Genomic DNA, 129,761 nt, shown 5'->3' with positions numbered 1-129,761 from the left:
TTTCCAACTCTATGTCTTCGAACCAATTAAATTGACCAACAAACAAAATGAAAAATGTTATTAAACTAAATTAAAGATTTCTACACATATGACCTAAATAAATATACTTAATTAATATATATTAGTACAAAAAGAACATGTATATGAAGTTTATTTGATATGTATACAACACTATATATCATATAGTAGCATTATCCCTTAAAATGAAGATAACATTAATTTTAAACGAGAAAAAAAGAGACGATTTAAAGAAAATAATCTAATAATAATAATTTAGAAAAAAACCTTTAAAAAAAAAACACGAGAAGGCGTATTTTAAAATATATTATTATAAGTAAACTAAAAAAGTATTTGAAATGACTAAGAAGGTTTTTCAAAAAATTATTTTTACTTAAATACTTTTGATAAAAACTTCTTAAAATAAATACATAAATGTGTTTTAAAATATTTTTTCTAAAAAATATTTGTATATACAAGTTTTGTTTGTTTGTCATATTAATACTAGAAATATTTTTATTAAAATTTTTCAAGATTGATTAGTGGCAATGGTTGCCGAAGTTGATAGAATTGGAAGTTTGCCAATTGGAGTGATCACTAGTGGTGGTGGTCAGAGATTGGCCTAAACCCTAATTTATTAAAAAAATTTCAAGATTGATCAGTGGCGACAGTCGCTAGAGTTGGTTGTCTGAAGTTCGTCAGTGGAGTTATCAGATGTGGTGGTTAGAGATTGGCTAGCGACGATTTGTCCAAATTTTGGTCTATGAACTTGCAAACAAATACCCCTAGGGTTAAGAATAGTAAGAACATGCGAATTATTCTAAATTTTAACCCTAATCACCGATTAAAACTAAACATTGTCTCAAAGAAAGAGTTGACTATATTATATCTCATTTCACACAAGTCCATTCCTAATCCCAAACGTGCCATTAAAATCCTTCTAGCCACCTTCTACGTTTTTTTTTTCACTTTTAAATAAAAAGTTTAACCTCGTAGGTAAAAAGATGAATGATTGAAACAAAAAAGATTGAGGATGGACATGGAATATGGACAAGATCCTCTCGTTCTCTCTCTCGAGCTCTACAAAATAAAGAACTACTAATAAAAATCACAAGTACAACAAGTTGGTTTGATTGAAGGTGTAAGTAAAGCTAATATATAAAAACTCCAACACAACACAACACAACGACTAAATGAAAACACGAGAGGATATGATAGCGTTGGAAGAAAACGAACCCATTAATTATCTTTCACTAAAAATCTCAACAATCTTTTTTGTTTGTTTATTCAGGTGACGATTTGTTAATTCTTTTTTAAAAGCTGTACGTAGGGTCGTTGGTACTTTTTTTTAATCAATTCTTAAGAGATACCATTGTTGACCATTTCTAAAGAGCTTTCCTAGCTAGCTACACTAGGCTCCTTTTATTTCTTTCTTTACATTTGAGTAAAGTATTATGGTTCAACAATTAATCTATGTTGTTTGCATGATTATCATAATTTTAACTAATAAACCTAAAATAAAGAAATGTGGTAAGTTGAGAGTTTATTAGGTTTCATTTTTTTTTCCAAATTGATCATTTCAACTTACTGTGTAAATAATATTCAGCTGATCTGATATGACATGTTTAATTTATAATTCTTATCACCTAATTATTTAGTTAATTTTAGATTAAAGTTCAACTTGTACTGGATCCATTCATCTAAGACGGAATCTAACTGACTATTATTTATATTTATTTAGCTTTAGATTAGTCATACAACTACAAATTTTATTAGATTGAAGAGCTCAACAATGTTGACATCAGCAAAGACAAAATTAGACTGATTTTTGTCCCTCGTTGATCCATTTTCAGCATCAAGAAATTAAACAATATATTACAATTTGGTGTGTTAATTTGTGTAGATTAAATAGTGACAAGAATCCGGCCAATTAAGGCTAAGACAATATTTAATTAATTGCGTTACATCAATTCTCATTAAAGAATAAATGGAAAATACACTAAGAAAATACAGAAAACGATGTGAAAATACGACATATTATAAGTACTTTGGTAGGAATGGAACATATTTGAAGGTTATTCAAACTTACTAAATAATTTATTGGAATCACTTTTTACTATATTTCAAATATATAAAGATGGAAACATATATAGAATTAATTTATTTTTAGTTATTCTCTTCAACAAGTAACTAATTCAAGAATATGTAATATAATTAATTAATTAATTAGTAGGATGGAATAATAATATGTGTGATTAAATATTAAAATGTGGATACATTTTTCCACCAAACTTTAATTTCGACATAATCTTTATTAAGTATGTTAATGGTTAATGACCAAACTTACTTTTTCCTTTGGGATTAACCATTAAGAAAATGCTTCGTAGCTCTAAAATACATTATAAAAGTAATAAAATACAGGAAATGCTTCGAGTTTTATCAAGAAATTAAAATGCAGTCAAAAAAAGGAGACTATTGTCCCCACATATATTAATATTAGTCAATCCAATAACTAAAAGTATTTAGCATTTCCGTTATGTATCGATTACACTTAATTAAATATGTGTGTGATTTTGATTACACAAAACATTATTGGTTTTTTTATGCTTAACTAATAATGGAAGAGAATATTTTCATATTGAGATATAGGTGTTAGAAATACGAACAAATTCTTCACATTGTTAAGGAAGAAAGTGATCGTAAGCATATAAGTAAGAATAATAATCTCCATTTGATATGAGGTTTAAAACAAAAAGTTGGTAAAGGAATGATAGGGTTTTTCGTGGTAGAGAGAGGAACCATAGTCAGGTTTGAGCTTTGATTAGATTTCATGTGTCTTTTTGGACTTCGGTTTCAAGGACCTTTCGTAACTATTTCTTAAGAAACATTTTAATTAGTTAGAGCCCCTTTTTAGGGTGCTTTTGTTGAACTGAGTTTTTTGTATGTCCTTGTATTATTCTTCCATTCTTTTTCGATGAAAGTTGTTCTTTTTTTTTAAAAAAAAAAAAAAAACAAAAAGTTGGTAAAAACATTCTACTATAATATCACATGAATATGCAGAAAACCTTTAAGTTAAGAACTGGGACATATTGTCTGTCTTGTGTTCTTGGAAGGAGGTTTGATGGTATGCTTATTATCCTAAAGTGTTTATAGACCTTTTTAATTAATGAGACCTACTTCAAGAATGAGATTCCTAACATTTAATCCCTAGGAGCATTTGGGTAGAGTCGAGAGCTTTGCACAATATGTTTGGCTTCTTGACCTCTCCCTTCGCACTCTCTAATCCTTTCTCATTCCCATAGGCGTTCCCTGATTGTCACATATATACATTGAAAAATCAATGTGGGTATAACATGATCATACAAATTAAAAGAGAGCAGAGGAAGGACTCATGATTGGATTGTTTTTAATCATTAAATAAGTTACAGTGCTTATTATTAATTTGCCAGAAGTTGAGGTCATCACTTGAGTTTCTAAAAGGTATTAAGCAGAAGTAGGGAGAGTCTAATTCGCCTTAGAGTTGATTCTAACTCGATGATGGATATTGTAAATCTCATTAATGCATGAGATGGGTTCCTCCCTTTATAATATATATTGATTTTGTTGTTGAGAGGGACGTTATTTTTGTGACAATTTTGTTAATGCTATGTGCTTTGGTCATATTTTTCTCGAGAGAAGAACAAAGTTGCCGATGCTTTCATGACTTAGACATCCTCTTAGGATCTTTCTTTGATTTCTAAATTTATTTTTCCAAATAGTGTCCTCTCTCCATCATTCATTATTTGGAAGGTATGTTGTAAGTTTCTTTTATTGTTTATGTTTACCTAGACGAAAAAAGTTCCTAATGTGTTATTTTGGTCAAACCTCATAGATAATTTTCCATTATGTTACATGCAAGTCATTTATCATATTTAACACTTGACATGACAAGAGAAGTTGTTTTCTATTAAGTTTTTATTTTAACAATATGCAAGGTTAAAGAATCAATTCTCGAATTTAATAATACAAAGTTTTATGTCAATTGAATTATATTCAAAGTTCTAGAGTTATTTAGGGGACATGGACATTGAAATGGAGTAAAATTCAGTTAAGATATATGATTGAGAAATTAAAGTATTACCAAACTTAACGATCAACTAGAAATTAGAACTATTGAAGTCAAATTATACAATACTATAAATAAAATAATATTAATGACATTTTTGACTTACACAAAACATATTATCTTTATTTAGTTTGAAGAAAATGTTTTTTTTTTTTTTTTTGGATAAAAGTGTTTTAAGAATAATGTGCTATCTTGTGTAAAGATAAAATTTAATATCCAAACTTGATATGTATTTATGATTTTCTATATATGTATATAAGTTGAAAGAATTTCATTTCAATAAAAAAATGTAAGTTGTCTTTTAAACGTGTTAAAATTTTTAAAGTTTATGATTTGACCTAAAGAGATAAGAATGAATGAATATAGAACAAGAATTGTAACGCTAACATTACAACAATTATCATATAAATACTTTATAACTATGAATAATTATGTTTCATTTCCCTTCCAAAAAGATGAATTTTCTTCTTCCTTTGACTCTCTCCCTCTTTGAATTTACCATTTATTAGAAACCCAACAAAAATCAATATATTTATTAGAAAAATTATCAAAAAAATTTTAGATTCTATCAAAATACCCTCTGTTTAATATTTAAGTCTAAAAAAGGAAAATAAAAATAAAAATGCGGTGAGCGTGGATCGAACACGCGACCTTCAGATCTTCAGTCTGACGCTCTCCCAACTGAGCTATCCCCGCTAGTTGAAATATCAAACGAAGTTGGAAGAGAAATTAGAAACCTAAAACCTGAAGTATTTTTTTCTAAGGTTTACTGCCTTAAGTCGAAGATAAAAATATTGTTTTTGTTAACTATGTGTTTTCTATTTGTAGAAGAATTTTAGAAGAGGAGATGCATGTAGAGTGAAAATTTTTGTTTTTCAAGTTTTGTCTATCCATGAATTTGAGAAACACAATCATAAATATCTTCTAATAGGTGTAATTTGTTTCATCTACAAATAGAGGAATACCCAGTAGATTCACCTTTTTTAGTTATATCTTCGATACTTGATCCTAAAATCTTGGAATCACTCCATGTCACTCATTAACAATATGAGTGAAGGTGACAAATTAAGAATTGAACATAAATGAAAGACACAAAGCTAAGATTATTGGTAACCGATGAGTTTGCCGCAATATTATCATAATAATTTAATTTGTAAAGAGCAGTGAAGTTTCTTGACTTTTCCAACGTAAGATTCTCACCGTGTTATATCAAGATATAATACATTGTTTTGAATTAATTTTTTTTTTTAATTTTACCAAAACCCCATTTGAACTTTATGATAAATGCATGTATTAGACCATATGAGATTGAAAAGCTTGGATGCATTGTAATTAAAGCTTTATATCCTAATTAGATCAAATGATATAGGATTACTTTGAAAGTAGTTAAAAATAACTTGTTGGTAGGATTCTAGCTTAAGATAGGGTTTTAAAAAATTGCTTTTTTTTTTTTTTTTTTTTTTTTTCATTTTGCACCGATTGATTTCACAAATATATTATATATTTTGAAGGCCGCCACACCCAAATAAAAATAATGAATCTTAATTCTCACTTCGATATTTGAAACTGGATTTAATTTATTCAAAATAAAATTGGTTTAAATTAAAATATTGATTGGATTGAATTGAAATTTAAAGAACGATTTAATTTGATTATTAAAATTATAGTTTTTAGTGTTGTTTGACTGAGAGTTTTGATTCATGCATGGGATCGAAAGTAAACTTAGTTTTGCAAGTTTTGGTTATTTGAATGTTTGAATGAAGAATAGTTTTCGGTTTTGAAAACTTTGTATAACTGAAAAGAAAGATATAGTTAAGAAATATTTGAATTTTTCTAAAACTTTTGACACATAGTTATACCTTGTTTACCATGTGTTTTGAACTTGTTAGTTATTATTAAGTATTTTTCTATTCATTATATTAATATATATTATATTAACATTTTAACACTAAAATGTATGAATATGAAAATTATTGTAAAAGAAAAATAATGGTTAAAGATGTTTACGAAATATAACAAAATTTCAAATGTTATCAATAGTATAATAAAATATCGATATCTATCAATCTAAAATATTACAATAATTTGTAAATTATTTTGGTTAAGTTTACTATATTTAAAAATATTCATATTAATTAATATAACAAAGAGGAGGGAGTGAATTGGTAAGTTGAGAAGGGATGATATAATATTAAGATGTGTTAAAAGAGTTATGTAAGAAATGATATTAACTTGTGGTCTCTTCTAACTATTGAGTGCTGCATTTAACTAACAATATTCACCCTTTTCAACCGTTTGAAAAAGGTACAAATAATAATAATAATAATAATAATAATAAATAAATAAATAAATAAATAAGAGTGAAAAAGAACGAATAATTATTTATAATTGTATGACTACTTTTCTGTGGTTTTAGTTCACTGGTTGCATTTTTAAGCCACACAGTTCATTTTAATTAATGGGAAAAATTAAGAAGGAATTAGGGAATCCACTTTTCTTTCTTTCTTTCTTTCTTTCTTTCTTTTTTTTTTCTTTTAATTTTAAATTTTAGTTTCAAATTAATGAAAAGCCCCCATCATTTACCTACAACTGAATAATAATGCATTGAACACAAAATATTCAAAAGTTAAGAAAAGCCCCCATAAATGCTTAATTATTTGTAAAACCCTTTTTTTTTTTCTTTTTTCTCTACCAAATTATATTCCTCTTCCTTTTTTTTTTTTTATATATTTATTAATTTAATAATATTAATAATAGGGTTTTGTTTGTTTAGGGTTTTAATTTAATGGGTGACAGCTAGGTAGGTGGGTAGATAGATAGATGTTTAATTAAGGGGGAGGGTATATGAATTATGAAGCAGTTTCCTAGTTTACAAACTGTTTGGAAATGGGGAGGTACATGTGGATATATGTGGGGGTTTAGAATTTATTCATCTTCATCCCCCACCTCTCTCACTTCATAAATCAACTTTTAACACATAAGAATCTACTCAACTTTTTTTCTCTTTTTCTTTTCTTATGTTTAACTACTTCCATGAAACTACACCCAAATCCAACCTAACACTCTTTTTAACACTATCTAAATTTTAACCTTCTCTTTCAACTTCCTTTCAAATATTATTGTAAAATATATTTAAATATTTATAGATATAGCCAAATTTCGTTGATAGACAATAATGTCATATAGTAGTTTGTCTTAAAGTTAGTTAAAAATGTTTTAATTTAGAAGTTTTTTAGCGTCGGAGGAGATCCGACTTTTCAACTTCTAAAGAAAATAAAAAACTTATGTAAATTATTGTCGAGCCTAACTCATTTTATTATTATTATTATTATTATTATTATTGTTTGAAGTTTATACGCTTCTTATCCAAAGTGTCTAAATAGTAATTAGTTGAAAATTTGAAAAATTAAAGTTGTGAATTTGTACGTGAAAAGATAAGTACGACGTTAAAATGGCTTTTGGAAAATTGATCTCTACAAGCTAAGTGGAAGGCCGCAGGAAAGTTGAAGAAGTCAATCAATGGAAATTTCTTCTTCCCTTCTCTAACTCATATGGAAGCTTAGATCCGTATAAGTACTCCAACACCGCCATGTTTTCTTCCAATGCAACAAATTTAAAAAGTATAAAAAGAATCTATAAACATCTAGAATTGGATTTCTGTGTATGCAACAACACAGTACGACAGCTGTAACATCCTTAATAATAATACGTGTTCATTAGCAACCAGATAAGGTTTATTTGTTATAAAATAAATTGATAGTTCTACTCGTGATATATAATTAAATTTATCTACACACTAATTTACGTTCTTAAGTTAATCGATGATTTAAGAATATCTATCTATTCTTTTGTAAATAGTACAAGGGGTGCGATAAATTTGTAACTATAGATTATGGTATATGCAATTGGTGGAAAATTCTAGACAAAGGAAAAAGGAATTGGAAAAAAAGTTGTTAGTTTCAGATTAAAGGGAAGGCCGCGTTGAATTTGATTAGAGGGGTTTTACTTTTATTTAAATCAAATCAAGTTGATTAAATAAGTTTTAAAGAAAAAATAGACAAGATTCTTGTAAGCAAGCGTGGGAAAATATGAAGAATTAATAAATTAGAATAGTTCATAAGATAAAATGTTGAAAAAGAGGGAAAAAGAATGAGTTTGTGTGTGGAGTTGGGATTATTATTGGAAGAGGGAAGCAAAGAAAGGGTTGAAAGACCAGAGGAATAGTAAGTTGGAATTCCAATTCTTTGCAAAGGGATTCCTTTGGTCAATAATTTTGCTCTCAAAGCAATGGAGTTAAAAAGAAAAAAGTTTGTTTGTTTTTTCAAAGTCTCATTAAATTAAGAAGAGAGTACTTAGGTAGAAATCGAAAAAGTTATATTCAAAAGAAAGAAAAAAAAATTACTTAAGAAATTAAAAGAAAAACTCACAACTCACAAAAACAAATTGAGTAACTATTTGAAATACTTTTATATAGTTAAACACAATTATCTCTTTGATCCCATTTAGGTAAAAAAAAAAAAAAAAAAAACACTTTTTAAAGCTTTTATACTATTATTCATACTTTTTTCTCCCTTCTCAAACCAAAGATTAAACTCATTTTTATAGTACTTGAAACTCATCACTTAGGGTAAGATTATATTGCAACTTTTCTAATACTCTACACCAAAATCAGCTCTTTTTTCTTCCCTATTTTGGTTAATTGGGCGAGCTCTGAAAAGATGATAATTATTTTTATTTTGAGGAGGAAAAAAAGAAAAAAGAAAATTAAAAAAAAAAAAAAAAGAAGATAATTATATAATAGAGGTTTAATTTTACTTTTTAACATAAAGATTCTTTGAGTTTCCACAAGTTAGTGATTTGAATTGATCTGACCACCTTTTTGCAGTATTATAAAAGGGAGGATCCCCAACCCAACCTCCCCACAGTTCAAAACCCAACAAAACTTAAACACGCACAAAACAGAGAGTTTTTGGGTGTGAAGAAAAGGAGAGAAACAAAAAAAAAAAAAGAGTTCATATATATTTTCATCGAAAGTTAAATTATCAGCAGAGAGAGGTATTGATATGGGAGGAAACAGGCAGAAAAAGTCTCACAATTCTTCCTTTTCCTTCTTGGGGCTCTTCAAATCAAAAAGATCAGGTAGAAAAGGAGATCATTATTATGATCATCAGCAACAAGGCAACAGCTGGGAGGACTTCTCTTGCCCTAGCAAGGTGTGGCCGAGCGACGCAGATAAGTGCCACCGATGGGTGGCCGAGCCTGGCATCGACCGAAAAGCCAAAGATTACATTGACAGGATTCATCGTAACCGCGTCTTCGAAACACAACGCCAAACCGTCACCCTTAATCCTCCCGAGTCCTGATCGTAGATTCCCACCTTTGACGATTCAACTCTTCTTCTTCTTCTTCTTCTTCTTCTTCTTCTTCTTCTTCCTCATTTACATTTCTGTATATCTTTCTTTCCTTATTATTTCCTTCTCCCCTCCCATTAAATGAGTGTCTAGCGAGCTATTGTAATTCCCTTCTCAACTATTCTCATCATCACTTTCCTTCTTCATCTAATAATAATATATTATACATTTTATTCACTCATATCATTTTCTTTTTCCTACATTAATTTTAATATATCCTTGTTAATTAGTTAAGCGAAGATCTTCAAAAAGAGCTACACCTCCATTAGGCCATATCTCATTTGAAACTTAATTAAATTTTCAATATAATTATATTAATCATTAAACACACTTTAATTATTTCGTTTTTTCATTAATTATATATATTATCTAAATACTACATCCTGTACGTACATTTCAAGTACATCTACTTTCGTTAATTATTATCTTATCCATCCACTTTTTCTTTAACAAATTACTTTATTTTACTTTGGATTAAACAAAAAACTACTTAATTACTTTTAACTTTTAATTATATTTAAATTATTATAGATTCGAAAAATAATAATCCATTCATGAAAACCCATAAAGTAGAGATAAGAAGTAGAAGAAATAAATAAATAAATAAATAAATAAGCTGTTTTTGCATGTGTATGAAAGGGTTGATATTGTGTAGATAAACCCAAGCTAAGAATTTTAGAAATTCCAAAAAAGAAGAGAAGAGAAAGGAAATAATAATATAAGAATTTGAATATAGAAAAAACAGGGGAAATCCATTATCAATCAAAGGGAAGTTTGGAAGATGGATACGCAGATAGTGCATGCAATCATGAAAAGGAGAATTATGGAATTATTGCAATTTTTCTTTTAATTTTTTTGAAATAGTAAAGAAAATGAAAAATAGTAATTTTGGAATAATGTAATTAGGGGTTTCAAATTAAAACCCCTATACCATTTTTTTTTTTTTATCCCAGTTATGTCTGAGTTTGATGTATAGACAAACCATGTTGTGCTCTGCCAATTTTATTCTCTATGTATTTGAATGGACCAATGTTAATTATAACATTTTTATTTTACAATTTCTTTTTCTTTCTTTTGAACGCAAAGTAAAAAAGGCAAGATGCTTTCCCTTAAATTTATTTATTTTTTCAGTGTACATTTGCTTTGGTTTTAAATAAAATTAGGCATTACTTTACATATTATATACATATATTTTTTTGTCGTCTAGTGCTTCTTCTTCTTTTTTTTTTTTTTTTTTTTTTTGGTTCATCATATTACAGCTTTCAAAATGCAGTACGAGGGAAATTCCAACCCAAAAGAGAAAAAAAAGAATGCTAAAGGAGTAAATAGTTAAACTATTGGCACAATATTTTCTTGTTGTTTATGGCAAAAGTAAAGGTTTCTTTTTTCTTTTGAATTCTTTTTTAAATTTTCAGTCACCAAAATGAAGAATTTAGGAAAGTGTACGTATAACTAAAGGAATTAAGGTCCTTTATGTGTTGTGAGCTAGGAAAACCCTAAAAGAAAAAGGCATTATTTTGAGAATGCAAAAGAAGTGAAGAAGACTGATATAATAACAAAATTTTATTTTATTTATTAGAAGTGATTGTTTTAGGCCTTCCAAAATCCACTCTTTTTTGTCTCCATAATGAAGTTGGGTTAGAATTAATAATTTAGAAAGTGAATATAATAAGCATTATATCAATAGAAAGCTTTTACAGGATTTTCTTTTCTCAATGGATGACCAAAGTTTGAGATTTGTAATGGGGTTTTTTCTTCTCCTCTCAATTTTTAAAAATAATCTAGAAGGCACCATTTGTCATCATCGCAGTGTACTAATTATAAGAACGTGTTTATAAAAAATGGGCTAACAAACCTTTATAAAACCTTTAATTACCTGTTCTCTCTTGGAGGTAAAAAAAAAAAAAAAAGATTATTTCTGATCACAGTGTGACAACCGAATCTAGGGAAGGGTACAGAAGAATGTGCTAAGATCAAGTTCCAATGAAAATATGGTTAAAACATAATTAAGAGAGAGTAAAACAAAAGATTAATAGTATGTTTGAAATACATTCTATTTGTTTAATTAAGTCATTCAAATAAGAAGTTTGAAAACCACTAAACCTAGATTTTGTAGCTCATTGTTATTAAAAGAGGTTAAATAAAGTGATTTTTTTTAAACACCTTTTTCAAATGTTAATCTACCTTAAAAATGAGTATTTATAGAAAATTAAAATTAAAAGTATATATAACTTCCAACTTAATTAGTAATTAAGATGAAATTGAAACAAAAGAAACTGAAATCTAAAAGATAAAACCATATATATATATATATATATATATATAATATGGGGAAGAGTTTTTGTGCATTATTTTGTTTTGGAGGACGTCTGATCCAGTGCAAGTGCCCTGTTATGTGTCCCCAAAATGAAGGTGAGAGCAGCTGTATGCATTGTTCCTTTTTCGGCCTTCAGTACATCTTTGGTAGAATATAATCTTAATTACAGCATTATAACCCATTATATTCATTTTTTTAATATACTACTTGTCTCCAAGATAATTATGTTTAATTAAACAGCACAATTAACGAAGCCAAGCCCCTGGAAAGAATAATTTCACCTTTGAAAATTAAGATATTTAAATTTAAGATTATTGCATAGAAGAGGCAAGACAATCATATATAGTGGAAAAATGTGTTGCTTTTATTTTATTTATAATAACCCTAAAAGGAATTAAACAAAAGAGATTCTTTGTAAAAATATCTTAAAGCTTTAGTTATTGGCAGCTAATTGTTTGGTGTTTATTAATTAAGAATTTCAGAAGTTGAAGAAGAAGCAACCAAAACCGACCATTGTTTTTAATTACATTTTCTTTTAATAAAATAAAATTTTGGAGTTGGCATTTTGTTGTTGTCTCAAACTTTGGACACAACATCTCCTTTCATTGTCTTCTCTACTAAGTTAAAAGTAGTCTAAGTATGAATTTTCCAAATAAAATGCTCTTTCAATTCTACCATTCTTTAATCATTTTTATTTAAATGACATGGTATAATTGTACTATCAACCTTAACGTCAAATTATTAAATTCTGTCAGTCCCATCTTTTAATTACAAAGAAATCTGTAAACATTCATTTTTATTTTTTTAGCATTTTAGAATTCCTGGTTAAGTTAGAAAACAAAATTAAAAAAAAAAAAGAAAAAAAAAAGAAAAAAAAATCAGGCCTCGCCGGGAGTGTGGCAGCGTTTGATTGGGCTGAGAGTTTAGAAAGGAATGTGGATTTAGTCCGTGAAAAATGGTGGCCAGCGAGGGCCCCAGGGTAGGAAATCCCTATTTGGATGCAGACACAGACAAATCCCTCCAAACTAAACAACGACACATATCCCAATCTTCTTTTTCAACAAGGATCATTTTCTTCAAATGAACACGTTAAAAGTAAAATTTGTTGTTTGAATGAATGTTGTGGGATAGTAATACCACCTAGAAAGTGTAAGGTTTCTCTTTTCTAGGTCGTACTCTTTGTTTCTTCAGTATTGGTGTCACACATGAAGACCATTATTTCAATTTCTTTCCTCTAAATTTTGGCTCAATTTACAACAGATTAAAAGCTTTAGAAACCTATTAAACATATAGTTTGATGCTTGTTTTTCTTTATTAGTAAGAATCACTGTTTATTCGGTGCAATGTTTAAAAAACTAAATTTGAGAAAGAATAAGAAAGATAAAAGAGGAAGAAACAAATATAAAAATGGTTAATTATTGGTTATTAATATGAGTATAGATCATCCATTTACGTATAGTTAATTATCATTATAAGAGCAAAGGTCGTCTGCATCTTCAAACCCTGCCTGTTATTTGTTTATACTTTTCCCTTCATTCCCCTTCACGTCCTAATTCATGGCTCACAATCAACTAATGGAGCATATATGTAATTGACACATCAAGTCTCGAAATTTAGAAGCATTATATATATTTGATATAAATTTAACCTTTTCTGTTTTATTGTAAAGTCTCACAAAATTAACTTGCATAGTATATGTGGTTACTGTGTAGGATTCTACATGCATAAAAAAAGATAAAGAGTGAATTATTGAAGTTGAAGTGATGGATTCCTTTTGCAAGGGTTCTTCATATGGACTTTTGACTAAACCTCCTCCATCAATTCATGGGGGAGAGCTTTGAATCAGAAACAGTGCCCTATTTCTTGATCACCATATATGATTCAAGCACTGTTCTTTGATATTGATTTAATTGTTGGGTACAATATGGGAGAATTAAGCTATAGTTTTGATGTTCGTTCTTCTTTTGAATAATGTTACATCCACCAACTTAGAAGGGAATTTTGTAGGCCACTCAAGTGGTAGAAAGCTTTAAGCAATCAACTAATTATTATAATGTTGCATTATATGTATTTCTTTTTCTGACTTTTAACTCTTTATGCTCTCAACAAGAATATAAAAACCATAAATATACCAAGCTACATATTCTAAAATACAAAAAAAAAAAAAAAAAAAAAAAAAAAAAAAAAACTTAGCCAATTAAAAAATACCTCATTCTTTTAAAACTTGCAATTATATATATATATATATATATATATATATATATATATATATATATATATAAACACTTCCCTTCATTTGCAACTTAGTATCTTTTTGTTTTCTTTTTTCTTTGTTAAAAACTGATTTTAATAAGAGATGATCAAACTCATGAGCTATGTCTTCTTACTTTGATACAATGTTAAATAATCAATCATAATACATCGACACTTTAGCAGTACCTTGGAGATTTAGAAAATAAGATAACTAAGAACAAAGACATATTGTCAGACTATTTTAGAACACCTGCTCACCTATTCTAAGTTGCAAAGTTTTGTCCTGACATATTCTAACAAATTTCTATTCTGCAAGTAATTTTGAAGGTTATTTATGAATTATTAAAGTTAGGTTATAATGGAATTTTTGGAAAAAGTTATTGGAATATCTTTTAAACATATATACAAAGAAGATGATTCATTATTATTGTTAAACTAAAAATAAATTAAAGACTCCAATATGGGTGACCCTAATGTTTTATGGCCCGACCAAAGAAACCTACGATAAGACATTATTTCAACATCAGAATCATTCAAGTTCTTCTAGAGTTCTCTCTAGAATAATAATAATTCAAATCATATACGTTAGGACAACAAATCCCTCGATTAATATTTCTACAATTGTATGATATATATTGTACATTTTGAGTATACATTCTTATGATTTTGTTTTTTGTACCAACCAAAAATCTTTACACGTACATCCAAGACCATTTTCTTATCTAACAAATGTGAGACTTTGATCGTATTTACACTATAAAAATAGAGCCTTTTCTTTTTTTCTTTTCAATATGTATTGACTACCGAAAACGAAAGTTTTAATTTGTCTATATCGAATTTTAGTTATAGTCACACTTTTTTATGTCCACTATTATTAATTAATTTTAATTTTTCAAATATCTCATGCAAATGTTGTATTTTATACATCTTTTATTTTAATTTAGGTTTCATTTTACTTTTTAAATAACAAAAAGAAAGGAAACATTTTCTAAAACCTAAATATAAAAAAGAATACATGAAATTATAAATTAAATAAAAGATATGTACGTTTATATAATTGTATCACGTATAAAAATAATATACTTTTTAAAATTATTAATAGAAAACATATTTATTAAAAATATTAAAAAATAAAATTTTATTTATTTGAACTTAAACCCAACTCATAGGGTTAGATCATTTCGATTTTTTTAATATTTATTTTTTATCATCCCTAGCTCTTCAGTTAAGTGATTTAACAAAGATGGGTTAATGAAGTACTACGTATCCATCAAAATAAATTTTATTAACAAAGAGTTTAAAGTGATATTAGAATGGATTACTTATCCACTAGAGATGTTGGCTACAACTGGCTCTCATATGGGCCTACTCCAACCTAATCATAAAAAAGAGTTGTTATTCATTGGATAATAATAATGTTCATCTCAACCTGATATATACATAATATCATTGGTGGATATATATATATCATATAATGGAAAAGGACCATTGTTATTCTCCACGTGTTCATCTCAACATGATACATGTACCCAAAAATTCCTTAGAAAACAATCAAATTTGAGCACTTCATGTTGGACATTAGATTGAAGTACTCTCCCATATTGAACAGTTGCATGTGAATAAAATTATATACATATGATATCTGTATGTTGAAAGGCCATGCATCTTCTTTTCTTCACTCATTTTATTTTAACTTTGGATAAACTCTATATCCTCAAGTATATTAATTACAAACCATTCCATAAAAGATATGCATTTCAAATTCCTATTCTATAATGATAATGATCGTAATAAATATAATAATAAGCAAGCAAGTCAAAGATTAAATGTATATGTTTCAATTTTTTACTACTAAACCCCCCCTGTGATATATAGTTTAAGATATAATTAAGACAATATATATTTTTTGGATTTGTATTACTATAAATAAGAAATCAAGGGAATAAGAAAATATAAATGTGTTAGATTCATAAAACGTAAACAATGATCTGATCAGGAATCTTAGGATATATTATGCATTAATTTGATTGCATCAACATCAATCCCATCAAGGAAAATTGAATATTTTAAAATGGAAATGAACTAAATGATAAAAACTGAAAGGGTAAGAACAAATTACCTGGAAAACACTCAAAAATTAAATGCAATTATATAAATATTAATTACTTTGGAAATATTTTCCACTAAATGCAAACACTAATCCTCAATGGATTTGGATTTGGTGAATTTGTTTGCCAAAAGTGGTATTATTTGACATTTCCATTTGGCATTGTTTGTAAATCGCTGTCGTTTTTCTGTTATTGCTGTCTTATTCCACCCTTTTATTGCTCATCTGGCAAACATATTTCACAATACATTAATATTATTGGTTAAATATACTCAAAGGTTTTAATTCTTTATGTATATTGTGCTAAAGAAATACATTAGATAACAAATTAATGCTCAAAATTTCAATCATTGCTTTTATAAAAGTTATCCTTTCCACTATAAAGATATATCATTTGTGTATGAAGTAAGTACACATCTTTATTTTAATTTATAAAAATGTGCCCCATGTTATGATATCGTATAATAAGAGATAGATATGTAATTTGGTGTATGAATTAAGTACACGTTATTATTTTTTTAATCAAATGTGTCCCATCCAGTATTATCATACAATATAATAAAAAAGAGAACAAAATCTGTATTTATTCCTCTTTTTCTTGGTGCCTTATTTTGTTCCAAGACGTTGGCTTTAATTACTTTTAGAGGAGGCTACTACTACCACACTAGCCATTATGAATTAGATTTCTACATATATATTGACACATTAGATATTGGAAAGAATAACGACTTGGTGCATCTATACAGCATACAAAGGAAAAACCTTTATATTAAATAATAATAATAATAATATTAAAAGATACGTATATGACGAATTTGAGATTATAAATTGTGTGTAATATATTATTTTGCACGATTTTAGTAGTTTCAAAAAAGATTACTTTGAAGAGAATTATTTTAGTTTACATTTTTGTACCAATCATATATATATATATATATATATATATATATATATAAAGAAAATCATGCAAAAATTAAACTTCCTATATGTCACGTCGCACACTATATTTATAAATATATTCTGCTCTCCATGCATACAATATGTAAAAGGAAATAACAATATTCTATTTTTAAAGATTATTAAAAATTTGAAGGAAACTATAAGATAAAGAAAAAATAATGGTAATTGGGTTGGACAAGCTGATACAAAAATGGCATGGAAAAATAAGAGTGAAAAATGAAGGAAATTGATATTTATGTGATGATGAGAATATAGAGTGCATTTGGATATGGAAATTGGAATAAGTTGCTGTGCAAATTAAAAAGACACCCAGGAAAAGAAAATTACAGAAATTAAAGAGAAAAAAGAAGAAAGGGAAGGAAAATATAGAAGAATATGATGAAGAGAAATCTAAGGGAAAAAGGCATTAGACCACATTGCATTATTATGGTTATAAGTTTGATCCCCAAAAGGCAAAAGCATATCATCCCCAACAAACCCCATTTGATCTTGAGGGCTCACAAGCTCCATCAACCACGCTGCAGTTTGCGGCTGAGTCGTCGGTGGAGCCTGAGCCTGAGCTTGAGCCTGAGGTTGTGGAAGAGAAGGCTTTTTAAGAGAGTCAATGCGTATAGTAATATCTTTAAGATTTTGATCAATGAGCCAACCAAGATCGTTCAAATCAAGCATGTTAAGACCATGTAGCCCCTTTGCAGCGGTGAGGCTTTGAAACATCAACCGTGTGATCTCTTTCTCCCGGTTGTCCTTTCTCATTTTCTTCAATTGCTCGTTCGCTTTTGCAATCCTTTGTCGCAAAAACGTCTCCTGGTTCACCTGTTTAAATAAGATTCACACTTGTCTATTATATTGTTTAAGGAGCTACACGTTTGTGTATATATATGATGACCTTAATTATTAATATATATTTTTTTATAAGTGTTTCAAAACTACTAGACTTACCATCTTCTTACTTTGCTCCATCTCGGGCATCTTCTTGAATTGGGAAAGAACGCGTTGGACGCCAATAGGGGAAGGCCAGAGTTCGGGTTGAGAATCGTAGGGACTAAAGATGATTGCACATGCCTCAATCCCACAAAGAGTGCTTAATTCACTAACCTTTTTCATCAGCCCTCTCTTCCTCTTCTTGTATGTTGCCTTTCTTGCAGAGTCGTTTGCAATGTAAGCAAGTTTCACTTTCTTCCTTGTCATTATTTCCCTTTTTCTTTTGGGTTCAATTTTCCATTCTCATTTTGTTGTTAATTTATAATACATCTGTGAATGTTAAGAATTTTGATTGGGAGAGTATGATTCTGGTTGTTGGGTTTGGACCAATTTAATGCTGTCTTTGTTGTCACCTTTAATTTTGAAAGATTTGAGATAATCATATGGGGATTACTATCATTTTATTTGGTTGGGTTAAGTGAGTGTAGTAATCACAATATAATATTGATTATTATTATTATTATTATTATTATTATTCATAAGATCCAATTTAACTTATTACCCTTTTTAGTAAACTTATTATAATATTATTATTTATTACTATCACTTCGTACGTTAAACTATAGCATTTAATTACTAATCCTCATCAAGTATTTTAATAACATATATACATGCATACATACAAATACATAATACAAAAATAAAAAATAAAAATAAAAATAAAAATAAAAATAAAAAATGGATCGCAGGCCTTCAAAAGGCTCCTATTGGGCCTCAGTCAGATCCAAATTCTCAATCATAAGGTACACCCACCTCTCATCTTCATCATCGATATTCTATGGTAGAAAATGCTTTCAAGTGTAGTTCAATTCATGCTAAAAGAAGTGTAGTTCCTCTCATACTAACAAAAAAAATATTGTCGCAAATCAATCCATGCAATTTTGAGATTGATACACACATATAATTGTAATCAAAACAGAAGATATTGCCGAAGATCAAACATATATATTGCCGAAGATCAAACATACACACACTAAACTATTGGGTTGTCTAATCTCAATTATGCTTTGAATAAATTTTAATTTATATTGTCAAATGCTGGAGAACATGTGATGTTTGCTTTCTATTCTAGTGTAAATTAAATGTGAATTGTGCATGATACTTATAATGAAGCGATAGAGTTAGATTACCCTGTTAACCGAATTTAGTTTTGAATAGATTAGTTTTTGAACCAGACAAAAAGTTATATTTTGATAATTTCAAAATCCCTCACTGAGTATAAAATAAATACATCATGACCGAATTGAATAGAATTGAACCGTAGAAACTCATGATCTTATTAGACTTTTTAAATAAATTCAACATTCATATGATTTAGTATTCAAATTTGTACGAGAAGCACCGTATTCATATAAATATTTCATTTCAAATAACTATATTTCCTTTTCAAATAAATTAATAATCGATATTGTCAAATAAAAGATTTAGGTACGTAATTTAATTTGAAGTGAATATATATTAAAAATATATTAATTCATTGTTGTTAAGATCAAAATTAAGATTCAATAACAATCCATTCGTATATATGTTTAGTTAATCTAGATTCGTTTCGACTAACCGGATCAATTACAATTATATATAAAGAATTAGTTATGACATGCATAAAATTATATGGATTGTTATTATCAAATCAAAATAAATATAAGGATGGATGATATAATAGACAAGCAAACAGAAAATTCAAAAATTGATTAATAAAAGATGCTGAATATGGGATAGGTAGGAGGTGGGTATGATAGAGAATTGGAATAATGAAATATGGTATTTAGGTGAGATGTATTATTTATCTAAAACTAAAGTTGACGAGTGACAAGATGGCATTAGGGGTTGTTTTAAGTTGTCCAAAAATATAATTCAAGTGATTTTGAAATATAAAATGAAAAGCATCTAAGTTTTTTGTCTGCCATTTTTGTTATCTTTGGATATTTACATATACACACACCTTCCTTTACTTTATTCAAAGATATTTTATCCATTAATTAAACCCCACTTCCATTAAAAAAGAAAGAAAGTTTGATATTTTTTGAGGTCTATTCAAATAAAGTTGAGAGCTACCCATTTAAAAATTCTTTCAATGATTAATATCTACTCATTTACTCGTTTTTTACCATTAGATATAAATAGTTTCCATACATACAATGACTACAAGTAGATTTTTCCAGAGTTAGTTTAATTAATTGTTATAATCACAACTTTACTTGGTCAAATCTTCGATTTTCCTCTATATTATTAGATCTTATATATCACTTATTGAACAATATGTTTACAATCTAATCATAAATCGAGTTCCTAATTTTTCAAGCTAATGAAAGGTAGAAATTCCTTTGTTTAGGTCCCAAAATCCACTTATATATACTATCTATAATGGTTAACTGACTCTACTACTTGTAATGGTTTAGAAAGAATTTGACAACATAATTAATAATGTATACATAAATACTAGGAATGGTTAAACAATTTAAATTCAATATCAATTAATTCAAGAAGACTAATTGTTCATAACAGTACTTTATTAATCAAGTTCAACAAAATTTGTTAAAACTAGCCAAGTTGGACTAAGGTCAAACTCAAACAAAACAAACAACAACTAAGACCTATTGTGAACTTACCTACATACTAATGAAACAAACTTGAATTTAAAACAACAAGATACTCTTAATGGTTAATCTTTCTCAAGCAAGAAAAGATGAATTTATGTATTAAGTTAAATTGCATGCCCAAGGTGCATTATATTAGTGTATGTGTTTAGCACATTGAATTATATATGACTATTGTTCAATTCTCATGAGAAGTGTGTATACATAATTGTTGAAATAGATGTAATTTTGAAAATGGATTTGTTATAAAGTTCTGAGCACACACTTAGGGGGCCGACGACGTTGAGAGCTTATTTTTGGGAAAATTTAAAACGTGTGGATCACCAAATACATTATCTGGGAATTGGACATGGAATTTGATATCTTATTTTAATTCATAAAATCTGTTCTAAAGACATCAGGGATTTGAATTTCCAATATTTTATAGCATTCTTATAATGAGACAATGGGTGAAGGGATCAGTTCCCACTTCCTAATTTGTTCCTATGCATCAAACCGCTCAATTATTTTAATTTTAGGTTACGTGTAGCTATATATAATAATTGCTTAATTATGTCAAAAATGTCATTACATATCTAAAGTAGATGCTTACTTGATTTTGATTTTAGGTTGATTTTTAAAAATTGATCCTGTGTTTTTCTTTTTATTGAAAAAGTAACAATCGACCATGAATTGTGGTACCCATAGAAAATTCATAATCAATAAATAGATCGAGTTTGAAAATTATGAGACCCACAAGTGCTTAGCTAAAGTAAAAAGAATTGAATTTGTCGAAATTACTAGTTCAGATATTGTTATCAATTGACCTTATACGATCATCGTAATAATACGAAAACAACTGACCTTATACGATCATCATAATAATATGAAAACGGTAATACTTGACAATGCAAAGTAAACTGTCTTTTTAAGGGTAAAATGTAACCAGAAGCAGTACAATTAGGGTTTTTCATTACTATTAATACTTGAATAGGTTCCACCTACAATTACGCCAATTGCATTGGTAAAATATGAAATAAAATATAGAAATTTGGAAAGTAGCGTAGAGTAGGTAGAATAGTATGATATTATTTGTAGGATTGGCATTGGGTAAAAAGATGAGAATAGAGATGAAAAAAGGGAGGATAAGGTGAGCACAAACTTTTAATATAATAGGGAAAGGGAACCTTTTGAGAATGAAAGAAAGAAACGTAATCCACACTCAACACATTCCAATTCTTCAACAAACTTACTTTGTCCTTATCCTTTTTTTTTTTTTTTTTGCTTTTTCTTCTTTACAGCAACCAATTCAATCAATACAACAAGAACGACACACAATTAAATTACCCCCACAAATAATTCAAATTACAAATTACAAAAAAAAAAAAAAAAAGAAGCAGCAATTGTGTAGATGTCTTTGATGGATGGGATGATTATCACACAAGCAAACACACAAAACAGAGATCAAGAGAAATTAGCAAAAAGGAAAATAGAAAAAGGAAGGGAGAGTGTCGGTGAGGAGAGACCATGATGATGAGTTCCAATAATTCCTTCCATCAATCCCTGAAAAGTGAAATCAAACACATAATTCAAATTTAATAACTAAAAAAGAAGAAGTTAATTAGCAAAAGAAAAGGATAATCAGGGAATAAAAACAGACTTTGAATTCGGTGATCACTTGGTGATGGCATAAACAGCATAAATAATGCCAGGGATGTAACCAAAGAAAGTTAGGACCAAGCAGATCCAAAACTCAACCTGAAATGATGAAGTAATTGAAAGAGAGAGTTAGTGAGATAATGAAATTTGAAAATGAAAAATAAAATTAAGAGAAGAATAAAGAAGAGATGATGATCAGACTTGGCATCCAAATTTGAGAAAGACACCAAGAGGAGGGAGGAGAATAGCGAGGAGGATATCGATGCAATTTGTTGTTCGTTCGTCTGCCATTTTTCTTTTTCTTTCTTCTTCTTCTTCTGATTTGCACAAAACAAACAAACAGAGAGTGAGAGAGAGAGAGAGAGAGAGAGAGAGAGAGAGAGATTATTGGAATGAGGTAATGGGTAGTGATGAAGGTGGGGTTACTATACACACACATATATATATATATAAACACATTCATAACTTCATTTGCCTTTTTCAAAAACCACAACACACACACACACACTATCTATTCTTCTCACACGCAACAAGCGGAGGCAGTAATATTGAAAATTTTCTTTTTAACTCCTAAGCCGTTTTGATGGTTCCTTGATGAATTTAGATCCTACATAATCTAAAATTCATATTTGAATTGAATTAAGTGTTTGTTTGTAATATTAAACTCAGTTTTTAATTTTTTTTTTTTTTAATGTTTTCGCAAACTACAATTTCGTTTTTTTTTTTTTCACATTCTTCGATACTCTTCTGTTTTTTATTAATTTTGATAGCACATTTTAACTTTCTAAACTTTTCCTTGCTATAATCGAATTTCAATTTCAACTTTCTAAACTATCTTTAATTGTAATTGGATTTCTATTTCATATTTATGTCTGTAAAAATGAATACAGTTAAATTGAAATAAAATATATTTTATTAAATATCAATGTTAGCTAGATTTGATCAATATTGATAGAGACTCCTATCATCGTCCATTAATAGTTTATTAGTATCTATTAGATATAGAATTTGAATTTTTTTTTATAATTTATAAATATTTTAAACAGTTTTATCATTTACAATAATTTTTCATCGATCAATACATTGTATGTCAAAATAGGAATGAAACGAGTATTTATATATATTTCAAAATATGAATGAAACAAGTATTTGTATATATTTTGTCATATGGTATGAGAGAAGTTTATGTAAATGAGGACACAAATTATGAAGAGCACAATAATGTGTTTTAGCCCAGATTTAGTTGTGAGTACGAGAGAGTAAAGGAAGAAAGTTTGGAAGACGTATGAGAGCAGTGTAGTATTGAATTATTTGAAGGGAACAACAGGAGGAGTTAGTGGAATGAATGCAAAAATTGAGTTATCCATATAACAAACATATGACATCTCCCACCTACAATTTTAGTACTATTGCTCATATGCTGCCATTTTGTTTCTATTTTATTGGCTCATTCTTAACAATTCCTACCCATTTCCCTCCATCCCCTTTTATTACATTCATATGGATTGCCATATGCATAAAATTAATTTCCACTTTTTTTTTGTCAAACCTAACACTAAATTCTATTACACTTTTCCCATACCCCCTAACTTTTTTTCTACCTTTTTTTTTTTTTTTTTTTTTTGTTGAACTTAGAATATATATTTTACATATTTTCTACTCTCCATTTACTCACTAATAAATTCAATAAAAATCAGATCATGTTACTCCTCCTTTACTAAAATTTTCCTTTAGTGAGCTTTATTGTTTTCAATGTGATAATTCATACCATACGACATAAAAATAATAACATTTTGCAAGTTTATTTTTATTCTCTTAAAATATGTTAAAGATTGATTCTAAAAATAGTTAAAGTTACTTTTTGGTGTTGATATTCAAAATCAATAACGTGCATTTTAATTAGTTAGTGGCGAAGAATCTCAAAATGGTATAGAATGCAGTTTATAAAGTACTTTATAAAATTAAAAGTTGTATCAAATATATATATATATAGTTTAGAAGTGATATGTAAAGTAAGTAAGTAATTTCCAGAAATGCAATTTGGTTTTAAAAAAGAGTAAAGTGGAGATAACTTTGAAGAATATAGTTCATAAATGGTTATAACATTGAATTAGGAAGCATATGATTAAATTAAAAATTGAGAAAAAGAATAATACTCAAGGATGACGCTCATTTAGAAGTAGAGTATTAAAATATTAGAATTCCAAATTGTGGGTTAAGAAAAATGAAATAACCGTAAAGAAAAGAAAAAGAGTTAAGAGGACAGGTGTGGAGGCAATGTTGATCTGGAGCAATGTGATCGGACGGTAGATATGTTGCCGCACCGGTGAACTGCAGATGGAACGGTGGAGATTAAGCCGTGTAACTTGCGTAAGAAGAGGTCCCTCTCAGATTCTTAACACATAAGCACGTGAAGGTAACCGTCCAATCACGTGGAGGTTTAACGCGTTTCCACGTGTAATTTTAACTTTCGTTGACGGAAAAAGATTATGAAAATTCCAGGCAGGTAATTAATATTATTTTAAAGTTTTGTTGTTAAGAAAAAGGGGGAAAAGAAAGTCCATGTGAAATGGGATTCTCATTAGCTGTGTTCCTAAACTTCTTTTTCGATGCCAAGCAAAAGAAAGATAAGGAGGGATTTCCAAAAAAGTAGAAGCAATTAATTAACCATATTTCATTTTCCACTTTACCATCTGTTCATTATCATTATCATGTATTTTTTTTTTATATATATATTTTTCACAAAATTATAAGCAACGCCTTATGGCTTATGGGTTTAGAGAATATAATACAACCCCACTATTATTATAAGTTGAGAGAGATTGTGGGAACTTGGAATTACGAAAAAAAGGAGTTTGTAGTATATAAACACATGCTCCCTCATGCATGCATGCTTTTGCTGTCTTTCTTTTTCCTAAAAAACTTGCCTTAAAATCGGTGAAATTAATAGTATTTATGTTGTGAATTAAGTGAAGAGGAAATCAACACATATATCCCACCAAGGCTACTGGACGATGCAAAAACAGTTGTTAATTGTTATCCATGCAAGTAACGCCTTTCTTTCCATCACATGAATCACAACCGCCCTCCACGCCGTTCACACGGTTGATATCATATCCTCCCTCGTTTAATGTTTATAACATCTCTAATTAGTATTTTTTTAAGAAATTATTTTCTTTTACAGTTAAACCGAGGGTTTGGTTTAGTAATTATTTAAGTTCTTTTATTTGAAAAAAAAAAAAAAAAAAACTATCTCACTAAAAGAGAGATTGATTTTTTTTTTTTATCTTCTTGGTTGATGCCAAAGTGTTAGAATATTATGGGTAAGTATAGTTGATCCTCACATGGTACCAATGTAAATTTATTTGAAGAGAAGAAACGTGTGGTTTTGCGGAAGAGAAAACTTGCATAATGGTATGGTATTTATCGCACACACTCAAATGCCTAAATTGGGAAGTAAAGAAAATGCATAAGCTAGAGACAATTCTAGAGTACGTAGAACTAAAGTTTTCTCATATGAAGTACTTAAATGATGTATTTATAATAAAAGTTTATCTAGGTGTTTTCTAAGATTTTCGAGTTCCTTAGAATGATTAGATAACTAATCCGGCCAAAAAGAGTACATAGTTTCATGATTGGCTAGGATTATATTGTGACCTCGACCAAAAGTATTCCTTGAGCTATATCTTAGACTTAAAGTGTTACTTTAGAACGAATCAGGCATAAAACACATGCTTATTGGACATTCGAAGTTTGGGTTGTTATCTTCAACCTTGCCCAAACTAGAGCCTCCTTTTCCTAGGCCCATTTCAAGCTTTAGTTGTTAGTTTTAGTCCATATGGTTTTTTCTTTATTTCATTTCTAAATATCAATTATAGCTTTTGATCCAAAATCATCCCTAACATACTTTATAGGAATATCCTACACAAAGCAACAAAACATTTTTTAGTGCTAAAGAAAAAATATAGAGTATTAGTACTTCCACCTATAATTAGTTTTAAAATATTTGTTTTTCAAAATTTAAGCTTTAAATGAGAAAATTTCTAATGATAGTATAAACTTTTCTATATAGTGCCTCTATTTATTATTTACCACAAGAATAAAGCTTAAAAATTATGTGTGGTATATAAAATAAATAAATAAAAATAAGATGCCAAACAAGAAACGAGAAGAATAAGTAATAAATATTATAGTAGATGTTTTCTTGCCCCTCGTAAGCAATTACCTCCTTCTAAAAACTATCTTTTCACAGTTCAACTTATACGTGATGGATGAAAAGAATTGGAGATGAGCTCTCTAATATATTAATAAAACTTCTGTCAAATTCAAAAGTTAAGTATAAGTACTTTTAAGTTTTCCAATAAATTAAAAAAATAAAAACAAAAACTTGAGCCGATAATTTGACATAAGTATAGACATTGTTAATATAAGACAAATAAAACACAATTTTTCATACAAATATTTATAAAGAGATCAAACCAAACATATAAGTATTTAAATGTTGAATTTATATTTAAAAAAAAAAAGCATTTTCTTTTATAGAGGATCTAAAGGGACAATTATAAAAATACAGAGAGAAAGGGGGTAAAAGAAAATATTTTCATGTAAGGATATTTTCTACTTTTCATACTCCATTTTCGTGGTCTATTTTTCTTAATTCCCCGAGGCCCTTGGAGGGGAAAGAGGATGTTGAGCCAAGTGGGCTAAGAATCAAGCTGCTTTCCATTCTTCCAACCAATACTCATCCTTTTATTCTCTTCTTTCACTTCCCCGCGCAAAACAGGATAATCTCACTTTCTTAACCGTTCCACCATATTCTCCTCTTCCTTACTATTTCCCCAAGCCTAAAAAACCCCAAAATAATTTCACAACGGAGACCATATATTTTTATCCGAGCATTTCTTTTTGTGAAGGAAGAAATTGAGTGTGACACAGGGGCGCCGAAGGGAGTTGAGGATGAGAATGGGGGCGATTGGAGTTTGGCCGGATGTTTCACCCCGGCCGGTGGTTGAGATGTACATTGACAATCCCTATCAGCTCCATCTAATTTCGTTTCATTTTATGCCCAGGAGCCATCCCTTTCCCTTCTTATTGATTGGTTCGTATCTCTTTCTTACAACCTACCATCAATTTCATTGGATATGGTTGCTTTGCTTATTTGAAAAGAGTTTAATTCGGTAGGTGTCATACTGTTTGAATCCATTCTTTGCAAGGCTACTACGGTTAACTTGTTATAAATTTTCTTCCTTTCTTTCGAGTTTAGTTTTAATGGTCTGAATTTTAATTTTGTTAGAATGTTAAAGTTTTATTTCAATTTCGTTCGGCTAAAAGTTTATAAATTCACACCGTTTTCCTTATTTTTTTCAGAAAAGTATGATTAAAATATACTTTCTTTTAACTTGTGTAATATGATTCTTTTAATATGTAAATTATTTAGGGTTATTTTCAAGAAACGAAATAAAACATTTAAAAATCTAACAAAATATTACAACCTGTATAGTATATTGTATTTTGTTATATGTGTAAATATCAACCTTTTATCATTTAAAATGATTTTCCAACTATTCAGCTTATTTCATTATTATATTTTAAAAGAAACTGGCATTAACAAACCATTTGAGTTATGAAAGTTTTAAGTTGGAACTGTGGTTAATACCTTCCAAAACACTTTGACAAACTGATAATTTTGGTCAAAGCTGAAGCTTTTTGTGTTGTACACTACATAAATGTCTTGAATAGAATTGAAAAAGTAATTGGACATGCAGATTTAGCAGAAATATTATATTCCTCAAAATTCATCCATTTTCATTCATTTTTTCACTAAAATACGAATTCTAATACAGACAACTAACACTCTGAGCAACATTGAAAACCACAAGTTCATTACCTCCCTTAAGGTATTTCACAAGGAATACAATGCTTTTGGAATCTGGACACAATATATGCAAGTCCATGGCTCGCCTTTAACAACTACTCTACCTTTTTTGGGTACCTTTGATTCATTCACCCTATAAAGTTCCTGTTTCTAACAATAGTTATTTTCTTCAAACATAGGTCTAATAATCAACTATTCATATATTTAAAGTCGTCCAATTTTTGGACCTCCTCGAGCTATGTCCAGCTCGAATGCAAAGGTTTTAATAAATACCTCTCTAATTTGCCTTCCATCACTCCCTTCTTGCATTTGGATTTTGCACTAGGTTCATGTGAGTTTTTGGATCCTATTAAGTTTCATTGAGCAAGTTCATTAATGTGGGGGATGTACTTTTACTGCTGTGCTAGCGATGTTTTTCTCTTTGGTTGTCGGGTTTTTTTTCTTTAAAGAATTTGTCTCTGCGTCGTTGTTTTAGACTTTATGCTATAATTGGGAAGGTGCTCCTGAGTTCGTCTTTTGGAAAGAAAGGATATTTTTTGTGGGGAGCTTGGCTCGTTGCAACAATAGGTTTTTTTTTTTTTTTTTTTTTTGGGGGGGGGGGGGGGGGTGAGGTTTAAGACATGTTATGTTGCTTAGTAATTTATTGTTAATAGTGCTTCTATATGTTCTTTCTTTAATCAATGAGTTTAGAACTTGAATTATATCTTTGATATTCCTCACATTATGAATTACTCTCTATCTTGCCTCTTCGTGTTGCTTTAGTGGCCATTGCTTTTGTGGTCTGAAAATGGAGTTCCCTTGTTTTATTAAATAGAGTAATCTGATGAGAAAACAAGGCAAAAGAAATTTTTCGTTTACGTTATATGTTGCTGTAGGTGCATTCCATGCTTCACACTGCAAGAACATCCAAACTTAAACTTCACTACATTGACATTACCTGTCCAAGTTACATTTCAGTAAATCTAGTGGCATACAATTAAGATTAACACTGCCTTGAATTTGACCAAAAACTTGTCAACCTTTTAAATAAGACCAGAAGGACAAGAAGTTTGTCAACATAATCCACCAATTTGCTTAAAATGTAAGCATCTTCAATACAATATTGAATTTTACTTTGCAACTATGACAACTATCCAAAACAAAACACCAACCAAAAGTAAATACAAAGAAGAACCAATGTGTTCGTACAATATCAAAATTTACATTGCAACTATGACAACTATCCAAAAAAATCCTCACAACCACGTTTTCTGATAATTACTAGAACAAACAAAACACCAAACAATAATAAATACAAAGAAGAATCAATTTATCCATATAGTATCAAGTATAACGTTGACTGAAACCTTCTTCTATACACACTTATTTTTTTATAATAAACAAACCAAGAAAAATCAAATAATACTGACGCAATAACTCTGACCTGCTGCATGTCCAACAATAAGGGTTATATGACATTTGTGGGAAATGTGAAATATTCAGTGATTATTCATTGCATACCATCACTTAACTTTAATGTCATCCCTTGCTTCAGAGGAAAGGGTTTTTGAGCTTGGTGACTTGCCAATGATGGCTTTCTTTGCCTTCACCAGCGACTGTTTTACTTTCGATAAAATATTGTGTGAATGCTTATGACTAGGCTTCGATGGAACTTCTTTCTTGTCATTAACTTTCGGAACTTCAGCTTCTTCCCTCACATTTTCTTTATCTTTTACTTCCAACTCAAGCTCTTGGGGTTCTTTAGGTGTTTCATTTACCTGAGCATTGACAGTCTCAACCGGTGCTAGTTTCTCGTCTGTAATACTCTCCTCAACCTTGGTTTCTGCAATCAGATCAGCGACTTCACCAGCTTTTTGGTCATCAATTGACTTTCCTGCTACCACAACATCAGTTTCATAGTCTCTTGGAGCCACCTCTTCTCTTGGCAGCGTTATGTTTTGTATGTTCTCATGAGTAGCTTCATCTGCCTTCTCAGTCTTCATTCCTTTTTCTTCATTTTCCTCTCCCACTTTCTCCATAGCGGGTGCTTCCTCTACTGATAACTGTGCAACTACATCAATGTTGCTTGATTCCTTCTTTTCATCTTCTTTCACATCATGAGGTGGAAAGTCAGGTGCAACTAAATCTACACTAGGTTGACCCCTATGATAAACTGAATCTTGTTTATCACTTTGTCCTTTGCATTGCTCCTCTTCTTTGTGGATTTGTCCTACTCCCAAAGGTGGTGTACTATCATTCCCGATAGCCAATGGCTTTTGATCTTTCACATTTTCGCCTTTCACAGTTTGCTCAGTTTCTACCTCCACATATTCATTATGAACATGATTGGTTATCTCAGACAATTCTTCCTTGCCATCCCTCACTTCGGTAACTTTGCAAGGTTCTAGTTTTTCAATTTCTTCTGAACCCAATGTGGAACCACTGACCTCTTTTGCTCCCATTTCCTCAGATCCAATCACAGGAAAACCTTCAACTGGCCCTTCCATGTCCTTGGAAGGTACTAAGGATTCATCAATATCTTTTGCTATAACTTCTGATTCTTTCTCATGTGGAACTTCATTTGGTTGCTCCTTATTCTTCGGAGGTTGAATGGATTCACTAGAATCTTTTACCATGACTTCTAATTCTTTCACTGGTTGAACTTCATTGAGCAATTCACTCCCCTTGGGAATTTCTACAGATTTAACTATATTTTCTGCTATCACTTCCTTTGATTCTTGTACTGACTGTACTTCAACTGCTTGTTCCTTGTCCTCAGAAAATTCTTTGCTTTCGGAAATTTCTTTTTCCTCCACTTCTAATCCTTTTAGTGGGTGAACTTCAATGGACTGCCCCTTTTCTGTTGGAGGTTCGGTTGTTATAATAATTTCGTCTGTGGTAACTTCTACTTGTTGTTCCACTGTAAGAACCTCAAGTGGATGCACTTCTTTCTTGGGAGGTTCAACAAATAAGTCTGGAACATGAGTCGTGTCTGGTTTCTCCCTCGATTCCTTGTCTACACCGACAAATTCTTCTGTTGGATGGTCCTCATCTGGTCTTTTACCCGATTCTGACACCAGTAACCCTTCATCTGCCTGCTCCTTGTTCTTAGGAGGGTCAAAAGGTGCACAAACCTCTTGTGCTATAACTTCCACCGATTCTTTCTGAGAAATAACTTCATTTGGCTGCTCCATGTTCTTGAGAGGCTCAATAGATGCATTTGTCTCTTTTGTTGTCACTAGTGGTTGCTCTTCTTCTGTTGGAGTTTCAAACATTTCCATAACTTCCTTTGCGACCACCTCGCTTACCTCTTTTGCTATCACTTCTAACTGTTGTGTTTCTGTTGAAGGCTCAACCTTTTGAGTAACTTCTTTTGTGATCACCTCGTTTATCTCTTTTGCAACCGCTACTGGCTGCTTATTTTCTATTGGTCGTTCAACTATTTCAGTATCTTCACTTATCTCCTTTCCTACGTCTACTGGCTGCTTCTTTTCTACTTCTGGCTGCTTCTTTTCTATTTCTGGCTCATCTGTTTCAACATCTTCATTTATCTCTTTTTCTACCACTACTGACTTCTTTTCCATCGGCAGCTCAACTGTTTCAATATCTTCTTTTGCAAACATCTTAATTGGTTCTTTTTCAGCAACCACCTCGATTGGTTGTTCTTCTTTCTGGAGTTTCCCCTCACTTGGTTGGCCAGTGTTGTCTCTAGGTGCCAATGTCTTTTCATCTGTCACAGTTTCAGCCTCAACATAAGTGTCCTGGACATGTTTGGTTACTTCAGGTATCTCTCTTGTACCATCTTTTACTTCAATGACCTCCTTTTCTTGTTTCTCGACTTCTTCAAAATCCAATGTGGAATCATTGGTCTCTTTTTCCTTCACTTCTTCAGATTTTGTTGCTGAAAACCCTTCATATGCTTGCTCATCGTTCTTGGGAGGTTCAAAGGATAAGCCAACCTCATTTGTTGTGACTTCTTCAGATCCTCTTTGGGAAATAGCTTCATCCGATTGCTCCTTATTCTTTGGAGGTTCTAAGGATTCGTTTCTCTCTTTTTCTATCAATACTTGTTCTCTTGCTTGATGAACTTCAACTAGTAATTCACTTTCATGGGAAACTTCAACAGATTCCCTGATCTTTGTTTCTATCAGTTCTCTTGATTCTTGCTCTGCTTCAATTTCAGATCCCTGTTGCTTTTCTTTGGGAACTTCTGTGGGTATGCTAATTTCTTTTGCTATCACTTCTTCCAACGCTTTGAATGGTTGAAGTTCAACTGGCTGCTCTTTTTCTGTTGGAGTTTCAACTCTTTCAAGATTTTCTTTTGCAACCCTCTCTATTAGTTCTTCCAATGGAACTACCTCAGTTGCCTGAGCTTCTTTCTTTGATAGTTCAACGGGTTCTTTTGGAATATCAGTCTCAGGTTTCTTGTCTGCCTCCTTCTCTACACTGACGCATTCTGTCACTGGTTCCTGTTCTGCCTCCTTTACACTGACGCATTCTGTCACTGGTTCCTTTTCTGCCTCCTTCTCTACACTGACGCATTCTGTCACTGGTTCCTTGTCTGCCTCCTTCTCTACACTGACGCATTCTGTCACTGGTTCCTTGTCTGCCTCTTTCTCTACACTGATGCATTCTGTCACTGGTTCATTTTCTGCATCTGTTGGGCCCTTACTAAAGTCTTCCACTACTGATAATATTGTATTATCACTAATCTTTGACTTCTTCTCTTCTACTTCCTCAGAATCCATTTCTACTTTTTCTGCAACTTCTGTTACAAAATGTACATGGGCACCTGGTTCCTCTTTTTCTTCACTGTAAACGATATTGCTTGATGATTCGTCTTGTACTTTTGGAAAGTTCACAGCCTCTGATGGTTGTTCTTCTACTTTTTGTGTGGTTGCCTCTGCTGGTACCTCCAAAGTCTCTCTTTCTATGACTTCTTTAGTTGGTTGCTCTTCTGGTGGGCTCTTGCCATTGTCAGTTGTATCAAACTCCTTTATACTTTTTTCCAAGTACGCAATTACTGGCAGTTCTATTGCTTCTCCTCCAACTGGTTCAACCGATGGCCTTCCCTCATGTAGAGTCTCATTGGTGGCAGTAGCAATTTCCACCTCTGAAACCGAAGTAGATTCTTTTTCCAACTGCACATTGTCATGAACTGGAAGATTAACAACAGGAGTTTCATCTATTTGTTTGATCTCAATTGCAGGAGGCTCAGCTTGAATATCCACTGCCTTTTCTTTGGATGTCGACAAAGTACTATTTGGAACATGTAAGTTGTCAGCCCTACCTTTCTCCCTGTCATCTTCTACAGTTTCTTGTGGTGAAGAGAAATGTATTTGCTCCGCTACTTTTACTGATTCACTGTTGATCTTCTCCGTTTCCTCCAGTAAAATAAAACATAACTGTAAAATTAAGAAAAAAAATATTCCCGAAAAATATTGCTGAAGGAATTGGCAGATCTAATCAACCATGTGATGTGACAGCATAAGAATAACATGTTTTGTACCTCTTTTCCTGTCTATCAAGACAGATCTCTCACACAAACGAAGAGAAAAAAAGGAATTCAATATAGTGATCAACAAACTAAATTACCATGCTTCTAAACTATAGATAAGCTAACCTACTGGCAGATAAAATTAATTAATTCAAAGAAACCTATGTTTGGGATGTGCATGATATATTCAGTTTAGAGAATTAATAGTGAGTGCATATAGTCCGTATTACATGAAAATGACAAAATTATCACACAACAGGATATTTAAAGTTTAAACTAGAAAAGTAACAAGTGTGCGTATAAGGAATCTAAGAACTTGATCAAACAGTCGTCACATCCAGTTACAATCATGAGAAAGAAATCAGAAAACATGTAGCCAAAAATAAGAAGCTGAACAAACTTAAGTAAGCAGTGTAATGGATAGCATGGAGAATTAGAAGTGGAAATAAAAGAGAAAATTAGAGGAAAAACTCACCTCATCGGTTGTAGAAGTTTGATGGGAATCAAGAGTTTGGGTGGCCATAATGATTATTGTGGATTGAAAAACAAAGTGGCAGCTCCCAGTCCTTAAGAAACGGAAATGGGAAAAAGATGAAGAAATTAAGGAAAGAAATGATGAGGTTGGCAACAACTCAGAAAAGCCTAAGTCACTAGAAGACTAAATGAAAGAACCACACCACTTGGAGGAAAAATTTAGCAAAGCAAAAGCAAAAACAGTCTGTCAGTGACGAACTTTTCTCACATGATCTGGGATAGAATAATTGATGATGATAATGATTCCCTTTAGTTTCTATCTAAAAGAAAAAGAAAATCAAACAGGGTGGAGAGATAAAAGTTATGATAATTAGCATTGGCAAAGTGATAAAACACCAAAAGCAACTGGGTCCCATGTGTATTGATTTTCATGGTTGGAAATGTTTTGGCCTTCCATGGTCATATTCATAAGTGCGTATTATGTTTGGGGTGGCATTAAATTAGATTAGATTGGTAGCCATTTACCATTTGATATTTTATTTTCTCCCTCCTTTAAATGTTGAATTGGCAAAGTGACTAAAAACCAAAAGCAGCTGGGTCCCGCAGCTTGTGTACTGTTGTTCATTGTTGTAATTGTCTTGGCCTTCTATATCATATTCATAAATGCATGTTACTTTGGGATGACATTCAATTAGGATGAGATTGGAGCTTGTCTTAACTTTTAATATTTGATATTTTCTCTTTTGAATATTGCATTTAACATCAGATGACTTGGACATTGGTCATTAAGGCTTCCAAAGAACACCTAACTTTTGTACTTTCTATTTGCTGTTGCATGGTCGTCGTTGATAATAGAAAAAAAAGATCATGTCAAATTATTATTATCTTTCTTTGGGGAGGGAGTTGGTTTGTTTTAAGGAACTTTCAACTCAAACCCAATTCTCATTTTTTTTCCACCAGATTATAACAGCTTTATAAAACTGAATGAGAGAAAAGCAGAACCCTCGTGGTTTGAAGCCCACTCCCATAAGGTAGAAGATGTCTAGTATTTTATGGGTCTCCCCTGTTTTCCCATCAACAAAGAGCCTTCTCGCTCTCATAATTCATCTACAAATCTATGACAAATGCACAACTAAAAGAAAAATTAAAAGAGCAACCCAACATTTTAAAACTGAACATTCACAGCAAAGCAATGTAGATCAGATCAGATCAGATCACACGCTCCTTTTTTTTCCCTCTCCTCTTTTCTCTTCTCTTCTTCTTTTGTATAGCATAGCTAATTTGGAAGACTTCTTTATAAGGATATGTTCGAGAACGTTCTCCTTTTCTTTGTTTCTTATTTTTTTAAAAACATGTTTTTGATAACTATTCTCGTTTCTCCTTCTCAAATCTTAAGAAACATTTCGAAAGATTGGACAAAATTGAGAAATTATAAAAACTGTTTGTTTTCCAATTTTGTTTCTTTTTAATTGATTATATATGTCTTAAAATCTCTAGTTGGTTCATTGGTAGAGAGACATGCATTAAACCACCCTTGTTTATAAAGGTCTTGGGTTCATTTCCCAACTTTGATGACTTTATTTTCTTTCTTTTTTCTATTTCTTAATTTTTTTTCTTCCTTCGTTAATTGTTCGTATTTATACGTTTAATATTTCTTAATTTAGTTTTTTTTCTTTTTTTTTTATTAATCTTTGGTCTATATGTTTAATATTTTTTTTTTAATTTGTTTTTAGTTTTTTCCTTCCTTTATTTATTCTTCATAATTATATATTTAATTTAATTTAAGATTTCAAAAAATTTAGATTATTGTATTATTTATTTAAAATTTTTAAATTTAATTTTAAATTATCTTTTTTATTTAGCAGTATTTATTTTATATTTTATTTATTAATTATTTTATATGTATATGTTCAATTTAAATTCTTAAATTGTTCAATATTTAAATACTATATTATATTGATCTTTCAAATTAAAAATTTTAACACCTGTATTTAAATATTTTTTCAATTTTAAATTTCAAAGTGTGGTGTTAACTAGAATCGATTATTAAATAAGTTTTTGAGAAAACATAAATAGTTATCAAACATATCCTTTTTTCTTGCTCTAGAAAAAAGAAACAAGAAACGAAAAATAGGAAACGAAAACATTATCAAATGGATTCTTAGTGTTAAGAAACAACTTTTGTTGCATAAACACAATACATTTTATTCTAGCTGATTGAGAATTATATTCAACCTTTGTTGATTGAATATATTCGTGGCTGTTGCAGTTTTATCGATGCACTTGTTCTCAATAGGAATCATTGAATCAATAGTAATAAGTCTTGTTTGAAGAGACTTGAATACAAAACATCTTAAAACAATAATGGGAAAGGAGATATGGAAAACATAGAGTCAAAAAATGTAGTATCATCTTGACCATCAATCAATTTAGTTTAGGGCTTTTGTGATAAGAATTAAATAATTAAGCTTTGATTATTGATATTTAAATCACTCTTCTTGTTGCTTTTACATAACTTCTCCCTTGGATCAGCAAACTAACACAAAGTAAAACAACATCCAACATTATTTGATTCTAAATCTGGAGTTGTGTCTGTGGTATCATCTTCAAATTCAACTAGCTCGTCTGTAATTGCTTCATATCGATGGCTGCTGGTGAAGTGATGGGTGGTGGAACAAATGGATAGGGATTAAGGGTTAAGAACTAATATGTGGATAGAACCACATGTAATTGGGTCATTAAATGGGATTATATACTTGCTAAATACAATTCTGTCATCTCTTTGTTTAATGTTTTGCTGAATATGATTAGACAAGCATAATCAAAATCTATTTTAGGATTGTCTCGTTTGACACGAAGTGATATCAACACATGAATTGAGAAGACGTTTTTTTTCATTTGTGGGATTTTGTTAATAGAATCTCATATACTGGATTTGGAGCACTAACTGTCGACCAAAAAATAAGAAAGATTGGAAAAAGTAACAATTGTAATAGAGGGAAGAAAGTTGATTATCACTTCCCACTAGAAAGCAAAAGGAGTGAAATTATGTGACTATTCAAAGATGGGGTATAAAGTGGTGATATTTCAACCATTGATAATTGATGGGGTTAAATGCCTTTAAACTTTTGATGATGGGGTTAAATGCTTTTTCAGGATTTCTTATTATGTTGCCTTCTCATCAAAGTCATTCTCCCCTATGCAACTTGGCCCTTTTTTCAACTTGTAAAAATAGTTAAATTTTATTTTATCAAATTCATAGTTCTCTTTGTCTTTTCTCTAAATGATTTTGAGGTAAAGATAATATCGTATTGGATATTGGACGATATGATCTAGTGATGATGGTAGAGTATTATTGATATTACTTTCACTTAGTATAAGATTATTCCTTGTGTTTTGATGTGAATCATTGAGCTAACAATTCTAACCATAAATGTTTTTGTTTTATTAATTTTTGTAGGGATGCTCAACCAATTTTTGTTTTGAAAACCTTTATTTTAACAATGTTTTACCAATTTATTCCTAAATTTGCATTTAGAAAGTTTTATTTTTGTTTAATGATTGGACAACTACAGTAATGATTCTAATTAAAGGTTATAGAAAGTTGGGTCCTCACACGACTATTGCAAATTTTAATTTACATATTCAATGTAGTAAGGTAAGATCAGAAAAATTGAATTTCTATTATTTTTTTTAGTTATGAGTTGACATGTCATAAGATTTTGAATCATTTGGATGCGCCATTTTGAAGGCCAAAATAAAATCTATCAGCAAGATTTTTGCCCTTTTGTTTTCTAACATATTTTAGTGTGAAATTATGGAAATTGATCTTTGAGCACGATCTCTTTCTCTACCATCCTCTTTCTTACTCTCTTGGTCTCTCACTCTTTCGTCTTTACCATGCTACACTGCATCATAAGAGAAAAAGTGGAGAAAGGAAAAATCGAGGAGCGGAAGAGGTAGGACAAAATTACTTTTACTTGTTTTTTTTTTCCGAAGATTTTCTCATTTATATTAGGGGTGTTGAAAAGAATCGATAGCCCGACTAATCCGAATTCACCAACTCAAACTATAAGGATTGAGTTATATTAAATTTTGTGTTGGATTGGATTAGAAAATTGGAGGAAAAAAAAAGTTCAGGTGGTTGTACAAATAAGGAGTTTTAGATTATGTGTATAATATATAGGTTTTTTTTAAAAAAAAATTTTTGATAAACAATTTACACTTAATTTTTTTTATAGTTGTCATAAAGTGATATTCGAATTTGAGATTGAAAGAGATTAGTAACAAACAGAATAACCACTAAGCTATACAACTTATAATACCAATCTCTCGTTAGAGTTTTGATTATCCGCACTTATTACATAAAAGGAAAAGAAAAATGAAAGAGATGATCGATTATAAGACCCAATCTCAAGATCTTTTTGCCTCCTAAATTTAAAAATTTTGACCTCTTGTTTATCTAGATCAAAGCAATTTTACAATACTACATTCGTTTAGTACTTTCTTTCTGATGCGACCAACTTTCGTGAGACCATTGCAAGCAGCTTCGACGAGTCCACATGAACAGTTCAAGCTGACTTCTTTTGTTCCTCCTCTCCCTCTTTTCGGTTTGTGTTGCCGCGTGAGACTGAACGTCAGAAAGTGAGACAACAGAGCTATATCAAAGTCTTGGAGACGGAGATGGTGAGAAAAAGGAGAGAGGAGAATGAAAGGGAACGGCAGCGAGAATGCTTAATCCGTGTTCTGCGGGGCTCCGTTTTAGTAATCGAATCCAAATTTGAAGTAATTTGAAAACCTATTTTTTTAGAGAAAAAAAAAACACGACAAATTTCGAAAACAATTTCCGGTCATCCAGCGAATCATAAAACTTTCCTTCTCGCTTCCCTCCGCCGCATCGACTACATTCGTGTTGTTTATTCTCATTAGGCGGACCTCCGGATTCCCTCCATTTCGGCCGAAACCACAGCGTTTCTTCATCGCCGGAGGCTTCCTCGTCACAGCGGTGGCGAGCGACGGGAACTTGGACTCTTGAGTGCTATACCATCGCGCGACGTCTAGACCACGCGGGAATAAAGCTCTCCCGGCGGCTTCCCTCGACGGTTTTGGACTGTTTGATTAAGTTAAGATTCACTTTGGATGAGAACTTCCTTTCTGAACACCTTTTAGAACACCTGTTGAAATTCTTTACAAGGTTCTGGTGAATCTCGACCTAAATGGCCGTATAATCAAAATGCTTTCCGTTCCAATCAATGCCCGTTATTTACTTAATCTTACCCAACCTCCTAAATCAAAGCAAAAACTTCGTTTGGAAATTCTAATTTGTAACAATTGATTACGAACGACACGACTAGGTATGAAAGCTGTCTATTCTAAACTTTCCCTCTATCCAAATTTGAGTTTTTTCAAATCCCATCACCACCGAACTCCATTCCACCACCCTCCCACCTCTTTTAACAACCTTCTCAATTCTGGCCGGACATCAAAACATGCCACTCAAATTCATTCCCAACTCATCACCACCGCCTTGCTTTCCCTCCCTTTCCTCTTCAACAATCTCCTTAACTTGTACGCCAAATGTGGCTGTGTCGACCAAACCTTGTTGCTCTTCTCCTCAGCCCCAGATGTCTCTAAGGACGTTGTCTCTTGGACTTCTCTTATTACCCAGCTTACCCGTTCCAAAAGACCCTTTAAGGCTTTGACTTTCTTTAACCAAATGAGGCTTTCTGGAGTTTATCCCAATCATTACACCTTATCTGCTGTTCTTTCTGCTTGCACTGACACTATGGTTTCTGTTCATGGTGAACAGATGCATTCTTTGGTTTGGAAACATGGATTCCATGCTGAGGTATTTGTTGTCAGTGCATTAGTTGACATGTATGCCAAGTGCTGTGATATGAGGATGGCCGAGAAGGTGTTTGAGGAAATGCCCGTGAGAAACCTTGTGTCTTGGAACTCTATGATTGTGGGGTTCTTGCAGAACAAGCTTTATGATCAGGCCATTTTCTTCTTTAAGACGCTTCTATTGGAGAATTTAACTGCTCTTGATGAAGTAAGCTTTTCTAGCGTCTTTAGTGCTTGTGCCAATGCTGGTAACTTGGCGTTTGGGAAACAAGTTCATGGAGTTGCTCTGAAGCTTGGTGTCAGGAATTTGGTTTATATAAATAACTCGCTGATTGACATGTATAGTAAATGTGGCTTATTCAACGAGGTTGCAAAGTTGTTTTCAAACATTGGAGCCAGAGATGTAGTTACTTGGAACATAATGATCATGGCATGCGTTCATAATCACAATTATGAAGATGCCTGCAATAGCTTTTGGATGATGAGAAAGAAAGGTTCAATACCTGATGAAGCATCATACTCTTCTGTTCTTCATTCTTGCGCAAATCTTGCAACATTATATCAGGGAACACTGATCCATAATCAGATCATACGATCTGGGTTTGTTAAGAACCTGTGTGTTGCAAGTTCTTTGATTAAGATGTATGCAAAATGTGGCAGCTTGGTAGATGCTTTCCAGATATTTGAAGAGATTGAGGACCGTAATGTGGTTTGTTGGACAGCTATCATTACAGCTTGTCAACAACACGGTCATGCTAACCGGGTTGTTGAGTTATTCGAACAAATGTTGAGAGAGGGGATTAAACCCGATTATATTACTTTTGTTTCTGTTCTCTCCGCTTGCAGCCACACTGGTCGAGTTGAAGAAGGATTTTTCTACTTTAATTCAATGATTAAACTGCATGGTATATTCCCTGGACATGAACATTATGCGTGTATAGTTGACTTGCTTAGTCGCGCTGGAGAGTTGAATAGAGCTAAGAGATTTATAGAATTGATGCCTATCAAACCAGATGCCTCAGTATGGGGTGCTTTGCTTAGTGCTTGCAGAAATCATAGCAACCTTGTAATGGGTAAGGAAGTAGCGCTGAAACTTTTTGAACTGGAACCAGATAATCCTGGAAATTATGTGCTGCTTTGTAACATCTTGACGCGTAATGGGATGTTAAATGAGGCTGATAAAGTTAGAAGAAAGATGGAAAGGATTGGGGTGAGAAAGGAACCAGGTTGCAGTTGGATCGACGTAAAGAATTCAACATATGTATTCACAGTTCATGACAAGTCACATGAGAAAACGAAGGAGATCTATGAAATGTTAGAAAACCTAAAGGAGTTAGTAAAGAAGAAAGGGTATGTGGCTGAAACTGAATTTGCAATAAACACTGCAGAAGAGTACAAGGAGCAAAGCTTGTGGTATCATACTGAGAAACTAGCTCTTGCATTTGGGCTGCTGAGCCTTCCTGCTGGGGCTCCAATTAGGATAAAAAAGAATCTAAGAACTTGTGGAGATTGTCATACTGTCATGAAGTTCGCTTCCGAAATTTTTGCCCGAGAGATTATAGTAAGAGATATAAACAGATTCCACCACTTCACCAATGGGATTTGTTCTTGTGGAGATTACTGGTGATTGATTTTTCATTTTTCCTAGAAGGGGCTGCAAGATTTATCTATTTATATTATCTAAAAGCTGTAAGGGAGAAATCTGATTTCTCTTCCTCATTTCGTGGGTGGTTCTAGAGTTTAAATTCAAATCATTAACATTTTAAAGTTTTATAAAATGAACTAAAATATTTATAATAAGTTTTTCTTCAACTGCTTTTTCTTCTGGCATTCGCACGTTAAAATACACATAAAAAAATTGAGCAACAATATCTTAAACTTAGTTTTGAGTTTGGAGTCCAAAGAAGACTTTTCACGGTTTCTTAATTTTGTTTTGGTCTTACGCTTTCATAACTTGAGATTCTAGGTTAAAAAACTTGAACAAGTTCATGACATCTTTAAAAGATCTCCTTGTAAATTTTAATTGTGGGATCTTTTCAATGTTAAACATTTTAATATATAGCGAGATTGGTAAAAAAAATCACTGACATTTTATCATTTTGTTGTATTTTAAAATATTTTAAGAAGGTTTTGTTTTTTAAAATAATTATTTTTTTCTTATAAAATATGATTTTCTTTCAATCTAAATAACAAATCAAGTAAATTATTCACATTGAATCTTATATTTGAACTCAAACTTTGTAAATAATTCACGAAGTGTACCGCATCATCTAAATCCAAGATAATAGGAGAGAGTGTAGATGTGTCTCATTGAGTATCTTTGTGATGAGAAGAGGACTCTATAGTGATTCTCGGAAAAAAGAAAATACTGAATAAGCATAATGAATTCTTTTTTAAGTTAAATTAAATTTATCCTGCTTAAATTTAAAAAATAATAGCTTAGTTTTTCATTGAAAATTTGTATAAAACAAAAAAATGGCTGAAAATATTTTTGAGTGTAGCAAAATGACTATATATATACATGTACCATTTTGCGCTATAATTATCATTAATAATTATGCATTTTAAATCAAAGATGATAAATCTCCGTACGGTTTTAATAGACAATTTAAAAATTTAGTATTTAAAGTGTATCATATTTTTTCATTTTACACATATAATATTTTTTATATATCAATCTACATTTAACATCTCATGAGTTAGATTTATTATTTTGCAAAAAATAATAAATTGTATGTCGATAAATTGATAGGACGTCTTGAATATATAAGGTGTATCAATCGGTATTACTTTGGTTGACTTGTTATTTTGCAATTTTCGCATAAGTAATACTTTCGTGGTATGAACATAATTTTAAATACATATTTAGCTGAATTTGTAAAAAGAAAAAACCCCTTTTTTGTTATCGGAGAACGGGAGAGGAGCCAACTTTACCGTCCTGAGTTATTGCAGAGGGACTGCTACATACTTCTCGTCATTTTGGCGGGAGAATCGGAGATTATCATTTTCCACTGTAGTGTGTTTTTTTTGTATAATTTTCCGTCCATCTTCTTCTTCTTCTTCTTCTTCTTCTTCTTCTTCTTCTTTCCCGCTGTTCAGGCCAAAATTTCTGTGCAAGATCTATCAAATTGGAAACTGCTAGCGTTTAGCGCTAGAGGATCGTGTCGAGTGGGAACTCGGCGTCAGCAACCTTGGCCTCTGTTCATCAACATACTGCTTTCAGTTCTTCCAGTTTCTAGGAATCCAATTTTCCTCTAGGTAAAATTTCAATCTGTTTTTATTAGGCTGTCTGTTCAGTTGGGGGCATTTTTGTCGATCGATTATGCTTGATTTTGTTTCTTTTATCGTTCTTTGATGACATCATTCGCAGTTTCGAGGAACATGCGTTGGTAGTGCGTGTTGGGTTGCTGTTCAAATTATCTTTCAATAACAATGGAGGGTGCTGCTGCTGCTCCTATTTCTTCTGGACTGGCCACTCGCCGCTCGGTGATGATTGATCTTTGGAGTTTTCTTCTTCTTCTTCTTCTTCTTTTTTTTTTTGGGGGGGGGGGGGGGGGAGGGGGTGGGTGGGGGGGAGAACGATGTATTTATTTGAAGTTATTTATGGTCTTCGATACAGAAAAGGACTCGGGCTCAGACTGTACCCGCTGAAGTTCAACCTACCAATGCTGATGGTGGTGGTGCCGACAACAATGACAGGACCAGCGATGCTAGCGGCCAGGCCGACCGAGATAGCTCACCTGAAAACTTTGAAGAGTCTCGGCCGCCTAGAACTAAGCGGAACCGATTGGAAGGCACTTCGAATGCTGCACATGAAGTCTCCGAGCAGAGTCTGATTGGTAACTAATTTGATATTCTTTTATCGGCACAATGAATGTTCATTTTCTGAATTAGGTTTAATTTATCTACCACTTATTGAGGTTTCTTTTAATTTTGATAATTGAAAGTACAAAATGGGGTTGTTGAAGAATGGGCTTTAATCATCATGGTGCTCACATTCTTTCCATCGTTTTGCAACTGTATTCACACTCTATAAAAATCTTCTTTAATGTCGAATGCCTGAAATATATGGGTGTGCGTATTGGAAATGAGACAATTATCTGGTGCTCACTCATAGTAACAAATCAACGATACAAGCCTTGCTATGTTATGCTTTCAGGAGATAAGATGGGAATCTTGATAAGCACCATCATGTCCTATTATTTTCTGCAGATGTTATAAAAGGAAATGGGAAATTTATTCCTCAAGTTGTTAAGCGTTGGGTGGAGAGGTATGAAAAAGATCCAAAAACTTCAATGGTCGAGCTTCTGGCAATGCTGTTTGAGGTAATTCAAAGTTTTTTGATGGATCTTATTTGAGTGAGCATTTAGAAAGTAGCCCTTTCTTTCAATGTTTTCTCTTTGAACCTTGGATAATGTAAGTAGTTGGGAGGATGATTTAGACCCCTTGAACCAGGGGATCATTATATTAATGTCTAATTAACAATGAGACCATCCTCTTATAGATGCTGTATTGTAACTAGAGAAAGATTGTTGATTATTGAAATCTACAAACTTTCAGGCATGTGGAGCTAAATACCATATCAAGGGTGACTTCCTGGAAGAGACTGATGTTGATGATGTTGTTGTCGCACTTGTTAATCTCGCTAAAAGAGTATCCTAAACCTGCCTTTTAATCTTTATGCACATTTTGTTTATATTAAACTCTTTTTTACCCTCTCCATTTTGTCATTATCACTCCTTTACTGTCATTTTTTATTTGAGTTCTCTTAAAACTTGCACAAATTTGCCTCTGAAACATTGCCTGGACTCCCTGATCACAGGGTGAAGTTGAAGACTATCAAAGTTCTAAAAGGAAGGAGTTCAAAAGCTTCAAAGATAATCTCGAGTCATTCTGGGACCACTTGGTCCACGAGTGTCAACATGGGCCTTTATTTGATCAGGTGTTATTTGATAAATGTGTGGACTACATAATTGCATTATCATGGTTAGTAAAGAACTGCAAAGTCTGAATTTATCATTTAGTACTTTCTTTAAAGTAATTCTCTCTCCCTAGAATAATTTATTTATTTATTTTAATATGAATATGGTGCAGTACTCCTCCGAGGGTTTATCGTCAAGTAGCTTCATTGATGGGTCTACAACTTGTTACATCTTTCATTGGTGTTGCCAAAATGCTTGGTGTTCAACGTGAAACTACTCGTAGACAATTAGATGCTGAAAAGAAGAAACGAGCTGAGGGACCTCTTGTAGAGTCTTTAAATAAAAGGTTTTCTATGACTCATGAAAATATTACAGTGTTGGAGGAAATGATGCGCAAGATTTTTACGGGGTACAATCTTTTCTTTTTATTTCTAAATGGACTGATAGCTTGTTCTGTTAGGAATGTTGGATTCTTTTTCATTACTTCCTAAGTTTGATTAGTGTGTTGTTTTGAAGGTTATTTGTGCATCGTTATCGTGATATTGATCCAAACATCAGAATGTCGTGCATACAATCATTAGGAGTATGGATTTTGTCCTACCCATCACTATTTTTGCAGGATTTATACTTAAAGTATCTTGGGTGGACATTGAATGACAAAGTAAGTTAATTGATTTGGAAAATTTGACGTTTCCTATTCACCTTCCATGTGGAAGCATCTTCAATGTTCTCTCTTATTCTGTTGTTGCAGAATGCTGGAGTCAGAAAAGTTTCTGTTCTTGCGTTGCAGAATCTTTATGAGGTGGACGATAATGTGCCAACACTTAGTCTTTTCACTGAGAGGTTTTCTAATCGGATGATTGAATTGGCAGATGACATTGATGTCTCTGTGGCTGTGTGTGCCATAGGACTTGTTAAACAACTGCTAAGGTAACTCCGCTGAATTTATTTCGAAACCTTGTTTATTCTGCATATTTATTTATTTATTTTTGTGTCTCAGACATCAACTTTTAGCGGACGATGACTTAGGTCCCCTTTATGATTTACTGATTGATGATCCACCAGAGATCAGACATGCCATAGGAGCATTAGTGTATGATCACTTGATTGCTCAGAAGTTCACTAGCTCCCAATCTTCTCGGAGAGGTTTTGCTCTGATACAAAATATATCTCATTCTTCATGTTATTGTTTGTTTAGAGAAAGTAACTATGGTGCTACTTATTGTCTTAGGTGATGGCAATAGTTCTTCTGAGGTTCATCTTGGCAGAATGTTGCAAATCCTGAGAGAGTTCTCAACGGATCCGATATTAAGTATCTATGTTGTCGATGATGTTTGGGAATATATGAACGCCATGAAGGTATGTTAGAGTGAAAAAAGAGGTTCAGTCTGAGATTTTATTTTATTTTATTTTAAAAAGGAAACAAACTTTTCATTAATGAAATGAAAAGAGGCTAATACTCAAAATAAAATAACACAAATAAAATAATAATAAAAACTTAGCTTTCCAAACCACAAGACCTATTCAAGAAAAATAAATGCTTTCCAATTTCAGCTATTTGCAGGCTTTTCTGAGATTTTATTTTATTACAGTTAATGGGATACTTAAAAATAAACAGACAAGTTAGGTTTATTGAAAATTAAACTCAAGTTCAATTTATTATGCCAGCAGTACAAAGTTAGCTGAATCATAATAGCCTGTTGTAGCTTGTAGATATTAGGACCCAGAAAGCAATTGTTGTTTGATTGTTTCCCCAGGAAAGCTAAGATATGAGATGAGGAAGGAAATTTTTTTGATCATGCAACTAACTGCTTACAAACTTTTTGGTGTGGATTGGGAGCTCTTGCTCTTTTTCCTTTCGGTTCCATCGTGCTTTTTTCAATATGGAAGTGATGGAGTGGTGACTCTTATTTCCCTTCTTGAGAGTCATTTTTTCCGTTTGGGGAGGAGAGACATGAGGGTTCTCGTGTTAGTCTTTCTTTTAGCGTTTGGTTAACCCTTCCTCGGTGGGCGAGTTGATCTTTTCTTTGACTTGGAGGATTAAGGTCCCTAGAAAGGTAAAAATCTTTTCTTGGCTGGTTCTTCACGGCCGTCTTGGTACGTTGGACAGACTTTCTAGAAATTTTCCTTCTTTAATTGGTCCTTTTTGCTGTATTTTGTGTTGGAAGGCAAACGAAGACTTGGACCATGTTCTCTGGCAGTTTGAGATGACAAGCTACGTTTGGGATGCCTTTTTCAGGCGTTTGCCATTTCATATGCTCAACATAGAGAGATGATCGAAGAGCTTTTCCTCAATTTGCCATTCGGGGAGAAAGGCCATTTGTTGTGGCATGCCTGTGTGTCATTTGGGTGTTGTGGGATGAGAGAAATAGGAGGGTGTTCAGGAGGTTGAAAGGGGGAGCAGGTAGATTTGATCGGTTGTTTGGTTTCTTGTTTCTTTTTGGGCTTCAATTTCAAAGGCCTTTTGTAATTATCCTTTAGACTTTATTTTGTATGGTTGGACCCACTTCTTGAAGAGGGGGTCCCTTGTTTTTTGTGGGCTTGGTTTTTTGTTCCCCCGTGTATTCTTTCATCTTTTTCTCAATGAAAGTTGTTTATTTTATCAAAAAAGAAAAAGAAAACATAGGATCCAATTCACTCTTCCATTAACCGAAATTAAAATTGTCTTTACCAAGTTTAAGGCGACTCAAAACCTATTAAGAAAAAGGCTTCAAAATAAGTCTCCAATTATTAAGAATATCGATTGGCATTGGTTAAAAGATAAAAGTATCATCAACATAGTGAAGATGAGTGACTTCCAACGAGGTACTCTCTGAATCAAACGATGTAGTCTCCTATGATTGCAAAGAGAAAGGGGCACAGAGGGTCGCCTAACTGATGCTCTAATTCTATTTAGCAAATTGTTTCCTCCCATTGATGTAGATCGAGTAGTTCACTATCGATATACACCCGAAATCCAATGTTTCTATTTAGGGCCGAAACTTCAAAGCTCTAAATACACTTCTAAAAAAAATCCAATCTACTTTTATCACATGCCTTTTTAAGATCTAACTTCAAAAGCCATCTTTTCACTTAGTCTATCCCTAACAGCCTCTGCGATAACTAATATCGCATCAAGGATGTGTTGCTCCTCCACCTAGCCCACTTGTTTAGCATCGATCATCAATGGGAGAACCTTCTTCAATATTTTAGGCAACAACTATGTTGCATTAATCTTCATTAATTTACTTATTTATTTTTATTAGGGAATGCTATGTTTAGGCAAGGAAGAAGAGTTATTCTTTCACTACTTTTTGGATCCTTCTTCCTTTAAGAATCGTTTTTTGAGTTCTTTAGAATGTAAAAATCCTGAAGAAGGTTAACTTCATTATCTGCCAGGTTATCGTGGAAGAATTAATACCTTGGATAGGTTTTTTTAGGAAGATTGCCCTTGGTTGGGTGGGCCTTTTTGCTACATTAAGTGCCTGAGGGCGGAAAAAGATATGGATCACCTATTTTGAAAATGTACTTTTGTGTGATTGGTTTTGGAACATTTTTTTTTTGTTGTTCGTTCTTTAGTTAGTTGGTCTAGAGCTTTCATTGATATGATCGATAAGTTCCTCCATCATTCGTTGTCGAAGGAATGGGGTTTTTCTATGGAAGTCTAGGGTGTGCTTTGTTATGGGGTATTCGGTGGGAGAGATAGTAGATCTTCTGTGGGGTATTTGGAGACAAGTTTAATTTTCTGGTTGACCATGGTTTTTCTTACCTAATATCATAATTAGATGCTACTTTAATCTAGTTCAATAATTTGGCAACAAAAGTGATGTAGGAAGAATGAGGTTAATTGGGTAATATTCTAGGTTAATTCCCTTTTTACCCCATTTGTAAATAAACTCTATAAATCAGAGTCTTCCCCTCTTGTATGAAACAAATAATTCTAATAAAAGGTCCACAATCTTGATTCTTGGAGAATTTACCTTGAATTTACTTAGGCTACATAAAAAAGAATATATTGTTGGCTTTATCATCCTGATTTTGCTTGACACACTCTTGGAATAGATCATTCAAGTCTTAAAAATCCTTGGATGGGGATCTCCAAAAAAGAAAAATACTTAGTTGCATACCGGACATCATCTATCTTTGTGTATCCTACTAAATTGTCCAATCATAACTTGCCATGTGGCAAAATTTGCCTTTTCCTTTTTTATAGAACATTTTAGTATTTTTTTGATGTGAGTGGTTAGAAGGGATGAAAAAAGATGAGTGATGCTGGGAATGCACGCAACTATTACCCTCCAAAAAATAATGTACGTATATTGTTGGCTAATGAAGTCTATTTATGATATCATTGTCAATTCACCTACTCCAATAGTCCGAGTTGAGAATAAGTCTGTAAAAAGAGTGCTGAGAGTAATCAATCATATCTAATATGGGGAACTACTTTTAGTTAATTTTGAGTTCTGGATTGCTTTCAAGGCAAAATTTGCATTACTGACACTATTATTCATTACCCCTCATTCTTCTAAAGAACAGAGAAGTGAATAGAAGAAGCAGCAAATATGTTTAAAGTTCTTGTTTTTATTTAATAAAAGTTCGCATGGTAAAGCCGTATTCTTATATGGATGTTGTTTCAAACTTTTGACTGCAGGACTGGAAGTGCATTATTTCCAGGCTCCTAGATGAAAATCCAAGAACTGAGCTTACTGATGAGGATGCCACAAACTTGGTTCGTCTCCTTTCTGCATCTATCAAAAAGGCAGTTGGTGAAAGGATTGTTCCTGCCACAGATAATCGGAAGCAGTACTTCAGTAAAGCTCAAAAGGTGTGCAATCTGTAATGGTTTACCTTCCTTTAATATTTAGTGAAAAAAGGGAAATACCTCAATTATAGAACTCTTATTTTAGTTGAACCCAGACAACAATAATAACAATAATCTCCATTTTCTTAGAAACTACTCGTCTTTGATATATATTTTTTGAAACAGAGACAAAATATCAACCTCTTTATTAATATGAATTCAAAGAACAAGAGATTTATATAAAGAGAGCAATAAAGAAGAAAAAAAATGTTAAAGGGAAACAAACTCGTAAAGGGAGTGATAAAGAAATAATAAGCAAGATTGGAAATACAATTTTCCATCTTTTTTTTAATAAGAAACAAATTTCATTGATGATATGAAATTTACAAAAGGGCATATAGCCAAAGCCAAGGGATTACATAAGACTTCTCCAATTGGCCAATAAGAGCTATAAAAAGATGTACATTTGCACCAAGTCATAGCTAGAAAGAGGACATGTTTATTAGTTCTAGAACAAGGTCTCTTCTGAGTATTTAGTGCCGTATCAGAGACCAACAAAAATCCCGCTGATAAGTCTGTTAGTAGCTCCTCTTCGTCTTACTCGGCTTCTTCTTTTTCCCACTCGCTTTCTTCTTCTTCTTCTTCCATCTCTTCTTCATCCAGATTTACCTCTAGAACAAGGTCTAAATGCAACTCAAAAGCACGGAAGTTTCACACCCCTTCAAACCTTTTCCAAAACATTTCATTAGAAGGAACAGAACGAAGGCAAAGCTTAAGAAGAAAAGCTCCAAAGCGAAGTTGATTTCAGAAAGTTAACCAGTTATGTTGGAAGAAAGATGCACTCAATTACAGGTTCCTGCCCAAGTTGCATTCTCAAGCTTCCCATACTCATCAATTCAAGTACTCTGTTTTCTCAGTTCTGAACTCGAAGGTGGAATTTTGAGAGGAGTACCAAGCCATAGCTTGAGTTTTCCTTCTCAGAAGAAAGGAAAGTCAGCCATTGAATCCCCTTTCAGTGTAAGTAGCGAGGAAGTTGATCATTTCGAAAAGTTGGCCGAGAATGAGAGGAAGAGACAAATTGAACCAGTGGAGGCAGATCTGAATGCTTTGTTTCAGAGTGAGGAAGATCTGGTTGATGTTTTGACCTTGGATAATCTATCTCAAGGTCATTCTTGTGGTATCCCTGGACATCTGAAGTCACTGGTAGCAGAATACAATATTGTTTTTGGTTGATTCTTAATTACATACAGTGTCAGTAACACAAGCCGGTTATGTTGCTCAGTCTAGTTTTGACTCATTGTGTGCTCAACTTCTTCATTCCATCAAATAGTCAACCTCGTCAATTCTTCTCAGATTTTCATCCACTTAGCTTTTAATCCCATTCCTAATCCGGGTGCTCATTTTTCGAGAGATTGAAGCTGTGTTTTCTGTTTTGAAGTTGTTAAAATATTTGCAAGTTATCAGCTGGCTTTGACATTCCCTCTATGCCCTGCCATACCCATCTTGGAAGATATAAAGCTTTTCATAATTCTGTTCGACATCTTGGAATACTAAAAGCTTTTCAGATTTAAACCTTTTAGTAGTACACGTGCAGTTTTTTATTGGTGAGATGAAAGATTTCAACAAGTCTTTCAGGCACAGGATTGTATTTCTAAATAAAGCTTGAAGCAGCACAGTTGGTTCCCTTTTCTTGGTGTTTTCTTTCCCATTCATTTCCGAAGCAATTTATGATCAAGATTTCAGCTGATTTGGGGCTCCTTGTTGAAAGTTTTTAATTTTGCTTTGTATTTAGTTCTTGTTTTGCTCGGGTTTATCGGGTCTTGTCCAACTTTTCGTAATTTTATTATGTTCTCTCTTGTCTCGGTTTATGGCGACTCAGCTTTTGCCTCTTCGTCTGCCTTCGTAGCGTTTCTTCAGCTTTCAGTCAGAAGTTTTAAAACGATGGAAATGATAGGCTACTGGGTTCTCCAAGCAGATTACCGTATCTGGTTTGAAGATGGAAAGTTCCAAGTAGAAGATGTGGAAGCACAAAGAGGCTGTCAGTTCAGAGGCACAACTGAACTGGTTCGTGGAATCTATAGCAGCCTTCATGAGAGGTATGGAAGACGGTTTCTTTCATAATTTTGGAGAGTTGGATCAAGGAAGAATGAAAGTGTCGAAAATCAGGTCCAAAGTTGGATGGATGCTATGCGGTGATTTTTGGCCTCTGTCAGATGGTCACTCCAACATTCTCGAGGGTGTTCAGGGGTGGACAAGTAGGGTGGTTAGATTTCCATAAAATGTTGAAGAGCTTCAACCAAGGTAGACTATACAAGATGGTTCACGAATAAAAGGCCCACTTCTAAGCTACGGAGACAGGATATCAGCGAGCGGTGGCATAGCATGGGATAAAAAGAAGGGAAAACAGAGGGCTAATTTTACGGATTGTCCGACTGACTCCAAAAATGATGACTCCTCTGTTTTGAAGGCAGCAAAACAAAGCCATTGGGTCATAAAGAATTTGGAAGTTACCAGAGCACATTCTGATCATCTATGGATTGTCATGAACCTCTTTGCTTTCTTTGACTGGAGGGAGATACGGAAAATGCTGGAAACATTTCGTGGAACAAGCATCATTATTAATCCTTTGTTTGATGAAAACCCCCTTATTAGTATCGATGAAGGTGCAATTGAGGACTTCATAATTGAAGTAGGAAGATGGTAGACGATGGTATCATTCCACCTAAAGTTTGAAAAGTGGGATAAATTCAAGCACCATAGACCTAAGGTGGTGAAAGGATTCGGCGGCTGGTTGAGAATTCGAAACTTACTGTTGGACTACTGGTGCAGGAAAACTTTTGAAGTAATTGGAAACCTTTTTGGGGTATTCAGGTCAAACAAAACTTATGTGGTTTCTTACCCACCACTCTTGAAATTACTTATTTCAACATGGGAAACATTTTCTTGAATTTTGTTGACAATTAGCTCATGGATCCCCCAAGCATCACCAAAGGAAGGTTGGTGGTTAAAGACTTCAAAACCCCAATTGATAATTTAAGATTTAAGCAAGTTATGGAGGATGAACAAGTCGGCGTGTCTATTTTCTCCTTTGATTCAAAGACCTCTTTCTCTTGAAACCCTTTTGAGGCTTTGAATTTCATCCATGACTCACCTTCGGTGCTGGTGAAGAAGACTGGTGGCACTATGGCAGGTGATATTCTTGTGTTGCTAGAATGTGAAAAGTCGCAATTTAAAAAGAGAAAGAGTGCACCCACTGACATTTGTGCGGTTAATTATGTGGGCCCCTAAATCCCATCAAACAACCGCTTTAAATAATATGAATTCGAGAAGGCAAAGGAAGCAATTCAAAAGACACCCAACAGTAATTTAGGTAAAGGCTATGTTTTACCTCCTGCAATTAACGATGCCAAACTATCCAGCATTGCAACTCTTTCTATCCTTTCTAGTATGCTTCATATGAGACTCGGCCAGTCTCGTTCAATTAATCGAGCCTTCGCCTAGCATTTAGTTCTTAGTGGATAATGGTCAAGTTCAATTCGTTCTTTTGTCGGATGATACTCCTTTCAAATCAAAGTTGGATAAGGGAAAACTCTAGAGATTGCTTTGAAGTAAGATCCTTGTGTTGACCCTTTCGGAAGGCTCCAGCACTCCTAAACAGTCGCTTTGCGTTGCGGCTCCTCTTGAATTTGATTCTCTTTTGTTTCTTCCATTGCCTTTTTATTCCTTTCATATTCAACCACTCTGTGGGAGAAGGAAAGCCACTCTTCCGATAAGTTGAGTTATGAGCTAACCTTCCCATAACCGCTTAGGGTAGCTTCTGTTTTCGGAAGTTTAAGATAAAGTCATAAAGAGAAAGCCTAGAAGTTAATGGTTTGAATTGAAAGGAATAAAAAGAAGACAAGAAAGAGACAAAAGAAAAGAAGCCTTCTATGTCCTTCAGAGAAACTTAAAGAAGGTTTTCAAAGTTCAAAAAAGAAACTTTAGGAAGACTCCAATAATGACACCCCTTCCCCTGGCATGGTAAAAAAGAACGTCTCCAATTATTTCGAGCATAGTGCATCAGAACCCAAAGTGTGCCAGCTAAGATTGGTGTAGTTCATCCCCAAAAAACCAGTTCAGCAAATACAAAGAATCCAGCTCACCAAAGAGCCCTTTGAAGCACTTCATCCAAAAAGAAACTTCTTTTAATAACGTTTGGACAACTCTTCTGAGGTCCGAACTTTCAGGAGCATGTTTTGTTAATATTCAAGAGAAGCATCCCCAAAGTCGGGGACTATAAACAGAGCCTCAATTACTGTGACAATCCATATCTTCTAAAAAACTGCAACTTTCTCATTCCAGCACCACCTGGAAAAAACAGGTTAATTTCTGATCCTTTAGCTTCCAAATTATTCAATCATACAAGCTTCTCCCATCCTAATTCAAAGATCACTTTCTTGAGAGATTCACCAAGCCACCCGTTGGCAGTAACAATGAGAAGAAGGATGTTGTACTAGAATCACTAATCAGTGTCAGTAGTGAGGACTCTGAGGGTTTGATTAGTGGCCACGATGATGAATTTGTTGAGGATATTAATGGCAAGGATCTTAACTCCTTGTTTGCAGCAGAATTTGATCACAGTAGCTCAGCACTGGTAGCCCCCTGACCTTCTGCAAAGCCTTCAAATCTGCCGGGACATTTAGTGCCTATTGTAAAAGATTGTGGCATAATTCTAGCCTGACTCTTATGCTAAACTCCCTTTGTAATTGTTGATATTTGTTTGATTTCAGAATGAAGGTGGTATCCTAGAATACTAGGGGACCTGTCTAAGCGTTTAGCCCTTACGAATTTTGTGAAAAAAATTCATCTAGAGGTGGTCCTAATTCAGGAATTCAGGATGGAGTGTTTGGAAGCTGCTTTCATAAAATCTCTTTGGATTTCCAAGCAAATAGGGTGGGATTTTGTGGCATCAATTGGCCTCTCTAGTGGAATTGTGACAATGTGAGATACGAGTAAGGTAACTGTAGTTGAAACAATTAAAGGAAGGTACTCTTTGTCGGTTAAATGCTCCAAAACTTGCAAAAGAATTTGTTGGATCACTAATGTGTACGGGCCTTGTGACTACAGAGAAAGAAGGTTAGTGTGGCTGGAACTTCTCTCGCTTTTGGATTATTGTTTTGATGCTTGGTGTTCGGGGGGGGGGGGGACTTCAACATCACCCGTTGGGCATTTGAGAGATTTCCATTCGGTAGAAGTACACGGGGAACGCGATAGTTTAATAAGTTCATTGATACAACAAATCTCACGAAAATCCCTCTCCAAAATGAAAGATTTATATGGTCTAGAGAAGGAAATTTAGTTGCTAGATCCTTGTCGGATGGTTTCTTCGTTGATAAGGAATGGGATGACGTTTTGACAATACAAGCATCACCAGACACACATGCCCCTTTTCTGATCATTTCCTTTTGGTGCTGGAGGCAAGTGCTGTTTTACGGGGATCCTTCCCGTTCAGGTTCTACAATGGTCTGCTGCAGAATAAAGAATGTAACGAAGTAATTGATAAAGCCTTAAGATACTCCTTCAGCAATGGATGTGCTGGTTTTGCTCTTCATGAACAATTGCAAAAAGTGAAAGCAGCGGTAGAAGCTTGGCAACTGCTTTCCAAGCATCTCTCTAAAAGAAACAAGAGTCTTTGTTGAAAAGCCTGGCCTTTTGTGATGCTTTTGTAGAAACCTATGGTTTAAACTTAGAAGAAATGTAGTATAGAAACTCCTTGCAAGCCAAGCTCTTAAGCATTTACGAGACTAAAGAAAGAAACCGTATCCAGAAAAGTAAGCTAAATTGGCTGAAAGTGGGGGATGAGAACTTGGGATTCTTCCATTGCTTTCTGAATGCAAAGAAGAGAAGGAATCTTATCACAGAGCTAGTGGATGATTCTGGGGCAGTAACTAGACCACTCCATGGTATCGAAGGGCTGATTTTGAGTTTTTATGAAAATCTATATAAAAGGATGCCGAGTGTAAGGTTCTTTCCTCTAAATGTGGACTAGCCTTGGGTGACATCAAGTTAGAACGCTATTCACACCGGACTTTTTACAGATGCAAGAAATTCTTAGAGCAGGCGAACCCCTAGGAAAAAACAAAGCAGACGGATTTAATGTTGAGTTCCTTATCAAACATTGGGCACATTTCAAGGCAAGCTTCGAAAAGCTTTTGGAAGAGTTTTATATAAATGGAAGACTAAACGCCTGTGTTTGAGAAAATTTCTTTTTCTTGATTTAGAAAAAAGAAATTGCAGTGTTAATAAAAGACTTCATACCAATAAGTCTTACCACTTTATCTTATAAGGTGGTGGCAAAAGTGTTGGCTGAACGGTTAAAGCTGGTTATGGACTCAATAATAAGCCCTTTTCAGAGTGCATTTATTAGGGGAGATAGATAATGGATCCAGTTTTAACTGAAAATAAGGCTATAGTAGACTACTGTGCCTAAAGAAAGAAAGGGTGGATTTTGAAAATTGACCTCGAAAAAGCCTTTGACAGAGTAGATTGGGGATTCTTAGAGAAAATTCTGTACAACAAGAATTTTGATCCAAAATGGTCATCCTAGATTTTAGGATGCTTGAAGAACACAAAATTCGACATTTTTATTAACGGTAAACTACGTGGTCGAATAACGGCATCGAGAGTATCAGACAAGGGAATCCCTTATCTCCCTTCCTGTTTCTTTTAGTAGGTGAGGTTTTGGGAGCTCTAGTTATGAAAATGGGCTGTAAGAAGGATTCATGGTGGGAAAAGAGAAGGTTCATGGCCCTCTCCTTCAATATACCGATGACACTCTCCTTTCTGCAAACATGATGAAAATATGTTTATTTAAATTAAAGAACACCTTAGGGTTGTTCAAATGGTGCTCTAAACAGAGAATTAATTGGGAAAAATCAGCACTTAGTGGTGTCAACTTGAGTGAGGAGTTGAACTACATGGCCAGAAAACTAGGATGCCAAACCGAGGAATTTCCTTTTATATACCTTGGCTTGCCTTTGGGAGGGTATCCAAAAGGAAATCTATTGGCAATAGGTGATTGATTGCATTAATAAAAAATTGGATAGATGGAGGTGATTTAATCTTTCAAGAGGGCAGGCAAATGCTTTGCTAATCGGTTCCGGAAAACTTACCAACCTACTACATGTCTCTATATGTAATGTCGGTTAAGGTAGTTTCCTCTTTGGAACGGCTATTAAGGAATTTCTTTTCGGAAGGTCACTCAGACAGCAAAATCAACCATTTGGTAAAATGGGATAGAGCCTCCCGCCCTCAACTAGATGGTAGTCTTGGTTTGGGAGGGCGAAGTAGCAAAAATTCAGCATTGTTAGCTAAATGGGGATGGAGATTTATGGAGCAGGAAGAGTCTCTTTGGCGTCAAGTTGTCGGAAGCATTCTCTGGAAATAGTTTAAAAAGCCCTTGGATAGGTATTTCCAGAGTATGGAGAAAGGTAGCAGCATTGTCCACTTTCAAGCTTGGAAATGGAACTTGAATTGATTTTTGGTATGATGTGTGGGTTAAAGATACCCCCTTTAGATTTCGTTTTCCAAGGCTGTTTAGAATCACCTTGCTGCCTAATGGATCAGTAGCTGCACATTGGGACCACTCCACCCTTTCTTGGTCTATAATTTTTTTAGAAGATTTCTTAAAGAAGAGGAAATTTCAGAATTTCAAAACTGCTTCACCTCCTTTCACATACGCAGGTGGTAGATTCTATTGACAGAAGGGTTTGGTCTCTGGATCCATCTGGTAGGGGTGATCATCGGTCAGTCGTAGTCGATTTTTTGACAAAACCAACCCCAAATCGACCATAGTCAGTTTAGTAAAAGTGTCAAACTGATCTCGACATCTATTAGTAAAGGTCAGTTGGTCGGTTTAACACTAAAAATAATTTTTGAAAATTCTCGATTTGAAACTTTCCAAAATCGAACCCGATTGACCCTTCTCGTTTTCCAACCGACCGATTTCTGTTTGGTCGGTCGGCTCAATTTTTCGGTCTATCATGCTTACTCTTACCATCTGGTAAGTTTTCAGTTAAATCTCTTGTGAATCACTTTGCCGCATCTTCCGATGTATAGAGAAGGCATACAAACCCTTGAGGAAATCCAGTAGCCCTAGAAGAGTAAGCATTTTAGTCTGGATTATGCTTTTTGGGTTTTTAAACCGCTCTTTGGTCATGCAAAGAAAGCTCCCAGATAAGTTGTCTTTTGCCCTCTGTATGCGTTCTCTGCCTTCATGAAGAAGAAAATCTACTGCATCTGTCCTGTCCATATTCAGCCAAGTGTTGGGGCAGTTTTCTCTCTTTATTTGAAGTAAGCTGGGTTTTTTACAGTTCATTCAATTCAAATATAAGGCATCAGATTATTCTGGGCCCATTATTGAAAAAGGGGCCTTGGCTACTCTGGACTAATTTGACCAAATCACTGCTTGATTGGAGATTCAACTATTATGTCTCTTTCATTCTAAACCTTTATTAGCTCTGACAGGCTTGCATATGAAAAGTGTGAAATGTCACACATGAAAAGGGCGAAATGTCACATCCTAGATTGGTGACAACAAAAAGAAAGCAATAGACTAAACTAAGCACAAAACATAAAGATAAGGAGGATGTTCAGGCATGTGGCCATAGGCAAACAATGCCTTGGACAAGCATGCTAGTGACGCTAAGTGGATGTCAACCTAGTTGAGATGTTCGGGTGCGTCCCTTGATCTCTAAGTCTCTATTCATGTACTCTTAGTATATATCTTTTGTATTTTGAGTTTGCATCATAATAAGGAGGCTGTCTCCTTTTCCAAATAAAAAAGAAAAAAACAACATAAGGATGCTAGTAAACGAGAATCAGGTAATTATGTTTTTTGTTTTATGCTCCATGTATCACATCCGGTACATGCCAATGCATTAAACTAATCAAAGATAAGATTTTTGTTTTTTCTCATCTTCCCCATTTTTCATATTGTCTTGGTGATTGTATTGGTTACTGTGTGATCCTACACCAATTTATTATAACATTATTTGTAATTATCAATTTTTTTTGCTTTTTTTTTTGTTGCTAACTTAGTGCAGAATTTAGTCCTAAGTCATTGTTTCTTTTGGCTATCAGGAAGTATTTGAAAGCAACAGACGGGACATAACTGTTGCCATAATGAAGAATTATCCCATACTTCTACGCAAGTTCGTGGCTGATAAAGCAAAAGTTCCATCTTTAGTTGAAATCATCATACACATGAATCTTGAACTTTATTCCCTGAAGAGGCAAGAGCAGGTGCTGTTCGTTCTTGCTTCAGCTGGCTATCAACTTTTCTTTCTCCTTAGTTCTAATACATAATTTATCTGCTGTCCCACTACTTTTCTCCCCACAGAATTATAAAAATGTTCTTCAACTAATGAAAGAAGCATTTTTCAAGCATGGTGACAAGGAAGCATTGAGATCGTGCATGAAGGCAATTAACTTATGTTGCACTGATAGTCAAGGGGAGTTGCAAGATTTTTCCCGTAATAAATTGAAGGAACTTGAAGATGAACTTTTTGCAAAACTAAAGCATGCTATGAGAGAGTTAGAGGTACATAGAGTCAATATTGTTCCTTTAGACCACCTCCCTCCCTCCCTCACTCCCTCTGAATATATTTTATTGGAATGCTTAATGTCTGTAGGATGGTGGTGATGAGTACTCTCTTCTTGTAAATTTGAAAAGGTTGTATGAGTTTCAGTTATCCAGACCTGTTCCTATGGAAAGCATATATGGTGATATTATGATGATTCTTCAGAAATTTAGAAGCATGGACGATGAGGTAAGGGCGGGTAATGGGTGAACAGTTAATCATTTAAAAGACTAAGCATTTTCTTTTCTTTTTCTATGCAGGTTGTATGTTTTCTACTTCTCAACCTCTACTTAGATTTAGCGTGGTCTCTACACTCTATCATAAATAGTGAAACAGTGTCCATAGAATCTTTGTCATCCTTACTGAATAAACGGAATGCATTGCTTGAGCATCTGGACCTATACCTGAATGATCCTACTGAAGTTTGTAAAAGTGGTAATCAGCTGGCCTATCGAGTACGTACATCTTGTCCCCGTATCTTTGAAGTTCACTAAGCATATGGAAATCCTCATAGATCTCTTTAAATATCATACTGATTTAGCAACATTGAATATGTGTAGGTTTGTACCATTCTTGCGGAGCTGTGGTTTTTATTTAAGAAGGAAAATTATTCTTCAACAAAACTGGAAAGATTAGGCTATTGCCCTGATGCATCTACTGTTAAAAATTTCTGGAGGTTATGTGAGCGACAGCTAAGTATTTCAGGTATTGGTTTAATTGTTTTGGGATTATTTTATGGCTGGAAGGGGGAAAACAAATTGCACATTCACCACAACTGATGTTTGAAGAAAACCATAGAAATTATGTCAGGCTTCTAATCAAAGAAACATATGTGTGAATGCGTATATGTATGTTCAATCCTTTATTTTTTTAAAAAAAGGAAATGAGCCTCTTCATTAAGAAAATAAATAGACATTTACATAAGATAATACGACGAAGAGAGAAGGTCAAAGCCTAAAGGATTAACAAGTGCACTAAGACGTCTCAACTAAGTGGACACCCCCTTAGCACTTTTTTCTTACTCAGACTTAGACCAAAAGGCAAAAACAAGTGCCCATCAAAATTCCACCTGGTAAAATCCCATCCAATTCTTCATCTTCAGTCTCTCTCTCCTCTACATCTTTCTCTTCCTCGACAAGATCGAAGTCCGAAACTAAAAACAAGTCGGTAACAGAAAATTCCTTCATCCTTTTAAACCATTCCCGAAACATTTTGTTAGTAGAAAGAGATTGAAGGGGGTCACAAGATTAAGATCTCTAAAGGCCAAGCTAATATCAGAACAAAACCCTGATTTGTTGGAGAGAAAATGTGCCTATGCCATTTCCATTCTTCATCTCTCTTACAGGTCAGAACCCCAAGCTTCCATTATTTTGCAATTTTCGCACTATGTTTCCTCTGATCCTAACTTTAAGACTAAATTCTTGGGAGGTATCCCCGACCACACTCCGACTCCTATGCCAAATCAGAGGTTGATAGAGATGTAAACTCTCCTTTTAGTGTGAGTAGTGAGGAAGGCATTCAGTTTGAGAAAAGAGATTTAGCACTCAAAGTAACTCCTGAACACTGATCTCAATGCTTTGTTTCACACTGAGGAAGATTTGATCAATGAACACACTCTTCAGAAATTCCAACGCACCATAACAAGAAGATATCAAAAAGGTAGTTTCTCTCTCCTTGCTCTCCTCTCTCCTCTATCCTCCTTCCTTTCGGCTGCCGGCGATTTCATCTAAATATGGAGGTAGTCAGCTGCAAAGTCCTTGAGTCTCATTACTGTACTTGGAAAGAGGGATATCAGATTCACGTTGAAGATGTGGAAGCTTGCAAAATCTTGTTAATCTCCAGATTTCATCTAGAATGGTTGTTGGAAGGCGGTCTTAGAATTATTAAGAGGGCCAAAGGACAAGTTCTTTCAAAAGCTGGGTGAAGTGGATAGAGGTAGATTGAAAGTTTCGAAATTTTAAATAAAGACTGGTTGGGTGTTAAGCTGTGACTTTTGGCCTTCATCAAGAGGGCATTCTAATATAAGGGTGTACTCAAGGGAAAACAAACAAGGATGGAGATCCTTTCGAAATATGCTGGACAATTTCTATTCTAGGAAGAATATGTCAAATGATTTTTTAGAAATCACTTAAAGCACATTCCCACTATTATGGAAAGCAACCCAAGTTTAAGCAGAAAACGTCAAACCAAAAAAGTGCAATGCTTCGTCACAAAGAAAGCGTCAGGAAAATACAGTAGTCCTACAGTGCTGGTTGATACAAACGTAGCAGCAGAGGTTTCCCCTTGTCCTTCCTCAGGTTTGAATATCAGAAAGCAGAAGTGTAATGGGTAATTGAGAATTTTTGAAGTTATCCCAACCAGCTTTGAAAACCTCTAGATCGTTACTAAGCTCTTTGCCTTCGATTATTGGAAAAAGATTCGAAAAATGTTAGCAAACTATTTCCAAGCAAAGATAGTTATGAATCCTTTGTTCGATGAGAATGCTCTCATCAGTCTTGTCCAAGGCTCGATCAAGGATCTCATCAATAATGAAGGGAAATGGTAGGCGATGAGTTCTTTTCACCTAAAATTCGAAATATGGGATAAACACAAACACAGTCGTCCGCTCACCATGAAAGGCTACGGAGGATGGCTCAAAATCAAGAACCTCCCTTTGGATTACTGGAGCAGGGGAACCTTCGAGGTTATTAGGATCATTTTGGGGGACTTGAAAGCATTGCCATGGACACTTTAAATCTTACCCTCTACGATTGAGATTACAGAGTCTAAAAAGGGAAACATTTTTTAAAACTTTGGTGATTTCGAATGTTCGAATCCTCCCTTTCCTAGAGGTGGTACTCTTATGGTTAATGATTTTAAAAATTCCATTGACTTATTAAGAATTAGGTAGGCTATGCAAGATGAAGGTTTAGACCTCTATTTTTTTCCCTCGGTTTTAAATGTCCCGAAATCCACTTCCGCACATATACACATAGCAAGAAATCCATTTGCAGTTCTGGAACACCTTCAAGAACCCTCATCAGCGTCATTTACAATGATAGTGGGTATCAGTCCGCAATCACCATAACAGTGGTTTTTGGATCCATTAACTTATGTTATGTAATCTTGCAGGTAAGAGAAACGACATTATACATTACCATATACTTCCTTGCATCCATTAGAAACTTCTACAGCGATAGTAGAGCTCTCACAAATCCCTCGAGTGTCAAAATTAGTTCTTGAAGTACTTAACTTCATCTTTGTTGCCTTTATTTTTCTGGAAGGAAACAAAACCTTTCATTCATGTAATGAAAAGAGGCTAGTCGTGAGACCCGAGTTCTGAAGTTTTTATATTAAGTTTTGTTGTAAAGAAAGCATGCATTATGTATTGGAATGCATATTGGTAAGAAGCCCGTGTTTGATAAATTCTTCTTATTGCCGAGTAGTCAAAGGGTTTAAGTTGGAACTAGGCGTTAAAGTTAAGGTTCAAGGTTAAGATTGTGCCGTCTTGGCGTTTCATGATCGAGGTGTCAAGGCAGTTCAGGTCACATTCACGTGCTGCAACACGAGGTTCAAGACGCATTGCGGGGTGGGGTGTGACATTAATGCTCCAAAATGCAAGATACTAGTAAAAATACTGAAAGCGGTACAACATCACCACAACAATACAAATCAAAATCAAGCCGTACAACATCAACTTTTCGTTGTTGCCTTAATGATGTTTCTTCTGCTAACGACAGTTTGTTCTTGAATTACTTAACCTCATCTCTCAATTGCCTTTATAATGTTTCTTCCACTAATAATATTATTGATGAATGAATTAATAGCTGATATATTTACATGGGCGAACAATTATATATGTAAATCTAAGTCATTGATAGTAAAAGAAGAGTCTAAAAGCACCAATAAGCTAGGTTACTTTTCATCATTCTTACACTTGCTGTTGTATGGTGACCTTACCTTCCTATGCTTAATGCATCTCTTATATTCGCCCATATAGATGAGTGTGAAGATGAGGGTGCTAGTAAAGAATATGTGGAAGAGACAAATAAAGATGCAATCATGATTGCTGCCTCAAAGTTGGTTGCAAGTGATACAGTTTCTAAGGTAAACTCGTTTTGAATTGAAAATCATTTTGGTGTATTTAAAGGTTATTATTCAAAACCCTTTGGTTCAGTGCCGGGAAAGCTCTTTGTTGTAATGTGGCAATATTTTATTGAACTCTTCATTAAGTATGTACTAAATGGAAGCCCTAGCTTTTATATTAAGGATGTGCTTTAAAAGCTGTAGTTGTTGGATGGATTATTTTCTTATTTTTCAAAGAACCCAATAATAAGTAAATATAATAATACGAGAGAAGTTTTAACTAAGCTAATTATGAATGAAAAAGATGATGAAAAATATATCTTTTTTAAGAAAGGAATAAGAGGTTAATGCTAAAAAATACAATGAAAGAAGGTAAATAAAAGGAGAAGAATAAAAATAACAATAGCTCAAAAGCATCAAACAGAATGATGCAAAGAGATGGTTCAGTGAGAAGAGATAAAAGCTCCACCGTCGAGACAAATATCTTGAATGGAGAAATAGCAAAATATTTAGATTGAGAACACCATTGGAAGTGTTAAGTCATGCAACTTCGAAATGATTGGACCATTGGGGATGTTTTACATGAAACACTCTTTGATTTCCTTCAAACCATAAAGATTTTAAAATCTTACATTTTTTCTTCTTTGCACTATAGTCTTCAATCACTTTTTTTTTTTGAAACGGAGACAAAAAACTTCTTTATTATTAATAACTCAAAGTACCACCACTTTGAAGGGAGAGATGAAACTTGGCGAAACTTTCTTCATTCTTTCAGCAAAAACTTTTGTAATAATCTTGTAAACCAAAAGTGGTTGAACTTATGGGTCTGAAATATTTGATACCAGAGGTAGAGTCTTTTTCTGAATGAGGCAAATGAAATTTTCCTTAACACATACATTGAGCCTGCCATTCTATAAAATTCCTTAAAAGGGCTATAGAATCAGATTTCAATATAATCCACTTCTTTTGAAAACAAAATATGCCATTGGCATAAATAAACCAACGAACAAGTTTACACTTTCATATATACAGAATTTCAAATTTGAATTTTGGAAACTAAAACTATAACCATCAAAATTCAAGAAAACGCTAGAAATTGGTAGAAATGCTAAATACAATCCACTTCTTAAGAAAGATTTCCACCGTGAAATGGTTTGGTCCTGGGGCTTTATTTCTTCCAAGTAACTTAATTGCACGAAAAAAAATCTTCGGCTGTAAAGGGAATGGTAAGATCTCTATTTTAAACTTCTATAATTTGAGACATATGGATCTGAGCAAATACTTCCTAAATTGCTCATACCAGAATAATACCACAATCCTTGTCTATTGACACCAATTCCTTCAAAATTTGAGGGTTTAGCGGGGAGGACCAAAGGACGTTGTCTAGCGGGGCACAATCAGCTTCAAATAGAACGTTTAAATTCATCCCTCCAGTCTCTGCATCAGCCTTATGATCGGAAGGACACCTCAAGCCCGTTACATTTTAATTATACCATCCATTACAGAAGGACATACTTTATATCTTTTAATTATACCATCAATGTTACATTTTATGGGCTAAAGTGAGCTTGGTTGTATTGGCATGACTTTCATCTCTAGAGGTCGAAAGTTCAATCCTCCACCCTTTTGTTGTTGTATAGAAGAAAAAAAAGCATTATATTGTATGGTAAAGACCATTTACACCCATTGTTTTCTTATCACTGGGCAGATCTACTATTTCCCTTGTACTATTACGTCTTAGAGCATACATCTCTTCCATGAAAGTTAGTTACTTTCCGATTTGGATCATCTAAGGTTTCTTGTATATTTCTAGGGACAATTAAGTTGTCTTTCTTAGACTTGAAATATTTATGATTACTGGACAATCTTTTTTGTATGTGATATAAGATGTAATTGGAGCTCTAGACACTTTTTCCTGTAGTATAATTCTTATATTATTTTTCATCTTGGGCTTACAATGGTGCTCCTTCTAGACTTTTTCTTTGCTATCACTCTCGTTTCTACTTGAAAATTTTGTTTTAATTACAACTCTTTTGTTGCTGACATTGTTATGATTATTATTGATGGAGTGGGAGTACAGGAGCCGTGTAATGTCCCAAAGTAGCTTATGTTGGATAGAACTCCCAACTGGGATGTTAACAAATTAGAAGTGTGAAACTGTTTATATTTCTTGGGTTAAAACTTATTGCATCTAGTCGTCAGTGCAGGAGTATCTTGGTCCAGCAATTATTTCTCATTTTCTGATACATGGGACAAGTGTAGCAGATATTGTTAAGCATTTCATTGCCATGTTGAAAAAGAAGGATGACAATATCCCAATTATCTTTCTTGAAGCCATGAAAAGAGTAAGGACCGTACACTTGTATAAGGTTTCTTATTGTTGTAATATGTATTTATATATTATTTATGTATAGTTGTCCTTTATTGTAATTTTATATTCTCTAAATTAGGTTTCTTAGTTGCCTAGATATATATATGTATCTTTAGCTTGATTAAGTAGTAAGATATCATTCTCCAAAAGTACGGTGTACATGGTATCAAAGCCTGTCTAGGGTTTAGAACCTTCGTTTATTTGTTTATTTGTTTGACGGCTAGGTTCTCGCGAGGTTAGGGTTAGGGTTCAAGTTTGGGACATCAAGTGTAATTGGTCATTTGTCTACACCGCCCCTCTAGGAACGAGCGCTCCCGCCTCAGTCTGTGTTTTCCGTTCATCAAAAATAGCTGCGTGTGAAGTTCACGCGCTGCCAGAAGGAAGATGCTTTGTCGTCACACGACGGTGTGCGTTGGAGCTTTGTTTTGTACTCCTTCAGTTGGGTTCGTCTCGATTTTTGTTTTTCGGTTGGTCTATGCATTTGGTTTGTTGAAATTTACTAGTGTCTGAGGTTATTGGGAAAAGAAAATACCCTTTTGTACTTAGGGTTTCTGTTTTGTTCCAATATAAGGATGTCCTCCACCACTGGCATCTTTGACATCTGATTTGGGACCAAGTGATGGTGTTCCCATTGCCCTTTTGAAAAGGTAAATGCTCTTATTCATTCCCTATTTCTTCATTTGTTTCATTGGTTGGTTGTTCTCACCCACATATTCCTTTATTAAATCTCTTGATTCCACCTCTTTTCCTATCTATATCCATGAGGCTTTATCTCATATTGGGTAGCGTAGTGTTATGATCGAGGAGATGACTGCTTTGGATGATAATGGTACTTGGGATCTGATTTCCCATTTGGTAGGAAAAGGGCTATTAGGTGCAAATGGTTATTTGCTGTAAAGGTCAATCCTAATGGAACAATGGCTCGGTTAAAAGCTCATCCTGTGTCAAAGTTTATGCCCAAACTTGTGGGACTATTATTTTGATACATTTTCTTTAGTTACGAAACTAACTTCCATTCAACATCTCTTGATTCCACCTCTATTCCTAGCAATGTTCATGAGGCTTTATCTCATCCTAGGTGGCATAGTGCAATGATTGAAGAGATGATTGCTTGGGATGATAATGGTACTTGGGCTTCGCATTCGGCAGGAACAAAGGCTATTGGGTGTAAATTGTTATTTGCTATAAAGGTCAATCCTAATGGAACAGTGGCTTGATTGAAAGTTCATCTTGTTGCCAAAGTTTATGCCCAAATCTATAAGACTGATTATTCTGATACATTTTCTCCCGTGTCCAAATTAACTTCCATTCAACTATTTATTTCCATGGTTGTTACTCACAATTGGCCTTTGTATCAACTCAACATTAAGAATGTTTTTTCTCTTGTGATCTTCAGAAGGAAGTTTATATGGAGAAACCACTTGGTTCATTGCTTAGGGGGATAGTGATAAGGTGTGTCGCCTTGGAAAATATTTGTATGGATTGATCATGGTTTAGCAAGTTTAGTCAAGCACTCAAATGTTTTGGTATGAAGAATAGTATGCCTGATCATTCTATTTTCTATCAATGATTTAACAATGGTATTATTTTGCTTGTTGTATATGTTAATGATATCGTTATCGCCGGAAACGATGTATCAAGTATATCTTCTCTAAAAACTTTCCTCCACAGTCAATTTCATACCAAAGATTTGCGGCAATTGAAGTAATGAGAAGCAAGAAAGATATTTATCTTTCACAACGAAAATATTTACTTGATTTATTGTCTGAGATAGGTAATCTAGGAGGCAAACCTTGTAGTACCCCGTTGATACCAAATTTTTAACTTGCTAAAGAAGGAGAATTGTTTAAAGATCCTGAAAGATATAGAAGATTAGTCAGGTTGTGTCACTGACATTGCTTACTCTATGAGTATTGTGAGTGAGTTAAGTCTTCGATCATTGGGTTGCAGTAGAACAAATCTTACTTTATCTAAAAGTTGCACCTAGATGTGGGATCTTATATAAAGATCATCGTCATACGAACGATTTTCAAATGTTGATTGGGCTAGATCTCGTGAAGATAGGCGATTCACCTTTGGATCTTATGTAAAGATCATGGTCATACAAAGGATTGAATGTTTTTCAAATGTTGATTGCGCTGGATCTTGAGAAGATATGAGATCTACCTTTGAATATTTTGTTTCTGTAGGAGGAAACTTAGTGTCGTGGAAAAGTAAGAAACAAAGTGTAATTTCACATTCTAGTACTGAGTCAGAATATAGAGCTATGACACAATCTGTGTGTAAAATAGTATGGACACACCAACTTTTATCTGAGATGAGCTTTAGTGTTACTGTATCAGATAAACTATGGTGTGATAATTAAGTTGCTTCTCACAACGTATCTAATCCATCATTAACAAATTGAACATATAGAAGTGGATTGTCATTTTTGTTCATGAGAAAATAGAAGAAGGGTTGATATCTACAGGATATGTGAAGAATGAAGAACAGTTGGGATATATCCTTACCAAAACAGTAAACAGAGCAAGAATAAGTTATCTATGCATCAAGCTGGGCATGATTGACATATTTGCTCCAACTTGAAGGGGTGTGTTGATCTATATATTATTAAGTATAGTTGTCCTTTATTGTAATTTTATATTCCCTAGACTAGGGTTACTTAGTTGCCTATATTTATATATCTTTAGCCTGATTATAATAAGATATCATTCCCAGAGTACACTTATCATATTAGGGATCTCTCATTCTCCCTCTCTCTCAAGTGCTGAAATTCTTCTTCCAGACAGAACTGTGTGGACCTTATTTTATTTGCTTAAGCCTGGTGACTTTGCGAAGGAGAGAATTATTGTAGCGTTGCAGTATGATTTACATATATGAAGAAGGCAAGGTCTTGTCATTCTTGGGATAATTGGAAGTTAGTTTAGAGAGCTAATATTTAGCTGGAAGTTGAAACAATATGTCACCAGTCATTCTTGAGTAGTTATTGCCGGTCTATGCCGATTTCCTTTGTCACTGTCGTTGAGAAGACATCATTGGTGGACGTTGCCTTTATTCTTTATGCTGAAAGCATTGTTGCTAGTGGGTCTTGATGACGTAGTTGAGGAAGACATCCCTTGACCCATCAGTAGTGGGTTTCATTTTGTGTGTTCGCTGCTAGATCTAGGTTCACTGGCACCGATGGATTTAACATAGGCCCAGGGGGGCTCGAGCCCCCCTTCAACTTTATTGTCTTTATATAATATATATAAAGAAAACTATTTAATTTTTAATATTTATAGTTAGCTTAGTGGTTGCTCTGACTGTCAGCCCCCCTTCCAACCCGAGTTCAAATCTTACTTATGTAATTTATTTTTCATTTTTTTAGCCCCCTGTCAATATATTTTCTAGATCCGCCACTATTCGCTGCCACCTTCATTGTTCGCATCTTCTGCTGTTATCGTCACCGATCACATCTTTCACCCTCGTTGTTGCCAGAGCGTCTTACTTCCGTCTCTGTCAAAGCTTGCTTCTGCCCCAATAGTGCAAGTTGTCTTTTGTTTTGGGTATGGTTCAAAATAACTCTGGTTCGATTCACTTGGTTCAATATTTGGTTGGTCACATTCTGATCTGGTTCAGTATTTGGTTTGGTTCACATTCTAGTCTGATTCAACTCTGTTTTGATTCAAGTCTGGTTTGGGTTGCTTCAATTGGATTCGGTTTAGAGTTTTCTTTTTGGTGGATTTCTACTATTTTCAAGTTTTCTACCATGTTACAAAAGCAAATACATCAAATCCTTAAATTGGTACCCACCAATTTGTCATCTAATAATTCTTGTGTTTCTTTGACTAAAGTAGCTAATTATCCTAAGGTCTTCTTTTGCAATTTTACCATTAAATGTAATGTTGATGATAAGGTTACAAGATATAGGGCAAGACCGGTTACAAAAGAATTCACTCAAACCTATGAGATTGATTATCTGGAACTTTTACTCATGTTGCTAATATTAATTCCATCAGAGTTGTTATCCCCTACAGAAAATTTAGATTGACCCATTCACTAGCCCGATGTAGAAAAATGTCTTTCTCAATGGTCACCATGAAGAAGTGCTTATGAGCTTACCGCCAGAATTTGAAATTGACCTTCCGAAGAACAAAGTGTGTCAACTAAAGAAGTCTCCATATGGACTCAAACAATCTTCAAGAGCATGGTTTGAACGATTTGGGAAAGTAATTATGAGTTCTGGGTAAGCCAAGTTGATTACGCCTTCTTTAATTGGTCGACTATTGTTTTGTTTCTTTGTATTGTTTGTATTTGGGTTTGTGGTTTTTGGCGGGTATGATAAGGGCACTAAGGGGGTGTGAACCTTGTTGAGTTGTCCAGGTGTGTTTATTGATCTTAGGTTTCTCCTTGTTTTGGTGCTATTTGTATAACTCTCTTGTACTTTTAGCATTTGTCTCGTATTTTAATGATTTATAATAACGGTTGGTCTCCTTTCAAAAAAGAAAAAAAAAAAAAGAAAGAAAGAAAAAAGGAAGACAACCATCTCCGGGTTGAAGTTTATATTGACGTTGATTGGGCAAGAAGAATTGTAGATAGAAGGTCTATTTTAGGTTATTGTTCATTAGTTGGTGGTAACTTAATCACTTGATGTAGTAAAAAGCAAAGTGTGGTGGCCGGAAGTAGCGGAGAAATAGAGTTTAGAGCTTTAGCTCATGGTATATGTGAAGGAATATGGATAAAAAATTTAGCAGAAGAATTGAAGGTCTCTTGCACCTATCTGTGTATACTGTGACAACAAAGCTGCTATCCCTATAACCCATGATCTAGTTCTACATGATAGGACAAAACATATTAAATCGATAAATGCCTGAAACTTGAAACAGGTGTGATTTGTATTCCATATCTTCCCAGCACAACAATTTTTTGATGTGTTAACTTAATGACTACCAAAATTTTAGTTCGAAAGAATGATGTTGAATTTGACAATGGAAGATATATATGAACCAGTTTGAGGGGAGTGTTGGTTGTAATATGGTAATTAGCTGTAAAATGATCCACTATTTTATTTTATTTTATTATATTTTTTTGAAACGTGGACAAGCCTCTTTATTAATAATAATAATACTTATTATAAGAGAGACTAACAATCGAAGTATAAGAGAGTTATACAGATAGCAAAAGGGCTAAAACAAATACAAACAATAGCTACATCAAACACAACATTAACAACGAGCTAAACAAAATCCTCTATCTGGAAGCATGAATGAAATCTAGAATGTAAACTAGGTACAAAGTAATTAATTAAACCAGATGATAAAAGGAACCCAAAGTATGCCGACAAAATGCCCACAAAAAGCTTCGAGATGTGTGAAGAGGAACACCAAAAGAACAACGAAACAGCCTTGCTGAATCTTCACTGCTGGCCAACTGCAAAATTTTGTCAAGGCGTCTTAGGGAAAGCTTCCCCTTTGAGAACGAACCCATGTTTGTTTCAAGAGATACCTCTATTGAACCACCTTTTAATTCCCCCAAGATAAGGAGATTTATCTGAAGGTTCGAGGATAATGATATGTCCTAAACTGCGCCCCCCCCCCCCCCCCCCAATTTGGCAGCACCAGTTTCATCAGGGGATGACTTTTGATGATAAGTGCAAAACGTTGTCCCCAATCCAATGTTGCCCAAAAGCAAAGGCCTTTCTTCACAATACTCCATAAAAAAAACATGTCCGTGTTTCACAGAAAGATTTGGTTTCTATTTGGATGCTCCAGGAGATCTAACATATCTATTTTCACCACACATTTTGTGCCCTTGGCATTATATATATTTTTGAACGAACAAAATGAAGTAAGGAACTTGGTTGCACATTTTGGATAGCCAAAGACTTCTCTCTTTCAAGCTCCTTTCCAGAATAAAATAAATTAATCATTTCAGAGGACTTCATATCCAAAAAGAAACTTTTGATAACCTAGCTTCTTGAAAGCTTTGGCCATGATGGACGAAATAGTCTCCTCTGCCTTTGCCTCCTAAACTCTTCAGAATATTTGCATTGGTCCTTGAGTAGGTAACTTTTGTAGTTCTCCGACAGTCATCTCATTATCATGTGGATACCATAAAGCTTTAGGGTGATGAAAAGTTTCGATATGATCCATAGGTTCAAATTTGATCTTGGCCACTTCCTGGTTCTTAATCAACCATTGCTTTTGAAACGGGGAGGGATGACGGCAGGAATCATGAAGATTACCTTGATAATTGGAAGTCTTGCTGGGTTCCTTTTTTCCAGGCCTTGGTTCTGTTTTTTTTTTCTTTTGAGTTTTTAAACTTAACCATCTCAACATAACTTGGCTTTTCCACCGGAGGTTGGAGGGGGACTTTGGATGAGTTGTATGAAAACCATCTGGAATAATCAACTATATGAAAGAACTTTTCCAACATTCTACAGAAGGATGACCAACCTTGCTTGTTAACTCAGGAGCAAACTCTAAGGGTGAAGTGACCTCCCGATTAAGGCCAAAGGTCACAACTAAGGATCCAACCTGAAATAGCTTGAAACTTGGAAATTTTCATCCGGCCTCTGTCAATATCAGCATCTTTCTTGAAGAAGCGTTCTACAGGGTTCTTAAGGAGAGCAGAAATAGAAAGCTGGGACCAAAGGAGTTGAGCTTCAGAGATTGATATGGATTTGTTGACTTCCACGTCTTCAATAATGTAGCTGTCGTTCTCTTTCCAAATGCAGTAGTGTGATTGATTAACTTTGCAGCTATCTCCATGCTGAGAAGAATGGAAGCTCATCGGAGAGGCTGGCTAACCGTGGAGGAGGAGAGAGGGGAGAGAACTTACCTTTAGTCCCTAATGCAAGGGTCTTTTTTCTTTTTCCTTTTTTATTTTATTTTCATTATAATTCTTTCCTTTTATGTATTGAGCCTTTCTCCTGTACATGAATGCTATGTATCTTACAATTTTATATTGGGATACAACAATATTCAATTCCAATTTTAGACGCCTTCTGAATTTTTTATATCATTTTTAGATCTAACTCTTTTGATTTAACTTACTCAGCACATTGGGAGAACGCAGTCTTCTTTTATACCTGGTTACCTGCTAATTCCAATGAAATTTTTCTTCAGAAGCTTGATTATTCCTATTTAAGACCACAAATAACTTGTATTTCTACAAGAATTGTATAACTACAGTAGAAGACAGCTACACGTAAAAGCATATATTATAACACCATGTATCCTTGTATATATCAAATTCTAATGTATATTATGAGCGAGGAGTTCTTTTGTATTCACATGTGACATTGTCAAGTTATGTTATTTTTTTTAGAGAGATTTTTATTATTCTGTGTGAAAAAAAATTGGTAATATGTAAATATAATACCAGAGAAATATAATCCAAGGGATTGATTATAAAATAAAAGAATGTAAAATAATAATTAAAAAATAAAATGACTAATATTCAAATGCCATTATGCTATACACAAATCTATAGGTTCTAATAGGTTCAATTTGTTATTTGTCGCCATTACTTTTATATATCAGTGAAAGTTCCTTTTGCATCTTCTATGTATCAGTTAAATTTTCCTTTGCCAAGGATACAGCAAATGGTAAGCCTCCATGTGAAGAAACTCTTTATATTTTATCACGTTTCTCATGAGGCTGTTTTTTTTTCCTTTAAGATCTCAAATTATTGAGTTTATGAAGAATCATTCTATGTGATTCACATTCATTTCTTTTTGGGGTTGTGCTAGGCCTACCATCGACATACAGTAGAACTTTCAAGAAATAGTGATGGGCCTTCAACGAGCAAATCCTTTCTAGAATGTAGGGAGTTGGCTGCTCGGCTTTCTGGAACATATGTAGGTGCAGCTAGGAACAAGCATAGATTGGATATTTTAAAGATTGTTAAGGATGGAATTGAGCATGCCTTCTCTGATGCACCGAAGAATTTATCTTTCCTAGAATGTGCCATTCTACATTTTGTATCCAAACTGTCTACACCTGATATCCTGGAAATGTAAGATGCTACCTATTCGTAGGTCATTTATGGCATGCATACCATTTTAACATCAGGTTTAGTTAAGTTATTGCTTGAAATGACCCAATTTAATTCTTAATTACTTTTCAAATAGTATCAAGGATGTCCAGAATCGAACAGGAAATATTAATACAGATGAAGACCCAAGTGGGTGGCGCCCGTATCATACATTTGTTGACAGCTTACGTGAAAAGTATGCTAAAAGTGATGGTTTGCAAGGTAACTTGCTTCTTTCAATTTAAGTTGTCTTGAGAGGAAAATTCAATCTCTCTTGGTTGAATTTTCGTGATTCTTGATTGGTTTCAGATGCATTTTGAGGATATTGTGGATTTTTTTTTCACTTTCTTCGCATTATTGGATTTACTTCATTTAGTTTTGCATTTTTCATTGTCTAAAGAGAACCAAGGCCATATTTGTATGATTATCATGTTGGTTTTTGGTGTTTTGTTTTTTATGTTACCAAATTAAAAATCATTCAAGTCTAACAACTGTTTTTTGTTTCTTTTAAATATTGAAAACCTAACATTCTTTCCAAGAAAATGGGAAACAAAAATAAAACATGTTTGATTTTATGTATTTTAAAAACTTAGAGCAATGGAGAGATGTATTAGAGAGAGAAAGATGTGGTGGGTCCATAATCCTCATATACCATCTTAAATCACCAAACAACCCAAAAGCTTAAGGGTTATAATAAATATAAATGTATATGGAAATAAAAATTTGGTGATAGAGGTAAACTTTTTAGCAAGTAAATTCTAGAGTGAATAGAAATTAGAGAGATGGTAGAGGGAATACTAATTAGAGTCCTTAAAAGAAGAGTAGTTAGAAAAAAGAGTCAAAAAGAGAAAGATAAATGAGAGAGAGAGAAGATTTCAGTGGAGAAATGTAGAGAGAAATTCGATGCATGTTGGAAGAGAGAAATTTTATATCTTTGAAAGAACCAAGTTCAGAGAAAGTCAAAGAGAAGAATTAAAATTTTATACACGAAGTGGCAATCCTTCTTTCATTCAGGTAAAAGAGATAAAAGAGTAAATTCTGCTTGAGAAAATTTTATTCACGAAGTGGCAATTTTTGTTTCTTTCCCTCTTGCTCCAGAAGTCACACGAAAGTGTTGCAGCCTTTCCCTAAACATTTCTTCAGGAAAGAGAGTAAGCTTTCTAATCTTCTCAAGCCATTCCCCAAACATCACAAGTTTTCACGGTTGCTGAAAGCCTGAAACCTTATCCCAAATATTTTTCAAGAAAAAGGAAAGAAAGTCTTGTTCTTCATTCTTCCTTTTCAAACTCCAACCCGGATCTATTAAAAGCTCGTTGTTCACGTGTTCGGCTACCACCTTCTGCCAAGAAATCTGCCTCTACCCTGCCACAGAAATTAAAAGTTTCAGTCTTCAATCCAAATTTGGGGTGTTCATTTTCAAAGAGGCGTTCCATGCTCTTCTCCACATCCAACCAAAAAAGGAATTTAGAGTTCAAAGTTGGTTCTCCCTTCAGCGTGAGTAATGAGGACTTATTGATGATGTTGAGTCTTTAGCTCAAACCTCTCTGGAGAAGATAGAAAACTTGGGTGGAGATTTGGCTGCTTTGTTTCATGAAAATGATATTTTGGCTTCAAAAGTGAAGGAGCTTTCCATTAGAACCCTTTTGTCCCTTTCTAAAATTCCAGCTCATTTAAGATCCAATGTTGAAGATTTTGGCTTAATTTTGGGTTGACCGCTCTTCTCGCTCATCTTGTTCTACTTTGGTTTTTATCATCGGTTGGTGTTCCATGTTTTTTCAAGTGTTCTAGCAGTCCATGCTTTTATATGGCTTTTGCGTTGTTTGAAGATGTTTCCTTGGGCTGGGATCGCCTCAGCCTTGTACTGTTCACCTGGTTGTCAGGTTTTTCTCGAATTGCAGTTGTTTTGTATGGTTGTATGGCTGTTTTGTATTGTTTCGTGTGGTCTTGTTTCTGGTTTTGTTATTTCCCCATGTATTAGTTCTCTTTTGGTTTTGCTGCCGTTGTGGTTGTTATCCTGAGTTGTCTCTTGTATTTGGTTCTGGTTTTGCTGCCGTTGTGGTTGTTATCCTGAGTTGTCTCTTATATTTGGTTCTGGATTTCATTATATCAATGAAACATTCTGTTTCCTTTTCAAAAGAATTAAAATTTTAGAAAAAAGTGAGATATGTTAGACGAGAGAAATTAAAATTTTAGGGAAGTTGTTAGTTGTTACTGATATTTTAGTTCTAGTCGATCAGTTTAAGTTGCTGCTTTTGTGGAGTTAGCTAAGTTATTTATGGAATTAGAAGTAGTGAGTGAACGAAAATGTACTTTCACATTTCTCAATAAGGGTTTCGTTGGTATTAAATCCCTAAATTCTTGGGAAGTTGTTTGGTACAATGGAACGGGAGGTGAAAATAGGTCTAACGTTTTGATTAAGTTGATTTCTGTAAGAAGTATGGTAAACAGAATAAATCGTATTATATTTTTCTTTTGTTCTGATTTCAAAATAGTGTTGGTGATAGCAGTAGTAGATATTTCGACTCTACCGGTTCTCATTCTGGCTCATTCCCATTTCTTTTAAATAAATCAAGCCTAAGAATCTATACTGCATATGTTCCAATGGCTTCTTCACAGACTAAGCTGTCACTATATCCTTAAATGTAAGTTTTTTATTTAGCTTATAATTTATTTTGATTTTCTATATTTTGCAATTGTAGATGAGAAAGAAGGAAATTCTACTAGACGTAGGGGTCGGCCCCGTAAAAAACATAACATACAGGGAAAGAGACTTTTTGATGAGCAAAGTACAAGTGAAGAAGAGGAATCAATTAGTGCATCTGATCATGAAGATGTACATGACGAAGAGAAGCAAGACGAGGAAGATGAGGAAGTACCTCTCATCCATTCAATTAGGTCATCCTCTAAATTGAGGTCACTTAGAATTTCAAGAGAGGAAAAAAAAGGGACTTCTACGGGAAAAGCTGCAGGTAACGTGTCTACTTCCCGAATGAACGTTTTAAATATTAATGAAGCATATCTTTTAAATATCTCAGTTTTTAGTGAGATGTTTAAACAATACACTGCTTGAGGCATTTGTTGGGGTGAACCTCATGGTTGATTTTATTATATTATTAAGAAACTACACGTTTGTTGATACAAACTTTATCTTCACTGCAACTGACACAAATACTGGAAGTAACAATCATTTGCATATATTATTATAGCATGAATCCATGCAACAATATGCTTACTTGCTGTGTCTTGTACGGCAGAAATTGATTCAAAAATTTGTTTCTGATGAAAATGATATATGCTTTTCTCCTCATATAAGATTTGTAGTTAGGGGAAGCCATCTTGGTTCATGTGGTGCTTGGTTGGAGTTGTACTTCACCCATTTTTGCTCCATGTAATGATTGAAAAGTGTTATTTGAAAATGAATAATTCATTTCTGGTTGATCCTTTTCCTGCAAAAGATATTATCAACACTACTACTACTGATAAATCATACCCACTATCTGCATGTAGATCTGTAGCATGTCAATTTCTCGTCTTACTGATCTTGTTTGAATCTACACATGATTAATTGTTTTCTTTCTGCAGGGCCTCCTTCTACATGAAAAGAACTGGTCGTCTGAATTTTGCATGGAGCGATTTATCATGGTGTACAAATATCCCATATAGCAGTTGTGTGTATTCATATACAAAGCGAAGTTATGTTGACTTAATCTTAATTGAGAGGTTTGCTCGTAAAACTTGCTGAAAAATGCTACCGAAGGAGTTGTGAGTATGGTGATAGTAGTTGATAATGTAGTTAGCCTCAAAACATTTATGTGATAGTTGTAGAGATGAGTATGCTTGTTGAAAGCGTTGTTTATCTATGGGCACATGCCCATACATCCGTATGTCAGTTTATGTTTATGTTTTTGTATTTAATTTAGCTAGTTTCCTTTAATTTCTGTTGCTTGCTTGTAAGTGACATTTGACACTTTTCATATGCAAGCAAGTCTGTAATATTTGAAAATGTTTAGAACGTATGTAAGGGAAATTCACTAGTCAATTACCCAATTAAACCTTATTGTACTCATTGCAAACCAAGCTTTCTTGCAATTGTCTTTCTCAATATTCTTTGCTCCTCCTATGCTATATACTCCTACTTAAATTCTTTTAGCCTCCGCTAGGAGCAAAGAATTTGCAAAACGAAAAATCACTCTTTGTTATCAAACTTATCCGTGACTTTTTTAATCTAGGATATATTGTGCTATTCTTAATTCATAATGTAAATCTTGAGAATGTTCATTATCTAAAACTTATCTACAAGGGGTTTTGAAATATTCTTGAACTTTCAAGAGTGTTATTAATAAGTTTGAATTAAAATTATATATATTTAAAAATATTTTTACCCTTGATATAGGTAATTTCTTTGAGGTTACCTTGCCTTGGAAAAAATCATTTAACACAATTGAGTGCAAATTATTATTTTTTTTCTTCTAATTTTTTAGTCCCTAGTCTTGGAATCTAGTTCTAAAAGGTCTCTATTACTTTAATTATGTAAACCTTTTTTCTTTGAAGTGGTATGGATAGCAAAAAAAAAAATGAAAATATTTACAAAATACAATAAAAAAAAATATATGAACTACAGTTAAATTGATTTTACTATATTTTGTAAATAATTTTAATATTTTGCTATTTTTTAAAATGCACTTTCTTTTACATTGTCTTGGTACATTTTATAATTATTTGGATTTATTTTATTGTATGTATTTAGAAACAATTTTTAAAAAAATAATTAATAAGGCTGTGAAAACTTATTGTATTCTTAAAATAAAGCAGTAGTGATTTTCATTCAAAATTAACCAAAGATACTTTGAGCTGTTTTAAAACTTGTAGAAGGATTAAAAAAGATATTTTTTTAGAGAAAGTACAGACTTCTATAACTATAATATATATGTTGGTAATTTACTTTAGGTTTTTTTTTTCACTTTTTTCTTTTTTAAGAAAGGACTTTAAGTTCACAATGAATGGGCAGAAAGGAAAAATGACAAAATTCCATTTTCTCAAGTGCAGTTTGCAAACACGACATGTTATGGTGGTTGTGGCTGATACTTATTGCTGTTCCGTGGACGAGACAATTATGAGGGAAACAGAAGGAAAATTCTCAGCTCCTTAAACAATTTCTTCCAACAATCCATTGGATTTTGTTCCTCAGCTACCCCAACATGAGTATTGTTGTTAGTCATCATTCGTTATGGCGGTCGGGTGACGCGATTTCAAGGTTCAATAGCTCTTACCATGGAACTAAACCAAGGTTGGCTCGATCAAAACGGCCTCTTGCAGCTCTAGTTGAGGCGAGACCTACGGCTGTGCCTGCAGTTAACACCGCTACCTCCCTGCCGACCCAGCTGGTTTTGGCTGTGGATCGAACTGATGATTTGCAGGCCGAGGCCAGGGCAATGGCCCGGGCTTCAAACGCTCCCTTCTACAACCCGGAACTTCTTGCCAAAACGTACGGTTCTCGCCCAATTGAGGTTTTTTTTTTCTCTCCTTTCCCTGTAAATTTACCAGATTGCTCTTTCTCTTCCTACTCCAGAGTTTAATGTCTTGACCAAAATTTTCAGGTATTGCAGAGGGCTCTGCAAATTCTAGTTGCCCTTAGTTCATTTGGAATCAAATTATGGTTGGACAAAAACAGTGGCCAGCTCGATCAAAATAAAAGGCGGCGAGCTGCTGAGTTGCGAGGAATTTTTACTCGATTAGGTCCTACCTTCGTGAAATTAGGCCAGGGATTGTCCACCAGGCCAGACATCTGCCCACCTGAGTACCTCGAGGAGCTTTCTCAGCTCCAAGTATATATACCCATTTCTTCTCTCCTTCCGTTTTTTCTACTATGCAGAGAACTCATTAAATTTATTGACTATAGATCTCGTTTTAACATCCAAATAGGCGTAGTATGACTTGTACAATTCACGTGTAATGGCACCATGTTGAAGAAAGAAAATAAATGGTGTCTATCATTTTAGATGTCCTCACCATAATCTCTTATTCTTCTATCTTTGCCTTGACTTGGCTATTGGCCTGCTTTTATTTATCCTTTCTAAACTTATGATCTTTGATTTCTTGCTTTAAGTCTTTTGTTAAGCTTCTATTTTTGTGCTCTTTATTTTAAGTCTCTTGTTTAAGCTTTATTTTATTTTGATTCTTACTATCCTTTTGTATCTCGCAATATTAGTTGTTTTCATTTCCCTAATGAAATGTTTCATATCTTAAAGAAAAAGATACACTATTCTGGGAAAGGATAACGATCGTTATACTAGGAACTTGGCCTAAGATATTATTTTTAAACTTGGTATTTGGGGTTGTCTTGTGTTGTAATTTGAATTAGAATTTTTCTCTTTCTTTTCTTGTTGCTTTAATTTAGGCCTTTTTTCATGCCTGTATTTTTAGGACAAATATTTTTTCCTTTCGTAGAATTTCACACATTGCATTTATTCTGTAGTTGGCTTTAGTTGTAAATCAGAAAAAGTCATCTTGTGTTACTTTTATAACTTGGTCTATCCGCATCACCTCTTCAATTTTTTTTCTTTTTGGCATCCTAAAAAAATTGATCTCCTTCAAGTGATTGTGATGAAAACTTCCAAAAGCGCAATTGGGGTTATTTAAAGTCAAGTGGATCAAGCCCATTCTTGATAAGACTATACTTAAACTTACTGTATTGTATGTTTATGTGTGATATTCCACTATATATATATATATGGAGCTTAGATGGTTATATCACCTTCAACTGTTACTGTCTCTGAACAGGATGATCTACCAACCTTCCCAGATGCAGAAGCATTTTTATGCATTGAGAAGGAGCTGTCATTATCGCTTGATTCCATTTTCTTATCATTATCTCCATCTCCCATTGCAGCTGCCAGCTTGGGTCAAGTGTACAAAGCCAAACTCAAGCAATCTGGCAAAGTGGTTGCCATAAAGGTTCAGCGCCCTAACATTGAAGAAGCTATAGGACTAGATTTCTACCTGATAAGAAGCTTAGGATTTCTCATAAATAAATATGTTGACATCATCTCAAGTGATGTTGTTGCTCTTATAGATGAATTTGCACGCAGAGTTTATCAAGAGCTTAATTATGTACAGGTTAGGTTTTCTTATTAGACATCTTTCCTACACCGAACATCTATCACAAATGTACCGATATCTTTTGGGGTCTAAATTTTAATTTTCTGGACCCATGCAGGAAGGACAGAATGCTAGGAAGTTTAAGAAATTATATGCTGACAAGGAAGATGTACTTGTCCCAGACATATTTTGGGATTATACGAGTGGTAAAGTTTTGACAATGGAGTGGGTTGATGGTGTGAAATTAAATGAGCAGGAAGCTATTGAGAAACAGGGGCTGAAGGTTTTGGATCTGGTGAATACTGGCATACAGTGCAGCCTCAGACAGCTACTTGAGTATGGATACTTTCATGCGGATCCTCATCCTGGTAATCTGTTGGCAACACCGGAGGGAAAACTTGCCTTTCTAGATTTTGGAATGATGAGCGAGACTCCAGAAGAAGCAAGATGTGCAATTATCGGACATGTTGTTCACATGGTTAATCGGGATTACGAAGCTATGGCTCGCGATTATTACGCTTTAGATTTCTTGTCACCTGATACTGATGTTTCTCCAATTGTGCCAGTTCTTAGGAATTTCTTTGATGACACACTTAATGCAACTGTGAGTGAGTTAAACTTCAAAACAATAGTGGATGGCTTGGGTGCAGTATTTTATCAATATCCATTCAATGGTGAGTTAGTCCACCTCCTCCAACTTTTAATTTTCCAGAACCTTGCAACTTAATTTTGAGAATTTGTTGAAGTTTTTATTAATTAATGTGTTAATGGGCACCAACATTTCTCTTTTACAATTACTAGATGCATACTAATTAGAAAACCACAAGCTGTGCCTAATTTATTCTTTATTTTCAATTGGAAGCTGAAGATGGTCGACATGCTTCGCATGATTGCTAAGTCTTTATTATTATTATGCAAAAGCTATCCTATTACTGAACTTGACTGTTTGCTTCTTATAATTGCTCAGTGCCAGCATACTACGCATTAATTTTGAGATCCCTTACTGTACTGGAAGGGTTAGCGCTGTATGCTGATCCAAATTTCAAAGTTCTGGCTGCTTCATATCCATATTTTGCTAAAAGGCTTCTGACAGATCCAAATCCTTATCTGAGAGACGCGCTTATTGAGCTGCTTTTTAAAGATGGGAAATTTAGGCATGTGCCAGCAAAATTTATACCTCATTTCGTTTCACAATTTATGCAAGACTCGATGTTCTTTTCAATAAAATGGTGATTATGTATTTATCCTTTTGAACGCCCACCTGAAACCTTTTTATTTGCCCATTACAGATGGAGTAGACTTGAAAACCTGTTGCTTCAGGGTAGAATGGACAGAGACTTCTCAGTAAAAGATGCTCTACAGCCGGTCCTGAAGCTTTTATTAGGTCCAGATGGCGAGGGACTCCGAGTCTTAGCTATTAAGGAAGCTATTCGTGTGACTGAAGCTTTTGTTTTAGGGACAGTAAATGATACGTATAATTCTATCCCTGATTTTATGAGAACTCTATTATTTAGGGATAATGGTCCTCGAGCTCTTGGTATGAGCAATGAAGAGAAAGAAAGTATGGTAGAGCTTCGAGATCAGGTACTGAGGATATGGAGACTACTTCAGTCTTCTGAAAATTTTGATCCTACACTTTTGCAACCCATTGTGCAGGTACGAATTAGCATGTTTTTCTTTTTGTGCTTTACTGAAGCTGCTACCTGTTGATACACAAATTTGAAACCACTATGTCCGAAGGAGACTTTGTTATTATTATAATTAAATGTGGCTCGCATTTCGTTGCTGATGAGAATCTCATGTGAGATGAAGTTCAATTTAAACCATATATAACTTGCCTAAATTTGTTAAATATCTTCTACAAACAGGTCCTACAACAGCCTGAGGCTCGCAGTTTTGGTGGCCGCATTTTCAGTGGGATTACTCAGCGTCTTGCAGCTCGGATGCTTCAACAAGTACTTCGAGCTTCAACGACAGTGTCTGCTTCGACTGTATAACCATTGTTGATTTGTGTACCTTTGTTAATTTCTTCGACATTCAATAATATCACTGCTGGTATATTCGTCATTGTTGCATCAATAGTGATACCAAAAGAAAGTAATAATACCATTCATTTTTACATGTTGGTGAAATTGGGGGGGGGGGGGGGGGGGGGGGGGTGGGAGTTTCGGTAGAAATTGTACAGTAAAAATGTGCATTTGGTAGGGCACTCTTAGTTTATAGTAACAAACTTGTGTGGCTTGAAAGGGAAAATTTCATTAAATGATGTCAAAAAAGAGAACTCTTTACCAATTTCTATAAGCTCTATTGGAGATGACCTTTTTACCGAAATGCCAAAGATACTTCCATTTTAAAAAACACTTTTCAACGCCCCTCCTACTCCATCTTCTTCAACAATTGTTTTTCTTGCAAAACCAATACTCTCCCTCAAACATTTATTCCCGACTAATATTCTCACAAACAACATCGAATGCTATTGATAACAAGAATGAGGTAAGGAAGTTCACTTTCATTTGAGCTGTTAAACTTCTTGTCCAATTATTCTTTCAAGTTCAAGTTCGTTGTGCTGTTGATGTTATCTTTCATCTGTCTAACAAAAAGAGGTAAGTTTGTAAGAGTGATTTAATTCTAGAATCATTCATTAAACTAGATGTTAGTTATTTCTTAAAAATCTCTTATTTTTTCCATGCATGAATTTTCTCTTTGCAATCTTATATGACCGTTTGAAGTATTACTATGCAATCGTGCAGCTTTTACAATGTGATCCTGTTGTGAAAATTATACAATTGTTTAGTCTTTGGAAGCGGTCGTTTAGTGTTTTTTTTTTTTTTTTAACTCGATCATTTAGATTGTATTTGTACAATTTTGTGGAGAATTGAACTAGTATGGAAGCAATTATGTTGGAGGCAGTATGAAAGGTCTGAAGGTTAGGCATGATCTAGTGTGAAGTCAATTACTGAGCATTTCGCACCAACGGCTGAATGTTGATCTGGACGAATTTAGCATACACATCAAATGGTGTTCAATTTAATAATCGTAACTTCATCAAATAGTGGTACATTAGTGACATAGTTAACCATGAAGTTTATTTTTAGAGGTAAGTGATGCGTCCAAGGTGTTGTCGTTTGTGTCAATTACCTCTTGCGAAGTCTTGGAATAGACACAAATAACATGTACCAACAGTGACATCCCACAATTCGAACGACTGCAACAAGTGTACCCATTCAAACACGTAATATCCCCACTATATCTTCATTAGATAAGAATTATGAGTCGTGCAACCTTGGTGATGACAAAATTGAAACTTGGGGTGGCAACAACATCCAATCGAGATGTAATATGCATTTTGATTACGAACATGTATGTGAGCAATATTCAGGATCACGAACAATCTTGACACCCTCCATTCTTGTCCCAACCACACCGGTAAACGTGTCAACCTCTCCCCTACCATTCAATATCCAAGCACACTTGTTTGTAGACGACCAAATTTATTAAAGGGCCAGTAGGGATACGTGTCCCCTCACATTATTGGTTTTTGTATTGTAATATTAATTTTGAAGTATCGAATTACAATATATACTAAATAATGCTTTATTTTAAATAAAACATGATTGTAGTGTAGTGGTTGTGCCCCTACTCTTACAACCAATAGGGTATAAAATTCCTGGATCCGCCACTGTTTATTGATGTACCTAGAGCATATGATGAACCATCATATGACGACCTTATCACAATAATACACGATTGTTTGAACGATGAACCATCATATGACGACCTTATCACAATAACAAACGATTGTTTGAATAATGATGACATACATGTCGGTCAAATCTTCTTTTTCTTTTTCTTTTTCATTTCTTTCTTCAACCATGGATCTGAACAGTAGGTATTGTAGCCTCTCACCACTTGTAGCCCTTTCAACTGTACCATTAAACGACCACAAACCAGTTAAAAATCTTCTAAAGTAAATGTTACCTTCATCCCCAAAATGTTGAAACTTAGTGTCCGATTTTTTTTCATGATGGACCAGTTGCCCATCAAACAGAAGGTCCAAATCCAACAATAAATGAAATTGTGTTTTCCTAACCATGCTTATTTGCTCCTTTGAAAGTTCATCCTCAATCATATCACTAATTTTGTAGACCTCACAAGATACTATAGCAGGAAAGTATCTCTCAATAGAAACGAAATGAGTTATCTTATCAATTTGTATTAAAACACTCATAAGCAATTGTTTAGAAAATCATGGGTTATAGTGTGTTAAAACATAGCAATCGTGTAGAAAAGTTCAACCAATCGTTTAGTAAAAGTTGTGTGATTGTATAATAAAAGCATGATAATCACATAGAAAAGTTTAGCCAATCGTTTAGAGAAAGTTGGGTGATTGTATACTAAAAGCAAGGCAATCGTGTAGAAAAGTTTCACCAATTGTTTTGAAAAGGTTGGGTGATTGTGTACTAAAAGCAGGAGAATCGTGTAGATAAAACAAAGCTATCGTTTAAAAGAATATGTGTGATCGTATAAGAAAAACTTGGACTGTTATATAAATGTTGGGTGATCATTTAACAAAATTGTAGAGATTATTTATCAAATCTATATCAAAAGGTTTTCAAAATGTCTCAAATTTTGTATTTCAACATTGATGTTGATTATGTATATAAGATTGTGGAGTTTAGAACATTCTACTCTTAGTTACACTTCTAAACTTTGAATTATAATTCTGACTAGTTGATGGTGAAGCTTTTCTTCTTATTAATGCCCAATGCCAAAATAATATATCAACACTAGGTGGGTTAGCTAACAAAATCTAACTATGATTGGTTTAGAAAGCATAACACTCTATTCAAAAGTCTTACATTTCTTTTTCCTTGAGAACCTGAAATTTAGTATAATGCAAATATATATTATAAATAAAGACAAAAACAAATATTTTACTCATATGTATATCAAAATTTGTTACTATACATCTTACATACTCGTTGCATTCAACTTCTCTACATACTCGTTGCATTCAACTTCTCTATCATCTTCATCATCTCCATCCTTAAAAACTAACATTTTCTTAATCATCCCACTAGCCTCACAAACTACAATTAGGTGGACATAAACTACCATATTGCAAATAATTGTTATAAGTATAGACATGAAAAAGGATATTTTACTCATGTTTATATTAAATTTGTTGCTATTCATCTTTCTAGTTCTTATCTTTTCTAATCTTCATCCTTCTTCATCATCCTCATCTCCATCCTCAAAAGCTAACATTTTCTTAGTCATTTTAGTGGTTTTACAAAATACAACGTAGATTTTTCGTTTGACAAAAATTATAACGTAGATTTACATCATCTCCTTATAGTGTATGGATTTCAAAATCCACATTTTGAGCAAAACATTCATCTATGTATGGATACATCAACATCTATTATTTTATGCAATTGTCTATGTCAAATTATTAAAACCATTTTCCAACCCTAATTGAATTTCATTAACCTAAACACATGTATTTGGAAGGCAAGAATAAATGGTTCATTTAGAGTATCTATACTTGTAAAATGATGATCTTAAAAAATACGTCCTTTTTTTGTTGTCTCTATAATATCAACCAATTGGAATAAAACAACTTGTTACCAATCAACATACTTTGATTTCGTTGCTTCTTTTACGGTACCATAAAAGATGACTCCTTGATTATTATACCCTCAAAACAGAAACTTCACTATTTCGAGTTGTGCAATGATCATCTTAATATTTTGAATTGAATTAGTTTTATCTTAACGTATTGTTTAAGTGCTCTCAAGCTCTTACAAATTTGAATACATCTAGGGTATAACAAATGATTTGAAAATAAATGTATTTTAAAGAATAAGAACAATAAGAAAGTAGATATACCTCAATTACATACGTTCAATTATAATCAATCCAATAAGTTTGGTTTTCTTTGGTAAATGAATAGCTAGATGCATCATCACTCCCTTGAGTTATTTAATCTTAAAATGCTAAATTGTTGAGTCAAAAGCAAGTGTTTACCATGCTAGTTGGGGATAACTTTATGAGTGATTCTAAGTAGAAACAATTTTGATTGAGATTGTTCGAGAAAAATAAAGATGTAAGTTTTCTAAAAGGACACTACTTTTAAATAAAACCTAAACCATGTCGTTTTTGTAACCTTTCGGATTTTGTGTCCAATAAAAACGCTCTATGCAATTTCTCCTCTTTTGAAAAACAGTTGTGGCCGTGAGTTTCCTCCCGAACGAGACCTGCAACCCAACCCTCGAGAAAGAAACCCATTGTTCGGTTTTTCTGCAGTTGGTCTGATGCTTGGTTTCGAACGCATCTCCATAGCTCCCGGTTCAACTCTCTCTAATCCAAAACTTTCGTCCGTAATCTGTATGCATCTCTAATCTTGATTCTACTGTGACTTTTTTCATTTCTTTCCTCTTGCGTGTGTAGGTGGAGTGGAGGGTTGCTGGAAGAGCCTTTGAGGTCGGGTTAAGGAATGAGTTGCCATTTGAAAAGTACGAGGGTAAGAGATTTCAAAAAAGCGGACTGGGAAGGGTAGGAGTTGTTACGCTAGGTGGATCTTCGGTAGCGGAGGGGTTCGCGGAGAGAGAGAGAGAGAGAGAGAGAGAGAGAGAGGGTTAGATGATTAGGTTGCCACTAATTATGTTATACAGCTTCAATTTATTCATGCTATAGTTATTTATTTAACTTTGGTTTGTACAGCGGCCTAGATATACAATGCTTCATCGTGTTGATCGCTACGAGGATTTCAATTGTTAACCGTCAGCCGTAGAGGGTTGGTGCATCACAAAGGATTGAAAAGGATAGAGATGAACTAGAATGAGTAGATTGTCATTCAGGCCTCGTCCGCTTGACATTCACAAGAAACTCCCTATTGTCAAGTCTGTGAAAGAATTGGAAGATGAAGAAACCCCCACTTCTACCCGAAATTCCCAACTGCTTCGTGTTGCGGCCGAGGTAGATAACGAGGTACTGCAACTGTATATATCTTACTTAATGCTTCCCCTTATCCAATGCTTTTCTGGATCGATCTAAAGCCTTTTCCCTTAATTTAGGTACATCAAGTGCCTTGCAAGAAATTGGCTCCTGATATACCCACTCCTCAATTTGTTGTTGTTGATACTTATGAGATAGACTACTCCCGCACTTTTAGTCAACCAACTTCTTACTTACGTGGCAGAGGAGGTTGGTGACATATGGAGTACTGCTACTGTAGATATTTTTAGGCTCATTAACTTTTGTACCATTACCATTCCCGCGTGAATATGTACACATACTCTGTATTTGCAGCTCGGACAGAGCTTGGAGAGTTTGTTGAGTATGACTTGGACAATGAAGACGAGGATTGGCTTCATGACCTCAACAAAGAAAGAAAGATACTCACTCCTGAGAGGCAAATTTTCAACTTGGTTTTGCTTGAGGAAAACGTTATCTAACATCTTGTAGTTGCCACTCCAAATGATCATATTACTGGCTAATGTTCTGAGTTATATTTGGACTCTCTCACTCTTGCATGTTCACGTTTCTTTCCTATTGTTTGCAAAATTTCCTTAGTCCAATTTTTTGATCATGCAGAGTTTTTGTTTGTTTGAGATATGGATTCTTGAAACTTGTTTAGTCGCTTTTCCTTTGCAACCTTCTGTTTATTCTTTATGTTTATTGGCTAATGCCTATCAAAGTCATTTGTTCTTCCATTGGCCTTACTCTGATGAATTTTCGGCACTTTCTATTTGAATTCTTTAATTCAAACTATTGGGTTTTTTTTACTAGTGTTCGAGTATGAAGTTTAATTGGGAGAAATCTGAATTGTGTGGAACTAATTTGGATGAGTTCGAAACTCAAACTCTTTCTCAGAGCCTAAACTATAAGATTGAATTTCTTCCCTTGCTTTACCTTGATCTTCCCTCTAGAGGATCCCCAAGAAGTGATTCCTTTTGGCAGTCCGCGAAGGATAATATTAAGAAAAACTTGATAGGTGGTGCCTCTTTCGGGTTCACCATTCTTGATCAGATCTCAAATTTTATTTTATTGGACTGAACACCAGTTTGGACTTTGTAAGCTGAATACCATCTTAAAATTGCCAATTGACTCAAGAGCTTAAGTTAGTGATATATTTTCATTGATTCACAAATATATCTTTTCTGGATCTGGAAAACTCCCTATTATTTTAGTTTTCCTAGATCATTGATTTGAAATTCACTTGCAAGCACATTTTCATGCATGCGAGAATAGTATCATCCACATAAAACAATCAAACTAACAGTTCTGTTATCAACAAAATGCTTATTGGAAAATCGTATTATCAGGTTGACTTTGAAAAAAATTCAAAGCTCATAACTACTTCTCAACTGGTTCAAACTTCAAACCACAACCATTGGATCATCTAGTGTTTTCATCTCTGATTTGGGAATTTGTTGCTGCAGTGTGTTAAAAGGATTTTAGACATTGTGGCCAAGAGAAAAAAAGTCAAAAGACGTTTCATATTTTGGTCAATGCAATGACGCGCAAGGATCTTGCCATCAGTGGTTTGTTGAAAAAGAAAAACTTAGTCCTTTTACTTTGTCCATGTTTCAAATATAGAGATCTTGGATGAGGTTTCTATCTGTGGGGCATCATTCATGAAAAACAAGATCATAATAGGAAAACAATGTGGCTCCCGAGGAGAACAGTTTTGTGAAGTGATTAATCATCCTAACTTTGATGTTGATCAAAAACAAAATCTGCTGTTGGTCAAAAGAGAATGACAATGAATTCAGACTTGAAAATCAGGAACGATTATAACCTAAAGTTCTCAAGTCCTGCATGGTTATGGCAGATGATGCATATAAGTCTTCGTTAACCTCAGTTTTGTATAGCTACATGGGACATTATTAGGCACTCTAGGGCATGCTTCCTCCTGATTGACCATTGCCATTCTTCATTATGCGAGTCATCTCCTTTGTTTGTTTGCATCTTAGGAATCTTTACTTCTTTCAGGGTATATGATGCCATGGTGTGTGCCAATAATAGATGACAGACGAATTGGAGTTTAAAGATTGAGTTGGTGCCTATGAGATTTTAGTTTCTCTTTGATGATTTGATCACTTGATGTTTCTTTTGCTTATTATTTTTTTTTAGATTTTTGTTTTGGTTTTGAAAATATCCTTCAATCGTTGGGACAATTTTGTTCTTTTTTGTTTTGTTTTTTACGACTTTGCAAATTTTTCGCCCTTTCTCCTCTACTATCCCCTATATTTGAAAAGTGCAATTCATTTTCCCTTTTATCTTCGGTTTGTTAATTATTTCATCGTCATTGAGGTGTATTTGTCAATGCAGATTTGAGAGCTTCCTCTTCAAATTGGAGGTATTGGATCACAAGGCTCGAGAAAGAGCTGGTATAATAACAACTACTCTTGGTTCACCCGTTCCTGTACTCCTACAACATGATAATGCTATTGAGGTGATGCATTTTTTTCTTTTATCATAGTTAGAAATTTGTACTAACGTTAGATTTCATGCATATTTTAACCACGACGTGTTGCTGTTATTATTGGTAGATCGATTCTATTTTCATCGGTGCAAGTCTGCCGTTTGATCTTTTTTTGTTCAATGCTATGCTATGCATCTGACATTTGTGATCAAACAAACTATGAGACTGGAATATGATCAAACAAGCTATGAGATGCAGAATGTAAGGGTCGATAGGAAGGTATTCTTGGTATGGATAATAGGATGTGGAAGGGCAGCCTTTAGTAGAGGAATGTAGAGGTAATTGGATAGAGACGTTGAATGTGGAGTTGGGTTCATTAGTGAGTTAGGGATTTCTGTGAGATAGTGTTGAAGCTGAGGAGCCCACTAAAAGGGGGAGACACTGTCTATAAGAAGGGACACCAACTGTAAGAGATCAAACCTATAGAACAATTACAAAAGGTCTTTGAAATTGAGATCCGCAAAGAATTATGGAAGTGGACAAGGGACCAAATTTTCCAAGGATCCCTTTCTAACCCCCTAAACAACCGATATTTTGCTTACCACACAAGCCATAAATAAGAAGCGACCCTTCTCCCCAAATAGATGGATTGAGAAGGAACTCCTCGATCAAAGCACTAGGGTCTCTGTGATGAACGTACATCATACCAAACATTTGAAGGAGTAAATTCCTGATAGTACTCACAAAATTACCATGCCAAGGAATATGGTCTAGGTCTTCCTCCGCCATCCGCCATGAAGGACCTCCCAATTAAAGAATCTCACCTTCCTAGGAATCTTAATCCTCTAGAAAACCGAAAAAAACCGACTCACCTAAATGAAATAGATGAGGGAATACAGCACAAAGTGGTCTCTTCCCCACCCAATGATCTTCCCTGAAGTACATTTCCCTTCTCTCCCACCACACAACGAACCAAAGGAACGAAAAAAGGGAGCTTTCTTAGAATATCTTTCCATAAACTTGCTAGGTACCCTTAACCTCCTTAGACAACCACTCGAAAGGATGGGGACAATCTTGCAAAAGAGGGGAAGACTCCCATCTTCCAAGAATCAGTCTTGTGTTTTTTTTTGTTGAAGTGGTAATAGTTGCCCAATTAATCCTTATTCTTCTTACATTAGTTGATGAGCATTTGCACATTGTTTATGCATTATATTGATTGGTTTTAAGTCATTTGGAGGTAAAATATTTTCCATGTTCCTATATCTCTAATTCACTTTTATCTGCTTTAGCTATTTCCTCTGTTTGACTTTGCACGTTCGAAAGGGCTTTGGATGCACATATGGAAAAACTTCACACAACATTGAATATTTCTAACGCTTTAGCTCTTGGATATTATCAATGCATGCCATTGTCGATAAATTTTAGATAGATATCTCATGTCTTTGGAAAATTTATGGTTTCATTTATAATTTCAGTAACACTTTGGTTCTTTGATTTCAATGCCAGGCTCTACAAACACAAGCAATCAAATATTCAGTTATTGAATCTGTTTACACTTATTGGAAGGAAAAGGTACGAATAAACCCCTAGTATTATAGGGGTTTTTGTTTAGTATTTTGACACATTGCTTTTATTGATTCATAGAAGTTTTTGGGAGCATGTATCACTTGAACATTGGTCTCTTTTCATTTAACCACTAAAGATTTGTTTCATTAAAAAGAGTTTTGCTTGTACTTTTTATGGCGGAACATAGAAAGGAGGATGTAACATGAAGAATGCTTGCGTAAGTGCACTCCAGTTGGTACCGATGTTTAACCAAGAGTAATTACAATAAGATCTACAGAGAGAGCTTCGTTTTGAAGTTTAACTCACACTTTTAGAAAATAAACAGTTATTCATCCAACTATCTTGAACCAGAGGATGTTTGGGCTACTTGAGATAATGGCCAGATCAGCTGATAGGTTGGAAAGGACTACAACCTGAGTATGAAGTGTTGTGGGAATGAATGGAAACCATGCAACAACCGAGCACCACCTTGAGGACAAGGTGGTTTCCAACCTCGGGGTTAGTATTAGATGCATTATTAAACCCTCCAATAGTTAAAGACTTATGCTAGAAGGGGTAAGAGTGGAAATTAACCACAGTGTGTTTGTATTTTGTCTTTAAGGCAGGGTTTCAGGTGTAAGGTGTTACTTTTGGTTGATTAGAACAGTTTGTTGTGGACTAGAGAGATATCCACTCTCTTGGACGGGTGAAAGTGCACGTTGTCTCATCTTTTGATTATTAATGTTATGAACTTCAAGTGGAATCCTTACACTAACCCACTTAACACTTCACTTACTAGAAGAATAAGTAAGGGAGTTGACGGTTCCCATTGTCTCAATCCTCTAGCAACTAAAATTATACATCTCGGAAACATTCTTGGATTCATTGGATCAATTATGCATCAAAAGCTTTAGATTTAAAGCCTCAAATAAAAGATTACAATCCACCCAATCAAATGCCTTCTCTAAGTCCCTTCATTTTTGTTATTTTTTTTTAATAAAAACAACTTTCATTGAGAAAAAACGATGGAGAAAGATTAAGATGGCTGTCAAAGCTTGGCACCTCTCTATGCAGGCCAAGTTAAAAGAAAAAGAAAATTCTTACTGTTGGAGCTGGAAATTTGTGATGCAACTGCAGATTTGATTGGTCTAAATGAGGAAGAGTGTTGTTTCAGATCAGCTTTGCAAGCTGAAATCCTTAGTATTTACCAAATTGGAGAGCACAACCTCATTTAGAAAAGCAAGCTTAATTGGCATTCAGTTGGGGATGAACGTATTGGGTTTTTTCACCGTTTTCTGAATGCAAAGAAAAGGAAAAACCTAATATCAGAATTGAAGGATGATAATGTGGTGGTTACAAGTTCTTCTCGAGACAAGATATTTGAAACCAAAGCTCACAAAAAAACATGATAGGAGGTAAAGGACCAAACCTCACTCGCAGTGTTTTTAAATGCCCAAGGCACCCTAAGGCGCAATGGCCCTCAGTAACCAGATCTAAGATTTGTCTACCTTCAATAAAAGAACTGTAAGAGCTTGAAATCATGGAAGATATATCATTCTTATGGCTCTGAGCAAGAGCTTGAAATCATTGAAGACATGGGACTAATTGGAAGAAATTTTTTTTCAAAAGCAACCAATTATTTCTTTTGACTTAAGCAAATGAAGTTTTATTTAAAACAAGATTTCAAATGTCCATTATCATGAAATTTCATGAACACACTATGAAAATTTTCTTTCAAAAGAGACCAATATTAGGAAAACAACTTTGTAGTAAAACCATCTAGCCTTGAAGTTCTATTCTTACTAGTAGATGATATAATACTAAATTTACGTTTACCTTCACCCATCGTTTACAAAACCTTGTGCTTCGTTTTTTCTCAACCCAAAAGATTTGACTAGACTTGCATAAAACATGCGACCTTTTGCCACCCCACTTCTGTCTTTGAACCAACCGAAATTTCATCAAAATTCTTGGTTTCAGACTCTTTTTATTTGCTAGGAGTTTGTTTCCTTATGAAAACTGCTGTTGAAGTCTTCCAAGATTTTCTCATCTTTGGTGGGTTTCGAGGTTGAAGACTGGCAATTTTTTCATGGTTTTCCCTTTTATATCTAGTTTCCTCCATTCCCATCTGATTTGGTGGGTTCTTCTGCTTCAATGGATTTCAAGTGAACTAAATCCTTCCCCCACTTTGAAGGATCTTGGAGCTTAAGCTACACAACCAAGTAACAATGGCATCTTTTGACAAAGATGTCGAAGAATAGATGGTGTTGCGAAGTAATCTCAAGGAGAAATCGTCGAAGAATCAGGATTGTGAATTTTTTATTAGAATCATAGTATGTTCCATACAGGAGAGAAGGACTCCTACTATTTATAAAGTTAATTAAATGGGGTGAAAAGGGAATTAATCTAAAATATTACCTAGTTAACCCCATTTTTCCTACATCATTCTACCCTTCCAAAATGGAATCAAATAAAACTCGTTCAATTACATGTGGCCAAACCAACATCCTACGTTTTGAGCAAAATTATTTCGATTGAAGAAGTAAATCCGAGACAAAAAATCCAACATTGCTACCAAAAGACGAACTTCTCCATCGGCCACAAACCTAGAAAAGATGTCTCCATCAAGCTTATTCAAAACTGTAATCATGGGTCTAATCACAAAAAAGTTGCTTTGGAAGAGAACCGTTCCTGAATCGCATATTCTTCATCATTTGACCTTTGACATTGTGCCAGCAATCGGTGTGCTTTCTTGTTTGATTTTTTGATTTCCGCCTCGATGTTTAGAGTTTTGATGTTTGATGCCTCTATTCCATCTTCTTTCTTGGTCTTTTCTTCTTCACTAGAGACTACTTTCGAATCATCTTCAAATTCTTCTTTTTCTTCTACTTCATTTGCATGATTTTTGCCCAACCACCTCCTCAACTTCATAGGTCTCAACAAGATTTTTTCCAATTTTTTCTTCAAGATTTTCTATTCAAAAAATTTTCAACTATGATTCCTTTGTTTTTCTTCAATACACTAAACCAATTTGTTCTTGAATTCTTGGTAATTAATTGATAATTGATCTGTACTTTGAAACATTTTTCCAAAGAATGTTGGAATTCTTTTGTTGTTTTCTTTATTTTTTCCAATGCTACATGATCAAAGCAGTCATTTTGTTGGATTCTTGAATATGTTTCAGCCTCATAGTTGGTATAAAACTTATTCATTGATTTTCTTAAATAGGAATTGGCCTTTCTTGGTCCTGTTTCATAACCAAAATAATAATTTCGAGCCTTGAACATTATTGGATTTTAAAAATCCATTCTTTATGATTTGGTACTTCTCATCTTTCTTTTCTTGAAGAAGCAGTATAGTATTCAATATTACAAGGAAGGGAAAAAGTGCAGATCAGGAAGTTTTTGGTATAGGGATGAAAATAAATCTCAAATTAAGATTTGCCTGTTTATGGGCAGTAACAATGGCTTGATCCGAAGTGTGGGACTCCACTACTATTCTTTCTGTTGGAAATGGGATCCCATTAGAATCAAGGTTCTAAATTTTCCCTCATATTTCTTAGGGGCAGGAAAGTCAACTTTATGGATAACAAGGCCATGTTCAATCTAATTATTTTTTTACGTTTGTCTAGTGTTAGCCACCAAGATTTGTATAGATAACCCTGGAAATTAAAATTCTTCTATTAATTCCCCTCAATCTCAAAGCCTTCTTATCTTCCGAACTTAAAAGTGCTTCTGTTGGTATGTCTCTATGGAGATAAAAAATTCTTCTATCAATTCCCCTCAACCTCAAAGCCTTCTTTTCTTCCGAACTTAACAAGTGCTTCAGTTGGTATGTCTCTATCGAAGAGTTAAGCACAGGAGACGGTTCAACTGTGCTTCTACCTGGGCTGATGATCTTTTGGATGTTGTGGGATCCATCAACCATAGCCCAAGTCCTAATGGTCTTCCTCATTAATACATTTAAGGATACTTTGTTTCTTTTTTCCCTTGTTTGCTTTTTACTTTCTAATTTGGTTTTGTTTAATCACCTTTTAGAGTTTGTATTTTTAAGCATTAGTCTTTTTTCATTCCCCGAATGAAAAAGGTTGTATCTTGTTGAAGAAAAAATATAATTAGTGTATCATATATCTTTTCAGAATAGTTTGCTCAAGTTTGTTACAGTATTGTTACCTAAAATCATATGTTGAATGCTTTTCCTTTTGTGTTCTTGCCAGTATGTACTACTATTTTTCTTTTAATGGGATGCATATTCATACATGTTTTATCTTTCCCCCTCTTATTAACAGCGTGAACGGTGGCAAAAGCCTATATTGCGGCGCTTGCAGGTTAATATCGTTGTCTTATTTTTTCATGTTACATATTATTAATTGCTTTATTGTTTATACATGTTAAATCACCGTCAAAATCAATAATTAACAAGGGAAGAATAATATCATTGGCATTCAAATTCATGACCTTCTGCTCTAATACCATGCTAAATCTAGATGTTCTTTGGATACAAATTTTTAATTTAATTTAGTTTAATTTAATTAAATTTGTGATCGGGAGAGTTTTTTGTTGCAATCTCTAACCATATCGTCATTCCTCTTCATTTGACAAGGGGAAATCTACTTTATCTAAATATTTCGCTACTACCAAACCCAAAAGTTTAAGCTTATGCTGAATATCTTATAGCACATTGCGTATGACCTCTTTATGCAGTGCATTGGTGTTGACCAAAGAGAGAAATTTATTAATCAATGGAAGTTGTAGAGTACAAGAGAGGGATTCTCTATTTATAGAGAATTAAAATCAAAATAAAATCCTAAAAGGAAACTAAAAGGAGAACTAAAATCTAAATGGGAAACTAAAAAGGAATTAACCAAGGATTAAACCAAGATTAATATGAATCTATCAAGTTATCATAATCGTATGACATCATTCATCATCCTTTATTTTTATTTTTTATTATTATTACTATTTTTCAGTGCACAATAAATGAAAACTTAAATCTTCACTTTTATTTTCTAGAATAGTTACAAGACTTCTTCATTTAGAAAATGAAGAGTTAGAATTCTCTCTTTATAATAAGTACTATTCTCAGAAGAAAGACAAGGCTTACTCGTAAATGAGCTTTCCTCCTCTGGGCTCTTGGCGCTCCCGTGGTTCTAGAGAAGGAAAAAGGATGGGATTCTTCCTTTGCAGTACTGATGAGTTTTATTTTTAACTTATACAAGCCTCTTTATTAATGTATAAATAAAAGAGACTAATGCTCAAAGTACAAGAGAAAAACGAGCGATTGCAAACAAAAGTACAAATGAATTGAACAACACAAAGAGTTAGAATTAAAATCAAAATAAAATCCTAAACCCTAAACCCTAAACCCTAAACCCAACCAAAGAGAGTCTTTGGTTGCCCAAAATGTGCAACCAAATTCCTTACTTCATCTTGTTCGTTCGAAAATATATACAATGCCAAGGGCACAAAATTTGCGTGGTGAAAATAGATCTGTTGGATCTCCTAGCATTAAAAAAAAAATTAGATCTTTCTGTGAAAGACAGACATGTTTTTTTTTTTTTTTTTTTTTTATGGAGAATTGTGAAGAAAGGCCTTTACTTTGGGCAACATTGGAATGGCGGCAAGGCTGTGCACTTATTATCAATAGTTGTCCCCTGATGATCAAACTGGTGCACTGTTGCGAAATGGGGGGATAGTTTAGGACATGTCATTATCCTCGAACCTTCAGATAAATCTCCTTATATTGGGGAATTAAAAGGAGGCTCAATACAGGCATCTCTTGAAACAAACATGTACAGGACACTTGTATTTTCCCATAAAGTGCCAATGACTAATTACAATTGGTCTGTTGTGCAAAGGGGAAGTTTTCCCTGAGATGTATTGACAAAAATTCTGCAGTCGGCCGGCAGTGAAGATTTAACAAGGCTGTTTGTTGTTCTCTTGGTGTTCCCTCTCCACTCATCTCAAAGCTTATTGTGGGCATTTTGTCTGCTTACTTTGGGTTCCTTTTGACATCTGGTTTAATTAATTACTTTGTACCTAGTTTACATTCTAGATTTCATTTGTGCTTCCAGGATAGAGGATCTTATTTAGCTCGTTGTTACTCTTGAGTTTGATGTAGCTAATATTTGTATCTGTTTTAGCCCTTTTGCTCTCTGTATAACTCTCTTGTACTTTGGGTGTTAGTCTCTCTTATTATTATTATTAATAAAGAGGTCTCGTTTAAAAAAAAAAAGTCTTATAGTAGGAGATTTTTTAGATTTTTCAGCCTAGTAATATTTTGAAGTCTTAGTTGAAACCTAATTGAAGCCCGATTGGAAGTTCAAAAGACAGGTTTAGTGCAGGCAATATACCAAACTCAAATATAAGTTAGTATTCGAGAGGCTTAGGCACCAGGGAAAAATAATGGTAGTACCATGTCTTAATGCAAAGAGCTATGTCATGGAACACAAATTCAGGAGAATGTAACTCTGGGTCCTTTTGTTAACTGGAAAAAAGAACCACAGTTGGTTATCTAGCTCATTATTGATTTTGTAGTCCTAGATCTTAAGAACATTTTTTCAGGAAAGGTTTCAGTGGCCTATTATGATTTTCACCTCAGGATTTTTTGGAGTATAGAACATTGTCATTGTACAGGCTTTTGTGTTTTAGTTTTCTTCAATTCTGATTTTTATGTGATGCACTCTAGTCGAAATGATTTTCTTGAGTTAATTGCTCCCATTTCTTATGCAGCCGCCTCCACCTGTCAATGATACAAATCCGTATAATGTCTTTAGGCCAAGGGAGAAAGCTCATAGACTTCACACAAGAAGGGTATATAAGATCTTTACTTTCTTTCTATCATTCTCAATTACTGAAGGATGTTTGTATTTGAAGTTTCCACTATGCACTTTGTTTTTTTTTTTTAATTTTTTTTTATTTTATTATTATCCTCCTCATTCTTGATATTTTAAACAGATGCAACGGAGGGAAAACAATGTGCAATCTTTTGAAAAGCTTCGCCAGGTCAGTAGTACTTTATTAAATTTGAATGTTATACTACTTCCAATTGGTTCTTCCTGCAGCTTTAAAATTATATCTTTCCTTCAAGCTTGAATAGGTCTCTTCCTATACCTCCTGATTAGATTGCAACTGACATGTAAGGCCCCAAATCGTGGAAATATATGGTAGGAGTAGTAAGGGAATCTTAGGGTGCTGACAGTTGGTTAATGAGATGGAGGGTGAGAAGAAGGGTACGGATGCCAAAGGGTACAGTGCTGATGGTTAGTTAATTGTGTAGGGGGTTGGAGTGTCGAGAACTTTTTGTGCAAGAATTGTTTGTGTGAAAGGGAGGTGCCAGCCTCTCCTAGTAGCTGGGAATTGTTATTTTCTTGTTCTTGTTTTTGTTTTTCAATATTTGTCTTTCATATTGTGAACCTTTTATGTGGAAGTTTGTTATCCAAGTCTATATTTTTGCTACGTTTTGTGTGTTTGGGTATTTTGATTGATTCTGCAAGTACTTGCTAAGAAGGAATACCTGACAAATATGTATCAGAGTCAAGAATCCTTATTCCTCTAAGAGTTGGGAAAATGGCTCAACGGATGTTGCCAAAGAAAAATGAAGAGAATGAGAAAGAGATGTTGGAGATGAAAAGTTCTTCAAAGGATTTTTCTTCGTATAATATTTATTTTCACTTGTTGGACCTTCATATTTCAAGCCCACAAGTGAGGGGAGCGTTGAATGATATAATTTTAAATTTACCTTCACCCATAAGCTTAAGCTTTTGGTTCAATTGGTTCTTTAAGACTAATTATGACTTTCTTATACTATGAATGACAAATCAATGGCTTGGATCAATGAGAAGGGCCATCATTTAATCAAAGATAGATGTGAGAAGTGGATACCAGAAAATACGAGTTCTCCCAGGTGATGAATGGAAGTCAACATTGAAAACCAATGAAGGTCTATTCAAGTGACCAGTTATGCCATTTTGCATTTCCAACGTTCCTCGGCTAGACCTTCGATTGTGCACACATATGTGAGGAGGTGCAGAACGGGAAATTCACCTATTTAAGACTAGTTATTTGGGTAGCTAGCTATATATGTAATGGTTATTGTATTTTGGATTATGCTTGTATTTTGTGCTTACTGTTCGACGGTAGAGAGTTCCTCCCTTTTGAAAGGAGGCAATATTGTATTTTGTGTTATCTATCAGTAAAGTCAAAGACTCTCCTCGAAGGGAGTCCTTTCATTGGGATCAAAGTGGAAGTCCTGGGGAAACCAAGGAAGATGTCACAACGAAAGGTTGAGGAAAGAGTGGATGTATTGGATCGTACCTTGAGCGACGTTTGTGAGGAACTATAGAGACTAGCAGAAATGGACTTTTCAATGGAAGAATTAACTGAGAAGATGAATTTGTTGCTTCAGCAGATGGATGAACAACAGAAAATTAGAAAATTAGAAGAGCGTCGAATTGAGTAGTAGTTTGGCTATCGATCGTCGAGAGGTAAAATGAAGCATCGATCTCTTTCAAATCTTTGAGTTTCAAATTGTTTACATTTCGGTTTCACAGTATCAGGTTGTGGGGAGGGCTCTTCCTTCTGAATCAGATGAGCATCCCGAGATCTATCGGATGAAGCTATGGGCTACCAGCGAACTCCATGCCAAATTTTGGTACTTTTTGTGAGAAAGTTGAAGAACGTTACGAAAAGCTATGGTCAAATTCTTGCCATTAATGAGATTATTGAAAAGAACCCAACAAAGGTAAAAAACTATGGTATTTGGCTGCGATATCAAAGCCAAACGGGTTATTGCAACATGTACAAGGAGTACTATGACACAACATTGAATGGTGCCGTCGAGCAAATGTACACCGAAGGCTTCTCACCATAGGGTGAGGTGCTCGTGCATCCAAATCATTAAGACAGCAACCCTTCCAGCAAAACTTTGCAAGTGGGAAAGTACGAAACAATTTCATGACTCAGAGATCAAATTCGTGTTGGTGTTTAAGAAGGTGAAGCCACCACCAGGAAGCTCGGGACAACGTACAAAGCATCTAAGCCTAACTTTTTCATGTAATTTTGTTCATCTTTGGCTTCTCTTCCATGGAATCTATTGAAAGCGATAAAGAGAAATAACACCGAGTTATGTTGAAACCCTAGTATAGGGAGGAAAACCATGATAGAACATTTTTTATTGATTTCTTATGCAACAGATGATACAAGAGGGGAAAGATTAATAGGTAACATAAATACAAAACTACCCTTAGGCTTTCAACACACAACAAGCTCACAATTTCTAACATTCCCCCTCAAGTTGGGACGCAAATATCAATAAGACTCAACTTACTAACACAGGAATCAAAACTTTGTCCAAGAAGTCCCTTGGTGAGAATATCAACAACTTGTTGACTCGAGGGAATGTAAGGAATGCATATGATACCATTGTCTAGTCTTTCTTTAATAAAGTGTCTATCAATATCCACATGTTGGGTTCTATCATGTTGAAACGAGTTAGTAGCGATGCTATTAGCAGCCATATTATCACAAAATAATTTCATAGGCACCTCATAGTTCTGACGAAGATCAAATAAAACCTTCTGTAGCCAAATCTCTCGTATATCTTCAAACTTATAGCCCTGTACTTAGCTTCAACATTGCTTCTAGCCACAACCTCTTTCTTCTTACACCTCCAAATTACTAGATTGCCCCATACAAAAGTACATTATTCAGAGTGGATTTTTTGTCAACAACAGACCTTGCTTAGTTAGAATCAGTGTAGGCCTCAATACACCTTCTGTCAGTCTTCTTGAACAACAACTCTTTACCCAGAGTCATTTTCAAATACCTCATAATTCTATTAAACTTCCTCCATGTGTTCCTCAAGGAGTCTGCACAGTACTTACAACATAGGAGATATTTGGTCCAGTGTGAGATAAAGTAAATTGACGGTAGAGAGTTTGTACCTCTCAAAAGGAGGTAATATTGTATTTTGTTTTATCTATCAATAAAGTTAGATACTCTCCCCAAAAGGGAGTCCTTTCGGCCTAGTACCTACATTCAATTGATGAACTAGGGATTACATTCCAATGGTTTAGCAGGCCATTTTGGCCGAGATAAAACAGTGGATTTGGTATCTCAAAGGTATAGGCCACAATTACATTAAGATTTTCAAGATTTTATTGAATGGTGTTTTTACTTGTCAAACAACTAAGGGAACTCCCACTGACGCTGGATTATATACTCCATTCCTACTCCAATCATTGTTTGGGAGGATTTATCTATGGATTGTGTTAGGATTGTCACACACACGAAGGAGCTAAAATTCGGTCATGGTAGTAGTTGGCTACTTCCATAAGATGGCCCCTCTTTTACCTATTATGTTTAGGTTTTTTAAGAGTTTTATTTTATTTTGCTCTAATACTTTGTTGGTAATATTGGAATATTGTTAATTTATTCATATTTTTCACTCTTTACAAAAATACAAAGGTATATCTTAAATAGAAGAAAGACGCAAGCATAATTGAAAAAAAAAAAATCTATCATAATCGGTGCATTCTAATTACAGCTACAAATATTAAAGAGGAAAAATCAACATAAAGAAATCATGTTACCGTAACGAGTGCATTCTTAATTTCTGTGTGAATTTCATTGTGTGAATTTGTTAAATCACCAACCAACCCACGAGCTTAAGTGGATGAGTTATGGTGAATTTAATTATATAAATATTTTAGATGTTTTATCACAACTTTTGGAAGGATATTACTCTTATAGGAATCGTTGAAGTTCGTATGTTTTAGTAGATGAGTAGGACGTGGCTCAAACTTGTATTTGTTTTGCTTTTCTTTTGAATATTAATTTCTCGTTATATCTCCCTTTTGGTGAACTTATAAAGTCCTGTAGGTCCCTTATGGCTTTTTAAGCTATGTCGTAAAATACATTTGCCTATTCATCATATTTTTCTTTTAACGTAGAATAACATTCTCTACATTTTATTACTCTGTTTGGAATTGTAAAATTTCAGGTTAGGCGCAACCTAGAACAAGCTAAAACCTTACTGGAGGCTTTAATTAAGGTGATTACTCATTGTATTCATGTATTAGCATAGGTGCATTTGCATTTATTTTTTTGAGGGGAAATTATGTTTTGCATTTGTTTTGAAAAGCTAATTATAAAACACTGCATTGGCTCAAGACGTGATCTCTGTGCAGCGGGAAGAGAAGAAGAGGGATCTGATGGAAAGTGATGTTGGGCTTCAGAGGATTCATTTGAAGTATAAGGTAATGAGTTTATGTGTTTTTATTTTTGTTGAGTTCTTTTATATCCGGGATAATTGCTTTGATCTTGCTCCAATGATCTATATTTTCTTAAAATTTTCTTACAATATTGGTGCGTGTTCTCGTCGGGTATCAGCATGAAACTGAACTTCTGGAAGAGAGCTTAGCACTTCCCAGGTTCTTACCCTTCTCTTGTAAGTTCGGTTCAAGCGAGGACGAATTTCTGGATTTAGATGAGATTGCAATCAGCCGCCCCCCACGAATAAGAACTTCTGGATCTTTGGTGGAGGCAAACGCAATTATGCTCCCAACTGAAAGCGTGAAGCAAGAGTACAGGCAACAACAGTTGCCACAAGGATGGCTTCACAAAATGGTACCTTTATTATGACTTATAAAATCTACCTTATCCTTTTTAGTGCTATAGCGCCAACTGCTATAACTTTTCTGGCCTGGTTACCAATTAATATTTCCATAACTGACTTGCCTTTAAAATCATAATGTTTCTTAGAACATTTAACCGTATTATTTTAACCGTTCAAAGGGGATTGGGGAATTGTGCAGGATCCTTTGGAACCGGTTTTGTTGTTTGCAAAACCTCTGATTACAGAGAAGTTGGCAGCTGCAGCTATAGTACCACCATCAGATTCTTCGACAAGGAATAGTGTGTCAATGGGCTCTCATAAATTTCGGGGAAGAATTGGCCGAGGTGGCAGAATAATATTTGACAGATGGAATCCATTGTTGCAAACTGGTATTGACTGTAGCAACTCATACTATTCACCACGAAAACAAGCGCCTATAGCATATAATTGATTGAGTCTGATTTGAGAGATCATCTGCATAAGAGCTCCCAGATTCCTGTGATGTACAAATGGAAGGAAAATTTGTTTGTTATTCTCCGTCAAAACGAGCTTTGTTTTATCTGACTTAAGAATTAATGCAAAAGCAAGCTTAGTCTGCTCTGCACGTAGCATGTGTCCTGCTGTCCAATATCTTCCTCTTATTGTATTGTATTAATGCTTTACGTATCAAGCATAAGATTGGGTGTTGCAATTTCTTGTTCATATGTTGGGAATATGGTGTTTAAATACACTTTTTTCGTTTTTCGTTTAGTTTGTCTCTTGGCATTAGATTGGTCGCATGTATAAATTTATTGATGTTAATTGAGTGAATTGAAATTTAAGATTAGCTTGGAAAAAATGTGTAAAATCTAAGAATAATAATCCATCACTTTTACTATAAAGAAAATGGTGATATTTAAGAAAATTTAGTCATAATTTCGAAGTGTTTTTGCCTAAAAAGATCTTAGTAGTCACAATCATTTTCAAGTGAAGTTACAGTCAGTTTTTAAAGATCTAAAGAAAAGCACGAAATGAAAGTCTATGAGTAGTCAAAGCAATGCACAATAGTACTTATTTTTAACAGCCTCCTTTGAAAGAAGAGTATATTTTAAATCAGCCAAAAACATTAGGAATTAGGATTATCACACTAAGTAATTGGAGCTAAACTTGAAGTACATACAGTGAAGATGGAAGTTAAAGAACGTCACAAGCAACAACAATGTCATGATGCTTCGAGTTTAGTGTGCGAGTATTTCTGGTGCCATCTTAGTCAACCATTAAGGAATACCAATTACAAATCTTAACTCATTTTCTCGTGCCGATATGATCCCGCACTTATCAGCCCACAATCATTGAACTAAACAGGTGCAAGACAAAAATAGATAAAGAAAATCTTTTTAAGACTAGTTTTAATGAAAAAATAAAAACTGAGTCTAGGGCGTCACTGATCAATTTTTTTTTTTAAAAGAACTTTAACATAGACCGCTTAGTAGTTAGATGTGAGTTTTAAGGATTTTTTGTCAATGACCAAAATCGGGTCATTTTTTATAGGTTATAACATCAACTATTTTTTGAACGTTTTGGGTGACACTTTACTCAAAACGAGACCGCCTAGCAATTAGATGTGAATTTTCAAGACTTTTTGACACTAGTCTAAATTGGGTCGTTTTTTGTAGGCTATTACATTGGCCAATTTTCGAACGTTTTGGGTGCAACTTTAGTTTCTCCACCAAAGAGCACCAATCCCGAGTATTAGTTTATTTTCCTGTGTCATAGACTATGGCAAAGATAGTTTACCATGTTGCCACAATCACTGAGCTAAAGGGTTGCAAGACAAAAAGAATAAAGAAGACCATTGGAAGGATGGTTTTGAGGAAAATAAAAAATAAAAACCGAGTCCGGTAAATCCCAGATCAATTTTTTTTAGAAAAATCCTTAACATTTCTTGAAATGAAACCACTTAGTAGTTAGATGTGAATTTTCATGACTTTTTTACATTGGCCAAAATTGGGTCATTTCCTGTAAGCTACAACGTTGACCATTTTTCAAATGTTTTGGGTGTCACCTTGGTCCACCACCAAGGAGCACCAATCAGGACCCTTAACCCATTTTGATGTGTCTTAGACCATATTAAAGATACATTCCGACACTTATGAACCCACAATCATGAAACTAAAGAGAAAACCAATGAAAAAACCCGTTGGAAGACTACTTTTGACGTAAAAACAAAAATTGAGTCGGGAGGAGCACTGATCAACTTTTTTTTCAGAAAAAAAACTTCAACATTCCTCAAATTAAAACCAGTTAGTAGTTAGATGTGATTTTTCGAGACTTTTTGACATTGGTCAAAATTGGGTTATTCTTGTTAGGCTATATCATTAGCTATTTTTCAAACATTTTTTGTGCCTCCTTAGTTCACCATTAAGAAGCACCAATCCCAACTCTTAGCTCATTTTCCTATGCCATAGACCATGCCAAATATACGATCCACACTTATCAACCCACACTCATTGAACTAAAGTGTTGCAAGACAAAAACAAATGAAAAAAGACGGTTGGAAGACTTGTTTAGTTGCTTAAATAAAAACTCAGTCTAGAGAATCACTGATCAATTTTTTTGGAGAAAACTTTAACATTCCTCAAAATAAGACCAATTGGTAGTTAGATGTAATTTCTCAGAACTTTTTGACACAAGCCAAAATTGGGTCGTTTACTGTAGGCTATAGGCCATTTTTCGAACATGTGACTATTGTCTACATCTTGGAAGACGAATATGTGTGATAATTTCTAAAAGTCTTGCTATATTAAAAGTAGTTCGAGGGAGAATCATTTTTGGACTATTACAGCCTTGGCCAAACTTTAATCCACAGTATTATTATTTGACTTTCTATCTTAAATTTTTCTTAGTATATTATTTATGTTTTTTAGTACTTTTAAGGTATTAGATTGGTAATTAGAAAACAAAGCACACACTCAATTCCTTTTCTTTTTTTTTCTTTTTTTTTTAATAACCCACGTAGGTATTCAAGAGTTTGTTTTCGGGAAGAAAAAAATTCTTATTACATATAATAGTTAATATTATTTATTATTGAATTAATAAAAATTCTTATTAACTTGGAGAATCATTTTTTGAACTATTTTACCCAATATTATTCTTAATTTCAAATATATTCTCTCGTTTAATTTTTACTTTGTTATTATTTAAAAAGTTTTTAACTTCTAAAAAATGAAATTCATATAGAATTCTATTATAATTACGTGATTCTTTTAAATTTTATAACTCCGATTTATTACTCTATAAGTGGTTTTAAGTTCTATATTCATTATGTCATAATAAGAAAAAAAAATATGGTTTCGAAATTTTCTAGTTGATTGAATTTGGAAGGTCTCTCTTTCGAAGATAAAAAAAATAAAAGTTTATATTATTTTAATATATATTTATTACTTTTCAAACTCCTTGAAAAAAACTATAAGAATATCCAACTTAATCTTTCGTAATCTATTTATGAATTTACGAAGCAGTTTTAATTATTAAGGATGATTTTTTTTCTTTTGTACCATGATGATTGATTAAAGGTAAATCTCAATCTCTTAATTTTAACTTTTACCTTTATTTTGACTTTACATTTTATCTTTTGAAACTTTTTAGACTAAAATTAGATTTATAATTATATATTTAAATTTCATTTTAATAGACTACTCTTAAGCTCTTGACAATACATTGATATGACATTTCAAACTTATTAGAAATATGTTTCATCCATGTTTTGGAACTTTCTTAAACTTAAACAGAGTTTCTCAAATATAAGAACTCTTTGAAGTACAAAAACAAACATCCAAGTCTCTAATTATCAAATCTTTTAAACAATAATGATTATAATTCATGAATTATTTTCTACCTCCCAAGAATAATTTCTTTTTCTAGCAAGCACATAGATCAATAACATCAAGTATGTAGGATAACGATCTTGAAGTAAAAGGTTCAATTCTCTCATCCCACGTATTGTCAAAAAAATGGTGAAGAAAGAAAAGAATAATTTTTCAATTTACTTGAATGAATAAAAAATTTGTAGTTAAAAATACATTTATTTGAAATACTTGGATTCTTATCTTCGAAATTGTTGTAATAAGAAAATTATAACATTATCACACATAGAACGCATATCAATATTTTTTAGTATATTCGAAAGTGCACAATAGATTTACGATCACAAAAAAAAAAAAGGTCTTGTCAACGTCAAAAGTCAGTGATCAAAGATAGAACAAGGCTATGATGGATGTCACCCTAAAGGTAGCAAACAAGCCTTTTGACTGCACGTTGGTGAGCATGAGCTTTAAGTTGAATTGACTCCAGCTTATCGATTGCAAAATAGACGAAGGAGCATTGTGTCGAAAAATGGATGATAATAGAAGAGATAGGTTGGCATATGATTGAGTAAACTTCCAAGAAGTTAAGTAGAGAGGATATCGACTTTTCAAACCTAGCTCGAGGAGTTTGAGTCCATCTAGAGCTTTATAAAAAGTGTGTTATGGCATGAAAGGCATGAGCTTGGCTCTTTTGGTCAACAATTTCATCTTACATCAAAAGTTCCCTTGCCAGCTCCCGGTTAGCCACTGCTGGGGTCTGTTCTTGTGATGTATGTGCCACGACACCCCCTTAGTTATTGTTTCAATGTGTATGGAGCCAAAAAGTTCCCCATATATTTGAGCATCCTTTTCATGGTGAATGACCATAAGACTATATTCCAAGTACAATCAATTTTAATTGTCATCTTGATCAACGTGTTTAGAGCCCAATTGGTCATGTAAATCTCAGAACATTTCAGAACCTTCTTTGCCATGACCTGTGGTCTTGGAATTGCTACATTTTTTGTTACAGTTGTGCATGCCCTTCTCTTCAGTCACAGGTGGATTTCTCGACAAAATTTCAAACTAGAAAAATGTTCTTTTTGTTGTTGGTCTGGCAAGTAAAAAGAAAATCTTCACCCTTTTCGTAGATAAGATAAGATGTAACTTCGTTAACACATTAAGGGAAGGACTGTGATCCTGAAATTAGCTAAAGTTATTCCATCTCATAGAGATCCTGGGCTGTTCCAAGGAATTAGTAAATCAAGTTATAATCAACGGAATTCTATGCCGTTTTTCATTTCTTCATTCTTCCGAAACATTTACATTCTGCATGGGGGGTCGAAAAAGGGTATCCATATAACTCATTACATGACAAATCAATTTTGAATGCTTCACCCCGCAAAACTTAAATTACAACAGACTGAGATTGTAAAAAGTAATCTTGTAACGCAACATGAGACTGTTAACTCTTCAAGCAGCATCTTCGAGACCTGAATACCAGCCACCTAAATGTAAGATGATGCAACTTAGCTGAACCCAAAAACCTACCTATGAGTCCCCACAATAACTAGAAGCTGATCAAGTATACTTAGTCGTCTTGCTTATCACTTGTCAGGGCATTCTGATGCCCTGTGTCCCATCCTTCCGCAGTTAAAACAGGAGCCGCCAAATCTGCAAAATATATCCAGATTACATCACAGAAGAATTAGTGAAAACAAATTCAAAATGAAAAAAAAAAAAAAAAAGAAAAAAGAAAAATAAGAAGAAGAAGAAGAAGAAAGAAAACAGAGTAACTTCCCAGATGAGTGAACGAAACAGGCTCTAGTCTCCTAGATGAATTATTTTAAGTAGAAATGTAAGGGAAAATGGAAGAACAAAATCGCAAGAACACTTCCAAGTTCAAAACTAGAAAACAAAATTTATAATTTCTTCAGATACCGTAGACGCTTATCATAATCATTAATGAACACCAATGAATTTCGAATCACCTTTGGAGAAATATTCGACATAATAAGAATATGAATAATTTCCCAAAATTTAATCCTTAAAAGTTCTTTCCTGGAACACCTCCCCCACCTCTTCCCTCCCCTCCCCGAGGAAAAAGAGAGAAGAGAATAAGAAACCAGAACCTAAATACGCCAATAATTAAAAAAGGAAATCCAAACGAAATCAACTGCATACTCAACACACCATCCCAAAACAGTCTTGCTATACTTTTAAAGATTAATGCATGCCTTTCACTGTCTTGCTAAAACCCATCATTTTACTTCCAAAACACTGTTACAAGGAAATGCACAATACCCTCTATCATAATAAGCAAAAAAAGTTACCTATCCACGGATGATGACCTGCTTGATCGTCTGCCTCCAATTAGCCAATCATCTCCTGAGCTTCTAAAATTTCGACCCTTGCTGCTGTTGGTTCTAAAACTGCGATTTCTACTAAACATATCACCATCGTCATCAGAATCTCGACTGCTTCCCCATCCCCTTGAAGTTCTAAAACCTCTGCGATCCCTAGAGCTATTTCGACTATTTCTTTCTCTGCCAGAAAATCTTCCGTAGTTGTCACTTGGTGGGCCATCGTCCTGCAGAGGAGGTAACTGCAAAAAAATGAAGTATTGGAATGTGTTCCAACATTCTGTTAGTCAATGGTCATGCATCAAAGAGATAACATTATTTTTGAGGCAACATAAGAATATTATTAACTAAGCCACAATTGTGATCGTGAGAGGAGGAAGGAACAAACTTACCTTCGTTACCTTCAAAATAGTATTTCCTTCTGGTAGTTCCTTATTCAGCAACTCTTTTGCTATTTCCTCTGGAAGATCAAATACTGCTCCATTTATCTGCCATTACCAACATCAATATTTAAGTTTATAAAACAAAATTGAATGCCAGTGAAAATTTAAAATTAAAGACATGAAATAGGTACAGCATGCAAAAGATTTTCACCCTTTCATCGGCAATTAGATGTATTTTTCCAATTTCGTCTGCAGCTGGAGAATAAATGTCAGACAGAAATCCAGTGACAGACCTAGCAGACAAAAACCCACGTGAATAAGATGGATCCCTGGTCAGCTGCAATGTCACCCATCCCTGCAACAAATATGTTTTACCTTAATGACAACCATTTGCAAGAGATAATTTTCTAGCTATAATAAATTCACAAACAGAACTCTTAATACCTGTTCGTGGTTAATAAGTGACCGTGATGAAGGAGGATGGGAGAACCCACTTAATTGTGCAAGTGCAGCCGCCAGAGCACCCGGTCCTTGTTCATCAATTAACTTCTGTGCAGTTGGAGTGAAATACTCAATAGATTCAGGATGAACACCCCGAAGAGTAACAACCACTTGCTCAGCTGATGATTCTAGAACCTGCTCAATTGCAGGTGGATTTGCAAACTCAAATTTGCACCCCACATCACGCTCAAGTGATCTAACTGTTCTCCTTTGACTATTTGTAAACATTAAAATGGCAGTACCCTCTTTTCCTGCACGTCCAGTGCGGCCAGAGCGATGTACAAAAGTCTCAGGATCATTAGGAAGTTCATAATGGATAACCTGAAGTGAAGGTAGATAGAAGTCCAGTTAGATAATTGTTATAGAAAATGAAAATTTTGAAAGAGGTCTAATTTTACAAGCTCTTAAAATGAGTACGAGAAAGAAACTTCTAAGAATTAGATACTTCACAAGCCAACAATGACTCTATCACTTGAAGAATGCTCAATTACTCTCAAATTGGCAAAATCATTAGTGAACGCCTCAGATTGAAAATTTGGACAGGGTAGAAAAGCATTGAAACTAAAAGAAATTGGCACTGAAATAGTGTCCAAATGAGAATACCAAATCAACATTTGGGATATCCAGTCCTCGTGAAGCTACATCAGTTGCAACCAGCACAGTGAACTTCCCCTGCCGAAAGCCATTTAATGTTCTTTCCCGTTGATGCTGTGATATATCTCCATGCAATGCTTCTGATGTTATGCTATTAGCTAATGCCAAGGAGACTTCATCAGCATCACGTTTTGTCTGAGTAAAAACAATGGTCTTTCCCCCCTTTGCATAAACCTGAAACCAGGATGTTATTAGACTCAGTTTTTGGGGAGATCAGGCATTAAAATAATATGGTTCACATGAAAATGAAAGGATGCTATTATGAATGAAAGAGTCTCGTAGAAGATATTTCTCAAGGGCTGCATTTTATATCGTGTAATGCCCAGTTTATGTTGGGCAAAAGGGTTAAATCAAATTTTAAGACAATTATTAAAAAAGATTTGTAAGGTTCTGGAGGTAAAGAAAAAGCAAAAACAAAAGTATCACAAGAATGAAGTGAGATGCAATTTTTAATTAGTAAAGGAGTAGACACACACACACACACTTGATCAAGCATAAATGCTCTTTTATTAAAATGAACCATGAGAATGGAATTAATTGATTTTAAGCTAAAATTCATGTTAGAGGTGAATGTGAAGAATTTATAGATAAAAGAAATTAGTTTTTTGTTTCTCAGTGACAGCTTGCTTTTCAATAAAAGAACTTGATGTTTTCCAAAAGTTTAAACTTTAATAATTAGTGATAATCTAATATGTTCAAACCAACCACATAACAGGACATCAAATAACAGCTTCACAGTTACAGCATACAGAAGAACAAGTCCCAAGATTAATCGTCTGTAATGGTTGAAGAAATGGGGATCTGATTCAATTCTTACTGTTACAAGATCTCTCAGAATAGTTTGCTTCGAAGTTGCAGTCGTTAATATGGCATGAAGTTTGATCCCCTCAGCAAGCTTTTCATCTTGGTCGCCAACCTACACATTTGATACAGGATGATTATTTTTACCCAACAGGAATTGAATTTTATATGGAGAATTAAATGCAATTTCCAACGCCAAAGTGGATTCCATTCCTTAAAACTTGCATCAGGCAAGCAGAATACTATTGGAATTTTTTCCTTTTTGCATACACTAGCCTGTCATGACAATTGACAACAATGTCACATAGAAGATGAATATTACTTCCTTTACTAAAATTGCATGCCCAAACATAACTGAAAAGTGAAAGAAAAAAAAAAGGATCGAAAAGAGAACATACAAAAAGAACCTAGCTCATCTCTTCATTACACCATAATCCAAAGAGTAACCATCTTTCCAACACAATTTTATTGTTTATTTCAATAAAAAAAATATGCAAATGTCAAAAATCGGTAGATTAAGTAATTAGTTAAGATGTTAAAAAAATGTAAAAGATTACCAAATCGATGGTCAATGGATTGTCCAAATATTTGCGTGCAAGTTTCTTAACCCACGTTGGCATAGTAGCAGAGAAAAGCATGTTTTGTCGCTGAGATGGAAGCTTTTCTAAAATTACTTCCACATCCTCCTCAAACCCAACAGCAAGCATCTGATCTGCTTCATCTAATACTAAATATTCAACTTCCCCCAAATTGAGGCTGTTACCATTTATTAGGTCTATTAGTCGACCAGGTGTTCCAACTACCACATCAACTCCACGAGAAAGAGCATTTTGCTGTGTAACATATGAAACTCCTCCATAAACGCAAACAGTGTTCAGATAAGGTGCAGATTCCTTAATCTCTTTTTCCACTTGTTTGGCTAGTTCCCTGGTGGGAGTTAACACCAAAACTCTCGGAAGTCGAGACCGCCTGTAACAAATACTGAAAAGTTAGTAATCCCGAGACAAACCTCTAAAAGTGTTTGAATTGACTTTCCAAGGGTTACACTTTTTTTTTTTTGCACTTATGAACACTTTTTTAAACATTTAAAAATTCAATCCAAACATGCATTAAGTACTAGGTTTTAGGCAGTCACATATTCGTACCTCCGCAAACTTCTTGATTCATCATCTTCAGTGAGTTTTTTAAGAATTGGTATCCCAAAAGCCAATGTCTTCCCAGTACCAGTCTTTGCACGGGCAATGAGGTCTCGACCTTCTAATGCAGGGACAAGAACAGCTCTCTGCATGTTTCAAATGAACAAATAAATAAATAAATAAAATAGAGATAAAATCACACCACATGAGTAATCAAATTATTCAACAACAAATATCTTGTAACGAAACGAATATTAAGCTTCGAAACAAATTACTTCTTCTGGTGTGGTTAACATAACCTGGAAGATTAACTTAAGAATAAAATGAATCTATATCCTAAATGAAAGTTTTTAAACAAGCAGGTGTATGCATCATTCTCAAAATTTGTGCACTATGGATTTTGCATGTTAGCATTTCCCACATCTATAACATTTTGAATTTTAAATTTAAGCCAACAGATAATATCTGAATTAAAAGTAATAGCCTCAAAAAACCTAACAAAAATACTGAAAGAGAACGGAGAAAATCACAACTACAAACGTAAAGCAGTGCGTCTGGTTAAAGAAAGAAACTGTGTCCCCCTTTCCCGTAGCATTTAGCAAGTAATTGGAAAAAAAAAAAACTTCTAACAACATTAACTGTAAAATGAGACAGGAATGAGCAATGGGACATAAAGCGAGGTCAGAAAGTGGGATAGTACTTGAATGGGGAAGAGGTGGGTAATCCCACGCTTCTGAAGAGCATCCGTCAGCCGCTGGGGCAAGTTTAATTTGGAAATGGCGAGCTCGTCATCGTCAGCAGAAAATGCAAGAGATGAATTAGGTTCAGGGTCGATGAGATTATCATCCAAGGGGTCTTTAGAGAAGCCATCGAGACTTCTAAAAGCCTCTTCGCTGAGTATGGAATTGGGAGTCGCAATTGCAGAAGAGGTGAATCCGGACAAGTTGCGACGGCTACTACCACTGAAACAAGTTTGAACTTTGAGGGCAATTAAGTGGGACTTGTCAACAAAAGAAAGAGAAGGCGTCGGTGATGCCGTCGCCGTTGTTCCCATCCTTCTGTACAAATCAAGATTTGGTGCATGATGAATTGCAGTAACTCCAAGAAGGGAAGCCATTTCTTGTTTTCAGCTTCTCTTCAGTGGCTTACTAAGTAAGTTGCGAGCTTGCACTCGCTCAAACTCCCAATGAAGTATGAACTGGAGCAGAGTAAAAGATGGGTTTATCAAATATCGCAAAGCCAGCGATAAGGATAGAACGTATGGACTATATGGTTTTGCGTCCGCCTTAACCACATTACCTACAACTCTTTTCTCATCTATATATATATAGTGAAGCGGTGATTGTTTAGATATTTCGATTATATGGGAGGGTTTTTTACACGTCAATCCTTGGGGGCTTTGGGTGTGAGGATGGGTTTTCATTCCATAAACCCTAAAACTTCTTTCAATTCGTCAAGTCTCGCCACTTTGAATCAACTTTTTCCTCGATCTAATCAGGTATCTTTGCCATCATTTTGAATTTGAAATTTTGAATCAATCACAATTGTTACCTGATTTACCAAATTAATAACAGAAGTAAAATTTAGACAAATTAAAAGTTAGCTATACCTAAAGACCAAATGGGTGAATACTAATATGTCTTCATCTAGAATCAAGATTATTTTGGTTCAATTAAATAGTATGGTTTAATGGGTCAAGTTCAAGCTCACAAAGTCCACCTAAAAGCTCAAGGAATTCTATCCACACCTAAGTTACTTGGAGATACAAATATTCTTTCAAGATTTCAACTTCAAGAACATCAAGTAATTTGCTTCCATAAGTGTACACGTTCAATCAAGAGAGAATTCGAGGATCAAGTATCAGAGATTGAATCACATTGCATCAACTCAATACAAAATCAATATCAACATGAGTTCAACTCCACGAAATACGTTTCTCTAAAAATCTTGTGCAAACAATCATTTCGAGATGTTTGGAGTATTTTCTTGAATTCGTAAGTGTCACACTTCCTTCCAAATTTCTTCATACAATCTGAGAGGAGATGTAACTTGGCGAGAGAATCATCAGCATCCCTAGTTGGGGTGGCATTTGATTCTTAACCACCTTAAATGCTTAGTCATATGTTTTGAATAAACTACTCATGCGTCTCGATTTAGCTATACAAACTATGTGATGAAGATGTAATGTTGTGGATCAAAACTTATCTTTATTGCTTATCAATATTCATTGCAACACATAAACAATCTTTGCACAAAGTTTAGCTTAAACACCTTACAACTACGTATATAGTTTACACTTAAACTATATTGCACATTCAGTGACTCAAGTCTTTGAGTTGTAAAGACACACAATAAATCCTAAACTATAATATTTCTAAGCCTTCCAATGAAACAAGTGGATGAGGTGGATTTAAGATTGGTTGAAAACTAAGATTAAGTTGAGATAGTAGTTTAAAGAAGGATTAAAAAGGAGTTTACTAAGTTGTCGTAGTGGCAAGTGTCATTGTTGGTGTGTCGTTATAAGGGTGTCGTGGTTGTTGGAAGAAGGAAAGTTCAAAAATATTGGCTAAGTGTCAAGTAGACGGCCAAAGCAAGGGTGAGGCGTTTTGCATGATCTTAGGCTGCCATAAGTTGGACAAGACAGCCAAAAAGAGGTTTGCAAAGGTGGAAATTGAGTTTGAGTGTCAACTAGGCATTTTGAGGTTAGCATAGGCGGCCAAAGTTGTCAAAATAACCTTCAAGGACATGAAGTAGGAGGCTACAAGTATTAGGCATTGAGATGATTGGCAGCCAACCATGTCAAGAAAAACCTCTAAGGACGAGAGGTTAGGCGGTAAAGACACACTCTAGGAAGGGAAAACTTTGCTAGGCGACCAAGCGTGCAACCAAGGGTTGGCTAGGCAAAAAGAGCCATGTTAGGCATTTTGAACATAAGTTAGGCGGTAAGAGGTTTCTAGAGAACCTCTATGCTTGAGGCATGCAGCCTAATAACCCATGCGAGCTAGGTGTGGGCTATGTAAGATGGTTTGGAGGTTAGGCTGACAAATGAGTGTCTTAGGCATTTAGAGCCTTGGTTAAATGGTTTCCAGGTGTTATGGCATGTAACCACTTAGATTTTAGCAAGAAGAAGATGTGGAGAGGCAACCATGCAAGCTAGAGGTGGCATTTCAAAACCATGTAAAGGTTCCTATAAATAGGTTATTTTCAAACAAATAGCGCTTCCATTTTACTAGTACGCTTTCTTTTAAACTAGTTCCAAAAGCTTTCAATTTGAGTCTAGTTTTTAAGGTAGGACTTTCGGTTTAAGAAGGTGCAAGAAATATATCCAACCAATTGAGAAAAGAGCAAAAAGTCATTTTTGAAGAAAATCTGGACAGTGTTGAGTGTTTTGAAGCTACAGAACTCAATTCTTGAACTTTATGGCTGAAATTTGGAGGTAAGCTAGTTAAGTCATTTATAAACAACTTGGTTGAAGGAAGTTTCCTTATACTGGAGTTATGTATTTTTAATTATTAACCTCCAAACTTGGAGTTAGGTTTTAGACGGGAAGTAAGCCATCAGAGTAAGTTTGAGTGTAGGTCGAGCATTAGGACGTAATAGGATGTGTTGTTATGAGACCCATGATTGACATAGAAGGGCCATTTTGGAAATAAGAATTTTAAATAAAGAATTTTTTAACAAGGATTTCTGAGGATTGGTTCGCATTGAAGCAAGGCGATGGGAGTAAGGAATCTGCAGGCAAGATACAGTAGGCATTTTGAGGGTCAAATGTGAGATGAGACTAGACGTTGAAGACTTAGGAAAATTTTAGGAAATTTCCTAATTGTGCTTAATTAATGGGCCATGTGTAAGAACTTAAGCTAAGCATGGTCATGAGAAATATTAAGCTTGCATGTATGTTACTTCAAGTAGGAGTTGGCCATTTAAGAGAACTTAAAGGTGATTAATCCAGCTTAGGATTAGTATAAAAGGAAAATTAGAATAGAAGAAAGAGTATTACTTTGAGGATTTGTTAAGAAGAGCAAGGTGTAGAGCTACTACTAAGCGAGAAAAAGATAGGCATTCTGAAGAAGAGAAATTAGTTTGTGAGTGATTTTTTAAAACGTTTAAAGATTTTAGAGTTTTCTTCTAAGTTTCTTGTTAATTTGTAATGTTGTTTATATGTTAATGTTTAATGGAAAGAATGATTTCTAAAGAAAGTTCTGTGTTATACTTAAAGTACACGAATACTACTGTCTAAACAAATGGTCTACGACCGTTTAGGTTATGATACACGATCGTGTAGTTGTTTCTAACGATGGAAAAAATGTTTCAATATTAAATCGTGTTGACCATGCTAAACGATCGTGTTGACTATGTTAAGTGATCGTTTAGATTATATCCACATGATCATGTAGTTCTTTCTAAACGATGAAAGAATGACTTTAAATCTAAATGATCATGTTGACCATACTAAACGATCGTATTGACTATGGTAAGCGATCGTTGAGATCATATCCACACGATCTTGTAGTTTTTTTTAAACGATAGAATAAGGGCTTCAAATCTAAACGATGTTAACTATGGTAAACAAATCATTTAGATCATATTAACGCGATCGTGTAGTTCTTTTTAAATGATGAGAAAAGGACTTCAAATTTAAACGATCATGTTGATCATGATAAATGACCGTGTTGACCATGGTAAACTACCAACCAATCTTGTAGTGGTTCTTTGCTTCTCCTTTATTTTACATTTTTTTACTGATTTAGGCATCAAAACTATTTTATTTTGTTTTGGTACTTATACCCACCTCTTTCCTAAATTACAAATATAAATACATAAAATTAAAATAATAATAAAAAAATATCTTCTCTTTCAAAACACGATTTTTTAGCCCCTCTTCTCACGATTTCTCTATTTTTTTTATATATAAAAATAAATAGATTTTAACATAAGACAAAATACAAGGGAAAATTCCAAGGTTGAGTCCTTCGTATACTACAGGATTAGTTAACCGCTAAGATAAGACCATCGCTATCGGCTGGTTGAATTGTTCAAAAAGAAAGGGGGAAAAAGTTTTAATTATAAGAAAAGATATGTGTGGCATTATTAAAATTGGGCAGGCAAGTATTCTTCATGAAGAAAAGCTATATATACATCGGCAGCACACAATTGATAATAAAGTATTTTGTTTTTATTTAATTTTTCTTTTGGTCATCAATCCTATCGCTTGTGTATTGTATTCTTTGTATTATACTTATATTATATTGTAGGGTGTGGACGTTGTTTCAAAGGAATTGGAATTAATTAGACTATATGAATTAAGAAAGGAGGCGAAGGCAGGGCATAGCATGGGGACGTTGCTTCATAATTTAATTATATTATATTTTCGCGCTTCAGTTGTTCTCACGCTAATCCCTTCTGAGTTGAGCCAAATTTAAAACTTAATGAGCTGGCTTATACATATGTGTGTGTATATATATACACACATTGTTTAATCATAGCTTACAATTAATTAATTAGTAGTATGGGGTTCAACTCGATTCATTACTCAGATGATGAGGATGATAAATATAAGCACAAGTGCAGTTATTCAGATGAGTGGCGGTACTCAATGAGGATGCGGGAGAAGAGGCAAATATTTCTGAGGAGCTATGAGTTCCAGTTGATGAACAGAAAGAGAAAGAAGAAGAAGAAGGAGAGGAGGAGGAGTAGTGTAGCCCACAACATGAAAACAAGTCTTCTGAAAATCAAAAGAGTTATATGGGTGAGGCTCAACAAGCTCAAGCTCAACATTAATAATCACTGCTTCCTTCCTTCCCCTTCACGTATACGTATAAGAACAACATTTTTTCGCCTCCACATTCGCTAGTACTTCTCTCTTTCTCTTGTTTCTCATCATCTGTATAAAAATCGGGGTGTTTATTCTATTTTAAGATTATATATGTGTTTAAATATTGTAAACGTACTCATTTAAGTTCAAGTTCAAAGAGAAAGGGCTAATGTTACCCCTTAAAAAAATGAACGTAACAAACAGTAGCTATACAAATTTTTTTTAGGATTATTTTCTTAAACATTTTCCGTCTTATATCTCTAGAACAATTTGGTGGGTGTGCTGCAAAACCTTTCTATCCACTTCACTGAAATTGAAATAGTGGATAATCGAAAAACGATAAGGCTGATTCGATTTTCTTTCATAGTGTTTTAAATTGTTTTATATGGAATTTCTTGTTGTTATTATTATTTTTTTTGTGCTAATTCTTTTTATTATTTGGGATTATGTCTAAATATTTCAAGTCTTTTCTATCTATAACAATCTCGGATAAATTTACCCAAAAATAAAATGGAAGGAAGCTCTTTAGAAATTGTGAATGGTGCCTGTTAAAAACATATAAAAGAAGAAAGGGCTAATGCTACCCCTACAAAAAGAATGACCCAACTGTGGCGAGGGTGAAACTTTATAAAAATGTGTTTTATACTGTACTTTCATCAAACATTTAGAAAAAAAAAAAGACTGACTAAATTTTTGTTTCATTGCGTGTTTTCAATTAGTCTTTGTACAAATATTTTATAGAGTAAATCGGTATTTTGGGAATAAAATAAGAATAACCCTGGATTCAAAGAGAGAAGTACGCACTATATATTACTTACTGCCACTATAAAATTCTGAAGAAAAAAACTTCAAATGCTCCTCGGTTTCTCATCTTCTTCGAACAGAAGCTCGCTTAATTTTTTATATCCACGTTGCAACACAGTACACACACATATATATAAGCTAGCTCATCCAAGAAGATGAATTTCTAGCCTTCAAACTCTCTTCTTTGATAAGCTAGCTAGCCACACCTCTCAACTAGTCAATTAAAAACTAGCTTATAGGTTAAGTAAAAAGGTGAATTGGGTGTTGGAAGCCTTGCGGCTAACTTGAATGAAGCTTGTGGCACTTTCATCTTCAAGCTCTAATAAGGTGCAAGGGCATTGGAAGGCCTAAGCCCCTCCAAAGGCGAAATCTGTGTCTGGAAGCTTCTAAATGATGCTATTCCCTCTAAGCTTAACCTCTGGACAAAGTGATTATTAATGATCCTGTTTGATTTTTTTTTTTTTTTTTTTTTGCAGGGATTGTGAGGAGTTGGCTTTGCATATTTTGTGGGGATGCAAGTTTGCTAAAAGAGTCTGGAGGTTTTTCTTTCCCTTCTGATCATCGTTACCCTTACTCCTTGCAGGTTGAAGATGAATTATCCCATTCTGCTTTGGGACTGTGGAGAATTTAAATGAGGAAGAGATTAATGTGAGCATTTTAATTTGGTTGGGGTCTCTGGTCTTGTAGAAACAATTGGGTGGGAAAAAATTTTACGTCGGAGTTGGTCTGTTGTCGTCGAGCTTGCGTGCAAATTCGTTGCAGGACTATCCAAGAATCCTTTGCTATCGTCTCGAGCTCCCTTGATTTGGCGCCTAAGAAGGAGTTTAGTCTCAACACTTGGAAGCCTACAGAGAATGGTTGGAAGATGAATGTTGATGCGTCTTGGTGTAATGCTTCTGGTTTGGGAGGGATTGGTCGGATGTTCGTGACTTCGCTTGTTCTTTGATTGGTGTGGGTTTCAAAAGATTTAGAATGATGTGGAAAATCAAGGTGCTGGAGGTGAAAGCGATTGAAGAAGGCATTGCCTACGTTATTTGAACAGTTTGGTAATTAACTTTATTTCCTCGCTGCACATTGAATCTAATTCTTTGGAAGCTAGTGCCTCTCTGCGGGACATTGAGTGCAACCTCTCCGAGATAAAAGATGTTTCCTATAAAATTATGAAGTTAGCTGATCTTCTTGGGAATGTTCAGTTTTCCTTTTATTCTAGCTAGATTGTAACTTGGCAGTGCACTAGCTAACGAGATTCGCTTGGTCCAATGTTTTGTTTTCTTTTTTGGGTTTTAAGGAGCATCGCCCTCAAAATCATGATGGAGGTTGGCGCTTGTCGTTGTGAAATCACAAGTCAGGTGTCTCCTAATACTTGCGGTTGTTATATCATAGGTCGGGTGACTCCAGCTAATATAATTTTTTACAAATGTCGGATAAGATTTTGAGATTTTAAATGATAATTTTGTCCTTCACATTTTTTTTATTTTTAAAAATATATATAATTATCATAATTATTTTATATCAGATATCTTATAATTTACCTATTTAATGTATTAAATAAATAATATCTTTATATTTATTTAATTATAGGATATCATTTATTAGAGATCCATTTTAAATATGGTATACAATTGAGTCAATTATGGTAAATATATATTAAAGAGTTTTTACAAAATTATTTAATTTCTCTTGATTGCACATCATCCTCAGCATCTATTTTCACTCTCTCCATCCAGCTTTCTGGTGCTATAACCGATCACTTTTTTCATCTCATTTCTCTTCTTTTCGATCTCTCTCTCTTTTATCTTTTTTATTCTTGTCACCTCCTTCAAGTTATTCGGTGAGTGCATATTTCTTTCATATTATTGATTATGTTTATGAAATTTTTACATCTCTATCATCACCTTATTTCATTTTTCATGTTTCTGGTTATGAAAATTTTACATTTCTTTCATATTTCTATCATTACCTTCCTTATTTCATTTTTTTATTTTTTTAATTTATTATTGATAATAAAAGCGGGTAATTTGGTCAATTGGACTCTACATTTTTATAAAATTAAAGCTCAATACTAGTGTGCGGTTAATGAACTTATTTTTTAAATATAATATACAATATATAATAAACTTCTTATCCTTTTCTTAGTATATACGATTGCATTATTAAAATGATTCTATGTTGTGTTCATTATGTACACTTTCATTTTTATAAGCAGTGACACAAATATTATTATATACCAATGCATGTTTCAAATATTGTTATTATATGATCATTATATACTCATGCATATTTGCAATAACACGTAAGTAGTGGCTCATATATTTGTATTATTTCTTGTCAAGTATGCCACACATGCATTGTTATCTAATATTTATGTTAAATATGCATAAATATATAATGATCTATTTAAATTGAAAGCAGTTTCAATCACTGCAAGATTTTACAAATTAACTTTCAATATATGAAAATTAATGCAACATTGATAAAATATAATTAAGTATATATCAGAAATTATTAAATTACGTGGAATATATGAAAAACAATGTAAAACGAAAGAAAATGACATGATATATATACTTGACTGAGTGTAAATAGGGATATATATTGTAAATTACGTGACATATATACTACATTCATTGTAAATTTTCTTTATCGGAAAAATTTACCAAAAAATTTCATCGGCACAGTATATTTCACAATTTCATACACATAATTAATAATATGAAACGAATATGCATTCACCAGAAAAAATTTGAAGGAGATGAATAGAATAAGAAAGAATGGACGGACATAGATCGAAAAGTGAGAAAGATCGAACGGAGGGAAGTATTTTTGAAAACAATCAAAAGAAAAATAATTAAGAAGTAATTTTGATTATAATATTACCATAATAAAATTAATCACGTACCATATTTACATAAGATATATAATAAATGCAAATCTTAATAATCCACTTTTCTATTTTTTAATATATTATTAATAATAAAGATGGGTAGTTTGGTATTTTAGGCTTTAAATTTGGGTAAAATTAAAGTAATATTTATGAAAAATTCGCCAACATTAAATCGCGACAAAGCACACATTCCGTATATTACTCCATCTTGAAAAAAATGGATGAATTGGGCTGGGCCAAAGTTTGGGCTTTGAATTGTTTTTTAGGCTCTACAATTCCTAACAATCTTCTACTTCGAGAGAACACTGCAACTAAACTTTATAATCTTGGCAAATTCCAACCTTCAACTCCCACAAAATTTGTTATCTTTGATCTTCTTGGTAAACTCTAAGGTTCAACATAACACACCTCTAAAATCAGCAAGGTAACAAAAGAGAGGTAGCCATCACTGCTCATCAATTTGTGCTTGCTTCAAATTATGAACAAGCTACGTGTAACTGTCACTCAATCATAAAAAACAATAACATACTCTCGCTTCAACTAACTGGTACCAAATAATATCTTCCTCGATCTCGAACACTTGTTCTTAAAGAAGATATATTATGCAAGTGACTTGACTCCTTTCTCGAAGGCTATTGCCAAGCTGGAGATGTTATCTTTTATCTTACCAACTGCTTTGGTCTTCCACTCTACTATTTTTACTCGCGACTTCATCAATTCATTTTGGCTTTGAATTGTTGTTTGGGCTTCACAATCTCTAACAGAAGGATCGAACCTCCTATTTTAAGTATGAAATATCATGTTCATGTCAATTACCGTTGAGCTAAATTTGTTTTGACAAAAAAAAAATTATTTTAATTATGTAGCAAGTATTCGTTTTCATAAAGCTTGAACATCACCCTCGTAAAATCAACAAAGGGCGACTTTGGCTTAATTTTCTTTTTACAATTTCAATTAGTCTTTGTGGAGTTTTGGTTACTTTTTGGGTACTACAATTCTTTTACTCACAGATTGTGTGTCGAAACAATTTCAAGTCTTATCTCTACTTTACAACAATCTAGGATAAGTTGGGCCAAAAGATAAAACAAGAAAGTTACTCTTTTGAAATTGTGAATGGTACCCTTCAAACTTGAACATCACCCACCGTAAAATAAAAATCAATGATCCTTACTAAGTTGGTGTGTAAATCTCACTTCCCCCTACGCCAAATGCTGGATTATGAAAATCTTGATAGGCCACTCTTTCTTTCTTCTTGTTTTGTCTGCAATTGTACTACAATGAGAACTCGCTCAAGTGTATGGTGCCAAACCAAACATACTTTGTGATGCATGCCTAAATTAACCAAGTGTTGAGATTGTGTAAGCACACAGGAATATTCTTTACGTCTTGAGGAATGGTGAAGCAAGACTATTTGTAGATCCATTATCTGGGACACACACTCAAAGACATGTACAATAATGACGATTTTAGTGGAGGCGTGATTGTCAAGGTTGCAGGACGTTGATGGATGAGTTTGGCCTAGCGGGCTTGCTAGATCAACCTTACTATTTTGAGATGCATGGACTCGCAGAATATTTCTTTGGGCCTTTGCACTGCAACCCCACAATATAACTTAAAAGAAAATGTATGTTTACATCGAATGAATGGCACGCATTAGTAGAAGGAAGATTTTGTGTATGATATGATTCATGTGGCTTTGTGGGCCTATTGCCATTTTGTCCTACCAGCTTCCTATTTCCTACTTTACTGTTGTGTCATCTTTAATTTTGTATCCATCAATCATGTTCATTCACGTGCCCACCAATAAAACATAAACTCAATGATGTCTTCAAAATATATACATATAACTAATTACCTCATTCTTCTATATCCTTTAGGACTATTCTTTGATTACGCTCCTTCATAAGTCATAACTACTACGCACCTAAATTCAATTTAAATCTCTAACCCACTGTATATATTCCAAAATAACATATTGTCATTCCATCTTAGCATTTTAGGACTTCATAATTTGTATTTTAGTCCATATCTCTTTTAAAATATGTTTAGATTTTCTACTTTTCTAAATACAAGTCAACAACTATCGAAAATTGGAGAATTAGTACAAAACATACGGAGAAGGAAGAGATGTATGGTAGGTAAGTGAAAATAATTATGTCAATTGATGTCTTTTGGATGGTTTCAAAAGTAAAGCTAACGACAATTTAGATCCAAATACGTTATCTTTGTCGATATATAATAAAGTCATTGTTGTTGATGTATTTGCAAATGTTTCTTTTCTACATGTTTTCAACCCATTATATTTTTGTACATATAACAAAATTAGACTAAAAGTAGGATATATAAGTAGCAAATATCAAGTTTTATAATTAAATACTTTATTTATCAATTGATTAATTTTTTTCCTTTACATCCTAGCTAGCTTTTAAAGTAGGTCAATTTTTTTTATTTATATCCAAACTCACCATTTTTTTCACAAATGATCCATGGATCTACAAAATTTTAAGTTCATGATCAACGTAATTTTAACCCCTCACAAATTGTATATTTTATTATATACAGACACATATTATTCTTTTCGAATATAGAAAAATAAACTAAATTATAGTAAAATATCACTATTTATCTACGATGGACTACTCTAGACCAAGATAGATCATTATACAATAATAGTCTATCTGGGTTAGAATGTGGTCCATTATAGTTATATAGAGATATTTTACTATATTTTTAAATATTTCCAAAAGGTGTCATTTTAAAAAATTTCTCAAGTTTTTTTAAGAATTAATAATAATAAATAAATAAACTATTTAAACTTCATACCAAAAAACAAAAAACCCCACTACATTTGATTTTACCATGAAGTTTAACTACTGTGCCCACTTTATTAGGTTTTATGTCATAAAACTCGTAATTTGTGAATGTTAAACTACTATATTAACCAATAAAGTTGTTGTTGAAGTATTGTTCAATAAATTGTTATTGAACAAGAGATTTGCTTATGATCAAACTCATAATCTAATAAACAAGGCTCCTTAACTATAGCATGATAAGTATTTGTATTTTATGTAAACGTGGATCAAGTTCAAGTTTTATATTATAGGAGTAAGGGTTGGGCGCCTTATCTTGGAGACACTAAGGATGCAGCCATTTTGTAGTTAGTACAAGCGGAGAGACCCTAAGATGCTCATGTAGCATGGAGAGACATGTGAGTGAGGACATCCTATGAAATAATCACTTTTACATTATAACACTATTGACTTATTAAAACTGATTATTTCAATTATTGATTAACTAGATAACCAACCTTAATTCTGAGCTACTATAAACTCTTGTTCACATGTGACTATCCTTAAACTTACATAGGTGAAAGCAGGTCATCAGCGTTGGCCCAATAGACCTTCAATTTTAGGGGTAAAATCCAGTGGATAGTTGAGGACATAGAATGCAAGACAAAATTCACAATGCTCGTTTTTAGGATTGGTAGAAGGTTATTTTCTTAATTGTTGAACTCTAGGTCTTAAACAAAGGGGCCACACCCTCTCATTGGCGTGAGAGGGATTTAGTTTATAGATTGGACTTTAAGTGAATTGTTCGTTAAAAGATCACATGTTCCTAATTTGGTTGGTGAAGATTGTAAAGGGTTGTCTAAAGCAAGGTTCGAGCACCACATACTTGGTCCAAGTCCAAGAACATCCTAGGGATACACACATCTAACAAATAAGCTTCAAGTCTTGGATTGGTCTAGTCAAGCTCACTAGCTAAACCAAAACAACCTTGAATGGATGCTAAATGACAGAATTATTATAAATAGTCTCACTCCACCACGTAAGTCTCAAGAGGTAAGTATATATTGTCTAAATTTTGTTGATTAATTTAAATTGATATGCTATTATCTCCATCATCTTGATGTATTAGAATGAACCTTTAGATTTTGTCGAGGCTACTACAAACTATTGCATGAGACATCATGTGATGCTTGCTCCCAAATTACATATAAGACTCTCTCCACACTTTGTCTTTCAATCGATCATGAAACTACGAAGCTAATTTTGAGGTCCTTGAGCTTAGGTGAGACGTTAATATACAACTTGTCACTATTAATACAGAATATCTTGGATTATTATAACGCTTTGTATGACTAAGTATGAAGTCCAAATCACATCATCGGAGTAAGATTGATTTTTGATAAAGGGTGTGAGTAGTAGAATTGTAGAGGTGGGTGAGATAAGAAAAGAAATGGAGGGGAGGAAAACAGAAGGAAAGAGAAAGGACGTTGGAGAGTGGAATTATGTCGGTAGGGAGTTTGTGTGACTCATATAACATTGTTTGGTATTGATGGTTGTTGTTGCAGAAGTAGTTTCTTCGACATGTACGCACACCCAACCATCGCTGTCGCCCATCGCCCTCCATTCTCTCATTTTCATTATGTTTTTATTTAATTGCATTCACATATCAGGATTTGCACAAATATTTATTGAACGACGGAAACAAAAAAAGCAAAAACAATAACAAATAACAATTAACAAAAAAATATCCATAAAATAAAATTGTAGGAAAAATGTGGTAGCATTTCATTCATCGTTAAGATGATTGGGACATTCATTTAAAATAAATCACCAGAGAGGAAAAATACAAAGCAACAATAAAAATAAAAATAAAAAAGAAAAGGAGAAGGATGAAATTCAAGAAAAATTAGGAATAAAAGGTTTTGAATTTTTTTTTTTTAATTTTACATTTTATTTATCTATGTTAGTGCAAGAAATGTAGTGGATTAATTGTTGTTCATTACCAAAAAGAAAGACAAAAAGAAAAACTAAAGAGAAAGTGCACTCCATTTTTTATTCAAACAAGGATGGGTAGAATTATTGAATAAAAATTTTTAAAAACAAAAATAGGTATGAAAAAGGGGCACATGCAAAAAAAAGAAAAACAAGTTATAATAATTAAGTCTATATATCACACAAATTTATTGTTTGCAAAAATGGAAAAAACAAAGCCCGACTCACATATACAAAATATAAAATGTTACAAGTGCCCTTATTACTGATACACATTTAATACACCTAATACACTTGGTACACACTCGATACACTTTATACACACATGATACATCTGATACTTTTTAATGCACTTGATACACATTTGATATTTTTTGATAACCTCTGGAACTTGATACACTTGATGCACCACGATAATCTTTGATACACCTAAAACATCTTGATACACCTAATACTCTTTGTTACATTTTATTCTTCTTAATACTACCTTATAGATCACCTTGATACACTTAAAGCTTCACCGATAACTTTGACATACTTGATGCTCTGCTAATAAACTTGTTGTGCTTCATTGGGACACTCAACAAATTTGATACACTTGATGCACGTGATCATACGTTTGATATACTATATATACACTTAGTATTCTTCAATGAAACACTTGATTGATTAAATAGACTTGATATGCTTGAAGTCCTATTTATAACTCTTGATATGCTATTGAAATACACTTGTAAACTTGATTGATATACTTGATAATGATTCACTTATATGTTTATATACTTTAATAATATATTGTTGATATACTTGTCACTTGATAATGATACACTGAGTTATATCATTCATATACTTCATAATACTATAATGAACTCCTGCATAAATTTAAAAAAAAAATAAAAAATTACGTAGTAAGTATATCAATCAACTAATATAAGAAAGGAAGATTGGAGTCTTAAAAAGTGGGAGAAGAAACAAGGGATGATTAGGGCATTAAAAATAAGAGAATAAATAAGTTATTGAAAGGTAGTTTGAGAATAATAATAAATTTAAGATAGAGTCTTTTAAAAAGCGAGAATTTTGTCATATTTGCAAAATTATAAAACAATGCGCTATATTTACTGTATCGTATTTTTAAAAAGCTAACCACTACAAAATTTCTATAAAAAACATATTATTTAAAATTCAAAAAATTGCATAATATATAGTTGACATATAAACTCAACTCAACACTCCAAACACAAACATATGAACTCTCCTAACATATAAACTCAAAGCATCCTATGTCAACTAAACAACCCCTTAGATTCATTTTATGTTTCAATATTCAACAATTTTCATTTTCTTTGGTTGGATAATATATCAATTTAAACTTTGACTTTTCATAAGTATATCAAAATTATAAAATATAATGGAGAGTTTAAATTAATTGATACACTTTGATGAAAGATTGAAATTGTGGCACAATTAGTAAAATTGAAGTTTAAATGAAGTAGAGTGAGATTTGGAAGAAGAAAGAAAAAAACATGAGAAGAAGAGTACTTTGAGAATAATAAAGAAATAGAGGAAGTGAAGTGAATAGTATAGTATTTAGAGTAGAAGAAAGAAATAGAGCATGTGAAGTGAAGTGAAGTGAAGTGGTTAATTATAAAAGAATTGGTTTGAAATTAATATTGCTTTGTTGAGAAGAAAAAGATGTTTGATGCATAGATCTCATCTACCTCCTCAAATGTAGTGAAATGTTGGTGGGCCAAAATAAAACATTAATAAAAGGGTGTTTGTCATGTGAAGATTTTCAACGCAAAATTAAGAGATTAGATCTTACTAAAATTCTATTATTTTATTTAATATTATGCTAAGAAGTATCCAATCCTGTCACCCATTTATTTTACTTTTAAATTATTATTATTAGAATGAATCCTAAAGAAAAAAGAAAAACAGAGTTCCAACCAAAGACCGTGATCTGCATATTAAACGCTGCTATTTAATTTATTCCGTGCAGCGGACTTCATGCTACTTCTTATCATGTGACTTCTCATTTCTCATTTCTCATTTCTCATTTCACTCCCCCACCGCCCTTTCACCTTCTCCCTCCCTTCTTTTCTAAATTTTCTTAATATTTTTCACAACATTTTCTTTTAATTACTAAATAATATATTTCATCATTTATTTATGGGAATGTTTACCTGTTGATGCAAATTTAATAGGAATGCTTTTCCTTTTTAAAAAATATATAATGGATTTCAATTTTATAAATTTTAGCTAGAAATATAAGAATATCTTCAAATATAGTAAAATTTATCAACCACAAATAGAT

At 33.8% G+C, this 129,761-nt stretch overlaps 8 protein-coding genes, 1 non-coding gene and 1 pseudogene across 18 annotated transcripts; 5 read left to right on the top strand and 5 right to left on the bottom strand.

Moving 5' to 3' along the window:
• Positions 1-4,725: 4,725 nt before the first annotated feature.
• TRNAF-GAA (transfer RNA phenylalanine (anticodon GAA)) lies at positions 4,726-4,798 on the bottom strand. Its single transcript has one exon. It is a non-coding gene; the product is annotated as a tRNA-Phe (tRNA).
• A 12,717-nt stretch (positions 4,799-17,515) lies between these two features.
• On the bottom strand, positions 17,516-18,339 carry LOC103492094 (agamous-like MADS-box protein AGL80). The gene is made up of 2 exons (XM_008452291.3): positions 18,090-18,339; positions 17,516-17,963 (listed from the first exon to the last, which is right to left on the bottom strand). Exons 1-2 carry the CDS (start codon positions 18,336-18,338, stop codon positions 17,541-17,543), a joined length of 672 nt encoding a protein of 223 aa, XP_008450513.1. The 5' UTR covers position 18,339; the 3' UTR covers positions 17,516-17,540.
• Positions 18,340-21,943: 3,604 nt separating this feature from the next.
• Positions 21,944-22,801, bottom strand: LOC103492093 (hydrophobic protein LTI6B-like). The gene is made up of 3 exons (XM_008452290.3): positions 22,568-22,801; positions 22,368-22,465; positions 21,944-22,270 (listed from the first exon to the last, which is right to left on the bottom strand). The coding sequence occupies exons 1-2, from the start codon at positions 22,655-22,657 to the stop codon at positions 22,382-22,384; spliced, it is 174 nt and encodes a 57-aa protein (XP_008450512.1). The 5' UTR covers positions 22,658-22,801; the 3' UTR covers positions 21,944-22,270; positions 22,368-22,381.
• A 4,607-nt stretch (positions 22,802-27,408) lies between these two features.
• LOC107991130 (pentatricopeptide repeat-containing protein At3g24000, mitochondrial-like) lies at positions 27,409-41,835 on the top strand. 2 transcript variants are annotated; one of them, XM_051081203.1, is made up of 3 exons: positions 27,409-27,464; positions 33,430-33,492; positions 40,001-41,835. In XM_051081203.1, exons 2-3 carry the CDS (start codon positions 33,466-33,468, stop codon positions 41,660-41,662), a joined length of 1,689 nt encoding a protein of 562 aa, XP_050937160.1. In that variant the 5' UTR covers positions 27,409-27,464; positions 33,430-33,465; the 3' UTR covers positions 41,663-41,835. The 2 variants fall into 2 exon arrangements, with proteins under 2 accessions (XP_050937160.1, XP_008450508.2); XM_008452286.3 differs by lacking the exons at positions 27,409-27,464; positions 33,430-33,492 and adding an exon at positions 37,933-38,150.
• On the bottom strand, positions 29,527-34,550 carry LOC103492092 (uncharacterized). 2 transcript variants are annotated; one of them, XM_008452287.3, is made up of 2 exons: positions 34,193-34,550; positions 29,527-33,625 (listed from the first exon to the last, which is right to left on the bottom strand). In XM_008452287.3, exons 1-2 carry the CDS (start codon positions 34,238-34,240, stop codon positions 29,744-29,746), a joined length of 3,930 nt encoding a protein of 1,309 aa, XP_008450509.2. In that variant the 5' UTR covers positions 34,241-34,550; the 3' UTR covers positions 29,527-29,743. The 2 variants fall into 2 exon arrangements, with proteins under 2 accessions (XP_008450509.2, XP_008450510.2); XM_008452288.3 differs by having other exon boundaries at positions 29,527-33,604; positions 34,193-34,548.
• Positions 41,836-42,886: 1,051 nt separating the features above from the next.
• Positions 42,887-77,886, top strand: LOC103492089 (sister-chromatid cohesion protein 3). 5 transcript variants are annotated; one of them, XM_017045490.2, is made up of 24 exons: positions 42,890-43,293; positions 43,406-43,521; positions 43,655-43,874; positions 44,248-44,360; positions 44,596-44,688; positions 44,858-45,021; positions 45,130-45,366; positions 45,474-45,618; positions 45,709-45,887; positions 45,958-46,103; positions 46,189-46,316; positions 49,588-49,761; positions 58,858-59,019; positions 59,117-59,317; positions 59,409-59,546; positions 59,618-59,812; positions 59,918-60,062; positions 63,337-63,443; positions 65,630-65,767; positions 73,349-73,381; positions 73,526-73,791; positions 73,907-74,031; positions 76,509-76,778; positions 77,392-77,886. In XM_017045490.2, the coding sequence occupies exons 2-24, from the start codon at positions 43,468-43,470 to the stop codon at positions 77,406-77,408; spliced, it is 3,450 nt and encodes a 1,149-aa protein (XP_016900979.2). In that variant the 5' UTR covers positions 42,890-43,293; positions 43,406-43,467; the 3' UTR covers positions 77,409-77,886. The 5 variants fall into 5 exon arrangements, with proteins under 5 accessions (XP_008450505.2, XP_050937159.1, XP_008450507.2 ...); XM_008452281.3 differs by lacking the exon at positions 73,349-73,381 and having other exon boundaries at positions 42,892-43,293; XM_008452283.3 differs by lacking the exons at positions 73,349-73,381; positions 73,526-73,791; positions 73,907-74,031; positions 76,509-76,778; positions 77,392-77,886 and adding an exon at positions 72,832-73,048 and having other exon boundaries at positions 42,887-43,293.
• A 942-nt stretch (positions 77,887-78,828) lies between these two features.
• LOC103492088 (protein ACTIVITY OF BC1 COMPLEX KINASE 3, chloroplastic) lies at positions 78,829-83,026 on the top strand. The gene is made up of 7 exons (XM_008452280.3): positions 78,829-79,316; positions 79,407-79,634; positions 80,590-80,925; positions 81,026-81,581; positions 81,875-82,061; positions 82,197-82,563; positions 82,776-83,026. The coding sequence occupies exons 1-7, from the start codon at positions 79,008-79,010 to the stop codon at positions 82,902-82,904; spliced, it is 2,112 nt and encodes a 703-aa protein (XP_008450502.1). The 5' UTR covers positions 78,829-79,007; the 3' UTR covers positions 82,905-83,026.
• A 4,036-nt stretch (positions 83,027-87,062) lies between these two features.
• On the top strand, positions 87,063-104,251 carry LOC103492087 (uncharacterized). Of its 4 annotated transcripts, none has more exons than XM_008452277.3 (14): positions 87,063-87,258; positions 87,361-87,433; positions 87,634-87,900; positions 87,987-88,116; positions 88,222-88,324; positions 90,247-90,370; positions 91,847-91,912; positions 96,174-96,212; positions 98,617-98,697; positions 98,842-98,889; positions 102,887-102,937; positions 103,074-103,142; positions 103,276-103,512; positions 103,701-104,251. In XM_008452277.3, the coding sequence occupies exons 3-14, from the start codon at positions 87,751-87,753 to the stop codon at positions 103,950-103,952; spliced, it is 1,350 nt and encodes a 449-aa protein (XP_008450499.1). In that variant the 5' UTR covers positions 87,063-87,258; positions 87,361-87,433; positions 87,634-87,750; the 3' UTR covers positions 103,953-104,251. The 4 variants fall into 4 exon arrangements, with proteins under 4 accessions (XP_008450499.1, XP_008450501.1, XP_008450500.1 ...); XM_008452279.3 differs by having other exon boundaries at positions 87,090-87,258; positions 87,361-87,425; XM_051081201.1 differs by having other exon boundaries at positions 87,107-87,286.
• On the top strand, positions 100,380-102,880 carry LOC103492512 (60S ribosomal protein L18a-2-like; annotated as a pseudogene).
• A 4,342-nt stretch (positions 104,252-108,593) lies between the features above and the next one.
• Positions 108,594-114,477, bottom strand: LOC103492086 (DEAD-box ATP-dependent RNA helicase 3, chloroplastic). Its single transcript, XM_008452276.3, has 10 exons — positions 113,864-114,477; positions 113,173-113,309; positions 112,585-112,996; positions 112,044-112,142; positions 111,176-111,400; positions 110,516-110,893; positions 110,283-110,426; positions 110,081-110,176; positions 109,659-109,930; positions 108,594-108,999 (listed from the first exon to the last, which is right to left on the bottom strand). The coding sequence occupies exons 1-10, from the start codon at positions 114,278-114,280 to the stop codon at positions 108,933-108,935; spliced, it is 2,247 nt and encodes a 748-aa protein (XP_008450498.1). The 5' UTR covers positions 114,281-114,477; the 3' UTR covers positions 108,594-108,932.
• Between the last annotated feature and the right edge of the window lie 15,284 nt (positions 114,478-129,761).

The sequence above is a fragment of the Cucumis melo genome, chromosome 2, assembly GCF_025177605.1.
Source record: "Cucumis melo cultivar AY chromosome 2, USDA_Cmelo_AY_1.0, whole genome shotgun sequence".
NCBI classification, from domain to species: domain Eukaryota; kingdom Viridiplantae; phylum Streptophyta; class Magnoliopsida; order Cucurbitales; family Cucurbitaceae; genus Cucumis; species Cucumis melo.
The sequence above is the reverse complement of the archived record's forward strand: the minus strand, read 5'-3'. Positions and strand labels throughout refer to the sequence as shown.

Excerpts from the sequence above, each read along its gene's own strand:
- LOC103492094 (XM_008452291.3), bottom strand. The coding sequence starts at position 18,338 with ATGACAAGGAAGAAAGTGAAACTTGCTTACATTGCAAACGACTCTGCA. Across the intron at positions 17,964-18,089 it reads TGGAGCAAAGTAAGAAGATG|GTGAACCAGGAGACGTTTTT; the intron begins GTAAGTCTAGTA and ends TTATTTAAACAG.
- LOC103492093 (XM_008452290.3), bottom strand. The coding sequence starts at position 22,657 with ATGGCAGACGAACGAACAACAAATTGCATCGATATCCTCCTCGCTATT. Across the intron at positions 22,466-22,567 it reads TTCTCAAATTTGGATGCCAA|GTTGAGTTTTGGATCTGCTT; the intron begins GTCTGATCATCA and ends TCATCATTTCAG.
- LOC107991130 (XM_051081203.1), top strand. The coding sequence starts at position 33,466 with ATGTCGACAAAGTACTATTTGGAACAT. Across the intron at positions 33,493-40,000 it reads CAAAGTACTATTTGGAACAT|ATGCATTCTTTGGTTTGGAA; the intron begins GTAAGTTGTCAG and ends CATGGTGAACAG.
- LOC103492092 (XM_008452287.3), bottom strand. The coding sequence starts at position 34,240 with ATGGCCACCCAAACTCTTGATTCCCATCAAACTTCTACAACCGATGAG. Across the intron at positions 33,626-34,192 it reads AAACTTCTACAACCGATGAG|TTATGTTTTATTTTACTGGA; the intron begins GTGAGTTTTTCC and ends TTAATTTTACAG.
- LOC103492089 (XM_017045490.2), top strand. The coding sequence starts at position 43,468 with ATGGAGGGTGCTGCTGCTGCTCCTATTTCTTCTGGACTGGCCACTCGC. Across the intron at positions 44,361-44,595 it reads TTCTGGCAATGCTGTTTGAG|GCATGTGGAGCTAAATACCA; the intron begins GTAATTCAAAGT and ends ACAAACTTTCAG. Across the intron at positions 44,689-44,857 it reads TTGTTAATCTCGCTAAAAGA|GGTGAAGTTGAAGACTATCA; the intron begins GTATCCTAAACC and ends CCCTGATCACAG.
- LOC103492088 (XM_008452280.3), top strand. The coding sequence starts at position 79,008 with ATGAGTATTGTTGTTAGTCATCATTCGTTATGGCGGTCGGGTGACGCG. Across the intron at positions 79,635-80,589 it reads AGGAGCTTTCTCAGCTCCAA|GATGATCTACCAACCTTCCC; the intron begins GTATATATACCC and ends GTCTCTGAACAG. Across the intron at positions 80,926-81,025 it reads AAGAGCTTAATTATGTACAG|GAAGGACAGAATGCTAGGAA; the intron begins GTTAGGTTTTCT and ends GGACCCATGCAG.
- LOC103492087 (XM_008452277.3), top strand. The coding sequence starts at position 87,751 with ATGAGTAGATTGTCATTCAGGCCTCGTCCGCTTGACATTCACAAGAAA. Across the intron at positions 88,117-88,221 it reads TTACTTACGTGGCAGAGGAG|CTCGGACAGAGCTTGGAGAG; the intron begins GTTGGTGACATA and ends CTGTATTTGCAG. Across the intron at positions 91,913-96,173 it reads ACACTTATTGGAAGGAAAAG|CGTGAACGGTGGCAAAAGCC; the intron begins GTACGAATAAAC and ends TCTTATTAACAG.
- LOC103492086 (XM_008452276.3), bottom strand. The coding sequence starts at position 114,280 with ATGGCTTCCCTTCTTGGAGTTACTGCAATTCATCATGCACCAAATCTT. Across the intron at positions 113,310-113,863 it reads CCCACCTCTTCCCCATTCAA|AGAGCTGTTCTTGTCCCTGC; the intron begins GTACTATCCCAC and ends TGAAACATGCAG. Across the intron at positions 110,894-111,175 it reads ATATCCCAAATGTTGATTTG|GTTATCCATTATGAACTTCC; the intron begins GTATTCTCATTT and ends CCTTCACTTCAG.